At 41.3% G+C, this 144,179-nt stretch overlaps 4 protein-coding genes and 2 pseudogenes across 4 annotated transcripts; 2 read left to right on the top strand and 4 right to left on the bottom strand.

Annotated features, from left to right (window-relative positions):
- Positions 1–21,161: 21,161 nt before the first annotated feature.
- Positions 21,162–49,339, bottom strand: LRRC66 (leucine rich repeat containing 66). Its single transcript, XM_022564442.2, is given in 8 exon segments — positions 21,162–25,485; positions 25,488–25,614; positions 25,616–25,774; positions 25,776–27,483; positions 28,982–29,168; positions 35,965–36,134; positions 45,625–46,125; positions 49,053–49,339. Coding segments are annotated over 8 exon segments (3,165 nt in total). The 5' UTR covers positions 49,237–49,339; the 3' UTR covers positions 21,162–25,356.
- Positions 29,077–35,957, bottom strand: LOC149749147 (dr1-associated corepressor pseudogene; annotated as a pseudogene).
- Positions 49,340–49,466: 127 nt separating the features above from the next.
- Positions 49,467–67,028, bottom strand: SGCB (sarcoglycan beta). The gene is made up of 5 exons (XM_022564431.2): positions 64,465–67,028; positions 57,562–57,747; positions 56,709–56,900; positions 56,243–56,374; positions 49,467–52,914 (listed from the first exon to the last, which is right to left on the bottom strand). The coding sequence occupies exons 1-5, from the start codon at positions 64,642–64,644 to the stop codon at positions 52,711–52,713; spliced, it is 894 nt and encodes a 297-aa protein (XP_022420139.2). The 5' UTR covers positions 64,645–67,028; the 3' UTR covers positions 49,467–52,710.
- LOC111171577 (ATP synthase F(0) complex subunit j, mitochondrial pseudogene) lies at positions 57,765–62,722 on the bottom strand (annotated as a pseudogene).
- Positions 67,029–69,028: 2,000 nt separating the features above from the next.
- On the top strand, positions 69,029–71,857 carry LOC149749148 (uncharacterized). Its single transcript, XM_089911255.1, is given in 3 exon segments — positions 69,029–69,062; positions 70,811–71,159; positions 71,161–71,857. Coding segments are annotated over 3 exon segments (1,080 nt in total).
- Positions 71,858–76,693: 4,836 nt separating this feature from the next.
- SPATA18 (spermatogenesis associated 18) lies at positions 76,694–105,290 on the top strand. The gene is made up of 11 exons (XM_022567136.3): positions 76,694–79,463; positions 86,638–86,743; positions 86,863–86,978; positions 88,396–88,508; positions 93,684–93,779; positions 95,382–95,636; positions 97,324–97,606; positions 99,097–99,255; positions 100,085–100,260; positions 102,723–102,846; positions 104,650–105,290. The coding sequence occupies exons 1-11, from the start codon at positions 79,377–79,379 to the stop codon at positions 104,905–104,907; spliced, it is 1,773 nt and encodes a 590-aa protein (XP_022422844.3). The 5' UTR covers positions 76,694–79,376; the 3' UTR covers positions 104,908–105,290.
- Positions 105,291–144,179: the final 38,889 nt, after the last annotated feature.

The following is a 144,179-nucleotide window of genomic DNA, read 5'->3' on the forward strand; positions in this document are numbered from 1 at the left end:
GATTATTTGGAAATGGAGATTTTAAAAAATTTCCAAAAATGATACAAATATTTAAAAATGAACTCATTTACAGAATAGAGGCAGACTCACACACTTAGAAAACAAACTTACGGTTACCAAAGGGGAAAGGTGGGGATGGATAAATTAGGAGTTTGGGATTAACAGATACACACTACTATATATAGAACAGATCATCAACGAGGACCTACTGTATAGCACAGGGAACTCCACTCAGTATTCTGTAAAAACCTACACGGGAAAAGAATCTGAAAAAGAATAGATACATGTATATGTATAACTGAATCACTCTGCTGTACACCTGAAACTAACACAACGTTGTATATCAACTATACTCCAATATAAAATAAAAAAATTTTTAATTAAAAATAAAACATTTTAAATCTCCCAATTTAAATAGTCAGAGTTAAAAAGAAAAATACTCTGCAAGCCAAAGAAGACCGAAGTGTGGGCCAAGATATGGCCTGTGGGTCGCCAGCATGTGTTTGGCCTTCCATGAGTGTAAGTTAGGCAGTATCCTTGGAAAGCAAAGTTTTCGGGTTTTTCCCTCAGATATTCATAGCAGTGTTTAAACTTGTGTGTTTCTCTTCAGAGCAGTGAAGTTGGGCACCTACACACTCTTACCAACAGTGTTTTCATTGCTCAACACATTTCCGGAATTCTTCTTTTGGAATTGCCTTCAGAAAGGTTTATAAACCAGCTATGTTATTTTGTAACCATATCTCCTTTTTTGATGAAACTAGCACTTCCCTGCGTGAGTCCAATCATCTTCACCAGATGTGGCTCTGAACCACTTTCAGTTATTTCCAGAAATCACATCCATTCCTAGTGCATGGCGACTTACTGCCAGGGGAATCATTCAGAAGAATGTGTTTTCAAAAATCATTAAAATAAGTTTATAGGTTTCAGGATAACGACATTTAAAAGGACACACCAATTCATCCCTACATGTTCTTATTGGTTAAAAAAACAGCCACTAATATCAGGCTTCATCTCATTTATATTAGCTGGGTCAGACATTTGGAGAGGTGATAAGATATTATCCCTTGTAAATTCTGCCGTACGCAATCAATCATCTCTCTTTCTCTCTCTCTTTGGTGCTAAGAATTATGACAAGGTACAGATTTAAATGGTTTAGGTCTACAATAGGATAATATCTGAGATCTTGAAAAGATGAACAGTGTGCATTAGTTTACTTTTTCTAGGCTTTTTGCTATGTACGAGGTGGCTCTGTGCAGCACAGCATCTCTAAATGCACCTGTTATGTGCAGTTTTGTGATCTGAAACAAATTCCAGTGTAGTTACTAGCCGCATAGAGAGTGCAGTTTTCCATAAGTTATTTAAATGGGAAAAAAACTACAGAGGAATATGAAATAAAGAGGAGCAGCAGCAGTGGCCGGTTGGACAGATCATCCTGTTTCAGTTGCATCCATTCTCAACTCACAGCCTCCCCGGAAGTGGGGTAGGGGAGGCAGGGCGTACTCAGATTCGACCTGCTACCCCTTCTGGATTAGAGTGAGTAAGACTGGTTTCCAGCTAGGAGGCGTTATTCTGTCTCTATTGCATCTATGCTAGAATCCATGTATTTTCTTTTTGTATTTTAAACCCATCTTCTTCTTACCCTAAGCAAGTATTAGTGCATTTATTGCTGTTTCCTGCCCAACAGTTTCTAGACTTGGATTTTATGACCTGAAATTTTTCTTTTAATGGCAGGGATTGACATAGCAATGTCAACTTCTAATTTTTCCATGTAAGGATATTAAAAAAAATACCATCTATGATGGCCACCTTTTGATGAAAGAAAGGTGATTTTAACCTTTAAAAAAGTAAAAGAAGACACAATCCTAAAATAAAGGATGATGAAAGAGATTTATCTCTTCACACCCTACATGATCACACCCATTCTTGAAAAGAAAATAGCAAGCGTTGGTGGGAATGTGGAGATATTGTAACCCGTGTTCCCTGTTGGTGGCAATGTAAAATGATGCCGCTGCTATAGAAAACAATACACTGCTTCCTCAAAAAATTAAAATTTTCATATGATCCAACTATTCTACTTCTGGGTAAATACCCATAAGAATTGAAAGCAAGGTCTTGAAGAGATTTGTACACCCATGTTCATAGCAGCACTATTCACAATAGCCAAAAGGTGGAAGCAACCAAATTGTCCATTGACAGGTAAACAGATGAACAAAATGTGGTATATAGATACCAAATAATATATAAAAAGAATGAAATTCTGACACATGCTACAACATAAATGAAACTTGAGAATATTATGCTAAGTAAAATAAGCCAATCACAAAAAGACAAATACTGTATGATTCCACTTATATTAGGGACCTAGAGTAGTCAAACTCAGAGACAGAAAGTAGAATGGTGGTTGCCAGGGGCTGGGGAGAGGAGGATATGGGAGTTATTGTTTAACAGGAACAGAGTTTCAGTTTTGCACGAGGAAAAATTCTGGAGATGTGTTGCACAATAATGCGAATATGTTCAACACTAACTGAACTGCACACTTAAAAATGTTAAGATGGAAAATTTTATGTTTTATATCACAATTAAAAATAAAAAGTAAAATAAAATAAATGAAACCATCATTCTCCTCTTCAAAACAGAACAAAACCCACCCTATGTGAGTGTATCTCTTGCATCACTCATATCTCAGCAGGCTGGTAAAACTTCATCACAGTTGGGCACTGATCTTCAGTGGCTGTTTGGGAATCATTGGGCCAAGAGGCCTCATGCTTCTAGGAGGGAGCCGAGGTTCTATGCTAGAAACAGAGAAGGAGCAGTGAAATGTCCCTTGCCTCAACCAACAAGGGAGTTTACCTGGGACAGGGCAGCTCTGTGGGAGGAGCCTGGCTATGTCCCCCAGGCAGTGGAAGTCTGCCAGTCTCTGGCCACTCAATTTCAGATGAGGAATCTGACTCTGGAATGTGTAATCTTATTTATTTCCCTCAGCATGTGGTAACAGTCAACTATTTTAAGGACAACCATTCATCAGTGGAATGGTTGCTGGCTGAGTGTTGGGGCAGGGATCTGGAGCGCCCCCTTCTGCTTTACCGGGTGCTCTGCCTTTGCTGGAGGGTTTCAGGAGGCTTGGGGAAACTGCTGAATGAATACCAGTGTTTCAATATCTTACACGCGCCCCCCCCCCAGCTTTATTAAGGTAAAATTGAAAAATAAAAACTACTAGTATTTACAGTATACAGTGTGATGTTTTGATATATGGATACATTGTGAAATGATAACCATGATCTACTCAACATATCCATCACTTCACATAGTTACCATTTGTGTGTGTGTGTGTGTGTGTGTGTGTGTGTGTATGTGTGTGATGAGAACATTTTGCCTGACAAAATTTCAAGTATATGATATTGTTACCTATAGTCACCATGCTATACATTAGATCTCCACAATTTACTTATCCTGCATAACTGGTACCATTTTACCAACATCACATCATTTTTCCTTCCCCACCCCACTCCCTGGCAACCACATACTCAGTACTCTCTGCTAGTGAGTATGACTTTTTTAGATTCCACATATAGGTGAGATCATGCAGCATTTGTCTTTCTGTGCCTTGCGTATTTCCCTTAGCATAATGTCCTCTAGGTTCATCCATGTTATCACAAATGACAGGATTTCCTTCATTTTTTTTAAGGCTGAATAATATTCCATTGTATATATACACTACATCTGCTTTATTTATTCATCCATAATGGACACTTCATTAATGCCATATCTTGGCTATTGTGAATAATGCTGCCATGAACATGGGAATGCAGATATCTCTTCAAGATCCTGATTTCATTTCCTTTGGATATATACCCAGAAGTGGGATTTCTGGATCATAGTGCCAACTAAAAATAGGCATTTGCATCTGCTTCTACAAGGATTAAGTCACAAACTGCTGTACAGCTGACCATCAGTGCACTCTGAAAGGAGGTCAGTGTGGAGATCAGGAATGAGGCACTCTGCTCTGGGAAAAACTGGCAGAACAGGCCTTCAGATAGTTAGATATTTTCAGGAGACGATTTTATGAGCCCAATTATTGCATCTCCTCATATCCGGAAAAGCACTAAAATCATTAGTGGTGACCTCTGCTCCTCGTGACTAATAGCAAGCCTCTGCCAACATGTGTGCTTGATTGCGTATAACCCCCTTCACTAAAATCGTATATAATACTGACCTCTCCCCTACCTCTTTGGAGCAGTTTCTCAGAGCTATCTGAAATGCTGTCTACTGGGCTATAGTTCTCATTTAGCCCCGAATAAACTTAACTCATAACTCTCAGGTTGTGCATTTTTTTTCTGTCGACAACAGATAGTTAAATTTTTAACTTTTTGAGGAACCTCCATACTGTTTTCCATAATGGCTGTACCAATTTACTTTCCTATCAACAGTGTGTAAGTGTTCCTTTTCTCTACACCCAAAACTTGTCTTTTGTCTTTTGATAATAGCCATTCTAACACATGGAGGTGATACCTTATTGTGGTTTTGGTTCGTATTTTTCTAATGATAAGTGATGTTGTATTTTTTCATATATGTCTTCTTTATGACGTTTTAGGTCCTTTGCCTATTTTTTAACAGAGTTATTTGTTTTCTTGCTATTGAGTTGTTTGGATTCCTTGTATATTTTGAATATTAGCTCCTTACCCGAGGTACAGTTTGCAAATATTTTTTCCTGTTCCGTAGATTGTCTATTTACTCTGTTGATTTCTTTGCTATGCAAAAGCTTTTAAGCTTGATTCAATCCCATTTGTCTATTTTTGTTTTTGTTGCCTGTGATTTTTGGGGTCATATCCAAAAAATAATTGTCCAGACCAAGGTCAAGAAGCTTCTCCCCTATGTTTTCTTCTAATAGTTTTACAGTTTCAGGTCTTATATTTATGTCTTTAATCCATTTTAAGTTAATTTTTTTATATGGTATGGGACAAGGGTCTAGTTTCATTCTTCTGTATGTGGCTATCCAGTTTTCTCAACACCGTGTATTGAAGAGATTATTCCTTTCCTATTGTGTGTTCTTGGACCTTTGCCAAAGATCAATTGCCTGAAAATGCGTGGATTTATTTCTAGAGTCTCTATTCTGTTCCACTGGTCTATTTATCTGTTGTTATGCCATTACCATACTGTTTTGATTACTATAGCTTTGTGGAATATTTTGAAATCAGAAAGTGTGGTGCCTCCAGTTTTGATCTTTTTGTTTAAGATTGATTTGACTATTTGGGGTCTTTCATGGTTCCATATAAATTTTAAGATTGTCTTTTCTATTTCAGTGAAAAATGCCTTTGGAATTTTTTTTAATTTAATTTAATTTATTTTTTTATACAGCAGGTTCTTATTAGTTATCCATTTTATACATATTAGTGTATACATGTCAACCCCAGTCTCCCAATTCATCCCACCACCACACCCCATGCCACTTTACCCCCTTGGTGTCCATACGTTTGCTCTCTACATCTGTGTCTCAATTACTGCCCTGCAAACCAGTTCATCTGTACCATTGTTCTAGGTTCCACATATATGCATTAATATACAATATTTGTTTTTCTCTTCCTGACTTACTTCACTCTGTATGATAGTCTCTAGATCCATCCACGTCTCTACAAATAACCCAATTTCGTTCCTTTTTATGGCCGAGTAAAATTCCATTATATATATGTACCACATCTTCTTTATCCATTCATCTGTCGATGGGCATTTAGGTTGCTTCCATGTCCTGGCTATTGTAAATAGTGCTGCAATGAACACTGGGGTGCAGTATCTTTTGGAATTATGGTTCTCTCTGGGCATATGCCCAGTAGTGGGATTGCTGGGTCATATGGTAGTTCTATTTTTAGTTTTTTAAGGAACCTCCATACCGTTCTCCACAGTGGCTGTATCAATTTACATTCCCACCAACAGTGCAAGAGGGTTCTCTTTTCTCCACACCCCCTCCAACATTTGTTGCTTGTAGATTTTCTGATGATGCCCATTCTAACTGGTGTGAGGTGATACCTCATTGTAGTTTTGATTTGCATTTCTCTAATGATTAGTGATGTTGAGCAGCTTTTCATGTGCTTCTTGGCCATCTGTATGTCTTCTTTGGAGAAATGTCTACTTAGGTCTTCTGCCCATTTTTTGATTGGGTTGTATGTTTTTTTGATACTGAGCTGCATGAGCTGTTTATATATTTTGGAGATTAATCCTTTGTCCGTTGATTCATTTGCAAATATTTTCTCCCATTCTGAGGGTTGTCTTTTCATCTTGTTTGTAGTTTCCTTTGCTGTGCAAAAGCTTTTAAGTTTCATTAGGTCCCATTTGTTTATTTTTGGTTTTATTTCCACTACTCTAGGAGGTGGATCAAAAAAGATCTTGCTGTGATTTATGTCAAAGAGTGTCTTCCTATGTTTTCCTCTAAGAGTTTTATAGTGTCCAGTCTTACATTTAGGTCTCTAATCCATTTTGAGTTTATTTTTGTGTATAGTGTTACGGAGTGTTCTAATTTCATTCCTTTACATGTAGCTGTCCAGTTTTCCCAACACCACTTATTGAAGAGACTGTCTTTTCTCCATTGTATATCTTTGCCTCCTTTGCAAGGATAGATTAGTTGACCATAGGTGCGTGGGTTTATCTCTGGGCTTTCTATCCTGTTCCATTGATCTGTATTTCTGTTTTTGTGCCAGTACCATATAGTCTTGGTTACTGAGGTTTGTAGTATAGTCTGAAGTCAGGGAGTCTGATTCCTCCAGCTCTGTTTTGTTCCCACAAGACCACTTTGGGTATTTGGAGTCTTTTGTGTCTCCATACAAATTTTAAGACTTTTTGTTCTAGTTCTGTAAAAAATGCCATTGGTAATTTGATAGGGATTGCATTGAATCTGTAGATTGCTTTGGGTAGTAGAGTCATTTTCACAATATTGATTCTTCCAATCCAAGAACATGGTATATCTCTCCATCTGTTTGTATCGTTTTTGATTTCTTTCATCAGTGTCTTATAGTTTTCTGCATAGAGGTCTTTTGTCTCCCTAGGTAGGTTTATTCCTAGGTATTTTATTCTTTTTGTTGCAATGGTAAATGGGAGTGTGTCCTTAATTTCTCTTTCAGATTTTTCATCATTAGTATATAGGATTGCAAAAGATTTCTGTGCATTAATTTTTTATCCTACAACTTTACCAAATTCATTGATTAGCTCTAGTAGTTTTCTGGTGGCATCTCTATGTATAGTATCATGTCATCTGCAAACAGTGACAGTTTTACTTCTTCTTTTCCAATTTGTATTCTTTTTATTTCTTTTTCTTCTTTGACTCCCGCAACGGGAGAGGCCACAACAGTGAGAGGCCCGCATACCGCAAAAAAATAAAAATAATAATAATATTAATTCTTCCAATCCATGAACATGAGATATATTTCCATTTACCTGTGTCTTCTTCAATTTCTTTCATCAATGTTTTATAGTTTTCAGTATACAGATATTTCATCTCCTTGGTTAAATTTATTTCTGAATATTTTTTGGTTTTGATGCTATTGTAAATGGGATTTTTTAAAATGTTATTTCTCAGATAGTTTGCTGTTAGTGTATACAAATGCTACTGCTTTTTGTATGTTGATTTTGAATCCTGCAATTTTACTGAATTTGTTTATCACTTCTAATAGTTTTTTAGTGGAGTCTTTAGGGATTTCTATATATAAGATCATGTCATTTGCAACATTTCAATGTCTTTATAACCAGTAGGATCACACTGGTGAATACCAGTTCAATACTAGTTTGTCCATTAGGTTCTTAATAAAGAACCTTAATTTTTCAAAAAATTACGAAACTCTGCTGCACTGAACTGAGGAGGGAGGAGATTTGTTTGTATCTGGAACAAGTTAGCTAAGGAAAACAAAGTGGCTTAGATCAGGTGTATGGGCTTAGTGGGGAGTCAGGGAGGAGGGATGGTGAGCAGCTGGCCAACTGGAAAATCATGGAAGAGCTAGGTAAGCTGTGGTAAGGATGTGGGCAGAAATGTTAAGTTGGAAAGAATAAGTGGCCAAACACCTCTCCCTTCCCTCTTTTCAAGGGAGTGTGCAGAGCCTTGGCATACATGATTAACCTTGCAAACTCTAATAAAAGTAAGGACAGTTAATGGTTTATCTTCCTTCCACCACTCTGTTAGAGCTCAGAGCAAATCACAAAGCAGATTTTCTGAAGCCAGCAAACTAGATAAATGGCTGGTTAGTTCAGGGAAAAGTTAGCTTTCGTTCACAGTCAGGCTCAATAGCTTTTTGGCATCTCATGGGCACATCTCAGTGTAACCTGCTTTCTCTTCTTCCATCCAGAGGTGATGATACTGACAGACAAGGAAAGCTGAAAGCCAAACAGGAAATAGAAATAGCAGCAAAAGGCCTGGAGAGCATCCATGAAGACGGAGTGGTAGGCAGCACCTTCCATCGGAGAAGCTCGACCATCACAGTTTAAACCTGAGAATCCTCCCACACTTGGGGTGGTGGTGAGCCCCCAGTTGGGAAGAGAGGCACAAGATTTGCTCCCCTTCGCCACTGGAGCCAGCACTAGCACGTCTGCTTAGAGGAGTTAGGCCACTTCTCCCAAAGCACTTCCCTGGGCACTAACAGCAGAGCCAGGGCTCAAACCGAGATCTCACCCCAGAGCTGTCCTCCTCACCAGTGCACCAGAGCACATTGTGATATATCACCCAGAGTGTAAAAAGTGTCCACCTGGAATGGGGGTTTGGGACAAAGGAGAGGAAAGGATGGGTGAGAGAGATTTTTGCAGAAAGCACTCCAAAAGACAAATGTTATTCATTTTTCTCAGCCCAGCAGTCTGAAAAAGCATAGTTCAAAGATCAATGACCAATTAGTATCCAGCTGCTGAAAGAAAACAGTGCTTTGACCTTAGCAGAAAGTTACATAAACTCTCCTCAGGGCAAGAGACTTCTTAGGGAGAATTAAGAGGTAGCATAAACACAGCTCATTTGGGAAGAACCGGAAGAACTTTCCTGTTTAATCCCTAGAATTCCACTGAAAGCTGCGATGGGTGGGGCAGCCCAGAGGGGGGACTCAGCAATAGCTCTGGAGGTTCTGGGATTAGGCGATCAGGTTTCTAGAGGTATCTCAAGCCAAAGACAGTGGGATGGTGGTGGTGTTGGGGGTGATTTCCAAATTCTTCCTCTATGCTTCTGTATTGCTTTCTGGACCCAAGCTTGATAGTTGCAGTAAAGGCTCTGGCTTGCTCAGGGTCCCTGGCACATGGTGCTTTGTTTGATAAGCACGGATGCAGTGTGGCATGTTGGAGAGAACTCTGAACTTCTGAACTTCATCCTGGTCCCAGCCCTGAGTTAAGGGCTGGCTGACCTTGGCTGTGCTACTCTGAGCTGACTTTTGTCATTTGAAACACAAAAGTGTTGGGCTTGACTAATTTTTAAAAATTCATTCCAGCTCTAAAAGGCTATGATTCTGTGACACAAATATTTTCATTTCCTAAGTGAAATGAAACTTTCCTAAGTTTCACACAGAAACTTTGATGAAGCAAGTCTAACTCGCAAGTAGAATAACAGTAACAATAAACATTTGCTTGGTGCTTATTAGTGCCAGACATGGTTGAAACGCTTTATAAATGTTGAACCATTTAATTCTTACATCGGTCATTTGAAATAGATAATATTATTATCTTCATTTTGCAGATAAGGAAATCAAGGCACAAAGTGGTTATGTCAGCCTATGGGGTAGGCGCTATTCTTATCCCTATTCCATGGATGAAGACACTAAGGCATACAGGTGGGGATGTGCTGCTAACTTTTGGCAGAGGGTGGAAAGGGTCCAGCACGGCTGGCAGCAGCCCCATGGCTGGGCCCAGGAGCACGTGGCCAAAGCAATCCGGGGAGGACGTAAGTTAGGTCCAGTGCACCCCCTTCTGGGTCGTTGCGGGATTGCCTGGTCTGAGCCACAGCACAGTGGTACAGAGAGCAGCTCTGGAAAGCTACCTTCCAGCTCCCTCCTCCTGGCCTGGCTGAGGCAGTTTGGCTCTGGTGGCCCCAGGTCGCTGGGAGGGGGTAGTGTCTGAGGCAACCCCCTCCCAGAATCCTACCTGATGCCCTCAGCATCCCCTGGTCTCGTGTAACCCAAATCCCTCCCTCCACACCTCTCTTTTCTCCTCCTTCTTCGTCTCTTATCCCCTCCTACAATCCTTCAAGGCTAGAGGGGCAGGTTCTGACCTTTCATTTCCACTATTTCACATCGTCCTGTTCAAACAGTAAGCCCGTGGCCCAGGCCTGGTGGGCAGGAAAGCGATCTTCCCCATTCAACGGAAGAACTCTCTGGGCCGGGTCCTCTGAGACTGGTTCTTGACCTTGTCGGGAGAGGTGCTCGGCCATGTGGGTGCCTGCAAGTTCCTACTGGGTGTACCAAGAATGCAAGCTCTCAGCCCCTTTCCCAGGGCACTTCTCAGGGTTGTGTCTGCAGGGAGCAGCTCAAGGAATGAGGTGACGCCTCCTCGAAGACAAAGAGCAGGCTTGCTCTGAAGGAGGTGACTCCCTAAACTCAGTGTTCCTGGCCGTGACCCAAACCGTCGTCACCGTCCTGTCCGCAGCCTTTCTGTGAGCACCTGGTGAGCTCCAGTGAAGGATTTGGGGGGGAGGTACTGATTTGGAGCATTTACCTCTTTTCTCATTTTAGGCAGCTTGAATCAGTGCCTGCTATGGAGCCTGAACATGTACAGAGCCAAGTGGCTAAGTGTTTCTAGAAACAGTCAGCTCTTTATTGGCTTCCTGGCTCCAGGTAATCTGATTTGTGATTTCATAAAATCTCCAACAGAGCAGTGGGAGGAGGCTGAATTATTAGCTATCCTTACTTTAAAAGTTTTTAAGATATTTTTTTATGCCAGGGTTGTACATACTTCCTTGAAAAGATTTTTCGAAGTGAGAAGACAGATGAAAAATCTCACAATTAGATGCAGGGAGGCCCTGGGTTGCTGGCTGTCCTCACTGTCCCGGGTTTGTAGACTGAGGTGCTGAGACCCATGGAGGATTATAGAAACCTGCTCCTGGCCCTTGAGGAGGAATTCAACACATCCTCCCTGATGGGAATGACGGAGATTTATAATAAAAGGCTCCTACTGGGGCATGACTGCATTTAGGCACATGGGTCATGTCGAAATCAAGGTGGGGGCCCAGTATGGGTGGGAAACCAGGGCAAGTTCAGGGCTTTGGTTAAAGCACTGAAAGGGGCCGAGGAAGGTATGTCAGACTCAGGAGACGAGGGTAGATACCACCGAGGACCTAGAAATCCCAGGAATCTTTACCCAAGCCCTTTTAAAATACACTCACAAGTGGCTTTCCCTTTACCAAAGCATAGAAGAGTTGGGTCCAAGCAGCCCTCTTCCAATGGTGAAAATTGTCAGAGAGATAGTACTTGGTCACTCTATCTATTGAAATTTTATGAAAACGTTTTAAGCGAAGAGAAAGTTAGACTGAAAGTCAGGAATAGTTAACATTCATCTAATTACAAAAATTTTTAGAACATGAGGATGCTTCCCAAGAGATCACAAAAAGTTATTATTAGAGGAGATTGCATTCTTCTTTAGTGATTTCTGCAAAGTGAACAGTCTAGGACCTCCTTCCCATCACTAACATGTGTGTCCTTTCTCATAGAAGTATGTCAAAAATCACTTTTTCTGGCTTCAGTTGAAATTTATTTGTTCAATCAGAAATGTTTATTGAGACACCAAGGGGGGAAAGGGGAGGTGGGATGAATTGGGAGATTGGGATTGATATATACACTAACTAATATATATAAAATAGACAACTAATGAGAACCTGCTGTATAGCATAAGGTACCCTACTTCACTTCGCTGTACAGTAGCAGCTAACACAACACTGTAAAACAACCATACCCCAATTAAAAAAAAATGTCTCTAGAACACTTACTCTGTGCCAGGCACTGTCCCCAGCCAGTGACCAAGACAAATCCAATTTTTGCTCTTACTGGGAAGACAGGCAATAACACCAGGAAGTATTTAAATAAACAATAATTTAATAGATAATTTTAGGAGGTATGAATGTGATAAAGAATGCTTTGGGTGGGGTGTGCTACTTTATTTTCTTTCATAAATTTATTTATTTTTGGTGGCGTTGGGTCTTCATTGCTGCATGGCCTTTCTCTAGTTGCGGGGGAGCGGGGGCAACTCTTTGTTGCAGTGCGCGGGCTTCTCATTGCAGTGGCTTCTCTTGTTGCACAGCACGGGCTCCAGGCACGTGGGCTTCAGTAGTTGTGGCTCGTGGGCTCTAGAGCGCAGGCTCAGCAGTTGTGGTGCACGGGGCTTAGTTGCTCTGCGGCATGTGGGATCTTACCAGACCAGGGCTCAAAGCTGTGTCCCCTGTAGTGGCAGGCGGATTTTTTTTTTTTAACGTCTTTATTGGAGTATAATTGCTTTACAATGGTGTGTTAGTTTCTGCTTTATAACAAAGTGAATCAGCTATACATATACATATATCCCCATATCTCCTTCCACATGCGTCACCCTCCCACCTTCGTGGCAGGCGTTTGTACTGCTGGTGAAGGAAGCTTGTCTTCCTGAGTCTTTCCCTCTGAATTCTAAGCGGTCTGAGGGCAGGACGGCGTCGCTGTGGGTCCAGCCCCGGCCCCCATCCTCCCTCATACCCCGCACCCCATCCTCACCCGGTGGCCCTCACTGCATTTTGCACATGAGAGGCTTTACGCTGAATGGAGGGGTAAATCCAAGCGCGTTTCCGTGCCTATTCGTGTACAATTTAGCGAGCCAAATCGGCCTGCCATAAATACTTAGGGGTTTAAAAATGTGCCACCGAGTTAACCGAAAGTAATTCATCCCAGGCTGCTGAGTCAGCCAAAGTAAAAGCTGATACATTTTGAAGCCATGAGGTCGGGGAGTTGGTGAAGTTACGTGCGCGCTGTGACCTACCGCTGTTGGTAGTATTTACCCAACGGAAGGATCTTAGGAGCTTCTCCAACGGAAACTGCAAGCTTTTACATAACCCACTCTCCCTACAAGTAACTCTTTGCTTCTGTGCAAGGAAATGCTTTTGCATCTATTTGGTTTTCTCACGGTTTCCCCCTACCCCCCACTCTTGGCAACAGCGGGCAGGACTTGTTCTAGGTTTTCTGCTCCCTGGATTTGGGTGTGAGTGAATTTCCATTTTTACTGCTTGTAAATCATTGTCTAGGCTTTGACGAGACACTTTTGCTGGCATGGGTGGCATGTGCTTAAATGCCTCATGAAGCACATACCAGACATCTGATCACTGCCTTGGAGGCAGCAAACGTAATGTTCACTCTCTCACACCCTTGCTGGAGTTGCAGACTCTCTCAGGACCTTGCGTGGAAGATATTTCAGCTCCTTTTTATTTGAATGTTAAACTAGGGTTGCCAGGTGAAACACAGGTCACCCAGTTGGATCTGAATTTCAGCTAAACAACGAAGAATATTTTAGTAAAATAAGTCCCAAATATTGCATGAGACACACCTACATAGGAAGAGAGTATTTGTTGCATACCTGAAAGGCAAACTCAGCTGGGCGTTCTGTATTTTTATTTGCTAAACATGGCAGCCCTAATTAAAGAGAAAGACAAATATCACATGATATCACTTATATGTGGAACCTAAAATATGGCACAAATGAACCTATCTACGAAACAGAAACAGACTCACAGACATAGAGACAGACTTGTGATTGCCAAGGGGCATTGGGGAGGGAGAGGGATGGACTGGGGGAGTTTGGGGTTAGTGGATACAAACTATTTACACAAGGTCCTACTGTAGAGCCAAGGAACTATATCCAATCTCCTGGGATAAACCACAATGGAAAAGAATATTGAAAAAAATATATATGTGTGTATAAGTGAGTCACTTTTCTGTACAGCAGAAATTAGCACAACGTTGTAAATCAACTTTACTTCAATTTTAAAAAAGAGAATAAAAAAGAAATCACAGTCCCAGCCAGCTCTGCGGGCGGACGTGCTCCTTCTGTAAGCGAGGCGCTGAGAGGTGAGTAGATCTCACGTCAAGGTGTCCTGCGGCACCAGGTCCCTCCGTGCTGGGAGCGAGGCCGCGTGGGCAGCCGCACCTGGGGCTGGCAGGAGGCAGGGAGGCTGCTCTCAGAGCAGAAGGCCTCTGCCAGCCGGGTCGCGGCTGTCTGTAGCAGGAATAACTCCAGAACACACAAACACACTCAACTGCTTGAGTTTAAAAAAAAAAACAAACAAAAAGGAGGGTGGGGAGCGGTTTAGCAACCTAGGGCTGTTTTAGATTTTACCGCTCTTGGGGTTGTAGAGTGTCCCGGTTGCCCTAAAGCTGAGTGCGCCCAGCCCACCTGAGGGAAGAAGCGGGGCGAGAAGGGATACATCCGGAGGGAGAACCATCCAGAGAGGGAGAACCGCACGGCTCCCCTGGATCCGGAGGGAGCGATGGAACGGGGGTACGAGGAAGCCTTGACCCTCGTCTGCTCATCTGCAGAACGTAGGAAGGTGAAGTTCGGGGCTGGAACTGTGGAAAGCCCAGGGCTACACCCAGCTGCTGGGTACCACCCCCTGTCCCCGTGCCCGGAGCAGCGAGGACAACAGGCGTGGCGTCTGCTGCAGCAGGCGGCCGGTCTTCTTGGGAAGGAGCGTCTGGAAGATGTTGTGACATCCTGAAAAGAATGTTTTCTAAATCTTCTGGGTGGCAGAGACCCCGGTCAAGCAACCCAGCTAGCGGGGGAGGCAAGGATAAGGATTGTCCTTAATGGTGCGGGACATCCAAAGTGAATTCTGGTTGGAAACAAGGACTAGCTGGGTGACCTTGGGCACATCAATTTACGAATCTGTGCTTCAGTTTTCTCCTCTACAGCATAAGGTTATGGACTCTGCCAGCTCTGATCCGTTATTCACCAGGAAACGGCTCCAAACTGGAACAGTGCTTCCCCAAAGTCAGGTCAGTTAGTTACCTGCGCCAGCTATTAGAAAGAAGAGAATGACAAAGCTGGGAAAAAAAAAAAAAGAGGGGAAGCGGATTTGTTATTTCCTGCATAATTATCAACATTATTTCTTATCATCCAGCATCAGAAGTTTATTCCCCTTGCTGAGGGATGGCATTCTGAACGTGAGCAACATTAATAATTCGATGCTGAGGCAAAACAAAACTATAGTTATAGTGATTTTGGTATCTAAAGATGTCCATAGAGTCTGGAATCATAGATGATACTGTTTTACTTTAAAAATATTTGGCAGATTGAAGATATCTGTGATATTATTCACCCATGTTTCTGGAATGTATATATATGTATGTATGTATTTAGTGTGTGCGTGTGCATGCATGTGAGAGAAAAAGCAAATATGGCAAATATTAATAATTAGTGAATCTAAAAGTAGTCAATGAATGTGTATGTAGCTCTAGGTTTTTCACGAAAACGAGCTTTTAAATCAATGAGATATAAGAAATGACTGCAATATTTCCATTAGTTATTAACGGCATTAAGTATATAGAAAGACGGCTTTACATGAACGTAAAGAATTTATGGAAGGGACTTCCCTGGTGGTGCAATGGTTAAGAATCCTCCTGACAATGCAAGGGACACGGGTTCCAGCCCTGGTCCGGGAAGATCACACATGCCAGGGAGCAACTAAGCCCGTGCACCACAACTACTGAGCCTGTGCTCTAGAGCCCGTGCTCTGCAAAAAGAGAAGCCACCGCAATGAGAAGCCACCGCCATGAGAAGCCAGCTCATGGCAACGAAGAGTAGCCCCTGCTTACCGCAACTAGAGAAAGCCCGCGCGCAGCAACAAAGACCCAACACAGCCAAAAATAAATAAATACATTTATTTAAAAAAAGAATTTATGGGAAATATCTAGTCTTATTTTTCATTTTTGTTCATTTTGTAACTTCACATTTGATTTGAAAACATTACTAATTTCTACATCACATCTTAGGCAAAAATTGCAGGAACCCACGGGTTCACTCCTTCTAGGTACATCTGCTATTGAATGAATGGGTTACAATGCTCCACCCAGAATTGGTCAAGGCCTTGCTAATTCTCCTTGTTATGAGCTACACCAGATTGCTTTTCATTAAAACTGAAGCATCACCTAAGTGTCCATCGACAGATGAATGGATAAAGAAGATGTAGCATATACATACAATGGAATATTACTCAGCCATAAAAAGAAACGAAACTGAGTTATTTGTAGTGAGGTGGATGGACCTAGAGTCTGTCATACTGAGGGAAGTAAGTCAGAAAGAGAAAAACAAATACCATATGCTAACGCGTATATATGGAATCTAAAAAAGAAAAGAAAATGGTACTGATGAACCTAGTGGCAGGGCAGAAATAAAGATGTAGACATAGAGAATGGACTTAAGGACACGGGGGCGAGGGGGAAGCTGGGGCTAAGTGAGAGAAGCATCGACATATACATACTACCAAATGTAAAACAGATAGCTACTGGGAAGCAGCCGCATAGCACAGGGAGATCAGCTCGGTGCTTTGTGACGACCTAGAGGGGTGGGATAGGGAGGGTGGGAGAGAGACGCAAGAGGGAGGGGATATGGGGATATACATATGCATATGGCTGATTCACTTTGTTGTACGACAGAAACTAACACAGCATTGTGAAGAATTATATTCCATAAAGATGTATATAAATAAAAACAAAACAAAACAAAACAAAACGGAAGCATCAACTCTGTGTCTAATTATTTTGATGAAATAATTCACCAAGTAAGGATTATTTGAAATCTGCCTTTTCCTTAATTTCTGTTCAGTATTTAATGCTGGAACGTAGGGGTGGGAGTTACATATAAAGCATGACCCTTGCTCTCAGTGAACTTGCAGTCCAGAAGATATAGGACACGGGTTGCATAAGGACTGATGTTCTAGTTCTGGGGATGGAATTGGAAGCAGGGTCTTTTTTTCTCTAAATTAGAGTGGATCTTTACGCAGCCCCACGGGGTGCAGGTAAAACACCAGTAAGCTTCAATGCCATCTCCAGCCCTTCTGGGAAGAGCAAAGCTTGTTGTCAAAGAAAAGGAAGAAGGACTAGTTCTGACAGCCTGGAGTCTCCGGGTGGTACCCAGTGCACCACCCAGGGCACACCCTATTGCCTTGGGCTACCCTGCAGAGAAAGTCAGAGGGCCCTCTGTTTACTGCAGTCAGTGATGTAGTCCTGACCGTATCAAGAGAGGCCAGCTTTCAGGGCCTGGGCTGCGTTGCCACCATAGCCCACTAATCCTATAAAAATACATGGCTGGAAGCTCCACGCTTACATTTCAAACAAATATTGGGGCCTAAGTTTAAGCTGCTATTTAGCAATCGAGTTTCATCAGCCAGCTTTTTGTCTCAATACATTTGGAGAACAGTCTGATGACTAAAGAAAGCAAATCTGAAGTCTTGTAACGTGGTGTTTTAGGGAAGCTCCTGAAGGAGACAATCCAGGGACCGCTGCCAAGACACAGCGGGGTCAGAAAAACCATGCGGTGCAAGGCAGAGTGGAATAAAGGCTAAAGAGAATTACAAGGTATGCGTTTGGGGAACACAGAGAGAGAAACGAGGAAGGTTGATTCTGGAACAATGAGAAGAGGCTTCATGAAGAGGGGAGCAGCTTTTGAGGTGGGTTCTGAAGGGTGGGTGGGATATTCACAGGCAAGTAATGGAGAAACATAATTCTTGCACTCAGGAACAGCCAGAGATGGAATCAAATGATACTAGGAGGAAGCAATTAGCCAAATCCGGACTGTAGGTCACTCTCCAGGAAATTTACCCTGTGTCTTCAGCGAGTCAAGGGTATGGAAAGAGGTGGTAGTGGAGTGAGGATTCATCTAGATTTAAAAAGACCTACTGCACCTCATTATAGCAGAATTCTCTGCCTTCCCTTCTTTCTTCTGCCTCCCCCTTCCTCCCTCCTCCCTTCATCCCCTCGTTCATGTATTTGACAAATATTCATTCAGCACTCACTATGCGACAGGCACTGGGTTAGTCAATCAACTCTGTGGATCCTACCCTCATGATGTCTCTCCAGTTGGTCCTTTCAGTTCCTCTCCCGCCAATCTTCTATCAATACCTTTTCCACAACCTGTAAAGCTAAGGTGAAAATTGATTTGGAATCAACAAATCCCACAGAGCCTGGACAGAGGCCATCTGCCCAGGGGAGGGCAGATGCGTGGGACTTCACGGAAAGGGCTCCATAGAAGAGAGCTCACAGACAAAAATCATAAGACATGTGGGGAAGTCACATGGCAAGAAAGACAAATAGAATGTTATACACCCCAGAGTAATATAAGCCCCTTTTTGAGAGAAATGGGGAACAAAAAAATTAAGTCTCTTTAAGAAAGGAAAATATTTTAGTTTAAAGGAACTGTGAAAGACAATTCCTGTCCTGAGAGGAAAGGAAAGTCCCCGAAGACTTTTTTTTTTTTTTTTTTTTTTTTTTTGCGGTACGCAGGCCTCTAACTGCTGTGGCCTCTCCCATTGCGGAGCACAGGTTCCGGACTTGCAGGCTCAGCGGCCACAGCTCACGGGCCCAGCTGTCCCGTGGCACGTGGGACCCTCCCGGACCGGGGCACGAACCCGTGTCCCCTGCATCGGCAGGCGGACTCTCAACCACTGCGCCACCAGGGAAGCCCTTTTGCCTATTTTTAAATCAGGATGTTTGTTGTTTTATTGTTGAGTCATAAGAGTTTTTTATATATTGTTGATACAAGTCCTTTATCAGATGTATTTAAAATTTTTTCTCTCAAAAAAAGGGAACTGTGAGCAGATGCTCTTGCACCTAAATGTACATTTGTTTAATTGGGCATCATATGCAAATAATACCTTTGTTGAAAAGAGAAGGTGTTGCCACCAGTACATATTTGCTAAATGATAGGGTTGAGACAAAGTCTCAGGTCAGTGAGACTGCCTATCTCTGGTGATAATTGTTTTTGGCTGTTTCCCAGCCATTCAGTGTAAAGCCATCAGAACTCTCTTGTTATCACACTGTTTTATGATAAAAGCTTCTTTTGACCCACGTGAAATGTAAACCTGTATTGTTCATTTGGATGTCAATAATCATGAAACAGATTTTAGAGAAGTTTAAAAAGTCACAAAATACAGGTAAGAGATAGTAAATAGAAAAAAATGGTACTTGTTAATGACTGCAAATGTAAATAAACTTAAAACAAGTTATGTTTTCTCCTTTCTCTGCTAAAAGCTGTTTCTGTTTCTACTAATACTTTAGGAAGTACATTATAATTTCTGGTATTTGAAACAGTAGCATGGTAAAGATAAGGCTTTCAACAATCTCAAAACCTAAACACAACAGGAAGCTTTGTTTATGTTTCAACCCCAATAAATCAAAACAAAGATAACAAAATAAATCAAAATCAAACTGTTTGCTGAGTAGCAATCAGTAATGGGATATGTACAAATACAGCTGCCGAACACTGCATTGTTAAACCTTATTAATCATCCAGTAGCCTTATTATCTGTGTTAATATTAACATTTTTACTTTAGACTTATTTTGTGTGGAAGGATAAAACAAGTAGTTATATTATTTGATTTTAAGTTATAAATAAAGCTATGACAGCAAATTATGAAAGAAAAGGAGTTAAAATTAAAGTTAGGAAGAGAAGCTAAAAGTTTTAGCAGGTATGTCACAGAGCAAATGTAAAACTAAACCTTAAAAGTGTTCATGTGAACTCATATATACAAAGGAGACCTTTTCTAACTCTGCCTCTAAATAGCCCAGCTACAGTTACCCCAATACTACACTCAACACAGATAATCTATTCTCCATTCTTATGCCTAATTTTCATATGCTAGTATAGTATATTCCTCCATGTTCTGGTCAACAACATAACAGACAACCCTAAAACTTAGTGGCTTAAAGCAACAATCTGTTGATACTATTATCTCTCACATTTCTGGAGGTTGACAGGTTCGGCTGAGTTGTTCTTACTTTGGGTCTTACAGGGTGCAGTCAGGTGTGGCCTGTGGCTGAAGTATATATATCTTTATTTTATATATATATATATATATATATTTTTTTTTTTTTTTTAATTTGGCTGTGCCACGAGGCTTGCAGGATCTCAGTTCCCCCTCCAGGGATTGAACCCAGGCCACAGCAGTGAAAGCGCTGAGTCCTAACAACTAGACCACCAGGGAACTCCCTGAAGTCATCATCTTTAAATATCTGACATCCGATGGGGAGTCTGGAACAGTGGGGAGCTGGTTGGGCATCTCTCTCGCCACACAGCTAGCCTGAGCTTCCTTACAGTATGGTGGCCTTAGGGTAACTGAACTTCTTATGTGGTAGCTGGCTTCACCCAGAGCGAGCATTCCAAGGCACCCAGGCAGAAGCTGCAAAAGTTCTTATGACAATCTTGGAAGGCCTACAGTGTCGCTTCTGCTGTACTCTATTGGTTAAAGCAGTCACAGGTCAGCTCAGATTCGAGGAGGTGGGAGAATAGTCTCCACCTCTCAATGTACCCTGCATATACAAAGAGAGAAGAAATGGATGGTTTCACAAAGCATGTTTCTACCGTATGAATTAGTTCATGTGCAATTAAAGAATGATGTCAGTCTAACCTAGAAGTCAAGTTTGATCATATCAGATTTTTTCTAGGCAAGGGGAGCCAGAAGAGGAGGAGTAGAATTGGAACCTTCAGCAGGAAAGAAAACAGTCCCACAATTCAGTGCTGTACTGGGAGTAGGAATCCTTTAGCTGTGTTTTGTGAACATTGAAAATGAGCACCTGCATCGGGCTCTCTGGGGAGGCCCAGAGAGGTGCACCCCAGCCTTGTGCCACTTTTGGCTCCTGTGCCTGGGAAGTTCCTGGCTTGGAGCTGGTTTGGGCTGGATTGTCCCAGCACCCCCACCCCCACCCCCAAGCTCTGCTCTAACTAAACTGTGGCCAGCATTGCCACTCAATGTTTATGTGAATTTTTAATGTCTACTGTTGTAGCCTCTAGGCATGTCTAGCTGCCTGCCTGGGTGGTCCAAGGTGATTTCCAAGGTACCAGTGATTGTTTTCCTTAGTCCTTTGGTTACAAGGTTGCCTATTTTGAGTGGTCTCCCCAACTTTATTATTTTTAAATTTATTTATTTTATTTAATTTTGGCTGTGTTGGGTCTTCGTTGCTGTGCGCGGGCTTTCTCTAGTTGCGATGAGCGGGGGCTACTCTTTGTTGCAGTGCGCAGGCTTCTCATTGCGGTGGCTTCTCTTGTGGCGGAGCATGGGCTCTAGGCACGCGGGCTTCAGTAGTTGTGGCTTGTGGGCTCTAGAGTGCAGGCTCAGTAGTTGTGGCTCACGGGCTTGGTTGCTCCACGGCATGTGGGATCTTCCCGGACCAGGGCTCGAACCCGTGTCCCCTACATTGGCAGGCGGATTCTTAACCACTGTGCCACCAGGGAAGCCCTCCCCAACTTTATTTATCCCATAAGCCCCATGACTTTTAATGTGCGATTTTGTAGAATGTGAGGTTTTTCAGTAATGCACATTTCACCTTATAGCAGACAAACCAGAACTATTTATTCTCCACTAAATGAAGGCAGGTCTCCTTGGATAGAGGCTAATTCCATTCTTGGGGTAATAGTCTAGGCTGACTTGGAACATTTATAGCCAGAAAGTAATGATGCTTTAGAAATTCTGAAGAAGGACACAGAAACCAGCTTAAAGGGGGATGCATTGACCAAATTGCAACAATTTGAGTATCAAAAAATAAAAATAAAACAAAAAAATTATGGTAATTACAACATATTGAGTCATGAAAAGCCAGAGTCAATAACGATATTCAAAGAAAAATAATAAGAATTTTCTTTTCAAGTAACGTGTTATATTTATTCAAAGGAGCAAAGATGTTATTATGTTTAAGCGTACTAATTGCCTCAGGATTGCAGATACATAGACACACAAAGGCAGATGAAATACTCGTCGGCAAAAGACTGAAAAGATTTCTAGTCCAGGTTCGGGATGTCCTTGTTCATTCTGGCAACCGAAGTACATTTGTTATATGTTAAATTATAGAGTCCACAGAGCCTTAAAACTCATGAACACTTTCATTGCCCACATCACCTAGAATTTTCAGATAGCAGTAGAACATTTGAAAAATATAAACTGGCTGAAGTTTATGCAGAAACAATGTTCAGACAGCCACAGTTCTTGCCCTCAAGTTCTCACGAATATAAGATTTTTCACGCAACAGAAAGATGGCACTCTCTCCCCTTTACTTATTAGTGGGTAGGCTCATGAGCCCTCCTGCTGTTAAGTCTGTGGCCTGCCACTTACTTTATTTGATGACATAGTCATCTAGTATAAAGCACTGGTGAAATTCACAGGCTATAGGAACCCCTTCTCCCCCTCTCACCTGCATCTCCCTTGGGTCTGAAGGTACTTCAAAGAAAACTTGTAGCTTTGAGTTGAATGGATTTTGTCTTTCAAATAGACTGGAAATATGGCGATATCTCTTTGCTTGCATTTTTTTGCCATTTGGTGGTTCTAGCGGTTATTCCTGGTTGTTACTCCCGGGATTTTCTCCTTTGCCCTGCATGGCCACTGAAAAGAACTGGATGAATCTTTCCTGAGGAGTGAGGGAGAGACCTGAGGCCTTACATATTGAACCATTCTAGAGGGTTAGGGGAAAATTTTGTCAACATGAACCAAAACTGACTTTGTTGAACCTGAAGGGTAGAAGATAACATTAAAAAGACAATTAAATGTGGCACTAGTTGCTCTTCAAAAAAGAAAAGATTTTAATGTTTCATATGTTGGGTTTGCAGCCATTAGTCTAAGTTGTATTTAATAGTTTTAGCAACATGTAGAGGTAAATTATGCCAGGGATTTTTTAAATGTTTCTTAGATGAAAATATGCTATTATGGAATTGTTAGGCTGATAAAAAATTGAGTTACTCTGCTAAAGAAATGCAAAAAGACTTATCTTAATGAAAAGTGTGATGTTTTAAAGGTCATTTGTGTAAAAATAGAACTAGAGACATAATCCAAATAAGTGAAACTAAAACAGAGGGGGGAATTGGGGTAAAGGAGATCTATGGAACTTAGGTAGTTTAAAGTTTGAGTCAATTTGGGGGCAGACCCCAAAGGTGAGACATTTTGGAAATCTGGAAGTAGCAGGCCTCAAATCTCACTCACATCAAGCCGTGTTAGCCAAGCCTACAGCAAGGCGTATTGAGAGGGGTTTTAAAGTTTTGTTTTTATGAGTGCTTGCTGAGACACAGAGCTACTAAACTGCAATGCCTGTGATGTTTATGCCACATTACCAGAAGCTTTGGTTTTGGAAGTGTGAACAAAAACAAACAAAAATAGTCAAAACTGTATATACTTTTTTCTCAGTGCTGCTGAAATAGAAAGTAATTTTTCACTTTATAAAGTAACAGCTAACTCTGAGATGATTTTTAGGCTTTGTAGACTCTATGCTGGCACTGAACTTCACCCAGAAGTTGGATGTTGGCCCATAGAAGAGTCTCTAGTAGATGTCAATCAAACCACGTGAAACCTTGTTTTCTCCATAATGAACAGCAGTGCAGCGGGGGCCGAAGGAAGGAAGGAAGGGGTCTGTTCTACTTGGGTGGAATAAGCCAAGAAAGGCTCATGGAGGAGGTGACCTTAAACAGTGTCTCGAAAACAGCAGAGATATTTGCCAGGCAGGTGAGGCAGGGCTTAGCAGAGAGGCCAGACGTGCCCCCAGATGTGGGGAGCAGGTGGGCAAGGCGTGGTGGGGTGACATAGTCTGGTGTGTCTGTAACTGTGGCTTTCAGGAAGGAGGTAGGGCACAGAGAGATAAATGCCACATGGAAAGTTGAATGGAAAGCCGGGCCAGGTCACCGACATCCTTGTGTATCACACTAAAGAGTTTGTTTTCATTCATTTATTTAATAAATCCATATATTGAGAACCTATTAAATGCCAGGCCTTTAGGCCAATAATTAGATGTGGGCAGTGAAGAGAGGAAGACTCCTGGGTTTCTGGATGGAGCAGATACTGAAATGGAACTCGGGGGATCAGACTGGGTGGATGGAGAGGATTAGGGGTTGCTGCTGAGTTTCACTGTTGGCATAGGCATTGCTTGGTTAGAAGTGCCCATGGGGATATCCAACAGGCAGCTGGATGTGAGTGTAAAGCTCCAGAAAGATTTCAGAGCTGGAGATACAGAAGCAGGGAATAGCAGCAATTAGGTGATGGTGGAAAAGCCATGACAAGTGACACCTCACATGGGGAAAGGACATTGAGTGAGAAGACAAGGAGGTCTGGGACCAAACCCTGGGAAACGTAGGTATTTACCAGGCAAACACAGAAAGAGGAGGTAGAAGGAGCCTGAGAGTGACCAGAATCGTAGAAGAATCGAAAGCAAGTACGTGCTGTATGGTCCCTATTTGCCCAAATCTCTTCTCCAAATTGACTTTCTCCCCCTCTGTCCTGCTCTGTGGCCTGGAAGGCTGACCGCTGTGGACTGCCCTCTGGCTTGCAGAGGTCAGCCACTGGGAAGGCTGGAGGGTGAGGAGAGAGTTCAGGTGGTGATTCTCTTGGCTTCCTCCTACTGGACAATGGATTCCTGGTGGCTGTGTTCCTCTACCAGAGGCCACAGCTCCTGCTGTGCACCCGTAGCTGCAATTCCCCTTGTCTCTTCAGGCCTAAGTGTGGGAAAGGCTTTCCCCTATTTATAACTAGCCTTTAGGTCCTTCACCTTCCCTTACTAATTTCCCTTCATCCTGTCCGGTTCTTTCCAAATGGTTCTTTCACTAAACTCTCTCTAGTCATCCCTGTTTCTTGCCGTCTGGGTCCTGCTGGGATCCTCACCTTTACAGAGTTGTGTCACAAAACTACAGAGAAAGAATGTCAAGTTGGGAGTGGCCGACAGTGTCCAAAGCTGCAGAGGTTTTACCTGATGAGACTGGAGTCCATTCATGTCCCATTGGAGGTTGTTGGTGACCTCTACTGGCATGGGTTAAAGAAACGGTGAGCTGAAACCTGACCACGGTATGCTGGTGTGTCAACAGACAGTTGCTGACTATTCCTTGGAGAAGCCTAGCTATAAAGGAGAAAAGAAGGTGGTATTCTGAGGGAGCAGCAGGGTGGTGTTTCCGTTCTTCATTGTGAATGTTGAAGGGACTTGAACATGCTTATAGACAGCCAACAACCATCAGGTTTCTCTGGGTCTGCATTTGAGTATAAAAATTAGAATCATCTTTTCCTAACTGCAACATCATCAGTGTTAAGTTTTAATGTAAAATTTATTAATTGGAACCTTTGATGTTCAAATATCTCAGTGCTTTCCTACCTAAATGATCTATGTCTTGTGAATGGTAGTTTTATATTAGAATTAACTAAACATAGGGAAGAATTTAGAGAATCAAATTCACTGATTCGGCTCTGAATGTTGACCCCAGTCTCTGTCACTGAAATGCTCCCGTGTTCTTAGTGAACTGGTTTCATTTGGAAGCATCTGTAATAGTGGTACCTGGCTCTTGACACCATCTTCAAAATACCCCTCCCACCACACCACTCCCTTTCACACTGAAGGTCTGGTTCGTCACCACAGGAGTGTAACAATTGTGTTTGGCTTATAACCTTTCTGGAATCACTGTCCTCAAGAGGACATACGAACCCCTCATCAGTGCCCATTCATGTTGTCCTCTTCAGAAACTTGTCGTGAGGGTCTTAAGTTTTTCCCCACAGCGATCTTGGAAGGAATATTGCTTTGAGCTGTGTCTACTCCCTGAACGTAATGTTCATATTTACAAATGTCTGCATCTCCTTCACCACAGGCACTCTCCAGGATCTGAGGGACCTTCAGCAGAACATGTTGGCGTTTGTGGTAAAACATCTACATTTGAAAACTCCAAGTCTCTAAGTGAGCATTGCCACTCTGCTGCCTTGGATTGAAGAGCTGTGACACAGTCGTAAATGGACATGCCTGGGATCTCATCACTGCAAGGACTGTTGCCCAGTGACCTGGGCAAGGTCAATGGATCCTTAAATTTATTGGTGTTAGAGCCACTTTCCGGATGAGTCGCGTACAAACCGTAGTCTGGATCAGAAATGAGAGTTTTTCCAGAATGATGTTCCTGATTCTCACATTTCTCCAGAATCTTCTGGAAGGCGATGCTGTCCTCAAGACTCTCTAATGACACGACATTGTCCCTCCTCTCCCCTGAGTCCTCGTCCCCCAGGGGCTCGTTGGCTCTGCAGCTCTCCTCACCATGTGCCTCTGCTTCAGCCACATTTCTCCAGTCTTCTGAACTTGTTGAACTTAGAGTAAATAAAGACCCTTCGTCAGAATCGGTGTCCAACTCGTACTGAGCGTCAGGCGTGTCCTTTTGTGCTAGTTCCTTGCTAGCAGGAGTCACATGCAGGTCATGACCCCACCCCGGAGCGAAGACGGGTGGGGACGGGTCCTTGGCTCCTGGGTCACTGAGCGTGGCCGCTCCGTAGTGGGCGAGGGGCTCTTCCTCGTCAACGGCGCCCTCGAGCCTTTGCTGCTGTGCGCTCATCACATTCTCCTTAGAAAACTCCGAAGGGAAGTGTGGACTGCCCCCTCTCCCCTCCTTCTCTCCAGCCCTCAGCGCTTTTGTACGCGCCACCATTTGGGAGAGAGGCGTGGTCATTTCCCTGGGGATGGGTGGGCCTAATTCGTTGGAATCCTTACAGATTGAGCCAGGGCTTGTCTGTAATGTGGCAGCCACGGCAGGGATGCCCACTGATCGCTCACCGAGGGAACCTTCCCCGGCCACAGTGTCATAATTTACTTCTCCAGGAATATCATACCTGGAGATGCGGTCCTGTCCCGCCGGCATTAGCTGGGTATCATCAGCATTCAGCCATCCGCGGAGAACGGGCCGGGCCGCACCGTGATTTGGGAGTGCGTTTTCCTTCCCGCTTCCTGCCCCAGTGTGGTCCCCGCATCGTTCTCCGCCCTGCCCGCCGCCAGCCTCCTTTCTGCTCGGTGCCAGCGTTCTCGCAGGAGTGACAGCCGCGTGTGGGGCTTGGTTCTCACAGAGGTTTGGATCGTGGAAAGTTTGGCGCAGATCCATCCTTGTCTGCTCCATGTTCCCTACAGCTTCGATTTCATCGCAGAAGCCCTGGTTTGAATACACGTTCCCTGAACCTGGACTTCTTTTCCGGCATCTCTGTTGCCACAGTCTGTCCACATAAGGCCTCGCAAAAGCCCCCAGGCAGAAAGCCACGAAGAACGTGATGGACACTGACAGACAGACGGCCAGGACCAGGTCCTGGGAAGCGTCCTCCCTTCTGCCAGCAGCTTGCACATCCTCGGTGCTCCTAACCCTTCCTGGCAGCCGCCTCTCCCTGTCACTGGTGTCAGAGCCCGCAGGGTCCTTCTTGCGCAGAGTGGAAAAGCGCACTTCCCAGGGCCTCTCAGCTGTGCTCGTCGCGAGGCTTTTCGTATGATTCAGATTAGTGCGAGGAAGGTGGGTCTCTCTGGACACGCGCCTTGTGGGCGTCCACCAGTATGCCTCCTCCTTCCCTGAGAGTGGGGGTAAAAGCACACGCAGAGTTGACACGGGAATGAGATTCCAGTGGTTTAAAAGGCATCTGTGGGCTTCCCTGGTGGCGCAGTGGTTGAGAGTCCGCCTGCCGATGCAGGGGACAAGGGTTCGTGCCCCGGTCTGGGAAGATCCCACATGCTGCGGAGCGGCTGGGCCCGTGAGCCATGGCCGCTGAGCCTGCGCCTCCGGAGCCTGTGCTCCGCAACGGGAGAGGCCACAACAGTGAGAGGCCCGCGTACCGCAAAATAAATAAATAAAACCATAAATAAATAAATAAAAAGCACCTGTGAGTCCTCAGTCCTCGTCTAGCTAGATTTAAAGTGGGTATTACACGATTAGCAACTTTACTGACTGATTGCTTGATTGGTTGTTGATGCCAACAGCACGTGTCAGGCTCTGTGCACACTTACACGAGGCTCTCAGGCTCGGGTCTGCTGCTCCCAGGCCCGGGAGACTGTGTTTCTTAAGCTTCCTGACTGACTGCTGCCCACAGGAGAAAGGAAACCAGTCTGTAGGGACAGCCACATTGTTCCTCCTTTCTCCACAGCCTTCCCTTACTTACTGCACATTTACGAGAACATTCCATCAACCCTCTGCAAAAATCTGCCTTGGCCACACCTGTGTTTGCTATATCATTTCCTCACTATTCCTCGGTGCCGGCAAACAGCAAAAATATTCGGGTTTCTCTGCTGGTTCCTGACATTCTGCCCTCCACACTCAGAATGCCCGTGTGGCTCTTACAGGGCAATGAACCAAGTGTGGCTGACACCATTAAGACTTCTCTCTAATCTTCATGGATTTCTCCTAAACCTGGTAAGCATGGCCATGTCTCTACTTAATAGCAGTCCTGAATAGAACAGAGGCCAGGACTCATTTTTTAAAAAATGACTCTTTTTTTTTTTCCCCCCAGTTAAGAGTTTGAGAATTAGCCAAGATAGTTAATAGTGGGGGGGGGGCAGAAGCTTTCCAAAATATTCAGTTGCAGTAACGTATTCTAGCAGTTTGGGAGAGTGGCAGGGAACAGATCAAAGAAAAATATACTTTTGAAATATGTGTGTTTTGTGTATGTGTAGGATTATCCTTTCAGAGGGTTAGCCAGCATTTTAAATAATTATGTTTCAAGTTTTAGAAGTCCTTTCTTTGATCAGTTATTTTATTAATATTTGGGATAAAAATATGACATTTTGGGGCTTCAGGGAAAAATTCTTTGTGAAATTTCTCGTTTTGACCAAAGCCAGTGCTTTCTGAGCTAGCTGAACTAGGTTTCTCACCACGTGAAGAAACTCGTTCATGAACTGAGGAGAAGAGTTAGGTACCAATGATTTTTCTGTGATACAGCCCAAGGATGATTAATGCCATAGATCAGCACTCTTGCTTCTGGGGGGACTGTCATTGTTTCAAATGAGACTAAATTTTTCATGTCTCTTTTCTGTTTAAATGGAACCATTTCTGAGAGAAGAGGCACTACTGACTTACCAATAGACTTGTTGCAAATTGCATTCCACTTTTTTCTCCAGGATTCAGAAATAACATTTTGGAAGACTTCCACGCTATAGTCACACTGCCACTGGTTAACAGCCAAGTCAGCCTCCAGGTGGGGAAGTTCCAGAGCCATGATCATCGGCAGAATGGCGGTCAGAGCATTGTTGCTGAGGTCTACAACCTGCTTGAGAAGAAGCAAATTTAGGACAGTCTGTGAATAAAGACATTTGGAGACAAAATAAACTAGTTACAGATACTGTCTATATCTCTATGGAAGCCATATGAATTTAGCACTGATTTCGGAGTCAGAATACTGGGTTTAATTCTCTGCTCTGTCCCTAAGAACTCTGTGAGACTCGGCAAATTGTTGACTCTCAATGAGCCTACCTCCCAGGGTTGTTCTGAGGATTAAATGTATGTGAAAACTTTAAGTATGGTGCCTGTATTAGATGCCCAATCACGTTTCCTTCCTTCTTTCCTATGAACTGTGATTTGTACTGTTCGATATAACCTAGACTCCCAGTTGTTATCAAGGTCTGGAATTAGAGATCAGGTCTCGAGTGTCTAGAAGCACTGTGGCCTTGAAAGTGGCAGGAGATACTGAATGATGAGGACACAGAGCCCAGAAGAACTGTGGTTGACTAAAAATGGCAAAGAGAGTTCTTTTGCATCAAGTATTACCTTAAAGGTAATAGTACATTTCTCTGCATCCATGGCTACTCAGTATAAACAAAATGACTAATTTTCCTAGTCTCATCAGAAATGAAGGGGAAACTGGGGAACAAAAAGGATTCAGTGACTCTAAAAACACAGAGTAGGATCTGTGAAGCTGGATATGGCGGTGGTGTGATGTGGCCAGGACAGCATAGTTAGGTGTAGCTCTAGCTACCATTTGCGGAGCATTGCTGTGTACCAGGCATCCTACTGGGTGCTTTACATGCATTATGTCTATTCCTCCCAACAACTTTGTCATTTCCCCCTTTTTACAGAGGAGGAAACTGGGCTAGGTCACAGTATATCCCATATAATCCCGACTCCTAAGGCTTGGTACCAGGTGCGCAGAAAATAATGGAGGGAGGAATGAATGAATGAATGAATGAGTGAATGGCAGAGCTGAGATCTGATCTGGCTCCGTAGCTGTGTGCCTTCCACTCCAGAACACAGCCTCTCGGAGCCTGAGCTCCCACTGCACTGGAGTGAAGGGATGCACAGAGGAGGCCCGGAGCATGAGTCACCAGAGTGGGGTCATGGGGTTTGGGAGAAAATCATAAATGCAAAGCTTGCTGAAAAGTAAAAAAGAGGGCCATGGATGAAAACCATGGAGGCTGAATGTAATTCAGGTCAATTGTTTAATAAACATCAGGGAAAAAGCAGCACTGGTATCTTGGGTTATATAAATTCCTGAGAAGAGCTTTTACTCAGACAAACACTCAAACAGCACCATAACCAAGACTCAGTAGTGAGGGGGACCTTTGCACTGTTGAGTAACCAAGCACTCTTGGCTCCCAAGGGAAGGCTGTCAAAAATAGGAAGTAGGAGACTGGGACCAGGAAGGAAAATAAAAACCCCACAAAACTTTGCTTTGGCCTGGCCTTGACTAGGATCAATAGTTTTCTATGTACCCCCCCCAACAAAAGGGTGAAATATTCTAATGTTTTGGGGGGTATTTTCTTCTTAGTGCATGTCTGCATTTTTTTTTCCATCCTAGCAGCTGTTATATTATAAATCATGAAACTAAAAGCAAAACAGAAGAGAGGACAGAGAGCTAATCAAATGATTCAGGAGGAATAATTTCTGAGAAAAGATTAAAACAGAATAGTCCAATTTGGCTAAAGAAGTGGCCATCCACTGTCATTTGAAAGGAGTGTACGTTATAGAAAGATTGGGAGAAGCATATAATGTTGCTGGCAAGTCACTGCTCTAAGAAAAATGGCAGAGGAAAAAGAACCCTTATTTGAAATGCCAATGAAACATTTCATTCTACCTCCACAGGATGATGAATTTATGCTTTGAGAAATCTATCTGGCTTCTGAAAAGATGCCCACGTGGAAAGACACGTAATATATAATGCAAGTATTAAATACGTCTCCTGGAAAAAAACCCAACTACATCCATTTTAATATTCGACTTTCTGGTACCAAATATGCTCATCACGTTCCCAAAGAAGTTTTTAGAGTTATTGCTGAACAGGCAGAAGGGTTAATAGAGCAGGAGAAATTGTATGATTCTGGGCAGCTCAGGTAATTTAGAATTACAGATGATTCAGAACATTCTTGGGCTTGTTTTTCAGTTTGCCTGTAGCATCTATTACCTGTGAGCTGCAGAAGACTTATAAAGCACAGTGAAAATGCACAGGAAATAAAACAGGCATAGGGAAATTACACATACAAATATCATCAGTATACAATATGCTAAATGAGGTTCCCAGGCAATCTGACGGCCTGTTTGTGGTGAACCCGAGAGCACTGCCAAGTTAAGTGGACTTTCTCGTCTGCTCTGATAACTACGACGGCAGACAGGTCCCCAATAACCTGCCCCCATATTCACACCATCTGGGTCATCTCCTCCCCTTGAGCATAGGCAAGACCTGTGCCTCTCTTCTAACCGACAGACCATGGCAAAAGCAATGGATGTCCCTTCCACGATTACATTCCATAAGACTGTGATGTTCTTGCTTAGCAGGCTCTCTCCTTCGGGCTCTGAAGCGAGCTGCCATGCTGTGAACTGCCCTGTGGGGAGGTCCACACGGCACAGAACTGAGGGCAGGCTTAGGCTGACAGCCAGTAAGGAGTGGCACCCGAAGCCCAGTAGCCCACGTGTAACTGAATCCTGCCAACAACCACGTGGGCTTGGAAGCGGATCCTTCTTCAGTTGGTCCTTCAGGTGAGACTACAGCCCTGGCCAACACCTTGATTGCAGCCTTTCCCCCCCCCTTTTATTATTATTTTATTAATAAACTTTTTTTTAATTTTTAATTTTTTTTTACATCTTTATTGGAGTATATTTGCTCTACAATGGTGTGTTAGTTTCTGCTTTATAACAAAGTGAATCAGTTATACATATACATATGTTCCCACATCTCTTCCCTCTTGCGTTTCCCTCGCTCCCACCCTCCCTATCCCACCCCTCTAGGTGGTCACAAAGCACCGAGCTGATCTCCCTGTGCTGTGCGGCTGCTTCCCACTAGCTATCTGTCTTACGTTTGGTAGTGTATATATGTCCATGCCTCTCTCTCGCTTTGTCACGGCTTACCCTTCCCCCTCCCCGTAACCTCAAGTCCATTCTCTAGTAGGTCTGTGTCTTTATTCCCGTCTTACCCCTAGGTTCTTCATGACATTTTTTTTTCTTATATTCCATATATATGTGTTAGCATACGGTATTTGTTTTTCTCTTTCTGACTTACTTCACTCTGTATGACAGACTCTAGGTCCATCCACCTCATTACAAATAGCTCAATTTCGTTTCTTTTTATGGCTGAGTAATATTCCATTGTATATATGTGCCACATCTTCTTTATCCATTCATCCGATAATAAACTTAAGAACAGCTCTAACTTCTCTCTTTCCCCCAGAGCAACTAAACCCAGCTAAAAGCGGGTGTGGCCTGGGGGGCAGAGGGCGCTATGAGTCATAATCCTCTTCATTCTCTGCCTCAGGTGCTGAGGGGCCCAGGGGGTGGGGTGCTGGGGGCAGAGGCTGAGTCGAGATGAAGGGCATGAAGGGTGTCAGGGGGGCTCTGGAAGTGGGCAGGGAGGTGGCTGGCCTGGGATGGGGGCAGTGGTGTCTCTTCTTCCCCGTCAGTGTCTGTACCCTCAGACATCCTCCTGCAGTGAGCCTGTCCCTGACAGCTTCTTGTCTTCGCCCTTGCTTCGCATCCCACCATTCTTCCAGCTACTGCCGCCTGGCTTCCGGCCCCTGCGGGGACCCTTGTTCCCACCCATGTGGTTGTCTTCCCCATCCCCCTACATGTCAGGCACAGATGCCACCAGATCCTTCAAGAAGTCAAACTGCAGCTCCAGCTCAATGCACTGCTTCCAGTGGGATGTGGTCACGGTCTTGGCGTTTCAGGACTGGGTCACCGGCAGGCCTTCTTCCACGGTGACTCCAGGAAAAGCTCGAGCGCCCGACAGAGGATGACAGGCACAGCCGCCGCCACCTTCCCAATCTCTTCATCCGTCTACACGATCTTCTTGATCCGGGCCGGTGGGAGCCACACGTTGTACCTCCTCTTGCTTGGCATCTCGGGGCCTCTCTGGCTACGCCGGGCACAGCGCCACTGCCCGCAGCCTCCCGGCCCCTGGGCCTGCTCGTCGCCCACCTGCCCTCCGTGGTTTGACTGCAGCCTCTTGAGACACCTTCAGCAGAGGCCCCAGGCAAGCCTTGCCTGGATTGCTGACCTCAGCAATAGATAACAAATACACCTATCCATGATCATCAACTAGCCGTTCGTTCCTTTGTTTATTCAACAAGTGTTTGTAAATACATGGTATGTACTGGGCATATGTTAAGCATTAGAAAACAAAATAGACATGATGTATGTCCTCAAAGAGCTCACCGTCTGGTAGAAGGGTTATGGGGATATAGGCATTAATGGCTAAACCATACCTAGAATGAAATAATTTCAGTTTCCATACGTGCAATATGGAAAAAGCATAGTCTACTATACCTGTGCATAAAGGGAAACTAATTCAATCTGGAGACCCAGGGAAGGCTTCCTTGAGGAGTAGTAAGAGTTAGCTCTTCCAGGCAAAAGGATCAGCAATAGGGGAGGGCTTGGGGTGAAAACTAGGCAGGAATGCAGTCAGCAAGGGGAAGGTGGCTTGAAATGAGGCTGGAGGGGCAAGCAGGGGCCAGGCCCTTGTCGTGAAAGCTTACAATCAGATTTGTATGTTAAAATAGTAGAGCTGGGCTTCCCTGGTGGCGCAGTGGTTGAGAGTCCGCCTGCCGATGCAGGGGACACGGGTTCGTGCCCCGGTCCGGGAAGATCCCACATGCCGCGGAGCGGCTGGGCCCGTGAGCCATGGCCGCTGAGCCTGCGCGTCCGGAGCCTGTGCTCCTCAACGGGAGAGGCCACAACAGTGAGAGGCCCGCGTACCGCAAAAAAAAAAAAAAAAAAAAAAAAAGAGTAGGGCGTCGCAACCACTTTAGAATTTCTATACGTAGTCTACATTTATAAAGGGCTTACTGTATTCCAACTACTGTTCAAAGCACAGTCTACGGATTAAAACATTTAATTCTCACAAAACTCTATGAAAAAGGAAGCAACTTACCTCCCTTTTACAGATGAGAAAATTGAAGCAAAGGGTGATTCGGTAACTTACCCAAGATCGTGTGGCTGGCGAGCGGCAGAGCCTGGGTTTAAACTCAGGCAGCTGGCTGCAGAGTCGACCTCCCTCACCACTGCGTCACTAGTCTCCGAGAGAGGACGGGCTTGGAGGGCCATTCCGGTTGAAAGGGGCGGGGGCGAGGTTGGGCATTTGTCTTGCAGCTATGCTATGGCTAGTCCAAACTGGGATGTGCAGTAAGGGTAAGATACAGTCTGCCCTCCATATCTGTGGTTTCTGCATTCTCAGATTCAACCAACCATGGACAGAAAATAGTTTAAAAAAAAAAAATGCTGAGTGTTCCAAAAAGCAAAACTTGAATTTGTCCTGCACAGGCAACCATTTACATAGCACTTACATTGTATTTACATCGCATTTACATTGTATTATTGTAAGTGATCTAGAGATGATTTAAAGTGTATGGGAGGATGTGTTTAGGTTATACGCAAGTACTATGCCATTTTACATAAGGGACTTGAGGATCCACAGATTTTGGTACCCATGGGGGTCCTGGAACCAATCCCCTTGGATACCAAGCATCAGCTATACACACAGGGCTTTGAAGACTTAGTATGAAAAAAGAGAATGGAAAATATCTCATTAATAATTTTTACATTGACTACATGTGTAAAAGATAATATATGGATATATTGGGTTACAAAATATATTAGTAAAATTAAATTCACCTGCTTATTTTTACTTCTTAAATCTAGTTACCGAGAACATCTAAAGTTACATATGTGGCCCACATTATGCTTTATTCGATGATACTGGCCTATATAAAGAATGGGGGTGTGTGGTGCAGGTTACCAGGACGGGGAATTCAAGCTTCTCCTAAGGCATCTCTAGGTCCTGGTGTTTCTAAAGGAGCACCGAGGGGGGATTTTACAATATCTCCCCAAAGAGGAGGAGAGAGGAGGAAGGGGCTAGGAGGAGAAGGGGCTGAAGCTGCCAAAGCTGGAGCAGGGCTCTAGGGGTTACTCACACTCCCAGCTGTCAGGACCTCGGTGAGATTCACTGCAAGGTGCCCGAGAGACAGGCACCACGCCTCCAAAATGTGACGTCGATCCCCCCAACATGGCTCTGATGTTTAGAACTGCGTGTGGCACGTGGTAAGTGGGATGCAAGGATGAGTTGATATCATTATGATTTGTATTATTCTGTGCCCAATTTTGGTGTGGAAGCATCAGGGTCACTGGCCTTCAGAGGCCCATGTGGTCCTGGGCTCTATGGGGTGTAGAGCCCATTTAGGCCCATATAGTCTCAAATTGCATAAAACCCCAGGGACCTTTGACTGACCCTGTAGTTCAGGGAGGGAGCCTTGCTAATAACCGAGATTTAATTTCTTGCCAATTGGTAAGTGGAAGCTTGGAGTTGGGTTTAATTAGATTTAGGAAAAATAATGAACCAATCCTTGCTGCTGAGCATACATGTTCAAATAAAATGTCCACATTCATGTCCACTACTGAGGCCTTGGATTTTTGAGGCAAGAGAGAGACTTCAGCTCTTTTAGGGGCATCTTAAAGTAGACTTATATTTTTTGATTGGTAGCCAGTACTACTGGGCATGAAGAAACTCTTCAATGGAAGTATTCTTCTAATAGAATTGCCTATAGTTCTGCATATTAGAAATAGTATAAACACTATTTTCTAACCTGTAATTTTTTTAGGTCCTTGAAGGCTTCTGGATGAATTCTGAATATCTTGTTGCTCTTTAAATGGAGGCTTTCTAGTTGCAGGCAGTTATGAAAATCAGACAAACCAATTTGCGTTATCCCATTGAATGACAGATCCAAACTCTGTAATGACTTCAGTTTCCACAGCCCTGTTAAAATTAAAAAGCAACTTGAAATATAAATTGGTGGTACTTACTGCAGCATTGTTTGTAATGGTGGAAAACTGGACACAACTTAAATGGCTCACGACAGAGAAATGGGCAAATGATGGCTATATCAATACTACAAAATACTGTGTAGTCTTAAAAGAGAATGGGATAGATCAACCTGAAATAACTGAACAGGAAGGAAAAGTTAAGTTGCAGGAAAGTAGAGTATAATTCCAATGTTCTTGGGAAAAAAAGGCCACATGCAAACATACACATATGTTTCAAGCGAGCAGAGAAGAAGGCCTGGAAGGAGATGAACTAAGCTATACCAGTGGTAGCTACACTTAGAAGTAGGATGGCGGAGGGAGGTGAAACTATGCTTCGATTTTATACACTTTTGAATTCTTCCTTTGAATGAACATGTGCTAATTTTATAATAAAAGCATCAATCAAAAATCTAACCTTGATTGAATGAAACGGTAAATATGATACTTGCTTATTTGATTGAACTATGGGTAAAACTGGATGATCTTGCTATGGTTATAGGGGAAAAAGTTGTTTTGATGCTTTATTTACATGGATGAATTCTTCCCCTTTTAAGATGTCCTCATTCTGTTTTGTAGCTGTATCCTTTAACTACTTATCGTTGATATTATAACTATTTTTTATATTTTTCAAAGGATATTAATATGTTAGAGCTAGAGGTTTTCGTTTCTGGCAAAATAATATAATTGAGTTTTGGTCTCCACCTTTGTATTTCACTTGATTCCAGAAGTAACCATGAGGCCCATTTGGCACTGAAGGTAAAGGTTGAGAATGATGTGCCAGCCATAGCAGTCTTCCAAATCTGAGTTCCCATATGAGTCTCACGTGGAAGCCCTGCATTTTTACATTTCCTTCTGCTCTGTTCTCACACATAGTCTGTGTCTTTAACAAACTACTACATAGCAGATCAGGTTGGTTCAATTCCAGAAGGGTTTATTCCTTGTCTACTATCTGGAAACCATCGGTACTTACTGTAAGACTAATTATGCAGAGACATGATGACCTAAATGAAATGGCTGCACATCTATGTTCTCATTTGCTCATTTCAGCTGTACAGACTAAGCAAGAGACCGCAAGGACGACAGCTCAGTCGAAATATTATGAGCATGGTACTTAGTGCTGAGGACAAAGACAGCAGAGAAACTTTGTGTCTGGTTGCGTGGTAAGACACACACACAAGAAAAAGTTATTAGTTATATAAAGCAGTTTTACCCCCACTATTGACTGTAAAATAATTGTTGTTTGTCAGCCTCTCCATCAGGTGATTAGTTCTTTCAGGGCAGAATTCACACCTTTGTGAACACTTGTAATGCCCAATATATAATATACATTCAATAGGCTAGAAGTCACAGTGTTTGACCTGCACAGAGATTTAAAAGTTGTTGAGCCAACATCAAAGATTCAATACGAACATGTACATTTCTAGCTGGCACAAGACATTTGGCTGGAGATGAATGAGGGCTGCCTGCTATGGATGGGGCATGCACTTATAGAAGAATATGATGTCTCTATCAAAAATAGGAAGACAAAGGATAGGCCAAGAAGCCTGCATGTTTAAAAAAATGAGAGAGGGCTTCCCTGGTGGCGCAGTGGTTGAGAGTCCGCCTGCCGATGCAGGGGACACGGGTTCGTGCCCCGGTCCGGGAAGATCCCACATGCCGCGGAGCGGCTGGGCCCGTGAGCCATGGCCGCTGAGCCTGCGCGTCCGGAGCCTGTGCTCCGCAACGGGAGAGGCCACAGCAGTGAGAGGCCCGCGTACCGCAAAAAAAAAAAAAAAAAAAAAAAAAAAGAGAGAGAGAGAGACAAGGCTGAGATTCAGCCGGCATATGCTGGTGAGAAATACTTCCATATTGGTTCATAAGTAACCGCTGCTGAGCCACTGTGTGTTGCCCCGCTGCCCTAGGCACTTCAGTCTATTCTCCCTTCCACCTCCCACCCCCAGCAGGATTCTGCTTCATCATTACAGCCAGAAGGCATCCAACTTGGGAACCCAGGCTAAAGGCCTCTTGTTAAATATTTTGAATATAAGCTCTGGAGAAAATACATTTCTTTCTGGAGTGAAGAATATTCCTACGTGTTTTAATATGCAAATGTATGGGGTCTTGAGAAAAACATGCAACACAGAAGCTGATATGAAAGAAGTTTCTTAACATTTTCATGATAATTGCCTGACCTGTACAGGGATGTGAGCTCGTGGTCCCTATCATATCTAGTACTTAATTGAATTGAATAAGTACCCCAGGAGTTCAGTGGAGAGGGAGACCATGTCTAGTTTGCTCTCTATCAATGGACAGGGGGGTGTTGAAATCTCCAACTGTAACAGTGGATTTGAAATGGAGCTGGACCTTGCAGGGCCTTCTCAGGGACAGACCCCTGTGTCCCTGGCCTCTCATTTGTAGAAAAGCTTTAGCCTCCTAGGGCTTCCCCAAGTTCCAAAGAGCAAATTCAATCACAGAAGTGACAAAATGTAGAAACAAAGGAAAACAGTCAAGCAAGACAAAATAATAATAGTTTATACAAATAGAATGACCATATGGTCCAGCAATCCAACTCCTGAGAATATATGCAGACAAAACTATAATTCAAAAAGATACATGCCCCCCTGTGTTCATAGCAGCACTGTTCACAAGAGCCAAAACATGGAAGCAACCTAAATGTCCACTGACAGATGAATGGATAAAGAAGATGTGATACATATATACAATGGAATATTACTCAGCCATAAAAAAGAATGAAATAATGCCATTTGCAGCAACATGATGCAACTAGAGATTATCATACTAAGTGAAGTAACTCAGAAAGAGAAAGACAAATACGTGATATCACTTATATGTGGAATCTAAAATATGGCACAAATGAACCTATCTACAAAACAGAAACAGACTTGTGGTTGCCAAGGGAGAGCGGGGGAGGGAGAGGGATGGACTGGGGGAGTTTGGGGTTGGTAAATGCAAACTATTACCTTTAGAATGGATAAACAACAAGGTCCTACAGTATCGCACGGGGAACTATATTCAGTATCCTGTGATAAACCATAATGGAAAAGAATATAAGAAAAGAATGTACATAAGTGTATAACTGAGTCCCTTTGCTGTACAGCAGAGATTGGAACAACATTGTGAATCAACTATACTTCAATTAAGAAAAATAATAGTTTAGCTATAAAAAAAAGTCAATGACCTTTAGTTCTTCCTCAAGGGTATAGATAATACCCTGAGTCATAGCCTTGAGCTGTTTTGCAGATACTAAGACCCCACCAGGTGGAGGAAGTTAAGTGCATGCTGACCCCATGAGCACATAGACTCCATGGTTCGAACCAGAAGGTTGATGATTCCTGAAACATCACCCTGTTTCTTTGCCATCAACCAATCAGAGAATTGCGCATGAGTGGATCACGCACCCTGTGACCCTTTCCCTCACCCTGTCTTTAAAAACTCTTCTCCAAAAACCGTCGAGGAGTTCAGGCCATGTGAGCATGAATTGCCTGTTCTCCTTCCTCGGCACCCTGAGGTAGATGCTGTCTGTGCTTTCCTTCACCACAACCCGGTGTCAGTAGATCGGCTTTGTTGCACATCGGGCCAGCAGACACAAGTTAGGTTTGGTAACAGATTTGCTCACTTCTCTGTACAGCTCTGCCAGGTTTTTCCTCACATATTTTGACAATCTATTGTTAGGTGTATTCACGTTAGAATTATTATATCCCCTTCAAGAACTGATCCCTTTATCATTAAGTAGTGCTTTCTTTATCCCTGAAGTCTCCTTTGTCTGAAATTAACATGGCTACTCCACCTTTCCTTAGATTAGTGTTTCTCTAATGGCGTATCTTTCTCCATCCCTTTAGCTAGCAGTTTTATTTGTCATACCAAAAAAGACAGCCCAAGTGTCTGCTGACAGGTAAATGAGAGTATCCACACAATGAAATTCTACTCAGAAATAAAAAGGAATGCACTTTTAATACATACAACAACATGGATGAATCTCAAAATAATTATACTGAATGAAAGAAGATACATCAAAAATAAAAGAATGTGTTGAACGACTGCATTTATATAAAATTACAGAAAATGCAAATGAATCAATAGTGACAGAAAGAAGATCAGTGGCTACTTGGGCAGGGGAGAGATGATGGGTGGGAAACATAGATTGCAGAGAGGCATGAGGAAATTCTGGGAGGTGATGGATAGTTATCTTGATAGTGGTGATGGTCTCACAAGTCTGTGGTTCAGAGAGCCAGAGGACAGACCAGAGCACTCAGAACATGGAGAATCAGGGGCCTCCATCATTATACAGGCCTACAGAAGTATGAACTGTAGTGCAAGATTGTTGGTGAGCACTCTGAACTTTATACAAACTCTGAACAGTTGTAGAAAGAGAATGAAAATCACCTTCGGTTACTCATTGTACCAGAAATCAAGGAGGTGATGACTATTATAGCAAAGACTAGGATGGGAAACAGAATTAGATACTCAGGCTGATCAAATGGCCCTAAAGGAGAACTAACACTTTTTGAGCACCTGTTCTGTACGAGGTACAATGAGAGCTGTTTTATATATGTCATCACTCTGTGTGTTATAGTTTTTACAAATGCTATCTCTAACCCTCACATCAACCCTGTATATATCACTACCTCCAGTTAAAGATAAGGACCAGGAAGCTTTTATAGGTTAAGTGACTTGCTTAAGGTCAATAAACAAGCAAATAGAATAATACAAGGTGTATAAAAGATAAAGAGTAAATAGGAAGAGTGGGACCAGAACATGCCCAAGCATGGGGGGGATTTTGAACATGGAGAGTTATAAGAATATCCTCGTATTTGATTCCCTTCTTAATATCAAGCTAAGATCCCCAAGAAGAAGGGAAACTTCTGCACATGGGAATTAAGACTGTGAAGTTCAGTTACTCCTCCCACATGAAGATTTTCCTTTTACTTCCAATTTTAGAGAATTAAGGTTCAATGTTATTAAGAGAACTGGTGGAGTCCTGCAAATGACCTTTTTGTTTGGCGGTCTCTCAAGATGGAGTTGGAAAATTTGGGTAAACTCTTCTATGACACTTGGCTGTGTTTCTCAATAAGAGAATATGTTCTTTTACATATTTTGCATGGCAAATCAATGTTGAGGAGTATTCAGGTGAGTGAAAGAGGTTGTGAGGCGCATTAAGAGCTGGGGCTTGGACATCAGAGAGTATATTTTATGTTTTGAGAGAGTCAAATGTTGGGAGAGGCATATGGAGGCACTTTTGTGGAGATGGGATTATTTATTGAACTGCTTTCTGATGATCACATAGGCAGGAATTTGATAAGCCTTTGCATTTAGAACGCCAGAGGCAGTTTCATTATTTCCAAGAAATTATCTCAGTGTCTATGAGAAAAAAGGCCACAGAGGGCATGCCCAGACATTACACCATCTTAGAAACATTCCTTTGGACTCTGAACTTCTTAAGTTGTCTCCCAAATGTGATAATCTGATAACATAAAATGATGATATTCAAGGGTTATGGCTTCAAGTTCAAAGAGTATTAGGAATTGGAATAGAGTCTGGAATGATCCTGGATAAGATATTTGAGTCATAAAATCAGCCCCTTAAAATTTATATAGGTCAAATTTATATAGGTGAGCCAAAGACCTTGACCTCTTAGCTTAATGATACACATTCATTTTGTTACTTTAGAACCTGAATTGGTTTTGAGAACATTGGTTATTGGTTATTGGTATTTCCATAATCCAAACAGTAATCAGGATGAAAGGTTTAATTCCCTACAAATGAAGAGTACAATATACTTTTTTTTCAACAATACGCTGGTTATGTTTTTTTCTCCTCCACCAGTTTCAAAAATCAGGTATTATTTCATCTCATTGATAACATATTTATCTCTTGGATTCTGGAATTTAGTATGTTAATGTGAGGCTGTCACATCTGGTCTTTCAACCTAACTGGAAACTCAGTAAGATGTTGGTGCTGATACATTTTCAGGCACTTTGTGGGCACTCCAGAAATACTGTTTGATGAAAGTGGGATAGTTTAACTGGAGACCAATCCCCTTGTTCTCAATTTTTTTAAACTGATTTTTCCATTATTAATGCTGTACTCCAAGAATATGGGAGGAATGTGGTCATGAAGGTTAAATTCATGGCTGGCTTCTGTTTTGTGAATTGCATTGGCCAGTACCTCCTCTGGGTGTTTTCCCAACGTGAAGCTTATTGGTAACATCACAGATGATCAGCATCAAGAAAGGAAATCAGCTGACACTGAGCTGGTTAGTCAATGTGATCTTTCACCCTTACAAAAATGGGCTTTCCACAGTCAAAGCAACTTTTCACTGGCTCTATAAACTGTCACCATATTAAGATATGTGAAACATGATTTATAAAGGTGCTATAGGCCAATTGCTTGAATGCTTTCTGAGAAATCTCTAATTAATCATTATCTTTAGATGAGTGCAAACACCTATGTAAATAGATACAAATGATTCTCTGCTTATGAATTATAGTGGGCTAGGAGTCACATCTACTGCAATACTTATTTAACATTTTAAAAGATAACTTGAGATTTGGACAAAAACAAATTTATCATTTGTTTCTAAAAGGCTGTTATTCTCAATTTGTGCCAAGAGTAATAATAACTAATATTTGCAAAGTACTTTAGAAGTTTATGAAGTACTTTTCACATTTTAATAGCTACTGTTTATGATGCCAAATACTGTGTTAAGTTAGGTTCTTAAGATACATCTTTCCTTTAATCCTCACAGTTCTGAGTAAATATTACATTATCTAGACATTTCCTTTAAAAAGGCGTAGGATAAAGGAATCAAAAAAGAACAAAGGTCAGGAATAGGATGGCACTTCAGGGAGCACCTCTCTTACCAGCTTTTTCCCTCGAAAATGGGATTTCAACGTCAGAGTTACCCAGCCATAGTCACAGAATCATAAAATGGGACGGGACGCCAGAGGGGACTCTAGTCCCCAATAAGAACTGAAAATGTGTGATGATTACAGGAAAACAAACCCCAAAATGCTATGGAGAAAAGAACTCTGAATTACATCCAATTAGATTCAGGGCTTACAGTGGACCTCCATCATCAATCTGTTTCATTCATCTCTCCATGGTTTTATTTGCTAGAATTCCATTAGAACTTCAGATAAAGGATTTACTCATTTCACATCTTTTTATCCCCTCCTTGGCAAGCTTAACATATTTCCTGATATTCTGGGAGGTAGAAGTTCAACTTGGGAAAGGAGGATGGGACTACACCTGCATTTTATAGGGATATTTGGTCGTTAAATGAAATGTATTCCTCCTAACCTCCAGTTAGCTCTGGAGAATTCATCTGCCTTAAGGAGATATAGTCAGCGTTTCTCTATCTACTGTTATGGTGGGATAATATTTTGACATATTAAGCTTTTACCTGTCTCTATTTTCCTTGTGTCCTTTCTGTTCAAGCAGAAAGTAAAAGCTCTATGTTAATTGTTCCAGGGGAGGCACATGGCAAGGTAGAAAGCAGAGGCAAGCAGAGGCGACTACAAGTCTTTTTGGCTTTTGTTTTCCAAAGGCCTGAATCTTTAGAGGAAAGGAATTTCTAGATCTAGATAGAGAGTTTTGAAGAAACAAAAGCAGGTAAGAATTTTCTACAAACTGAAAGACTGAAAAGAAACATTCTCTGGCTAGAGGGGGTAAGGGACACACACACACCACACACACACACACACACACACACACACACACACACACACACACTTTGATGCCTTGTCAGGGTATAAGATTCTAGAGCTGCGGTATAAATCTAGGAAAAGATAAAGGAAAGCCCATGAAAAACTGATGTTAAGTGTAAGTACCCGTACATCCCACCACAACTGATGCTAGCAAAATGGGGGCTCAGAATCAGAAACTGTGCTGAGTTATAAACAGTAGAAGGTTATATCTCTAGTACACTTGAATTTGTGGGTTGAGATTCACATCTACCATACTAGTTAGAAAACACAGTTATATCATGTGGATATGTGTAGCTTTAATGATGTTCGTCAGAGTTATAGCAAACAAAATGGAAATAATCTAAATGTTGTTTGATTGAACAGATTATAATATATTAAAATTATTCAACTATTTAAAATATTATTTATGAGATTGCTTAATTATGTAAAGATGTTCAAAATATTCTGTGATATAAAATTATGTTATGAAATATTATGGACAGTAAATCCAATTTTGAAAGAAAATATATATGTAGGCATAAAGAATAAACTTGAAGAATACATATTACATGAGGGACTTTAATGTTTCCCTTTACATTTTTCTTTAATTCCTAATGTTTTACAAAAAACAGGCATTCCTTTTGTAATAAGAACAATATGATAAAAATCATAAAATAAAACGCAATTAGTTTACACTTTGCACTGAAAATACTATACACTGCTTTTACGGGAAAGTTCAGGGAGAGAAGACTCCTGTCCTTCTCACACAATTCTGCTGCTGTGGTGACTGAAATAGTAGTCCCTTCACCTGCCAGGCTATTATAGTCAAAATTATGCTTAAAACAAGATACTGGAGAAAGAGCAAAAAATAAATGAAAAAACAAAAAAATAAAAGCATGAAATGAAAGAACTGAAAATGAGAAAAACTAAATATGCATAATTTGAGATGGAGAAAAATGACAAAATCCTTACACTTTCTATTTTTAGCATAAGATCTTATATAAAGTAAGTACTTAGCAAAGAGTGACCAAGACTGAAAATAGACAGGGAAAGGAAACTGTCTAGCACTCCTGAATATAAAAAGGAAGCTCTGGCTTATGAATCTGATACATTTTCTAAATAAAACATTGGTGGATTACTTAAGGAACTCCAAAATGTAGATTATTGAGTGTTGGAATGGATGAGAATTTATTATAATAGGAGGGTATGTGGAGTTCTGATAAGGAGTCCTACTTTGATTTGATAATAAGGAAGTTTATATATAATATTAGCATATGTGTAGTCTACATTTGGAGGAAAACCAGATAAGAAGATGTAAAATGTATTCTGTAAAAATAAAAATTATAAATATGGCAACACTTAATTTGCATTGTTACATATTAAAAGTATCTGAACTACTTATTTCTCAGTGCTTTTCTGTAATTAGTAAAAAAAAATACATAAATCAAAGTAGGTAATTTAAAATCACACATTATTTAGTACTTAAATACTTCCTAGTATCTCTTGACAAATCCATATAAGATTAATGTAAGTTATAGCAATGGGAGATCAAATTACATTGACTTTAAATTCCACATATTATAACTTAAAATTCCACTAAGAAACTCCTTTTATTACATTTGCTCTGATCCAACTGCTTTACTTTCAGCTCTTTCCTTGAAACTGAAAACAAACCTGGAATTCTTATTGACATAAAACATTAGCTCTCCACATACTCATTGTTTCTCGGTCTAGTCCATCTTTTAAAGTTGTACTTACCCTTGGGAATGTCACTGAGTTTATTTCTTTGAAGAATGAGCAACTTTAGAAACGGAAGCCCATTTCTCAAGCTGCCTCTGTGGCGTTTCACCCACAAGGACTTAAAACTGAGTAGATCCAATGACACGGAGTGAATGGCGTTGTTGCTGAGGTTTAATATTTCCAAAGCATGAAAATGTGCAAGAGAGCTTAAGGTTATTTTCGATATGAGATTGTTACTGAGGTCCAGGTGTCTTATATTCCATTCTTCTTTTTTCCTGTGAGTTTGTAAGAGAACCCTAAAGAAACTGGAACTTACATCCACTATGGCTGCTATCTGTGATATGTCCACAGGTATTTCATGCTTTCCGGCAAAAGAACAATTTGTCAGAAGATATCCGTTCCATTGGCACTCGGAATTGAATAAAATACTGCTTTTTCTTGATGGGTTTGTCATTGTGTCAGTAAAATAAAGACCTATAACCATGGTAACGACTCTGAGACGTAGGTTTTTCATAATGCCTGGAGAAAGAAAAATTGACTTATTCAAAATAACTTATGTAAAAACTAATAGCAAATAAGCAGAAATTTTAATTTTCAATTTAAGATTCAGGAAAGTTATCTTGCCTTGATTGCCAATTTACACGGATGTTTGATTTCTTAGACAGTGGGGCAAAATGTAGCTACCAAAATGGTAAACAGCTATAGTGTAAAATTACATTTATGCCACAGTTTTAAAGAAAGAACCCCTCCTGATTTGTCAGAAAATGTGTACTCACTTGGGCCTCACCTGTGTCTGCTCTTCCAGGATTACTCACCCTGCAGTCTGCTTTGGAATGAGGGAAACCTACCAAGATTAAAAACTTCTCTGCTTCCTTCCTGGTCTTCAGTACCGAGCAAAGTCTATTATCCTTATTTTACAGCACGGTAATCAGCCATGTGCTTTATCACATGAGTGACAAGCCATACAGTTACACCAAACCGTGGAACTGTATCGGTGGAAAGTTCAACTCATGAAAGAGACTCGATTTTTTTTAATGATTAGAAGAACTACAAGCTTTGTCTTTGCGGCTTTTGTGGCTTTTCAAATCCACTTGAAACCATTTAGATATCTACGTTAAAAAAAAATGGGTTATAAAAAGGATGCTCTCCCTAGGACCCATGAAGATATAATTAGATACAGAAACTCAAGTATCTTTTTCCCCAAAGATTCTTGAGAAGCAATTGAAAGCTTTAAAACAAGTATCTACAAATCACAATGCCTGAATGTATGCACAAAAAACAATTTTAAGAGTAGATGAGGAGGGGTGGGATAGGGATGGTGGGAGGGAGGGAGACGCAAGAGGGAAGACATATGGGAACGTATGTATATGTATAATTGATTCACTTTGTTATAAAGCAGAAACTAGCACACCATTGTAAAGCAATTATACTCCAATAAAAAACAACAAAAGAGTAGATGAATAACTTTTTTGTTATTTGTTTTAATTACTAAATTCCATTAAAAAATCAGTGTGTGTACAAATAACCACATTACTTGGCACGTAGGTTTACAGCAAATTGTCCCTTCTGTTCTGTTCCAATGGCAAATGGCACCACTCTAGTTCTCATCACTAATCTGCAATACTAGAACGGGCTAACTGGTTTTCCTGTCACTGCCTTTCAATTTTCCTTCTTGCTTCATCCAATGAAATTCCAAAGGATTGCTTCCCCATAGTACTGTTTTCCCATATCATATCCTCATTCAGAATCCTTAAAGGGCTCTGCAGTGCCTACAGTCCAAATCCCTCAGGTTGGCATCCCAGGCTTTGTATTATTTACCTAAGTTCATGAACTAGTTTTAAAAGTACATGTGGAGCAACTACAAGATGGGGCTTGTGCACCTCGGTATATATGTAGATCTCATGCAAAAATTAGCTTTTACTTCACTCCAATTCCAAGCCCAATGCCTTTTCCTCTCCTCAGTCCAAATCCTACATATGTCCTTCCAGATCCATCACAAATCCTATGACCTGAAGACCCTTCTTCCTGCTTTGGCCTCTATTTTGTTCAGAAATCTTTCAGTAAATATTTATTGAATGAATGAATGCATGTTAGTAACATTCAGTTTGACAGAATATCAGTACTGTCCTGTATGGCTATTGCTTTGCATTGTGTCTGTTTTCAACAGCCCAAAAGACTATAAGCTCCCAGATGGTAAGGGCCATGTTTTCATACATACATACATATATATATAACTTCCCCCCATGTTTTATATTTTTAATAGTCTTTAGTCTGTCATAGGACTATGCTATCTATATATCTATATATAGGGCTATATCTGTATTATCTACCTACCTATCATCTATTTATCTCATCTATGTATCTATATATTTTCCCCCATGTTTTATATTTTTAATAGTCTGCAGTCTGTCATAGGGTTATGCTCTGCTTGGGTAAATGAATGCATGCAATGGATGAAATTTACCATGTAACTTTTTAAACTTTGGTTTCATACAAGGTCAAATCTGCCATATTTTGAAAGGCATCTAAGTTCCAGTGCACATGGCTATGAACTGCAAAGGTGCCCTACAGCATGGAGGAGTGATTTATTTTTAAAGTGTGCCTCTTGTGCAATACCAGAAATTCAATTTACCATGTAACTTTTTAAACTTTGGTTTCATACAAGGTCAAATCTGCCATATTTTGAAGGGCATCTAAGTTCGGGTACACGTGGCTATGAACTGCAAAGGTGCCCTACAGCATGGAGGAGTGATTTATTTTTAAAGTGTGCCTCTTATGCAATACCAGAAATTCAATTAATTTGTAGAGTCAGAAAGATATTTGTTACCATATTCAAAGCTGCAATCATTACATATGTAATTATATAGCAAGCTAATGTAACAACGTCAGCAACAAAAAAAGATTCATCATTCATAGGCACACTACAATACTGAAGAGAAACATGGTTGGAAAAAACTTCTTCTTAAGGGGACTTAAGTAAGACTTTCACTGACCTGATTCTTTCCAAGTTGAAGAGATTTATCTATAACTAACAGTTTTGAGTTCAAAACAGCTGGATAAGGATAATCTTACGGCATAAAGTGAAAGGTATGCGTTTGTAAATTTAAAAAAATATTATATATATATAAAACAAACTTATATGTATTAGGTAAGGAACACCTGAGAACTCTAGAAAAATTTTCTGAGGATATTGGAGACAATTACGTGGAATGTAAATCTTTAAATGGACATATTCAAGCTGAAGTATGAGGAAGCAGAAATACTGGGTGTGTCAGACAGTGAGACAGGGAGAAGGAAGTAGAAAAAACAAAGTAGAAAGGAAATGAAGAGTTCATTCCTATATAAAAGAAAGAGAAGTTACAATAGTTAGAAGAAAAAAAGCAGGAGAGGCTAGTTTTGCTAAGATGTAGAAAGAACACAACAGTAACACTGTTTCTAAGGCATACCTTTGGTCCTTAGGGATTTTTCAAATGGATCTCTCTCTGAATCAAGCCAGGTGGGGATTTTAGACTTGAGCCTTTGAGGCTCCACCCATCTGCCCTGGAGCCTGCCCTGTGGCAAACCTTCAACCCTTTCATCTCCAAGCTCTGGCCTCTTGCAGAGGGGACAGCAACAGACAGCGGTGCACATTCCCCTGGGATACTGGGGGAAAAGCCAACAGAGCGAGGCCTTCTGCAATGCAGAGGGTAGGAGTTTCCAGACTGGGTCTGTACAACTTCTAACTCTGAGCTCCAGGATTCCAGAGAGATTACATAAATACTGGCGGCGTCCAATTCTCAAGCTGTATTTACATTCAGCACATTTATATGAGTAAGTAGAAACCTGCTAATATTTTAACAATTAAAAAATTAACAGCAAACAATTTTACAGAATCTTTATTGTAAACAGAGGTCATTAATAGTTATTACAAACTGAATCAACTGAAAGTCAAATTGGTAACTTGACACATTTATAGGTTTATTTTTCTATGGCATAATTTGTAATCTTTGCCCCCTCAGTGCTTTAAAAAAGATTACTAAAATTATCAGCATTTCAATGTTCTGGTTTTTTTTTGTCAAGTTTAGCACCGTAACATTCTCATGATCTTTAAAAAAACTCACTCAAAAACTAGGTAGAACTTCCACTTTTCATTCAAAACTATCACGTAGAACTTCCACTTTTCATTCAAAACTATCTCACACACAATTTGTTTTTTCAATGCAAAAAGAATACAAATAAGTATATCTTTAAATATTACAGAGCACACATACAGTCCCTACTGTGTATAGTTTTTGCATTCTTCCTACCTGCCCATTAGAGAGTCCCTAAAATACCTTGCTTTCATTTCATTTGTCCCCCATGTCATTATAATCCACCTCTGAAGGACTGTAGTTATTTAAACAAGCATGTGTCTGCCCCATCTCCGGGGATGCTGCCTTTGTCCTCTACCTCCCCCAAGTCTGTTGCTTGTCATATCAGCGCTTGATGGAGGGGAGGAATGACAGCAGAAGAGGCAAAGTTAACAATTCAGTTTATAGAAAAATAGCATCTGATGGTGAGAATGAGTAGCTGAGGCTTTACTGTTACGCTAAACAGGTCACAGGTAAAATGGACAGTTTGTTCTTGTTCTGCTTCCCAGGGAATTTCCCAGGTCTACATTTCAATGAAAAAACAAAAGCTACCTGTGACGTGTCCTAAATTACTATACCTGTTACCTTAACAATCAGTTCTGTAAAAACGTCAAAATATTCTCTCATGTCCAAAGCACTTAATGGAGATGTATCAAAAACAAGTATTTCTCAAAGAGGAGTAAAAATAGATTATTTCATGAATTACATTCAATAAATAATACTTTGTAACAGAGTGTTCTGTGGTTTTTGTAAAAATATTTATCTAAACAAACTTTCAAAACAAATCTAGAGCAGACAAGTAATGAATGTAAAATTTACAAATACACTGAGCATCTGAACGAATATTCCAATGGATTTTTTCTGAACATTATTCAGATATTAAATGATACTGAATATATTCATATGGGTTCTGAATATCACTACAACAAATAACAACCAGAGGTCATAAATTTCACTCTCTCTCTTTTTTCTTCACTTAAAAAAAAACTTCACTCAGTAGTAGGTAGTAAGTCAATCTCTACTTTAGTATACTTTAATGACTACTCATAATCTCTAAAGTATTTGGTTTTTCTATCAGAGAGAACTGTGACAATACTGAATGCAAATTTTTTTTTGTATCGATTTTCCTATCTATATAGTTCAAACTGGCAAGGACAGAATATTATACTTGAATGCAGAACGGGGCCTGTAATTTATCTCTTCTGCCTATTTTACAGCACACTACTTTGAGGTCTCTCTTCCTGATGTTGTGTGGATCTTAATAATACCAGCGAGTTCCTTTCAAGTCAAATATAAAACACCTTAAAAATTAACTGGCTTGAGGGTTGTAAAACATTATAATGGGTGGTGATGTCAGGAGCAGAGGTCAGTCTCATACTTACGTGAAAATTACTTATATTATTTCCTGCATTAGTACCCTTTAGTCCAGTGCTTCCTGACTTTTTTCAAGGTATGGCACATATTAAAAAGGGTAACACTTGTCTGGCTTGCTGGGGTAAATCCACCAGCCATTCTGGGCCAGCAGGGCTCGTCTGGGGCACGGCCTCCTCATTTCCCACTGTGCTGCCCCGAGGGCTGAGGGTATACATATCCTGGCAACCCTTTTACCCATTCAGGTACCCCAGCCGGGAAACGAGGGTAACCCACAACTAGGCCAATTTGATCTCTCTATAATATATTTTAGAATTGGCTTAAGAAAATTTAAAATCTGACAGTGATTGGTCAGTTTTTTGACTGCGATTGATTTATTTCCTTTTAATTAGAGTAAGCATACCTGTTTTTTCGTTTCTTATCTGCCTAGGTAAGTCTGAATTAGTCTTTGCTCATCTTTGCGGGGTTTTAAATAATTAAAACTCCAGCGCAGGTAGTGGAAAGAATGCGGTATTTAGAAACAGGCTCATCCAGGTTTGAGTCACACCTGAACTCCAATCCCAACTCTGCTATTTCCTCTGTAACATTAGGCAAGTTTCTGAACTTCTCTGAACCTCAGTTTCCTAATGGGTAAACTGGGATAACAACACCTGCTTATAGAGTTGTGGTGTGAATTAGAGACATTCCATGTGCGGTGCCTAGGACAATGCCTAGCACTCTAAGATGCTCAATACATGACAGCTATCATCATTTAACAGTTAAAGCTGAGATGGTGCTTTAATTTCTACCACATTGCGAGCACAATATTTAATGAGTATACATTCTATTAGAGTATTTTCTTCCTAGTGCAAAACTGAGGAACCATAGTTTCTTACTAACTCCCATATGCGAAGTTCTTTAATGACCTCACTTGCATGTGAGAATACGGCTGAAAGTCAATGCACTAAAAATCTGTCTTTCCGGGCTTCCCTGGTGGCGCAGTGGTTGAGAGTCCGCCTGCCTGCCGATGCAGGGATGTGGGTTCGTGCCCGGTCCGGGGGGATCCCACGTGCCGCGGAGCGGCTGGGCCCGTGAGCCATGGCCGCTGGGCCTGCGCGTCCGGAGCCTGTGCTCCGCAGCGGGAGAGGCCGCATCGGTGAGAGGCCCGCGTACCGCAAAGAAAAAAAAAAAAATCTGTCTTTCTTCTTAGAAGCCAAAAGACAGAGCAGGTAACATTTACTGATGGTGTACCTTTAAACATCTTAAGTGGGTCTGTCCCCATTAGTTACCAAAAGCTTACTTTAGTGAGCCTAAACGGTTGCTTCAGACCTTTAGCCTTTAGACAAGGAAAAGTGGCATTTTAAAAACACTTCTTTAAAGATTAATATTGATTGTATTCACTTCTCTTAATTGTTTTAGAGAACTGTAAATTGAAGATCAGTGCAACTTAATGAAATGTATTAGAATTCAGGCTCTCTGAGACTATTTTAAACATGGAGACTATATAATGGATACAGCAGTGCTCTGCAGATAAAATAATTACGAGTTATCACAAACTCTGTAAAAACATGATTTGCATGCCTACTCTGAAAAAAAAAAAAAGTCAAGTCACGATCTGAACCTACTGACGCCCTCTCGGGTTCTTCTAGTGAGTGTCTCCACAGGGGTTGTCTGAGGTCTGGCAGCCCATGTTCTGGCCCGTCACCTGTACTTTGAAGAGGGTTCCGTCAGCGCACATACAGAGCTTGTAGCGCACCCAGTCACCACCACCAAACTGGTCTCCGCTGGAGGAAGTAGGGAGGCGGGTTGTGCTGACCACCACAGTTCCATTCAGGATGATGCTGTTTTCCTATCAGGAGAAAACTCATATATGGCTTGTTTGCATCCACAAGTAGGGCGAGAACAAGATTAATAAACAACACTCACTGAAATATTAGCAAGAATAGAAGGCAGCAAGAAAAAGTCATGACCGAAACAACAGCAACGAAAACCCAAAACCAATCAAAATTCACCTAGTGACCTCTTAGTGATGGTTCACAATGTATATCAGTACACTTGTTAACACAATTTATTTCTCAATTAGTTAAAAATTATATCAAAATTCCTAAGTGCACAGTAAGACGAATACTGATAAAGCCTCAGATCATTTTCATTTATTATTTCCTAAGAGAGTTTTAACCAAGTTGCTGATTGATACATTTCTGACGCTAAGAAGAAAAAGACTGTTTTTCTCCTAGAGAAAAGTAATTTGAATTTCCAATGTTTTTGTGTGACACCATAAATGAAGATTCAAACCATGCAATTTTGAAGCCCAGGCACTCAAAGAAAACTGCCTGGAAGTTCTCTTCTTCAAGCCCACTATCCCAGGGACATTCTTGTATTGCAGACCCTCTCTTTTCTGGAACTCCTAACCCTCTCTCTCCCTTCTCCTTTTCATTCATTCAACAAATAATTATTAAAGGTCTCCTATGTGTCAGATACTATTCTAGGTGCTGGGGATGCAGCAGTCAACAGACAGGCAAAGTCCAAGTCCCCATTTACTGGGGAGGGGCAGACAACAAACACCTAAAGAGGTAAAACAAACAGGACATCATCTGAGAAAAGCAAGTCAGGGTGAGTGGAGAGAGAGTGACCAGAGGATGGTCAGGGAAGGCCTCTCTGATAAGGTCACAGTCTGATGGAAACTGGATGACATGAGGGACTAGGGCATGTGGGTAACTGGGCAGAGGAAAGCACATATGCAAAGGCCCCAAGGTGAGGATGTGCCTTGTGTTCTAGGAACAGAGAGGAGGCCAGAGTGGTTGAAGGACATATACAGGGAGTCGACTGGTAGGTAGGAGATGAGTCAAAAAAATAACTAGGGGCCAGACACATAAGGCCAGGGAATGGACTTTGGCTTTTATTCTGAATCAGATGGGAAGCCATTTGGAAGGTTCTGAACAGAGAAGTGACGATCTTTTAAAAAGGATCGCTCTGGCTGCTGTACAGAGAACTGAATACAGGGGTGAAAGACGAAGCAGGGAGACCACTTTGGAGGCTATTCTAGCAGTGCAGGCAGGAAACGATGCTGGTTTACACCATGGTGGTGGTGGTGAGAATCAGCCAGACTCTGTACATCTTCTGAAGGTAGAGTCCAAAGGCTTTGCTGATGAAATAATGGGTACCATTTAACAAGATGGGAACACTGAAAAAATGCATGTTTGAGGAGGGAAGGAGGATATGAAGACTTTAGACTTGTTGAGTTTGAGGTGCCTATTAGATATTGAAGTGGAGAGGTAAGAAGGCAGCTGGATATGTGAATCTTACTTAGTTCAGAGGAGAAAGGAGTTCCAAAGTTGAGAGTCATCAGCTTATAGAGGGTATTTAAAGCAACGAAAGTTGATTATGAAGTAATGGAAATGGCTAATTGACTATGTAGTGATAGTATATGGAATTTTCAAATTTTGTTCCAACGCTGCCCTCTTGTGGTTATGTAATTTTACTTTCTTTAAACTGCTAAAGTAGTGTTTTGTTTTTTTTTTAATTGAAGTATAGTTAATTTACAATATTGTGTTAGTTTCAGGTGTACATCAAGGTGATTCAGTCGTATATATATTTTTTCAGGTTATTTTCCATTATAGGTTATTAAATTCTTGTTGCTTATCTGTTTTATATATAGTAGTTTGTATCTGTTAATCCCATTCTCCTAATTTATCCCTCCCTGCCTTCCTTTCCCCTTTGGTAACCATAAATTTGTTTTTAATGTCTGTGAGTCTGTTTCTATTTTGTATATAGATTCATTTGTACTGTTTCTTAGAGTCCACATATACCTGATATAATATTTGTCTTAGCAGTTTTTTTAAAAAAGCAGTTTGATTGATAAAATTCTTTCTAATGACTAGCCATACACTTAAAAACTAACCTCTGATATTAGCTGAATTATAAAGCTAATTATCTTTTCAATACTGGTTTATTTTTTTTCTAACTGTGGAGAAACTGATATGTGTGTATATGTATTTCAAAGTATGTCATATTAACAACAGGTAGAATTTTCAGGTAGAAAAACTTAAAAGATTTAGGTGACTTGCTAATGGTTATAAACAAATCAGTCACATCTCTTGCTGCTTTGAGTTTCTGATGCAGAGAACAACAGCCCCACTGTGACCATTCTTCAACACTATTATGTTGAAGGAATGGCTTCTTTCTACAATGTATGCAAACAATACTCAGCACTACTATTGAGTTTCTGGCAAGAATCACATTTTATGTTCGTGTTTATTATTTAGAGATTGGAACATATTCTTCAGGGGGAAAAGATATTTATGCAAGTGAAAGAACTTAATTTTTTAAAGTTTTTTCCTTCAAGAACTATGATTAAATTTTTTAAAAGGAAAGAACTATTTTATAAGTCCTTAGGTTTAACTTTTGTCATTTAATGCTTAGTAGAACAAATTTAATTAGCTTTAATTAGGTAGCATAGAGCAGATGCCCAAAGACATTTTGAATAAATATACTTTGACCAGAATTGTGAGCAGGTAAAATGTTTTCGAACTTATGGCTCCCTCAAATGAAATATGTTACTTATTAAAGTTCAGATATAATCTGTGAGGCACAAAGAAAAGTTTACTCTTCAACAGGTATAATAAAGGCAAAATCTTTTTCCTTTACAATTAATAATAGATGTATAATTAAAAATACATTTAATATATTTGCTAATTGATTTTCACATCGCTAGACACAAAACCCATGAAGAGATGTGAAAAATCTTTAACTGAAAAAAACCCTATCAACTTCAGGGCATGCATACTGAGAATTCTCTTTTGGAAGCTTTTTGCTTGTTTGTTTGTTTGCCTTTTAAAATAACACAGGCATCATTATGCAAAAAAAAAAAATTTAGAAAATAACAGGCAAGCAGAAATAAAATGAAAATCATCTGTTACCCTGCTACCCATAACTAACCATTGTTGACATTTTGGCATACCCTTCTAGGTTTCTATAAACATACACATAATCTGAAAAATAAAGATGAGATATTTCACAGATTGTTCTATAACTTTCTTTCACTTCATAATCCATTTTGAACATCTTTCCATGTCCGAAAAATACAACTACATTATCATTTTTCATAACTCTTTTTCCACATAAGGACTTATGTACCCAAGAATCTAATAATTCTCTTAAAATCAAAAAATACTCACAGCCTTTAACTCCATATTACCACCCATGCGAAATTCAATGGTTTTGCCCATGACGAATACTCCTTCATTTCCACGCACAATAGCACGCCCATCAACTTTTATATTTAAATCACTAGTAGCATTGCTGGTAATCTGAAGATTAAAAAAAAAAAAGTAGTGATGAAGAGTTTCTAAATTAAAGTGAGGATTATTATTAGAGACAGAGGAGGAGGCGTTTCAATGACAAAATACGAAAGCAAGTGTTTTAATTCACATCTCACACATGTAGAGATAAAGAGAGATGATTTGATAATGGTCACATAAACTAGTTGGTGACAAATCTAGAACTAATCCTTTCCGCTGCTCTGGAGTCACTTCATTCATAGCATTTTATCAGTACAGCTGCCCCTGCCCCCCACCTCACACACTTTGTAACTTTAGATAATAATTCTCTTCCATTAATAAAACCAAGGAAAATAAATCATACCCTTTCAGTAGATGCTTTTTGAACATTCAAACTTTTCACTCCACTTGGCAAACGAAACTCATGAGTTTCATAGTCTGTGCTGAATAAGATATTTTGAGTCCTTGGGTCGAAAAACTGCACACCAATGTCACTTATAATAGAAGTTTTGTTCTTTTCTACACTGAGCTTTGTCGTCCCTTGCTGAAAAACAATCTTCAGAAAAACACTTTATCATGAATATGTTTTCGAACAAGACTGCATCCAAAATTCATCAAGAACATTCTAAAAAAACTCTACAATAGCAGGCTTAACTCCTAATAATTTTAAGTGCCTCTCTCTGACTCCCTCCACCCACTTGGGAGAAGAGTCCTTTAAAACGAGGGCTTAACACGCTTATTTGCTGTAATGCTTGGCAGACACAGATGGTCGCAGAGCACAGGGACCCAGAGCTAAGATGGGCAGGGGCAGTAAGGATGCCTCCCTGAGGTTCTGGTCAGTTGAAAACCTACGTTATAGTAGCCACTTGACAGGGGTTGCCACTGACTAGACTGGCATATTCTCTTCCAGACTCCCAGAGAGTAGAGGGTATTCTAACCTGGGAAGGTGCTTTTTAAAATGGTTTCCTCATATGGAGGAGAAAAGAGTAAACTATGTATTCTTACAGTAATTATATCTATCCCAGAAAATGCTACCATGCGACAAAATCTAGAATATTAAGAAAGTATCTAACATTAATAGATGGATGAGAAGACCAACAATATTATTAAATATATTATGAATTTTCTTTAAAGGAAAATATCCATTTCCAGTAATCAACTCTAGGTTTTTACGAAGAATTTTTCTCTAATGTTCCTCAATTAATGTGTTTACTTACAGGTTGGTTGTTGCCAGTGATGACTAAATTTTCATTTCGCCTTCCTCCTACTGTGCTCTTATAAAGAGGGTGTATAACTCCCATGTCAGACACTTGCTTAAATCGAAGCAGACCACTTTCATGAAACTCCATGCTGTCACAGCCATTTGGTCCAATGCGAATCACAGCCCAGATAACAAGTGTTACCTAAAAAAGAAATCAAGCCCACTGTTAATATGTTAATAGGTTTAACATAATCAGTAAACAAATAGGAAAGGTAGTTGCTAAAGGATTAAACTTCCTAAAATGTTTCATCAATGAGATGAACACATCAATTGGGTTTCCACTTACAAACAAAACCAATTTTATTTTTATCAAGGTATTACATACCAATAACTAAAAGTCAAAAAGTGCTAAAGGTGGGCTTCCCTCGTGGCGCAGTGGTTGAGAGTCCGCCTGCCGTTGCAGGGGACATGGGTTCGTGCCCCGGTCCAGGAAGATCTCACATGCCGCAGAGCGGCTAGCCCCATGAGCCATGGCCACTGAGCCTGTGCGTCTGGAGCCTGTGCTCCGCAACGGGAGAGGCCACAACAGTGAGAGGTCCGCATACCGCCAAAAAAAAAAAAAAAAGTGCTAAAGGTTCTATAATTAAAGAAAAAAGATTACTTTATTTCTTCTACCTCCCCTATACCTCGTCCCAGAACAACCACTTTCAACAATCTTAGCCATTTCGTCTAGAATTTATCTCCATATTTCTAAATAGTAAGTATATGTTATTTCTTCACTGATCAATTTTAGGTTGTATCTATCAATTTCCTATTTTAGCAGATGAGAATTTTAGCTCATTTATACTTCTTCTCCTCCAACTCCAATCTCAAGTTTTGGTTAAATCCATGTTCAGTATTTTCAGTATTACAACAATGTAAGTATTGTTCACTGCTAAGCCAAACACTGTACTATGATGGCAGTTCCCTTCTTGTACTTTGTGTCTTTCAGAGTTTAATATTTGTCCTTCTTTCATTTGCTTAGTTTCTTTGAAAATCAGACTATGTTTTTTCAAACTCTCCAACATTTCTGTAAAATGTCTCTCAATAAAATGTTCTAAAAGTCCAAACCTCCCAGAAAATGTATTCGCTCTATTTGCCTCTCCCAGGAAATCTTTCCGGAACGAACCCTCATCTTCTTGCTCCAGTCTGAGCTCCTGCCCTCTGGGTCTGTCGCAGGGCTATAACCATGAGCTTTCCATTCACTTTCATGCTGGGACTTCCTTTCGTCTTTCTCCCGTGCAGGATACCCAGTTTCCGGTATCCTTGTCTTCAACATTCTCGGTTTAGTACCTTCTTTTGGTAGAGCACATTGTCTCGTGGCTTCTTTAAAAAGAATGTATGTGAAATATTTTTTGAGAGTGTGCGTGGCTAAAACAATGTCTATAATTCCTCACATTTGACTGAGAGTTTAGCTTGGTATGCATTTCTAGATTTGAAATTATTTTCTCTCTGAATCTTGAAGGTCCTTGCTTTCTTGCCTTCTAGTTTCCAGCACTGCTTTTGACAGGGTCCGATGCCACTCTGATTTTGTGTTCTTTATACAAAACCCGTTTTTTTAATTCTCTGGAAGAGTTTAGGATCATCTCTTTATTCCTGGTCTTCTTAAATTTCACAGTAATAGCCTTGGTGTGAGTCTTTTTTTTTAATACATATGCTGGATCCAGAATGGTAGTTTTCAACCTGTCCTAGGAATCTTTCTTGATTTATTTGATAACTTTCTTCCCATTGTGTTTTTTCTTCTCTCTTTCTAAAACTCCAATTAACAGAATGTTCCTGGATTCATTCTTTAATTTAGTTGAACTTTGTGGAAGATTTTATCTTCCAATGTCTGTCTATCTATCCATCCATCCATCCATCCATGTATGTGTATTTCTATGAGTTCTTCCATATTCTTTAACTGCTTCTTTTTAATGGCACGCTATCCTTGTTTAATGGGTGCAGTATCCTCTGACTTCTCTGAAGCTATTGATTGTGTGCTTTAATTCTTTTAAGTTTCCTGTCATTTGTTGCATTTTCTCCATTTCCCTGAATTCCCACTTTCCCCATGGTTTGGGTGCTTTTGGTCTCAATCATTTCTCAATTCTGGGAGCTTTCCATAAAAATCTACTGATCCCTGGTGGCTCTGTGTTCATAGTTAACAGAGTGGTTATAAAAAGTTCAGGGAAAGTTCTCTGGGTGGGGTGGCACTTGTGACTGACAGGCTTCACAGTAGGGAGATTAGGTGGCTTTTTCACAGGGACCTGCCAAGTGTATCTTCAGGTCTTTTCTCTATGTTCTTCAGAGCAGGCTATTTTATCTCTTGCTGGGGGATGTAAGCCTGGTACAGGGAGCTGGAGCTGGAGGATGAGGATACGGGAGCCTCAGTGCTCAGGATACAGACTTTCCTGCCTTCAGTGTGGAAACCCATCCCTACCCTCCTCTTGGCAATATCCTCAGGCAGAAAGAATCCCCTCTGGTTCAGTGTGGGGTTAGGAGGGCTGGCTGCCTAACTGCTGCCTGGAAGGAGAGGGAGGCTGGGGATTGCATGCCTTCTTCTATGGACTTTTCAAACAAGCTCTCCGTTTTCAGTTCCCCCTTCACTCCTACTTTTCAAGGCACTTGTACTTCCAGTTCCTGAGGCTTTTCAGGATTCTGCAAGACACTTCCACCAATGCCCCCTGCAAACCCTCTCCCCCAACACGCAGTTTCTCTTCTCTAGTAAGTTATTTGCCACTCCTCCTCCTTTTTGTCTTCATATATTACGGTTCAGGATTTCGGTTGCCTCCCACTTTCTTCCAAGGTATTTCTGATTCTTGACATTGTCACCTAAGGATGAGCTTTTAAAGCAGAAGGGGATGAAAATATCTTTTTTTTTTTTTTTTTGCCATCTTAACCATAACTTTCCAAAAAAATAAATTTCTAAAATAAAATAAATTCAGAACATGTGCTCCTAGTAAAACTATTTACAGTATCAGCTCTTTTTGATTTAAGTGAAGAATTAGACACAAATGTTTTGGATGTACATAAAATACAATGGACTGGTTTGAGAGCATTAGAAGTAAAAAAATACAGTAGTAAGTGAAATTACGTTAGAACTGCTGCATCCATGTTCATGATTGGTCTCAGGGATACCAATAATCACTCTCTGAAAATATCTATCCACACACATGCCAGAGGGGTTCAAATTTAACCCCTTTCTTTAAGAAAGCAAATATCTTTGGAAAAGGCAACACACCAGTTCCTCACACCTTAGTGTAAACCAGTCTCCTCATATCCTTTCATTCTTTTATAACAGAGATTTAGGACTACAAAATACAACGCTTTACTGCCATCCAAGGTTTACAATTTTAAAATCTAGCTGAGCAGGCAAGAGCAAATTTTGGAAAAGTTGAATGAAAACAGGAAGGAGTATATTTTTAGGAGAGATGAAGGCAGTAAAATCATCTTGGCAAAGGTCTCTTCTATTGAGTTGACTCTAACCTTTTAAAAGTTGTCTTTTATTTTTATTTTATTTTTAAAAATTAATTAATTAATTAATCAATTATCTTTGGTTGCATTGGGTCTTTGTTGCTGGCGAGCGGGGGCTACTCTTCGTTGCGGTGTGCGGGTTTCTCATTGCGGTGGCTTCTCTTGTTGTGGAGCATGGCCTCTAGAGCACAGGCTCAGTAGTTGTGGCGCACGGGCTTAGTTGCTCTGTGGCATGTGGGATCTTCCCGGACCAGGGCTTGAACCCGTGTCTCCTGCATTGTGGGAAGCCCTAAAATTTAAGTCTTTTAAAGGAAAGAGTCTATGAACATTTTTTTCTAAATAAAATTAGTGCATGGCAATATTAACATACTAAGTTCTCATATAGAAAATATTCATTAAAATTCAATAAGAGATAAAACATATACAGGCATAGTTCAGAGAAATTGTAGGTTTGGTTCCAGATAACAACAATAAAGCGAATATTGCAATAAAGCAAGTCCACACAAACTTTTTTGGTTTCCAAGTGCATATAAAACTTATGGCTACACTATACTGTAGTCTATTACATGTGCAACAGGATTATGTCTAAAAAAAACTATGTATAGGGAATTCCCTGGCAGTCCAGTGGTTAGGACTCGGCGCTCTTACTGCCGGGGTCCCGGGGTTCAATCCCTGGTTCGGGAACTAAGGTCCTGTACAAGCCATGCGATGCGGCTGAAAAAACCAAAAACCAAAACCCCAAAAAAACCAATGTACATACCTTAATTAGAAAATACTTTTTTGCTAAAAAGTGCTAACCATCACCTGAGCGTTTAGCAAGTTGTAATCTCTTTGCTGGTGGAGGGTCTTCCCTTGATGCTGACGGCTGCTGACTGACCAGGGTGATGGTCACTGATGGCTGGGGTGGCTGGGGCCATTCCTTAAAGTGAGGCCACCATGAAGTCGGCTGCACTGACTCTTCCTTCCACGAACGGTTTCTCTGTAGCATGTGATGCCGTTTGATAGCGTTTCAGCCACAGTAGACCTTCTCTCAAAATTGGAGTCAATCCTCTCAAATCCTGCCACCGCTTTACTTAATTTCTTTCTTTTTGTAGGGGGTGTCTCACAGGTATGTCTATTCGTGCTCGAGGACAGCGGCACTGCTACAAGTGTGCATGATGTCCCACATTTCCCACAATACAGCCCAACCGATGTCCCATCCAAGTAAAGCTGGTTAATGATGACCATGAGCAGGCGTAGGACTGGAAGCTTTCAAGGCTTTACTTCTTTTATCAGCACTCCTGATTTTATAAACGATGAAGCCCGTCAACCCCACTCCGACCCAAATCTCCTGGTAAACTTAGGTACAGCAGGGCTTCACGGAGATGCAAACATTCTTAAGGCTTGGAAGCAGCTCAGGCAGCCCCTACCACTGCCTTATCAACTAAGCTTATGTAATAGTCTAAATTCTTTATTGTCATTTCAATAATCTTCACAGCATCTCCACCAGGAGTAGATTCCATCTCAAGAAAACACTTTCTTTGCTCATCCATAAGAAGCAACTCCTTATCCTTTAAAGTTTTATCATGAGATTGTAGCAATTCAGTCACTTCTTCAGGCTCCACTTCTAATTCTAATTATCTTGCTATTTCTATCACATCTGCAGTTACTTGCTCCACTGAAGGCTTAAACCCCTCAAAGTCATCCATAGGGCTGGAATCAACTTCTTCCAAACTCCTGTTAACTTTGATATTTTGACCTCTTCCCAAGAACTGCTAATGTTCTTAATGGCATCTAGAATGATGAATCCTTTCCAGAGGCTTTTCAACTTACTTCACCCAGGTCCATCAGAGGAATCATAATCTATGGCAGCTATAGCCTTAAAAAATTTATTTCTTAAATAATAAGACCTGAAAGTCAAAATTATTGCTTGATCCGTGGGCTGCAGAGTGGATGTTGTGTTAGCAAGCATGAAAACAACACTAATCTCATTGTACATCTCCATCAGAGCTCTTGGGTGACCAATGCATTGTCCATGAGGTGTAATATTTTGAAAGAAATCTTTTTTTTCTGAGCAGTAGATCTTAACAGTGGGCTTAAAATATTCAGTAAACTATGTTGTAAACAGGTGTGCAGTTATCCAGATTTTGTTGTTCCGTTTATAGGGCACAGGCAGAAGTAGATTTAGCATAATTCTTAAGGGCCCTATGATTTTCCAAATGGTAAATGAGCACTGGATTCAACTTAAAGTCACTGGCTGCCTTAGCCCCTAATGGAGAGTCACCCTGTCCTTTGAAGCTTTGAAGCCAGGCACTGACTTCTCCTCTCTAGCTATGAAAGTCCAAGATGGCATCTTCTTCTAGTAGAAGGCTGTTTTGTTTGCATGGAAAATTTGTTGTTTAGGGTAGCCATCTTCATTACTTTTCTTAGCAAGATCTTCTGGATAAGCTGCTGTAGCTTCTACATCAGCACTTGCTGCTTCGCCTTGTACTTTGATGTTATAGAGACGGCTTCTTTCCGTAAACCTCATGAACCAGCCTCTACTAGCTTCAGACTTTTCTTCTGCAGCTTCCTCACCTCTCTCAGCCTTCACAGAATTGAAGAGAGTTAGGGCGTTGCTCTGGATTTGTCTTTGACTTAAGGGAATGTTGTAGCTGGTTTGATCTACCCAGACCAGTAAACCTTTCTCCATATCAGCAATAAGACTGTTTTGCTTTCTTATCATTCATATGTTCCCTAGAGTAGGACTTTTATTTCGTTCAAGACTCTTTCCTTTGCATTCACAAGTTGGCTAAGTATTTGGCGTAAGAGGCCTAGCTTTCAGCTGATCTCAGCTTTTCACATGCCTTCCTCACTAAGCTTAAACATTTCTATCTTTTGTTTAAAGTGAGGGACACCTGCAACTCCTCCTTTCACTTGAACACTTAGAGGCCATTGTAGGGTTATCTCAGGGAATAGGGAGGTCCGAGAAGAGGGAGAGAAACGAGGAGCGGCCAGTCAATGGAGCAGTCAGAACGTACACAACATTTATCAATTAAATCCACCATCTTACCTGGATGTGGTTAGTGGCAACCCAAAAACATTACAATAGTAACACTAAAGATCACGGATCACAGATCACCATAACAAATATACTAATATTGAAAAAGCTTTAAATATTGTGAGAATTACCAAACTGTGACATGGAGACTGAAGTGAGCAAATGCAGTTGGGAAAATGGCACCGACAGATGTGCTTGATGCAGGGTTGCCACAACCTTCAATTTGTAAACAACGCAGTATCTGCAAAGTGCAATAAAGCTAAGTGCGATAAAACACGGTATGCCTGTATAGAAAAGCAGAAAGAGGGTCCTGAAAGAAATGATAGGAAGAGAGTCCATGATTTGACTAAAAGACAGAAGAAAAATTCCCCACGGTAATTAAGAAAAGAATATTCTGTACTAAATACTCACAATTAAATTGATGACAGCCAGAATAAACAGGAGGATAATCACACAGATGGCTAAATTGCCCTTTCTCCCTCTCAGTCCCGTTTTATGCAGGCGATCTTCATCAATTGGAATATACCCGGCTTTAAAGTTACTGTTGTGCTCTTTATTGACATTCCTTCTTTCAACAGCCTTCTCACGCATGGACTTCTTTACAGGACCATTGGAACTTTGCTAAAAACAAAATACAACACAATGGAGCAGCTATACCCTCTCTTTTTGATGCATTTATTTGTTAGGTGCAAATTCATAACTAAAGAAAGCTGAATTGGTTAGTGATATATTTTCCACCAATAAACCTCAAGTCGTGTTGAGCTGCAGGCTCCAAGTAAGGACATGACTGTGCTGAGAAGGGTCATAGAGAAGAACCTTCAGTGTGACCATCTGATAACATATTTCCACTGTCTGCTTTGAATAGTCCTACCGTCAGTAAACTGAACAGCTAGCTCATTTGGTGGAAGAGTTAACATACACATTCTACAGTGGGTAATCTTGTTTTAATTAATGATTTATAACGATTTGTTTAATTGTATATAGTTTTTCATTTATATGAAAATAATTTGGAAAGGCTAATACACTTTATTCATCACTCCAGATGGCTAAAGTTAACATTATCCTAGACAAGCAGTTTTCAAAATACGGGCTGGGAAGCCCTGGAGGGGTCCCCTGAACTCTTTCAAGTGTCTGGTGGGTGCAAATTATTTTCAAAATAACACTAAGATGTTATTTTCTTTTTGTACTCTTCTTCTCCCATGAATATGCAGATGACACTTGAACAACATGGATTTGAACTGCATGGGTCCACCTATACGTGGATTTTTTTTTTTTTTTTTTTTGCAGTACGCGGGCCTCTCACCGCTGCGGCCTCTCCCGTTGCGGAGCACAGGCTCAGCGGCCATGGCTCACGGGCCTAGCCGCTCTGTGGCCTGTGGGATCTTCCCGGACCAGGGCACGAACCCGTGTCCCCTGCATTGCAAGGCGGACTCTCAACCACTGCGCACCCAGGGAAGCCCTATACGTGGATTTTTTTCAGTAAATATACTGGAAAAAAATTTGGAGATTTGCAACAATTTGAAAAAACTTGCAGATAAACTGTGTAGCCCAGAAATATCAAAAAAAATTAAGAAAAAGGTGCGTCATGAATGCATAAAATATATGTAGATACGTAAGTTTAGTGATATTTACTATAAAATTAATAATGCTAGTTTTCTTACTGTTTTTTAACTTTGCTTTCAAAGAATTACATTACTGTACAGTCTCTCTCTCTCTCTCTCATAACTGGAGAAATTGTGTATCAGCCTATCATCCCATGTAACTGGTTTTTTAAAAAAGATATTATGAATATGACTGTGATACTCTATGCCATAAAAAATTTTATTACGATCCTTTCATTAGTGTATAGGTCAGGCTACTGTGAAGGAACTGTACTGATTCCACGAGGCTACTGTAAAGCAACCATACTGCTGCTTCTTCGTTATCAATGCATGAATCGTTATGCACGTAAATAAATATGAATTTCTTTCCCACATTATCTTTTCATTTTTGATGTCCAGTGTTAGTAATATGTATAACATCTACAGTGTTTTGTACCATATAAGACAATATTGATGTAGGTGCTGACAGATGATTCATCTTGTAAACAGACGACATAAATTTATGGTATCGATAAAGACAGTACAGTACTGTAAATGTATTTTCTCCTTCCTTATGATTTTCTTAATAACATTTTCTTTCCTCTAGCTTACTTTATTGTAAGAATACAGTATATAACAAATATAACATACAAAATACATGTTAATTGACTGTTTAGGTAACCAGTAAGGCTTCCGGTCAACGGCATTCTATTAGTTTAGGTTTTGGGGGAGTCAAAAGTTATACGTGAACTTTTGACTGTGTGGGGATCAGCGCCTCTAACCCCTGCGTCATTCCAGGGTCAACTGTACAGTGAAACTTCCAGAGGCTACATGACCATATGTGATGACACCATTGCTCTAACAGCTAATGGAATGTGTGTTTGTATACTCCTGTGTTTACAAAATTTCCCAATTTAAATTCCTAATATGGTAAGTATCAACAGATATAACCCACATAAACAAAAGCTCTTTGGGATTCTCAGTCATTTTTTTTTTTTTTGCAGTACGCGGGCCTCTCACTGCTGTGGCCTCTCCGGTTGCGGAGCACAGGCTCCGGATGAGCAGGCTCAGCGGCCATGGCTCACGGGCCCAGCCACTCTGCGGCATGTGGGATCTTCCCAGACCGGGGCATGAACCCGCGTCCCCTGCATCGGCAGGCGGACTCTCAACCACTGCGCCACCAGGGAAGCCCCCTCAGTCATTTTTGAGAGTATCAAGAGGGGAACTTCTCTGACAGTCCAGTGGTCAGGACTTTGCCTTCCAATGCAGGGGGTGCAGATTTGATCCCTGGTCGGGAAGCTAAGATCCCACATGCCTCAGGCCAAAAAACCAAAACAGAAGCAATATTGTAACAAATTCAATAAAGACTTTAAAAATGGTCCACGTCTAAAAAAAAAAAAAAAAAACTTAAAAAAAAAAAAAGAGTATAAAGAGAACCTGAGACCAAAGAGTTTGAGAACCTGACTTTCGACTATGGTTGAAAGACATTTTAGGTAATAATCTGGTACATCATGAACACAAAAGGAAGGAGTAGAATGGAATACTGCCCAATTTTCATATTTTTCAGAGCTCTGAGAAAATTAATTTATTGAACAGGCATTTATTAAGCACTTTATGCTTAAACACTAATACTATAAATAGGAATACAAAAGAAACATAGGACAAGATCCTTACCCTCCAGATATTACAAATGTGATTTGGGTACACAGTCAAATCTGGCAATGAAGGCAGAATCAAGTTGGAAATGGAGAATAGGTTGTGAGTTTTTGGACATCTGGGTACAAACTCTAGTCTTTATGTCTGCTGATTTGGGAGTCACTGGAAGTCTCTGAAGATGAATGACATACGTTTCAGGATGCAATGTGTGGGCATTTGTAGGAGACACGGGAAAGAGGAAAACCAGCAAGTAGGCTGTTGGGATGCTGTGGTAATGGAGGCCTGAAGTATTGAGGGTCTAAACTAAGGTGGGATGAAAAAGGATAGATTTAAAATATACTTCAAGAGAAGAGTTAAGTGAATTTGTAGCAGGTTAAAAAAAAAAGCCCCTCATGTTTACTGAATGGTGACTATTTAAATATGGGGAATGAAGCAGGGAGAAGATTTTACACATGTTGTATTTGAACTGATTGAGAAATAACCACCTGCCTTAAAGGCAATGGGAAGGATGGGATGGGGTATTAGGTCGGTCAGGACTAGAAATACAGATTTGAGAGTCTTCACCTTCAAGGTAAATTAAATCTATGAGACCACATCAGTTTGCTGTAAAAAACAGTATAGAGGAAGAGAATAAAAAGCCAAGGATGTACCCATGGAAAACTTTAAATGTGCAGGAACAGTGGAAAATGAGAAATACAAGAAAACTACGGATGTGCAGTGTTGCTGAACTTGTCAAGAAGTGCCTCTGTGACTTTCAAATACGAACTTTGAGCAGCAAATTGGTAAGTAGGGAGAGTCCTGAAAGGATGCCAGCATGTATGCGTTTATTTTCGAGTCCAGAAAGACAGAAGTGTTAAGACAGAAGACTAAAGAATTATGTACTGTCGGAGGAAAACTGTGCTTGTTCTTGTTGTCGTTAGTATCTCTTCATCCTCTCCTCACAACAATTTGCAGGAAGACTTGTATGTTTGATGGCAGAGGGAAAGATGCCAAGAAGGGCAAAGGTCAAAGGTCTCAGAGTAGGGCAGAATAATGAGGGAAATAAGATCTTTCAGGAGATAGGAAAGAAAAGTGATAGTACAGGAGAAACCAGTCTTAAAGGGTGGGTTCCCACCTCATTGAAATGGTTCACACCAAGAAGAGAAAAAAAAAAAAAAATTCTTCTTTTCCCTGGGGATGTAATAGGGAAGGTCATCTGCCAAGAAAGAGTAGAGAGGGCAGCTGGAATCTTATTGTGGTGGCAGGGGTAGCAGGCTGGTTGAGGGCTTATGGAAAATGGAAAAAGACAGGAATAATCATTGTGAGTAATGCGGCAGACAAAAATTTTAAAATTCTACAAAGCGGTAAGAAAGGCTCTGTAGAAGATAATTCAATCTACTCAACAGATTTAACACAAAACAAGTTGCCAAATACAGTTGTGTAGGTTGTATATCTGCATGGGGTACAACAGCTATGAGGGTGCATTGACACTCAAACATTTTAGAGTTGAACATGCATTTTGACAGCCGAAAGCAGTAAAATATCTTAGGGGAAGCGTGCTTGCTTCTAATGTTCACAGACACAGTATGGGTTTACGACAGTGCTGACAGGTGGGCAATTTAAAAATCTTAGCCAGAGTTTGAATATAGGTCTACATAACAGACAGCCAGGGCAAAACTTACCCTCCTGAGATGCACTCTTTAATTTTCTCTGCCACTTCATGTTCATTTGGTGCACTTACCATTTATTGGAGTTACTATATGTCAGAGGCTCCAGACTACCAAGATGAGCAAGGTAGAGCGGCTACCCTCAACAAACTTACTTATAGGCCAGCAAAGTAGATAGACAGGGTCACTAGCAATTGCAGTTCAACATGGCAAGTGCTGTCGTACAGCAATGCACACAATACTGAAAGAGTGCATAAGAGGAATGCCACTCGACTTAGCAAGCAGGGGCATCAGTTGAAGGTTTTTAAGAAAAGTTGGGGCTTCAGTTGAATCTTGAAGGCCAAACAGGAGTTAGCCAAGCAAAGTACAGAGAAAGGCATCCCAGGCGGAGCGAACAGCATGGGAACTTTGAGTATAAGTCATCTCTGCAAACTAATTTTGGTCGATTTATGTGGATGGTGAAGAGGATGAGTATAGGAATGGGACAAAACTTGAGGCGAGATGTGGTTAGGGGCTAGAAAACTAGTGGATGTAAGTATCACATCTAGAATGATGAATTTTATCCTGAAGGCAATGGGGAACTACTGAAGATTTCAAATAGGTCAGTGATATAATCAGATCTGCATTATAGCAAAATCAAACCAAAAAGAGATGAACTGGAAGAGAAGAGTTTCGAGATGGAGATTTCAACAACAGGTTTCTCTAACAGTCCAAATGAAGGCTTGACTGAGCTTTGGCGCTGCAGATGAAGAGAAGACTGGGGAGAAGCCTTAAGAGGTAGAACCGAAAGGACCTGATGATTGACTGGGTGTGAGTGTGACTTAGAGGCATCTAAGATGACTCCCAAGTAGGACCCGCTACATAATTTGTGGGGTCCAGAGCAAAAAGAAAATGTGAGGCCCTTTGTTCAAATATCAAGCTTGGGACAGCAGAGCATTAAACCAAATGTGGGTCCCTTCTGAGTTCCCTTGAGCCCGCCCTGCTCCCAAATTTGTGGCGAGGTGAGCCAAGTTGAATGGATGGCTGTAACCCTTTTAATAGTGCATATGATCCAATCCAACATTTTTGAGTTTGGGGTGCCTGTGGAAAATTCAGTTAAGTTCAGGCTGGAGACATAAACGCCTAACTCTGAAGTAGAGATTGAGGAACGGATCAGATTGCCCAGTGCAGGTGTAAAGCAAGAAAAGAAGTTCAGTGTAACTTCGAGAGCATTAACAGGTGATGCAGATGAAAAAAGAACCATCTAAAATGGGCACTGATAAATCAGGAGGAAAGCCAAGGGACAATTTTAATCTCAACAAATTCAAGAAGCTTTGTCTCCTTTCAATTTCACTCATTCCTTTAGATTTTATTTTATTGTTAGGACCTGTAGCTTGCCTACCATATTTAGCTGATTTTTCTGCATTTATCTGTCAGTTTGACTTTAAGCTTTGAAGGCAGATGTCATGTCTTTTATTTTTTATGTCCCTCAGAATGACTGTTCCAGTGATATCTACTATGTCTCTAAAAGCTGTTAATTGCCTAAGAAAATCTTTCCAGTTCTGGAAACAGAATGTTGGCTACTTGACTTGTGTATTTTTTCAGCAGTATTGAAGAATGAGACTTTCCCAAAGAAACTATCATACCACAGTTTCTTTTTAAAAGGAAATAACAGTTAAGGGGAAAAAGTGGCTATCAAAATTATATTTATTATAACAAATCACCCTAGTAACTACAGGTATGTATATATGTGTGTGTGCATGTGTGCCTATGCATAGCTTGCTTTTTGTAAGAAAATAGCCTTTTAAACTATTATTCTAAGTTACCCGTTTACAATGCAGATCAGGAAATACTTGATAAAGCATTTTAAAAAATGATTTTAAACCAACTGGATAGGAGACAGTTTTATATTGGTGACTGTCTCCAAAAACCAAAGCGGGAGGAGAAACGTGGATGTCAGCATATGGGGATGGCACACACGAAGGGGCTGCAAGCTGACACGCAGGCAACAGCTGAGTGTTTCTTGGCTGGTGTCAGGGGAGGCTCTTGGATCGCTGGCTGGGGTTATTTTTGCCTGCATCTTCGCTGGCCACCGAGCAGGGCATGTCCCCGGCACGACCTGGCCCAGGCTCCCGGCTGCCACGGCCGCCTCCCGGGCCCTCAGGACAGCGACCCCTCCTCACCTCGCCGACGGACAGCCAGGCCAGGCCGAGGGCCAGGGCCGGCTCCCCCTTCTCCGCCCCGGGGCCCCTGCCTGGGGTCCCGCCCGGCCTTTGCCAGCATCTCGGACTGCGGACAGCTCCTCCCGCCCCGCCCCACCCCGCGGAGTCATCCCCGCCGGCCCTAGGCGGGCCCCGCCGGCAGCACCCCGGCCTCCGCTGGCCCTCCAGCGCCCGGCCGCGGCGGGGCTCACAGACCTGCTCGGCTGCCGCCACCGCCGCAGCAGCTGCAGCCGCTGCCGCCGCCGCCGCCGATGCCGCCATCTTCCAGCGCTGGCCACCGCCGCCGCCGCAGCTGCCACCGCCCCCCCCGCCGCCGCCACACCCCGCGCGCCTGCGCCTGCGCCCAGGAGGGGCGGGAGGGGCGGGAGGGGCGCCCAGCCCCTCACCGCCCCTCCCCACCTCCGACCTCGCCCCGCCCCGGCAGGGAGGTTCAGAGCCCGCGGCGGCCGCGGGGGCCCGGCGCCCAGGCGGTGGCCTTCGGGCGCGTTTTCCCACGCGCCGGGATTGCTCGCGACCTCGGGCTGCCTCTGGATTCCTCCGAAAGGGCGCCGTCAAAATACGGAAGACGCCTCTCCCTTTGCCCTCCTTTCCCCATCACGAGGGGCTGGTGCCATCCCGAGTCCTCCTTGCTGCACGGGCCGGATCTCCCTGGAGAGAGGAGAGTACGCGTGGACGAGGTGGTGATAATGTGGCAAAAGTTAACAAGTTGCCGATTAGGTAGCGAAAATCTTGAAAACCGAGACCCCTTAAGAGGACATACAATCACTTCAGGGATGCTTCTTAGCTCTGGAGGGCCTGTGAAGTCTGATGCTTTTCTCTGTAGTATTGGAGGTGGGTTGGAGATAGTGTCGATGTATCTCCTGGGGAACCCGATTTAACAGATATTTACTGCACACCAGGAAGCCACTCGACACACAAGTAACTCGAGTACACATTCCTTGTTCCCAGTCGAGTCAATATAATCCAATAATCCTCGTATTTAAAAAAAAAAAAAAAAGAAGACAGTGGCATTCAAGGTGCAAGAACCGTTCCAAGAACTGTTCCTCAGGTAGCCGAAACCAGTTCTCCTAAGCACCTTTGGGCCCTAGGCCTGCCTAACTCAGCAGGAAGCACCAAAGAGACCTACCTACTGGCCAAGTTTTCCTTTCTCTGGGAACTAGGTCAGTTTTGCTTTTCGATGACTGGAGCCGTTGTTTCGCTCTCTGCCTACTTCGGAGGATTGCCGTGAAGTTTAAGTTAGACACTCTCTCAAGTGGTAAGTCCCTCATAATCTTTTCCCTTCTCTCCTCTGGTTTTGGCTAATGTCAGTACCTACCTGGTCATCAGTCTCTGCCTATCCTTTCCCAAATGCTGGAACCAATTGATTTGCATCTCTAGGCTCACTCCTGCCTGGATCTCTAGGACAAACCTCATCTTAGGCACGAAGACTATAAGTTATAGCCCAATGCTTTGGGAGTCAGCAGTAAGTCTCTTTGAATAGCCTTGACTGTGGTCCCAATTATCCATTCAGATAACAGGGCTTTTGACTGATCCTTATTTCTTTTCTCCAATTCTGGTCCTGTAGTCCTTACTTCCTATGCTTTGCCCTTTTTCCCTCTGCTTGGAAAATCCTTCTCTTTTTTCCTGGCAAGCACACTCTTATACGTCCTCCAAAAATCCATTCAAATGTCGCATTCTCTTTAAAGCCTTCCCAGGCATATGTGCAGTTTTAGCTGGTCCGTCCCTTAACTCTGCTCCTGGTCTTCTACACGCACTTTAGATTGCATTGTATTCTATTTTGTTAACCTGTCTAATTTCATCTAAAAAACGGGGAGCTCTATCTGGAACGCCCGTATCTCACTCACTCTTTTATCTCCAATGCCTAACACAGTAAGGAAACTTAATAAATGTCTTAGAAATATGCCTGATACCCCAGTTTCTAAGACCAGCAGCCCTGCCTTGATTTTGCCAACCTCTCTCGCACTTAGGTGGTGAGATACCTGATTTTCCTAATGCCAAATTCCCCTTAGGCTATCTGAAAAAAAAATTACCTTCTCTTGGATTCCTCCTTGCTGATCTCCAGCTCTGTGAAAGGACACCTCACTACTCTCCTTGATGCCAATTCCTGTATAGTCTTTAAATTCACTCATAAGACCACAACTTTGATGTAGGTCAGTCCCAAATGCATTATCTTCAAGCTTTTTTTTTCCTGAAATAATACTTTAAGTCCAATTCTCCCAGCACTCTTACGAGATAGGTCATGTTATCCCCATTTTACAAATGAAGAAATCAAGGCTCGTAGAGGTTAAACACAGCTTTCAACTACTAAAGAGCCAGGATTGAACCTAAGTCCACTTGACTAAAGTGTTTGCTTTTTCTACCATATCACATAACCTTTAATTCTGCACTTCCTTTTGCCTGTTACATATTATTAGCATTTAGAAGTGCAAAGCAGAGCTCCGCAAGGCTAGAGTACTAGTCAGAACATAGAGACCATTATCCATTCATTCACATTACAGCGGGTTAAATAGTGTTCCCCCCGCAAAAGATATATCCAAGTGCTAATTTCCAGTACCTGCGAATGTGACATTTTTTGGGAATAGGGTCTTTGCAGATGTAATAAAGTTAAGGATCTCACGATGCGATCACTCTGGATTTAGAGTAGGCTGTAAATGTAATGACTGATGTCCTTATAAGAAGAGGTGAGGACAGAGACACACACATGGGAGAAGATGATGTGAAGACAGAGGCAGAGATTGGAGCCATGTGTCTACAAGGCAAGGGATGCCAAGACTTGTCACCAAAAACTAGGAGAGCAGCCTGAGACAGATTCTCCCTTAGAGGCTCCAGAAGGAACCAACCCTGCTAACTTCTAACTTTCAGAACTGTGAGAGAATCAGTTTCTGTTGTTTGAAGCCACCAAGTTTGTGATCATTTGTTATGGCAGCCCTTAGGAAACCATCCAAAAATTAAACTCAAAAACTTCCCCCCAATCTACTTTTCCTGTGTTCTCTCAGTGAATGACACGACCATCCTGTCAGAAACCTCAAAAGTCATTCTATACTATTTCTAGTGTGATCCTTCTACAGTACAAACCTGATCATGTCTCTCCTCACTGTGGTGCTTAAAACCCTACAATACCTTCCATGATAAAAGTCAAACTCTTTATGGTTATATATATATATATATATATATATATGTGTGTGTGTATATATATATATAGTCCTTTACTTTTTGGTTCCTGTCTACCTCTTTTTAGCCTCCTTTCCTGCCCCTTCCACAAACTCATCCTTCGCTCCTGCCATGTGCAGTATCTGCAGTTCCCAAGTATTTGTCTGAACATACCAAGTTCTTCATGTCTCTGTGCCTTTGCATATGTGCATATTTCTCTTTTTTATCTAGATATTCTTCAGCTTGTCCACTAAAACTCAGCTCAAGGGATGTTTCTTGCCCTAGTATGATAACTTTAACAGTATCAACATGTCTAAAGTTAGAGAGAGAAAGTATAAAGAAGAGAGTAATGAGCTTTGTGGGGTTGGAGGAGTTAGGAAGATTTTGTCAGTTTGAGCTGGATTTAAATTAATTAAAAGTGCAACTAGGGCTTCCCTGGTGGTGCAGTGGTTGAGAGTCCGCCTGCCGATGCAGGGGACACGGGTTCGTGCTTCGGTCCGGGAAGATCCCACATGCCGCGGAGCGGCTGGGCCCGTGAGCCGTGGCCGCTGAGCCTGCGCGTCCGGAGCCTGTGCTCCACAACGGGAGAGGCCACAACAGTGAGAGGCCTGCATACCGCAAAAAAAAAAAAATTAAAAAAGAAATAAATAAAAGTCTATTTTATGTGTATATATGAAAGAAAATATCAGTTAAGTAAGGGTACTATTCGGAGAATCTTTTGATGCTCTAAATTTTGTTCCAATTCGATTATTTTAGGATATTATCAAGTAGGCAATTATTTGGGAAGAAAAGATGAAAATCAAATCTTTCTTTTTGGTACACTATCAGGTAACATGGAGAAGTTGAAAGAACAATGAACTTGGAACATGGATACTCTTGCTTTATCTCACACTCTGCCAGTTAGTGGCTTCTCACGACTTTACATAAGTCTTTAATCATTCTGAACCTCATGTTTTTTCCATTCTATATAATGAAAAACATGGACTAGATGAGCTCTAAGACCTCTTACAGTTCTCACATTCTTTAATGCTATTTTTCCTTTTTTTTTTCTTTTAACATATTGGTTATGGTTCGGATTGAGCAAATCTTGCCCTTTGTTTCAGTTTTTGGTTCACAGTTCAGTTGAGGTCAAGCCTTGATTCTGAGAGCATTAGCCAATCAGCAAAAGTTGAGCCTCTTTCTTGCATACAACTTAATCTGCAGACTTTCTGGAATAACTAATATACCTAACCTCCAGGAAATAAACAAGGGGGTTCACTAGAGTTGCACTTTTTTTTTTTTTTTTTTTGCGGCACGCGGGCCTCTCACTGTTGTGGCCTCTCCTGATGCGGAGCACAGGCTAAAATAGGCTTTTAAAGCAGAATCTCAAACTTGTTGAGTGCATACTTGTAGTTTGAAGCATATGGATTCTTCTTTAATCAGCAACATCGACTGTTTGCATTCCAGATTCTAGCTCTCTCTTAAACTGATTACCATCCTACACCCATAAAAAGCTCTGAGGAGGGGATCATCATTAAGGGCACTTATGAGGATATCCACTTATTCCTACACGTATGGAAATTCTAAGCTTGTATCAAGTAACATCACCAGAGAGCTAAGAAATGGGGTGTCAATTGCTTGGCCCTCTCTTTGATGGCATGTGTTCTAGTGTTACCCCCTTAGCATTGATCAAAGGTGACTGCAAGAAACAATCAAATTAGGATTGTTTCTATATTTTCTAAAAAAAGGGGGGAGCGGTTATTAAGGACATCTTAATTCATCTATGTTGTTCTATACTCTTTGGAAAAGAATAAACATATTTTAGAACTGGTACCAGAAAAAATGTGTTTTCATTCAAAAAATTAGTATGTATACTTTTTGTTTTGTTTTTTTTGTTGTTGTTGTTTTGTTTTTGCGGTATGCGGGCCTCTCACTGTTGCGGCCTCTTCCCGTTGCGGAGCACAGGCTCCGGACGCGCAAGCTCAGCGGCCATGGCCCACAGGCCCAGCCGCTCCGCGGCATGCGGGATCCTCCCAGACCGGGAAACGAACCCGTGTCCACTGTATCGGCAGGCGGACTCTCAACCACTGCGCCGCCAGGGAAGCCCAGTATGTATACTTTTAAAATCAAATAGTACTAATCATACCACCCATTTTCCTTTTTCCTTGACTGCTACAAAGCCCAGAAATAAATGTAAAATAAGGCTCAATCTTAGTACATAAGCTTAAATTGGGGGCATATTTTTTCCATTAAAAAAATTTCTAGGGGGCTTCCCTGGTGGCGCAGTGGTTGAGAGTCCACCTGCCTATGCAGGGGACACGGGTTCGTGCCCCGGTCCAGGAAGATCCCACATGCCGCGGAGCAGCTGGGCCCATGAGCCGTGGCCACTGAGCCTGCACGTCCGGAGCCTGTGCTCTGCAACGGGAGAGGCAACAACAGTGAGAGGCCCGCGTACCACAAAAAAAAAAAAAAAAATTTCTAAATCTAACAATGATATTTTCCACAAGCCTTTTACTGTAAGCCATCTCAGATCCTCTTTTGGAAGTTTTGGGGGAATAAATAATGAATAAGTATGCATTTCCTTTGTTTTGAGTCCTTAAGAACTATGCTTGTTGTTAGTAAGCATCAAGTTCCTGCTATGGGCAACCATACTCCAGAATTCTACAGAAACCAAGAAGTGTATGAAATGACTGGAGGCCTGAAGGGTCTTGAATCTAGCTGTGGGGCTCCAGTATTGTAGAGATAAATAACATCAGGTAGCATATTGTAAAGTGATTTCAAAGACCCATTTTAGCCTAAGACTCTATAAGTCTATTAAATTAGTAATATGAACATTTGGTCAAAGCATATTCTGTTTTGAGTTGGCTTAAATATTGATATTTTGACTAACGTTTTTCTGAAGGTGGTAAAGTTTTTGGGTAACTTTGTTTCTGAGTAAGTTTTCGTAAAAGCTGTTTTTGTTCATGGTAGAAATTTGGAAAATCAGAAAACTATAAAGGAACAAATTAAAATCATCCATAGTCATGCTTGGTTTCATGTTGTATAATGTAACACAATATATATAATTTAGTGTCTGGCTTTTTTCACTTAACATTATATAGTAAGAATTCCTAGATACTAGATATTCTTCAATAACAAGATTTCTAGTGTGAAAATTTCATTGAATGATTTGCTCAGTCATTACCCTATCATTGATTTACATTGTTTCCAACCTAGTTTTCTCTGTTTAATATAATACTGTGATCTACATTCGTCGTAATAGTGATCATAGCATTTAGGAAGCACTTGCTATAATATATGCCAAGCACTGTGCTAAGTATACTTCACATGAATGATCTTATTTAGTCTGTAATATTCCTGTGAAGTAAGAACTATTGTAAGATGATATAAACAAGGATGAGCAGTTAATTAAAGTGTCCATAGCAAGGAAGGGGATTTAACACAATCTGATATAAGCAAATATTCCAACTTGGTTTTTATTAATAAGTAAATCCGACTGTTCAAAGATTCCAATTGCCTATTAAAATGTGCAGTTACTGGCCCTAAATTAAGAAATCTATGAGATTCTTCTCCATTCCCTTCCTCCTTCTTTATAATTTTTTAAAGGAAGAAAGTCTCTAATGAATAGTGTTTTTTTTAGTTTAGTAATTGTTATTGCACCATGATAAAATAATGTGTGTTCTTTTTATATTCCTTAGTTTTTCTCTTTTTGTAGAGATATAATCAAAATAATACATTATGTACGATTCAATATTTGTATATTCTGTGAAATGATCACCACAATAAATCTAATTAACATCCATCACCACACATAGTTACAAGTTTTGGTTTTTTTTTTTCTTGTGATGAGAACTTTTATAGTTCTTATTTTGTGGTCTATAGAAGATAGTAAGAACATAGGCTCCAGAAATGAGCCTTTCATTTTTATTAGAGGACATTAAAACCATTGTAATTAAGAGGAAAAAAGGAGGGGGCAAAAATTCTGAATTTTACGGTAGGTGGACATGTGCAATGTTCATATATTCTCATATACCTGAAGAAAAGGAACTGAATTAAACTAGCTAGCTGAGGCCCTGCTCCACCCACAGTGTTTTAATGAATAGATAAGGATGATTTGCAATCTGCACATCATTTGATGGCATAGAAAGTAAGGGTTCTAAAGTGCTTAATGATGGTTGAAATGGTTTCATTTCTTAAGTAGTTCAAACTATCACTGTGGCGTAATACACCCTTTTGAAATAGCGCCAGACCGGCCCTGAACTTGAACAAAGTCTCAATTAGAGAATTCATAATTAAATGAAGCTTTAGAGTGTTAGTGATTCTAAAAATAGACCAAATCTTGTTTAAACCTGATTAATTTGTGAACATCCTGGAGCTAACATCTATTTACGTGGGCACCCACAAAACCCTAGGTGTTAACAAATGAAGAATTAAAGCCTTGAGAAATGAAAGAATAAAGGAAGGACCCAAACAGGTACTTTCTTCAGAGCCTAACCAAAGACGTCTAGGGAGAAACGACCTTTGCTTTTCTAGACAAGAGGCCTCCAGCTGCCTCCCATACTACACTGCGGGCGCGTCTCAGCCCATCAGGAGGTAGGGCAGTCGCCGTCCGTAGTCTTAGCATCTTCCAGCCCCCGGCCCAATCCGGAGTCTCACTGGCTTTGGGCACCCTCGCTTTCGACCACCAGCAGCACCACCAGCAGCGGGAGGAACGGGGGCATCGCGCGGGGTGCCCGGGACCCCCGGGGTCGGAGGGAGGGCGCCGGGGCTGCAGGCGGGCGAAGGGCGCGGCTGGGGCTGGGCGGCGCGCGTACCTAACAGCCGCGCGCTCACGTCAAGGTTTGTTTCACAATCACCCGGGTGTTCTGGCCGGGGCTCCGGGCAGCCGCAGGCGAGCCTGGAGACCGCGCGGGGCGGCGGATGAGGTGCGGCGGCTGTGGCCCAGGGCACCTCCCCCCGGCTTCCCGAACCCTGCCCAGTCCGACCGGAGAGGGAGGATGGAAACACCAGCCGCGCTCTGAGCCCCTCCAGAAGATAACACTTTTCCCGCCACATCGCCCCGCGGTCCACGAGTCCATCTCCCAGAGCGGGGCCGAGCGGAAAAGCGAGCAATGGCAGATAACCTGAGGAAACTGGTCTCCAACGAATCTTTAAGATCGATGCAGGACCAGCTAGAGTCCTGGCTGAGGCAGTACAACGTGAGTCAGGGTGGGAGACCCCCGGGGCTCGCCCCTCCCTCTAGTTCCTCGCACGACCCTCGGCGGGGGCTTCTTAGGACTGGTCTCCGGTGGCCGCTTTGCCAAGTCCCGCGGTTGTGATGCCTAACTGGGGCCCAGGATCGGACCCGCATCGCCGGGAAGGAAGGAAAGTGCAGGTTCCCCTTTCTCCGTGCGGAGCGCGGGACTCGGAGTCTGGGAAGAGAGCACGCATTTTACCCAGCGGTAGCCGAGGACGCTGGCGGCCCTAGCAACGCGAAAGCCCTGCGAGCCGCCGGGGTCTGGTCAAGCCTGCCAGTCTCCCACCTATCCCCTCCGCCAGCAGTCTACCCTCATACCCCCGACTCGAATTATTATTATTATTTTTTACTACATCCCTCCTCTTGCCTTTCCTCAAGTCTCCCACCCTGGGGATAACTTGTGGTTGTATCAGAATGGATTTTTATAAAAATACACCCAGGAGTTAGTACCCAGAAATCAGTGAAACGGGCAGTTGTTAATGTTGCGGGTTTCACTTGTGTTCTGGTCAGCATGGCAAGTAAGGCACAGTTTCAACACCAGGGCAGATTTCAGAAGGCCTGTTGCCAAGGCATGTGTAAGCCCATATTCTCTCATCAAACCCAGAAGGGTTCTTCAAATCTCCTCAGTCCCCACCCCCACTCCAGCTCCAGTTAATCTCCACCACCCAGAGAGTAGAACTCCAGTGCTGAATTTTGCTTCGGTTGGTCTGTCTTAAAAAGGGGAGTCCTATTTTCACACAGCAAGTAGAACAGGGAGGCAGAGAGAGCTGGGGACACGGAATCAGTCCCCCTAGCTTCTAGGTCTGGCTCTGCATAGAACTAGCTGAACCATTTGGGACAACTTATTTAACCTCTGGGTCTCAGTACCTCCCCTGCTAAATGGGAGACTGGAATTAGATGATAGGTAAAGTTGCTTTCTAGATCTTAAAGTTTTGAGTCTAGATCAGCTTGTTTCTGAAATTCTACCAGGAAAAATGCAACTGGTTGCTATCATGAGTCCCTGGGCTTTCCTATCCACCCTCTAACCAGGGCTCCTGGGAGGAGGGGAGTTCAAAGCATAGCTACAGCTTTCTCCTTAGCCTTCCTTCCTAGGGTTTACCCCCTTCGCGCACATTTAAAGAACCAGCACTGATTATTCCTTCTCCACCGAGATTGCAGGAAAACTAAAATTCACCTCTAGCACAAAGCCTTGGATTCCCCTTAGCAGCTACCTTTAAAAGTGGCTACTTGTTACCTAGTCTCAGAAGGTTGAGAATAACAAGTCCTATACATGTATTCACCCTTCTTAAAACTCCCTCTTACAAGAAAAAATGTTTTTCTTGCTTGTGGTCTAAATTAACTCGGAATACTAAAAAGTGTATTCAGTTTGTCACTAGACAATATTTAACACAAATGATACTAGTAGTGGCTGGACCAAATTAAATGATTGCTTTGAAAATACCTGTAAGTACTGAGAAATGCCAAAGTTTATTGCACTTTTCCTTCTCACTGACACTGGTGAATCCCATTCCTCTGTTCTCACTGAAACCATTTTAATCTAGATTCTTCACCTGTCCCACCCCCCCCTAAAACACACACACACACACACACACACACACACACACACACATGAATAGTAGAGACTGCACTCTAAGAGATCAATGGCTTTCCAAATTTTGTGGCCATTCCCTGGGCAACATCATTTCTCCTCAACTCTTTGGCGTCTCTGTCACATTTGACTCTCGACACCCCTATTCTTCTAAGGCTCTAATAATTTGCCTCCTTGCCTCACCCACTCCCCTCTTGTAACTGTTCTTCAAGGGCCAGACTTTAGAAATCTTCTCTTCTACCTCCATTCCTGCTTCATCTCTTACTCCTATGCTGATCATCTCATATCTATATTCAGGTCCTATTCTCATCTGAGCTCTCTCTTCTCCAACTGTACATTGGACATATTCAGTTGTGCTATTGTCATCTCAAAGTCAAATCAGCCTAAGACTGACCCTAGCCTCTCCCATGCCCCAAACACCAACTTCTTTCCTAACTTAATAGTCTTTATCATGACATACTCCACTTTCTTCTCACCAGCAGAATCTGTGGGTACCAGTTGTAAATTCGTGCAGAACCTGATCACTTTCCACCACCCCTGCTGCTGCCACCCTTGTCCACCTTTGGTCATCTTTTATTTGGATCATTAAAAAAATAACCCAAAGTGATTCTTCTAAATGTCAAGTCAGATCAGGTTACTCCTCTGGCAAAACTCTCCAAAGTTCCTGTCTCAGAAAAAGAGTTCCTACAATGGCCATCAAGCTCCTATACAACTGTGGTCCTTTAAATTCTGTGATGTCATCTCTTACCCTCTCCCTTGCTCAACCACTCCAGCAATACTGGCAGTCTTAGAGCAAAGCTGTCCAACAGAACTTTCTATGATGACAGACGTATTCTGTATCTATATCTATATCTATATCTATACCTATACCTGCACTGTCCAATATGGTGGCCATTGGGCACTTGAACTCTGGCAAGTGCAAACTGAGGAACTGAATTTTTTTTTTTTTTTGCGGTACGCGGGCCTCTCACTGTTGTGGCCTCTCCCATTGCGGAGCACAGGCTCTGGACGCGCAGGCTCAGCGGCCATAGCTCACGGGCACAGCCACTCTGCGGCATGTGGGATCTTCCCAGACCGGGGCACGAACCCATGTCCCCTGCATCGGCAGGCGGACTCTCAACCACTGCGCCACCAGGGAAGCCCTCCAATCCAATTTTTATACAGCTGTACAGGGGATCGTTTTGCAGGGGCTCCTCATTCCCCATACCAGTGATTCTCAACGCAGGTAAAGCCCTATGCCCTGGGACAGCGTTTTTAAAACTTACCCATAGAAATGAATGCATTTTACATCACGACATAGCACACATACACCCTTATATAACTGAAGTAAAGGTTCATAAATAATTCTTCTCTTTAGTAATTGTGATATACTCTGTTTTCTTTTTCATTAATTTTTTTAGGGGGAGCTGGATGAGACTCACTAAATCAATATCATTTCCCATTAACGTTGTGGTCTTGGTTACACCTACAAATCATCTAGAAAGCTTTTTAAGCTTTCTAATGCCCAGATCCCACACTAGAGCAATTAGAATTTTTAAGAGTGGGAGCCCACAAGGCTCCTCGGGTGAAGGCTTTCCTGAATCTTCCTGGCTTCTTACCACTTCCTCCTTTGAGCCTCACCTCTGAATTCTGGACCTACCTTTATTATAGCAGGCAGTACTCGATTTTGCATTCATTTACATGTTTATCTGAGACTATAAATTCCTTGGGGGCACGAGACTATCTTGGGTCCCTAGCACCCAGCATACCGTAGCCTCCTCCATAAAGATTTGTTGAGAACGTAAATGCATGAGTGAAGCAGAGAATAAACCATCTTCTTTGGCTTCCTCGTTCTTCATCCTTCTTTCTGGCTGTCCTCTTATTTCTTACTGCTCTTGCTTTGTTTTTCATTCACTGGTCCCTCTTCCTCAGCCCACTTCTGAAACAGTCAAATTGCCCTCTGTCCCGCCCTCAGTCCCCTCCCCACTCTCCCCTCTCGATGGGCCCTCCTCTGTGCACGTGGCTTCCATTCTTCCTCTGCTGGAGGCTTCCAAAGCTGCACCTCTAACCCTCACCTCTTTTCTGAGATCCAGATGACTTTCCAACGGCTTTTGGTAAAGCTTCGTGTTAGAGAGCTCGGCTCCAGTTCCAGAAGCTGCAAGGATGGGTTTAGGTTCCAGCTGAACCACCATGTCTTCCAAATTACTTAAGAGCTTTGTCTTCCTCATTAGTGAATTCGAGATGATGGATGGTGTCCAATTTGTAGGGTTGTTTTGAGGATTAAATGAAACGTTTAAACATGTATTTAAAGCTCTTAGCACAGTGCCTGGCTGGCAAAGTGTAGGTGCTCAGTAATGGTTACATACTCTCACTGGACTTGTCTATCTGAAGCTCCTTCAAACCCTTTAAACTCTCTGAAAACAGTATCTTCCCTCTCATACCTCTTACCTGTTTCCAAACATCCTGACTTCCTCCTCAGGTAATGCTAGAATCAGTGGGACCTTGCCTGATACAGATGTAATTTGGGGGCTGGGAAGGACTCTTAGGGGACCCTTGTCTTTGCCACAGCTCTCAGCATCTCTCAGCCAGACAGCTACTACCATCTCACAGGACTCGCTCTCTAATCCAAATTATCTGGTCTGTTTCTGCCAGAGTAATTCTTGTAAAATCAAAGCAAATCTTCCACTCTTCCTCTCTTAACACTCTGCAAGGCTTTATCCCATTTTCCTGGATAGGAAATGGGATCAGAGAGGTTAAATAACCTGTGTAGGATCACACAGGACCGTGGCAGGTAGCAGAGCTGAGGTACTCAGGTCTGCTTGACTCCCAAGCCCCTTCTCTGTCCACTTAGCACATGGCATGATCTAGCCAGAGGGCAAATGGCTGTAAGTGGGGAATTGAAGTTCACTGTGGTAAGTGCAGGAATAAAACAGCAAGGGCAAGGAGCTGCTGGTTCAATGAGGAAGGAATGGAGAGAGCTGTTCAGACTGTGGGTTCCATATGTTCTGATCATGTCAATATTATGCTAAGTCACTCACTTGCTCACTCATTCATCAAATATTTTGAGCCCTTCGATTTGCTATGGATACTAGTGATGATTGATACAAACATGAGAAAGACAAAGTCTTTAAAAAAAAACTCAGTCAAAACCAAACCAGGGAATTCCCTGGTGGTCCAGCGGTTAGGATTCCACACTTCCACTACAGGGGGCCCAGGTTCGATCCCTGGTCGGGGAACTAAGATCCCCCAAACCGTGCAGCGAGGCCAAACAATAAACAAACAAAAGAACCCCAACCCAAACAAAAATACTTAGTCTTGTAAGGAGAAGGGGATAGAAAGATGAGACAGAAGAAGAAATGGCTACAACAGAAATCAATGCTACAACAGAGCTAGTCCCCAGGTACCGTTAACCAGGCATGGAAGGTAAACCAGCAGCTTCCTTCCAGTTACAACAAGTCCATTCCATCTGGACTGCTTACCAGGCCTCCTGGGCCCTCCAGGATCTGTCCTGCCAACCTCTCTGACCACCTGTCCTCTGCCACATGTACCTACTTCTGGTTCAATTTTGCCAGGCTCCTTCCTGCCGTTGGGCCTTTGCCCTTGCTGTTCCCACAGCCTGACCTGCTCTTTCCCTGGTGTTCTGCATCCGGAACTTAGCTCCAGTGTCTCATCCTCAGAGAGGCCTCCCTGAGCGCCCTCCTCATTCACACTTTGTCACATCATCCAGTCCTTCTCCTCTTTCTCCCGGCACGAATCATGATCCAAAAGTCACTATAGTTTAGTAGTTAAGAGCATGGGCTCTGAAACCAGGTCTCAGTTCCGGCATTTTACTAAAGTAAACTTGGCCATGTTATTTAACCTCTCTGGGTCTCAGTTTTCTCATCTGAAAATGGGGATGATGACAAAGGCCCTCCTAATCTCCTAGAGTACTATAGTGGGGTTAACTGAGTTTACGTATGTAAAGCATTAACAGTGCCTGGCATTTGTGGGGGATGTAATAAAGCCACAGTGAGTGAATCGCCTCATTTTCATTCATCAACCCAATACATATTGAGTTTGAATACAGAGAGACAATAGAATGCAGGGCTGGGAATGCAACAGTGGACAGGCCAGGCATATCCTCTGTCCACAAGAGCTTACTGCCTGTCTGAACCATTTCCCTTGTTGACACAGATCTGCATTTTACTTGTAAACTTTTACCTAGAGGTCATCTGAACCTTTCCTCTTCATTCCAGTTTCTAGCTCCCACTTCCTGCCTCGGGATTCATAGTACCCAGAAGGTACCCTCTGCTAGTGCCTTATTATGGCTTGAGGTCACACATAAATCTATGCATTTTTACACCCACACAATTGGTTGCTTGTAGTTGCGTTCATTCCTTTGGAGTTAGAATCAGTTAGAGGTTTGGCTAACGAGGAATTGGTGAAAGGTCACCAAGGAGATGAGAAAAGCAGAAAAAGAGCTGAGAGGTCTACCTCTTAGCTGCTTCTTTCTGGGGACAGACTTTCCCCAAGTCTGCCTAATTTCTTCTCACCTAGATTTCACTTTGTCTTGGAAGCCTTCCCTGACTTTCTAAGACAATGGGCTCTTGAATAGACCTTGTGCTCATCCCTATAGTAAGACTTCATTCCACTGCAGGGTAACTGTCTACCCTCCTCTCTCTCCCACTTGTCTGGCTCACCGTATGGCCTGGGCCATCTTTTTGGTCTTATTCTCCATTGTATCCTCAAACCAGCAATACCTTCTTATTGTTAGCAAGTAGTGCCCTTTATGCACGTATTGAACTTAGGTAGAGGGTAAGAACCAGTAAAGTGGGTAAGTTAGGGGGCAGTGATTTATATTGTGTTACAAAAGGACTATTTACTTTTTTTTTTTGCGGTACGCGGGCCTCTCACTGTTGTGGCCTCTCCCGTTGCGGAGCACAGGCTCCGGACGCGCAGGCTCAGCGGCCATGGCTCACGGGCCCAGCCGCTCTGCCGCATGTGGGATCTTCCCGGAACGGGGCACGAACCCGTGTCCCCCGCATCGGCAGGCAGATTCTCAACCACTGCGCCACCAGGGAAGCCCAGGACTATTTACTTTTAAAAGAAGTTTTTGCAGGGTTCCATTGAGTAGGGAGTCAGGGTTATTGCTATAAAAAGAACCCTCAAGTTTCAGTGGCTAATGCCCACCAAAAAACTTTCTCAGTGATGTGACAGTTCAATTCAAGTGTTCAGTTAGCAACCTTCTAAATCCTGTGGCTCCACCATCTCTTATGCCCTTGGGGTCCTCTGCATTTGGCTAGTAGACGTGGGGAGAGAGGAAGAAGACAATCTTTCAGGACAATCACATTACTTCCCATCCCTAACAGGGACCGGTTTGCACAGCTGCACTGACCGCTAGGGAAGCTGGGGAAAGCAGTCTAGTGGGTGCCCAGGAGGAGAGGGAAGTGCATTTTGTGAGCACACAGCAGTCTCTGCCCTGGGAGCACACCCGAGCCAGCTGGCCCTGTGTAAAGTGAAGTGCTTGATCACCTGCAGTGGGTCCCAGAATAAGGAAATTGCACTGATGTCTACTGTTCTGGCTTTGCAGACGAACTCATGTGATCAAAATCTAAATCGTTGCCTCGAACTCATTGAACAAGTCGCCAAAGTGCAGGGACAACTCTTTGGGATCTTCACTACAGCAGCCCAAGAAGGTGAGAATGGCCCATGCATCCCCGTCTTTGCTTTCTTTTCTTTGTCCCTTCTCTGTGCTCTCTGGCTGGGTTGCTGTGGTTGGATTTCTCTCACTGACCTGATTTGTGGATTCTTCTAGGAGGACATTATGATGGTGTGGAAACAATCAAATCACGCCTTTTGCCTTGGCTGGAGGCCTCCTTTACTGCCGCTTCCCTAGGAAAACCTGTCGACAGCAAGGTCCCCTCTCTACAGGTAGGGATGCTAAAGGATCCTCCTAGGTGTTCAGCACCGATCAGGCTCTGGGGACTCAAACATATGTAAGACATGGTTTTTACCTAGTGAGGGGCTCAACTCTAGTTAGTGAATTGAGACATGGGTCGAAAAGGTGAGTTTCTATATACAGTAATACGTGGCATAATGAATTAAACTTCCTCCTAAGACAGATCGGCATTAAAATCTCAGCCTTGCCTACTTACTGGTGGTATGGCTTCAGGCAACTCAATAAGCCCCTGCTTCCTCAGCTGTGAAAAGGTCCTGGTGATGATCTGCATCTGGGACATTGCTGGGCCCACACTAGGCACTAAATAGTAACTTTTAAACAACAAGTTAGCCACCCAGACAGGGTACCACCGGGCGGAGTCAGAAGAGAAAGAGATCATTAGATGGGGGAAAGCTCAGTATTCTGAAAGAGTAAAATAAAACTAATTGGAAACTTCCAAGATAAGAAGAAAACTCAATTCTGGTAGATTGATCATGAGTGTCATCATTTGTGGTTGATACTGGTGGTTTCCATGTGACAGTGGCAGTGTTTTAACAGTTGAGGACCAGACTGGAAACAGAAGGCATACTTTGCTTAAGGCGCTGGTATCACTATGTCTGGATAGGCAAAACATTTGTAACCTTGACTTTAAATGTTTATATGGATTTACATAAATTCCTTTCAAGAACTGAACCATTTAGAGCAGGCCGTTCTAAGCAAGAGGGCCTTATGAGGTAGTGGCCAAAGGATTCCTGCTTAGAGATCACTGGACAGAATCCTAGTCTATCTTCTATGGTCCTGGGTAGGTTGTCCAACCTGTTAGGTCTCAGTTTCCTCATCTGTTATATGGAAACAATGCTTTTGCTGACCTAACAGGGTCACTGTGAGAGTTAAACGTGATAAACCTGCGAAACAACTTACATGTAGTAAGGGCTCTGGAGACATCAGTTGTTATTAAACAAATTTTTTATGTGGGGATTTTCATATGCCTCTTAGATTTTTAGCCCCTGTGGATGTTATTTTGGGTATAAAGATGTAGGATGATATTTCACTGTCTTTTTTAAAAATCTGAGGTATCATTTACCTGTAGTGAAAACCATAGGTTGGTGAATTTTGACAAATGGATATATTCTTGTAAGTCACACCACTATCGAGATATAAAACATTTCCATCACTTCAGAGCATTCCCTTATGCCACTTCCCAGTCCCCTCCTTCCACCCTCAGGGCAACCACTCTTCTGATTTTTGTCACTCTCCATTAATTTTGCCTGCATGGGAAATTCATGAAGACGGAACTATACATTATGTGCCGTTTTGTACTTGACTTCTTTTTTCCAGCGTAGTGTTTTTGCAATCTGCCCATGCAGTTTCATGTATTCAGACTCTGTTTTGATTTGTGTACCATTCCAGGACACGTTTGATAAGGACGGACATAAAGAGTTTGGCGCTCGGGATCGGGACATACAACAATTAGATGCTGATTTGAATGCAACTCGTAATCAACTCAACCAGGTTCAAGACGAGTAAGAGGAATGCAAGTTATTTTCTTCCAAAAAGAATTGCTTGTTCTTAACTTAATTTTTAAGTTTGAAAGGAGAATACTGGCTCATGTAAAATGTAGACATTTGCAAATAAGTCATATGATGTGTGTGTGTGTGTGTGTGTGTGTGTGTGTGTGTGTGTGTGTGTATGTGTTGGGAGGCAGTGTCTTTGAATTTGGGGACAGGATTCCTATATTACATTATGATCCCTAAGACCCTGGTCCCCTTGGCTTCATTCCTGGGGCTCCTCCTTTTCCATAGGCCCACTATCAGTCCATATGTATGAAAGAGAAAGATTGTTGCATGAAAATCTAACTTTGGGGAGGAAAATAAGAAAAGAGGCAGAAGAGGAAGGGTTAAAGAGTGAAAGATCAGGTAAAGAGAAAAATTAAGAGAAAGAGAGAAAAAGTAAGATGAAGCATCCTGCATCTATCTGTCTGTTAGGGGTTATACATGCCTAACTGAGAATCATTCAAGATTTTGGAATAACTTTTAGATATAAAAATGTATTTTTAAAAAGTTAAGCAATGTCTGGCAGTAACAGATCTCAGATGTATGCTGTGTGCAAAGCCAGGGTAGCAAGTTCAAGGAATCACTGCAAAGAAAATTGCAAACTTTGGGTTGTACTTGAGGGAGATAGACAAATGTGATGCAGCTGCTTTTAACATATCTAATAAAAATCCATCAGTAAGGTGTTTCTCCTATCACGGCATTGCTCCATGGCTGACATGTAGAGGATGGCAAGGGATTCTTTTGTCACTAGTTAAGGCTTGTGATGGAATAGGGTATGGCATTCTGCCTTGTTCTCTGATTAGATTTCCTTCTAAGGAAAACATCTCTATTGATTGATTTAATTTTGTCCGATTATAAAAGTAATACACATTTCCTTTGTCAAAATGCATATAACAAATAAAAGTATAAAGATGAAAATCGACCGTTAGTTCATGCCTGTTAACATTTTGGCATATTTTACTCCAGACATTTTTCCTTTCTCACACACACACACGGTAACAGGGTTACCTCTACACACTCCCATTCATTTTTCCAACTGGAACCACTGTCAGTGTGTAGTTTTACAGCTGCAGCAGTCAAAATTTACAAATGAACTGTGCAAAATGCCTAATTCCTCTGAATTCGTATGACTTATTTCAACTAACGTCAACTGATTTGGAGAGGGGTAAGAAGGAACCTTAAATCTGCCACTTCTTTTCTGGTTTATCGTAGTTCGTTTTGTGTAAATATTCAGTTAATTCCAAGTTCTGTTTGGGGCTGTGTTTGCCCTTTCAAGGGGTCTCATTGTCCTCCTCCTTCCTTAGACAGGCGTCTAGGGGTGAAGGACTGTTTCCGTGCTCTCCTGGTGATGGAGGAGAGGGGCTTTTTGTCTTGTACTGCCCTCTGGGTTCTTGCTGCCTTGGTTCTACCTGGGCACTGGAGTCTTGTGCTGATGGGCGCTGAATTGTGGCTCATCTGGTTAAGTTTCCTCACGCATTCGCTGGCCCCTGCTGCTGCCTCCATTTGCCTCTGGTTGTGAGGCAAAGCTTCGCGACTTTGCTGATTCTTGTCTTCAGTCAGAATCCGTAGGAGCCAGGAATTCCTACCTGCCTCTCTTGTCACTATGGCTGTGTAGTTACCCATCAGGGCCATCATGGACCAAAAATGATGATTGCACGCTTTTTTTTTTTTTTTTGCAGTACGCGGGCCTCTCACTGTTGTGACCTCTCCCGTTGTGGAGCACAGGCTCTGGACACACAGGCTCAGCAGCCATGGCTCACAGGCCCAGCCGCTCCGCAGCACGTGGGATTTTCCCAGACTGGGGCACGAACCCGTGTCCCCTGCATTGGCAGGAGGACTCTCAACCACTGAGCCACCAGGGAAGCCCTGCACGCTTTTTTTAAAAAAGCTTTTTATTTGGAAATAATTTCAAATACAGAAAATTTGCAAGAATAGTACTAAGAACACCCATATACCCTTTCACAGTCCCCTTGTCCTGTTTGCTTTATCATTTTTTAATTAATTAAATTTATTTATTTTGGGCTGTGTTGGGTCTTCGTTGCTGCATGCAGGCTTTCTCTAGTTGCAGCAAGCGGGGGCTACTCTTCATTGCAGTATGCGTGCTTTTCATTGTGGTGGCTTCTCTTGTTGAGGAGCACGGGGTCTAGGCATGCAGGCTTCAATAGTGGCGCATGGGCTCAGTAGTTGTGGCACACAGGCTTAGTTGCTCCGCGGCACGTACGATCTTCCCGGACCAGGGCTCGAACCTGTCTCCCCTGCACTGGCAGGCGGATTCTTAACCACTGCGCCATCAGGGAAGTCCCTGCTTTATCATTTGTATGTATACATTCCCTATCTGTATACACACTGCCCTCCGCCATTTGAAAGTTGCACACAGGAAGGTGATTTTCCCTTTTGCTTTTCCCTGTTTTTGTTTTTTAACCCACGTGTGGTTCATGTTCCATTTTTTAAGGCATCAGAAATGATGGAGGCTGTTCCCCACATTCTATGGTAGCCAGCTCTCTCCTCCACTACTCTGCCTACCTGTCTCTAAATCCAGGGTGCTACCTAATGTGGAATGAGGGGCCCACCCCAGGAGGTTCCCATGTCTAACCCCGTGGAGACCAGTTTAGCTGTGACTCAGTTGCAAAGGTGCAAATTCCAATAGAGTGCTGAATGGGGACAGGTCTGCTCAGGTTTGACGAGCCCTAGACGAGGGAAGACTGCTGGATTTTATGTTGGGACTCTGGTTAGAAATCTCACCTGTCCTCATTTGCTATATCCAATCTATTAGATCATCCAGTGGAATCTACCTCCTAAACGTCTCCCACACATGCTCCTTTCTATTCTACTACCACTGCCCTCATTCAAGTCGCTGTTACCTTTTGCCTCAGCCAGTTGCCTTCCAACTGGCTTCCCTGGGTCCATTCTTGCTGTACTACAACTCATTCTCCACACAGCAAATATAGATATACTTTTATTGTAGCAAGTCACCCTCTGGCTTAAAAGCTGTTAGTTGCTTCTTTTAGTACTTAGAAAAAAATTCTAAATTCCTTCCCAGGGCTCTCCCAGCCCTGCGTGATCTGACCCTACCTCTTGTCCACCCTCATCTCATGCCAAGTTCTCCTAGTCTTCTGTCTACTTCCTCACCTCGAGGCCTTTGCCTGTGCTTTTTCAGAGAAATGGAAGTCTTCTGCTGGCTCTTGGCATGGCTGGCTTTTTTCTTGTCCTTTAGGTCTCAGCTTAAATGTGACTTTCTCAGAGTCTGCGACCACTATACATTGAATGGTCTTTCCTCTCCCTCTCCTCTAATTCTCTTTCACAATCATCTAAGAATAGCACTTATTGCAAGTTGGAACTTTGAAAAATTTGTGTGAATATTTATGATCCAGTAGACTGGAAGCTCCAAAGGGTTACTGTCCTGTATCGCTATTCTGACACTTGTATCTCCAGCATCTAGCATTGTAAATTCTCTATAACTTGCTCAATGAATGAATAAATCCATAACAAAAAATAAATATGTTAGCCTGCTTAAAACAATGCTTGTCACATGAAGGTATCTCCTTTCTTCTCTCTGTATATCATCCAAGGGGGCCAAGTTTGCATGTATATTTGCTTGTATATATATGTGCTCACACATGTATGCCATGTCTCGAGAGAAAAAAACCTGATTACTGTTCACACTCCTGTTTCTTTCTTGGTCTTTTTTCTTCTTTTAATTTTCCACTGTTTTCTCTTGATAAAAATGTTCATTTTCCCATATATACTTTAAAAAATCTATAACATATTCACATTGAAATTAAATCACAGCAATTTCCTTACAATAGCCAGCATCCCTATCGTGAAGTTATTGCTCCTCTGGTTTTATTTTAGACTTCAGACATTTCATTCATGCATTCATTCATTCAGTTTTTCCGTTTTTTAAAAACATCTATATGACAGGTACTGTTTTAGGAGCTGGGGATAAAGAGATGAATAAAATAAAATCTTTGCCTTCAAGTAGTTCACAGTGTGTTTGTAATGAGATTACAGATGTGAACAAGTGTCGGAGGAGCTCAGGAGAAGGGAAGACAAACTTTTCTTGAGAGTCAGGTGTGGCCTTTGGAGAGGCACTCATTGGATGAGTGGGCGTTTGTTAGAAGAGAAGGGGATGAGATGGAATTTGGGGAAACGCACACCACCTCCTGCATTGCCTCATCAGACCTGTGCGGAATTGATAGGGATCCTGCCATCCCATTATTTCTCAGTCTGCCTCACTGTATAGGGGAGGCCAGTGTTTGACCTTCCATGCTTCCATCCAAGTGTAGGGAGGAAGACTGGTGTGAGTTTGGATAGCAGTTGCAATCTCTTAGCTTCAGAACTACTGTGATGGAAGATACTTGGTGTTCCAGGGGTGCAAGGTCAGAGAAGTCCAAAAACCTTTGCCAATCCACAATCTCTCACTGTACTAGGACAACCTCATTGAGAACCATTGGTCTTCATCCAATGGCATCCATCACATTCTCATTTCCTAAAGAAATAGTACGATTTATTATGATTTGTCTACAACAAGGAGAGTCCTTGAAACCAACAAGGACTAAGCTAGTTGAAAACTCAGGAAAACTGTGCTCAATTAGTGGTGGAAGTCAGAGGCAGGAAGACACGAAGTACTTGGTAGTCGAGTGTAATTGTGGAGGACTTTTTTATAGGCGGGCAAATAATTTTTCTATATTTAGTAAATCTGGGAAAATTAAGTCAAATGCAACTCTACAGTGCAAAGTAATAAGAATAGGTATTAGTATATTACAGAAAAATGGAGATTTTATAGAGAGGCAACCTGGGGATTCGGTGTAATTAGAGCAGATGAATTAGGAGGGTGAGAAGGAGAAACTGAACAAGTTTGTCTTTTACATTCTAATACCAGTAATTATTACCTAGTCTTTTAGAGGTAGTAGCTCTGTAATTTCTTTGTGTTTGACATCGAGGAAAGATGCTAGCATGTTTTTGCATACTAGTGTGCCATAATATTTGTAATATCATCTAATTGAATGTAGATGTCTTATAATTCGATGTTGTGTATATTGAATTTATATCATACGGCAAAAGTTCCCAACAGAACCTATGCCTTGATTTAGAAAGTCTGCCAATTTTGGAAAATCTGTCTTTAGTTACTGATTTCTCTTACAGTATGGCTGAAACTGAAAAGACTCTTAAAGAAACCAAGAACAGATCGGCCATATCCCTTCTGACTGCAGAGGGGGAAATAAATCAGCTAAGAAAGCAGTAAGAAAAAAAAAAAAATGACAGGATTATTGCAGGTTGCTGATTAACCCCTGAATTTAGCTTTTTTTAGTGCTCCATTACAATACGAAAGAATCTGTCCATAAAGATGAAAGGCAGCAATGTTTTTATTAATGTTTTATATATTTTTCTTACTACAAAACAGTACTTACCCACTATAGAAAATCTTCAAAGTACAACATGGTAGAAAGGAACCTTAGCCCTCATAATTCCAGAGCCAGTTACTGTCACAATTTGCTATTTCTTCCAATTAGTACGTTAAAAATAAAGTTAAGACAACAAAATGTAAGTATACAATTGTGGACCCCATTTTTTCATTCAACGTTATTTTTCTCTATTACTAAGAAAAAATAAAGCAGAGCTTAGTCTTAAATAGGTACATCATATTTCCTCATTTGGGTATTTCCCTAACATGGAATATTTACTTTGATGCCAATTTTCAACATTGGAAATAATTTTTTGTGGTCAATCTTAGTTTAAATTTCAGATTATCCTCTAAAGATAAATTTCTAGAAGGGGAAAATAAACACTGATCCTTTAAGGGTATACTTTTTTCAATCTTAACTTTGATTTTTTTTTCCCCAAAAAAGAGCAAATGGGAGTTGCAGTAAAAAAAAAAAAAAAAAAAAAATATATATATATATATATATATATATATATATATACACACACATACGTACGTACATACCTTTCTATTGCCTTAATACATGTTCCAATTGTTCTGATTTCTTCAGGAACATCCATAAATTTTAGCTTGGAGCACTAATCTCATTTCCTAGTTGATATAGCTTCTCAAATTCTTTGAGCATATTACTCAGCAATTCCCTATCGCACCAATTCTGTTCTTTACTGTTTCTAGGGCAGCTTTTAATTCTGCTATTGCATTTTTAGCTTTTCTACATCCTTCTTAATCTTACGCCTTCCCTTCTCTTCTTACACCATTGTTATTTTCATCACAGCATGTTCTCTTCTTATGGCTTTTGCTCTCTTGTATGATGGCCCTACTTCTTTTTATTAATGAGGATGCCAGTTTTATTTCTAAAGCTTTACTCCTTTCCATAGTAGTACATTATTTTCGTAGGTCCACACTTCTGCTTGGTGGTGTGGATGGATGTTACTCAATTTCCACTGCAGTTTCCCCCCACATTCCATCTGTTCAGAGAATAGAAGAGCTAGTGAGAATAGATTATCTCTTTGACCAGCTTCTGGACTAGGTTTTGGAGATCACAGGCTTCCAGAGTTTTGTGCAGTGAAGCCGTCCAACGTAGAATAGTATGTCTCTGCTTTGCCTCTGCAAAGACTTCATGACTCTGCCCACTCTGCTTTGGCTAGAGGATTTGCATGCCTATCTTTTCTTCAGGAGCCTTTTTCCATGCAAGCTACAGACATGATGTGGCACCCTGACCCTGGCAATTCTGCTCTTTGTTCATTTGTGTTTGATCCCCTGTATTTCCATCCGAGTTTCCCAGGGCAATAACGGCACACTAAATAAAGCAGCCTCCTTAAGTAGGCCAATTGCGGTTTATTACCTTTCCTCCATCCCTCCCTTTCTCTCTTTTCTTTCAAACCTTTTTTTCTGTTCAGGCTTACATCTCTTCAAGCCCAGGAGGAATCTCGCCTCAGACACTCAGAGCATAGGAGCTCAGAGAAGCGGGGCTCCGAGCGTAGGAGAGAGGAGCTGCGGGGCTCGGAGCCCCAGGGCTTGGAGCAGATGGGCGCGGACAGGTGGAGCGTAGACCAGAGGAAGACAGAAGCGATATGCGATTATGAGAAACAGCTCCGAACGCTGAAGGACAAGATAGCTGTTCTGTCCGCTGAAAAATCTGTACTCCAAGGAAGGTCTGACACATTCTCACAGATCTTTTCATTTAAGCTCCTTTTGTTGAGGTAGTGATAAAAGCCTGGCTTGGAAAAGGAAAAAAGAAAAAGAAAAAAGAAAAATAAAATGATATCCTGAGCGCGAACCCCAATAATATGGAAAACTTTGAATTGTAGAGGGATTGTTTTCTCTAACTTCACCCTTCCGTAGAGAAAATACCTCGTGGATTGACAATACTTGGGCACTAATTAATTTCGGACTGACATTGAAGCTTAAGGAATGAAACTAAGACATGCCAAAGGAAGGTTCTTTGTCTTGATACCAGATTTGAGCGCCTATAATGCAAAAGGCGGTACCCATGCTGAAAGACTGTTCCATGAAAGGGGGAGGGTCCTGTTCTCTGAGTTCTAGGAGTTCTCTCGCCAGGATGACCAACTGTCATTTCACACGGTATTGCCTTTTTTACATCTCACTTTGTTTGATGGAATGAGTAGGTAAGGGAATGTGAAATTCCCTTCTACTGATGGACAGAACGTTAAGACAGGTCATTCAGACAATGTTCAGTGAGGACAAAGTAGAGTGTTTCTCTCTTTGGAGTTTCTGCATTTTCCTTGTTCTTTCTAACACTTCCTCTCTTCCCCCCCCCCCCCCAGCCCCACAGTGTGCCCAGATTCAGGCTATCAAAGCCACCCCTAACCCTGTTCTCCATTCCCCTAAATGTCACCTTAGGCTTTCATTTTGGGGAGTCACTCCATCAGTGTTGTGCGAGTGCCAACTTGTAATAGCTCTGGGAACTGATTCTGTGCATTTCTACCCAACTCTGGTTTCAGTGACGTCACATTGATAGTTTGAAATTGGCTATGGTGAGAGTATTTGTTGCATCATGGAAACTGGCGAACACTATAAATGAGGGCTTTTTTTCCCTTTCCACCTTCGGAGAGTCTGCTTTGTACTACCTTTTGCCCCACAGTTCCTTCTACAAAACTTCTCTTTTTGGTGGCCCATTCCCTTTGGACTAGCTAGTCTGATCATTTACTTTGTACTTGGTAGCAATATACGTTTCACTGATGGAATGCTTTTCGATTCACCAAGTACTTCCACATGTATTAGCTCACTTGATAACCTCCCCACCATCCCGAAATAGGGCACAAATTATGTAGGTGAAAATGGAGGACCTGCGGAGGAGAAAATGACTGCAAACGGTTCCATTGCTATGGAAGGAGAACACAGAATTTCTTTCTCATTGTTCAATCAGTGTTCATCTCATTTTATACCAGAAAGCTCAGTGATGTGTTAGTGGCCCAAGGTTGGGGTAAGAAATACTGAAAATCTGACTTTTTATTTAACTCTCGCTCTTGCTAGCTGTGTTACTCTAGGATAGCCTTCTTAGCATTTCTGAGCCTCAACTTCTTCATCTGTAAAAGGGCCAACAATCAATGCTAACCTTACCTGGCTGCTTGAAGGATAAATTGATGTGCTGAGTGAGTAAAAGTGTGTTATAAATTCTAATGCACCAGGCAAATATAGAGTATTGTTTTTTGTTTGTGGTCCTATTTGAGGCCTTATGGTGACACAGTGTCTCTCACAGGGAGCTGCTCTCCCTGTTCCCATGGCTTCTGGTTTATGGGGAGAGAAGCAGCCGAGTCTAGGAACAAGAGAGTGAAGGGAATCAGAGCGCTTCCCTGCCTGATTCTTGTTCACCAACAGGTCCGCCAGGAGCCGGTCTCCGAGCCCTGACCCTCGCAGCCGCGGCCGCAGCCGCAGTCACAGCCGCAGCCGCAGACGGTCCACCAGCCTCTCCACCGCGGTCGCGAAGGTCAGGAGCCCGTCTCCGAGTCGCGCCAAACTGTCCAGCGTGGCGCGCAAGGCCGCCCTGCTGTCCCGGTTCAACGACGCCTATTCCCAGACCCGCCTGGATGCGCAGTGCCTGCTGCGGCGCTGCATCCACAAAGCCGAGACGGTGCAGCGGATCATCTACATCGCGGCAGTGGTACGTGAGCCTCGCGCGCGCGCCGCTGCACTTCCGCGGTCCAAGGGCGCTGCGGCCAGGCAGTGCTTGGGTAAACTGAACAAGACGGCTTAAAAAAGACTTGGTAGGGCCTGAGGTCACTGAAGGAGGGTGGGTTTCCATCTGTCTCCTCCCTCCCTGCCTGCCTTCCATTACAGATATTTGCGATGAATTATTTTTCACACTCAATAACTATTCATATATGTTAATATCTATTTTGACCAGACATTTGTTGAAGCATCCACAAATGTAGGACTATCTCAGATGGGTATATACGAAGTTGATTCGCGCTGGATCTTCTATTGTAATATGGGTATATGTACGCACAACGGATATATTATTGCTAAGGGCTATCATTTGTTTGGTTACCTTCCCTTCTTAGAAAAATCAAAAGGCTGTGATTGTGTTCACTCTTCTGTTTAGTTAACTAAGAGTAGTTACTAGAACTGCTAACCACTTGAGTATGGCAAGATTAAAAAGTGCTCATATATAATCTCAAAATCCAAAGCAAATGCATTTGTTCTGTGGGTACCATACGGAGATACTAAGAGTCTGTAATGAGAACAGCTAAATATTAACAAACAAAACAAAATATTGGTGTGAGAGCAGAATTATCAGAATCTACCGGACTTTATCCTATATTTATTCATTTATATCAGGAGTCAGCAAACTGTGACCCCTGGGCCATATCTGGCCCTGATCTGTAATTCTAAGAGAAATACCACCCAAGAGCTAACATATGAGAATGGTTTTACATTTTAAAGGGCTGTAAAAAAAAAAAAAAAGACAGAGACAATTATGTGACCGGCAAAGCCTAAAATATTTACTATCTGGCTTTTTACAGAAAAAAGAATTTATATCATTAAGAATTATTTAATTTATATATAATTTATATAATTAAGAATCATGTACTGAGTTGGTTAAAGTTCTGTAATTGTAGAGGCTATATCTTTCATGCATAACTGAGTTTTCCCCGTGCCTGCTATATTACAGGCATTTAATAAATATTTGTTGAATTAATATATGCCAGGAAACATGTCAAGACGCTTGATATGTGTCTATGTATGACGTGACCACTAGATTGATAATTTTCTCTTATTTCTTGACCAGTAGTATGATGTTGCTGTGGGATCAAAGCATCAACTAGCATATTTCAAGTATTTATGTAACCACAGGTGATTTTATTTCCTTGAATGCCTGCATTGTCCTGCTCCTTGCAATCAGGATTACCAGAACAGTGGTCAACTGTCTTGAAATTAGTGAATATGGGTAGTCTTATATGTATTTATGTACTTTCCAAAATTTAGATATGTATTTTCTCCCAGATTAAAAGTAGTTTTGACCATGGGTTTAGTTACCAGAAGTCAAGTATGATGTTGAATTTTTGTTGGGCATTCTTTCTTCATTCCTTGCTTTGGACCTCTTTACCTGCCTCCTCCCACCAGATAAATTTGCTGTACTTTTATGTGCAGGAGGCGTTCCATGTAGCTAAAACAGCATTCAGACACTTTAAGATCCGTGTGAGGAAATCGCTGACACCGTCTTATGCAGGGTCAAATGACTTTGAGGATGCTGTCTTGGATTATATCATTTGTCATCTTGATCTATATGATTCCCAAAGCAGTGTTAATGTAAGTGTTGGGTCTTTTATTGGGACTGGTTTGCTGCTGCTGCTGTTTATAATGAATACTAATAACTCAGAAATCCATCCAGCTTAGTGTTGCATCTATGTAATGGAAGGGCGGGAATGAGCATCCAATATATTTTGTAGAACCAGTCATTATTGGCTCTTTCTTTCTTAGACATATTATGAGGAAAATATTTTGAGCTTTCTAGTTTTATTCTTCAGGCAGGCTCTTAAGATTGGAAGATAGAATACCATAGTGCTTAGGAGCAATGATTTTGGGAAAGATAGCTATGGATTTGCATCCTGGTTCTGCCACTTACTAGCTGTGTGACCTTGCACATTTACTTAACCTCTCTGTGCTTTAGTTTTCTAATCTTAAAATGGGAGCAACAATGGTCATGACCCCATAGAGTTTTTGAGAGGATTAAATGAAAGGAAGCAGGTAATTTGCTTAGCACAAGAGTTGGCACAGAGTAAACTCTCAATAAAAGCAAGCTATTATAATTATTATTATAGTTTATGAACAAGTCAGAGTCCTGTGTTGGCGATTATATAACTTGCTCAGAATAGAAAAATAAGGAAATAATAAATAAAAGCTACTAAGTGTTTTTGCTTTAGTTTTTTGTTTATGGAGACTTTCTTGGCCTTTAGTATGTCATTTGTCCTCTGTCATCTTTCCTCCTTCTCTGTTTCAGCACATGCACTTCTCTTCTAGTTTACCTTGTTTTCACTCACATGCTCTTTCCCCCTCCCAGCAGTCATAACGTCCTTAGGATTGTCAGTGTGTATTTCACAGGTTGGTAACAAGGTGATGCCATCTTTTTGTTTTTCAGGATGTGATCCGAGCCATGAATGTCAATCCCAAGATTTCATTCCCTCCTGAAGTTGATTTTTGCCTCCTCAGTAACTTCATCCAGGAGATATGTTGCATTGCCTTTGCAATGCAGACTTTAGACCCACCCCTCGACATTGCATTTGGGGCCGATGGAGAAATTTTTAATGATTGCAAGTAAGAGACATAGGAGCAGAAGCTAAGGGATTCTTTATAAATAAATTATCTTGTCTGTATTCTCTGGGAACAATTTAGGGAAAAGAACTCTGGGTGGGGAAATCAACAGACATTACCTGATTTTCAGGCCCAGCCATATACTTCTCTGTACTACAGGGCAGGGCCCTCTTCTGGGGTCATTTTCCTTCTAGGTCAAATGTGCTTCAGAGGTGATGTTATGATTTCCATTGAACATATTGGTCTTGGGGAGAACTAATGAGTACCTGGAGTCTGTTTGGAACTCTTTAAAAGAAAAGTGCTAGGGAGGAGATATGGGGATATATGTATATGTATAGCTGATTCACTTTGTTATAAAGCAGAAACTAACACACCATTATAAAGCAATTGTACTCCAACAAAGATGTTAAAAAAAAGTGCTATAGAAATACAGACATATATTGCTTTTTATTGTTTAAAATTTTTTTTAATTGAGGTATAATTGACATACAAGATTGTATTAGTTTCACGTCTACAACAATAATGATTATACATTTGTATATATTGTGAAATGATTATCACCATCAGTCACCATATATAGTTACAAAACTTTTTTTTCTTCCAATGAGAACTTTTAAGATCTATTCTCTAAGCAACTTTCAAATTTGCAATACAGTATTATTAACTATATTGTTAACAATTATACGTCTGCATAACATTTATTTTGTAACCGGAAGTTTGTACCTTTTGACTTCCCTAACCCATTTTGCCCCCATGTCCAGAAACCACTAATCTGTTTTCTGTATCTGTGAGCTTGGTTTTTGTTTGTTTGTTTGCTTTAGAGTCCACATATAAGTGAGATTGTATGGCATTTGTCTTTCTCTGTCTGACTTATTTCATAATGCCCTCGAGGTCCATCCATGTTGTCTCACTTGACAAGATTTCATTCTCTTTTCTTTAAATAGCGAAGTAGTATCCCATTGTATAGATACCACAACTTTTTAAACCATTAATCCATCAATGAACACTTAGATGTCCATCTTGGCTATTGTAAATAAAGCAGCAATGAACATGGGGGTGTATATATCTTTTCAAATTAGTGTTTAGTTTTCTTTGGATAAATACCTAGAAGTGGAATTGCTGGATCATATGGTAATTCTGTTTTTAATTTCTTTTTAAAATAAATCTATTTATTTATTTTTGGCTGCTTTGGGTCTTCGCTGCTGCGTGCGGGTGGGCTTTCTCTATTTGCGGTGAGCGGGGGCTAATGTTCGTTGCGGTGCACGGGCTTCTCATTACGGTGGCTTCTCTTGTTGCAGAGCATGGGCTCTAGGCACGCGGGCTTCAGTAGTTGCGGCACGTGGGCTCAGTAGCTGTGGCTCGCGGGCTTAGTAATTGTGGCTTACGGACTCTAGAGCGCAGGCTCAGCAGTTGTGGTGCACGGGCTTAGTTGCTCCGCGGCATGTGGGATCTTCCCGGACCAGGGCTCGAACCCGTGTTCCCTGCACTGGCAGGCGGATTCTTAACCACTGCGCCATCAGGGAAGTCCCCAGCATGAGAAATCTTATACGTTGCCTGTGGGACTTAGATGGTCTCTGTCTCTAGCATTTCCATGAATTACAATTCTTGTAATCCTGAGAAGGAACAAGACTAGTCTGACATGACTTTTTTTTTTGTCAGTTTAAAAAAATTGAAGTATAATTGATTTACAGTATTGTGTTGGGGTGGCTCCATCGTGCAGTGATAGCACATTGCACTTCTACAATGCTGTGTTAATTTCTGCTCTACAGCAACGTGATTCAGTTACACATATGCATATCTCTATATACATTCTTTTTAAAATATTCTTTTTCATTATGGTTTATCATAGGATATTGTATATAGTTCTCTGTGCTCTACAGTGGGACCTTGTTGTTTATCCATCTAAATATACTAGTTTGGGGCTTCCCTGGTGGCGCAGTGGTTGAGAGTCCGCCTGCCGATGCAGGGGACACGGGTTCGTGCCCTGGTCCGGGAAGATCCCACATGCCGCGGAGCAGCTGGGCCTGTGAGCCATGGCCACTGAGCCTGCGTGTCTGGAGCCTGTGCTCTGCAACGCGAGAGGCCACAACAGTGAGAGGCCCACATACCGCAAAAAATATATATATATAAATAAAATAAAATAAAAAATAAATAAATATACTAGTTTGCATCCGCTAACCCCAACCTTCCAGTCCATCCCTCCCACAACCCTTCCCCCACGGCAACCACCAGTCTGTTCTCTATGACATGACTTGTTTTTAGTGAGTGCATGTCGGGTCCTTGTTATCAGTGGTTCCTATTCTAGGAGCCCACAACTATCTCTTTAATAATAGAATGAGGATCCATATTTATCTAAGTGTGAGCAGAATAAAAGATGAGAATTTACACTGAGGTCCGCTTCCCTCCCAGTTAGGTTACATAACTGCTTATCTTCTCTTTCTTGTTCTTTTGGGTGTTTAAAATAGGTACCGTCGAAGCTATGACTCCGATTTCACGGCTCCCTTGGTCTTCTATCACGTGTGGCCTGCTCTCATGGAGAATGACTGTGTCATTATGAAGGGAGAAGCTGTCACCAGGAGAGGGGCTTTTGTATGGTGGCCTTGCATAATGACAATTCATCCCAAGTGTTTGATTCACAAGTTCGAGAACATTTATAAACCCAGAGATTCTATAAAAGAAGTTCATAAAGGGTTATTTGATAAGATTTCGTACAAAGGAGAGGAAAGGGACTGGCTGGGAAAGAACAGATTCTTTTCTTTGATTCTTCCATGAGTCTTCATCATTCCCTGGCAGTCATTTCTTTGTTTATTGCTTTATTTACAAGATAGAACTGGTCCTATTTGCCCCCTTTGTCTTAGAAATATTATGCTATTATAAGGGCAAAGCCCCTTGAGCTCAACTTTTAGAGGCCCTCTACAGTTCTAAGCATTTAAAAGTGATCGATTAACTGTCAGAAAACAATTGGCCCAAGTTTTACTGATAGTTCTGTATTTTGGAATATGATGAATGTGTCCTGTTTTTCTCTCCTTGGTACGATGTGTAGGGAGGGGAGGGATGGAGAAAAAGAGGGCAGAGGAGGTGGGGAGAGAAGAGCCAATCAGTTTTGGAGGGTTGCTTCCTATATACATTGGCCGTAGAATGTTTTGAACATGTTAAATAATTGGACAGCCTTCAGAATGGAGTCTTAGGTATGCAAGTGTGTAAGTGTGTGTGTTAAGGTGGGGAGAGGATGTTGGAACTGGTTGCTACGGGTGCTTGGATAGTCTATATTGTGTTCCCATTATGGAGTTTTACCCTGCCCTTCCTAGAAGTTAAGTGAATTCAGGAGAGGAGCTCCCAGGTCCAGAGCAAAGCCACCATCTGGGTGGTCTCAGTTCCTGTTCTCTTTGACCTGGAGGATAGGGGAAGCGCTTCATGGCAGCTTTTCACACATGAAGTGGAGAAGCGGAGTACTGTATTTAAAAGAACTTAAGAACTTAAGCTTAAACATCCCACTGTAGCATAAAGTATCTCAATGAAAATATTCTGTGCTGTAAGAGTTGAGCCCATAGAAACTGGGTTGCGTTGACTTGGCAATCGCACGTGCTCTACAACGAATGAACTCATAAAACGTGCTTCTTGCCCTTACAACAATTACCCTCTGTTAAGGAACTCTTGTAAACTGTCTGCAGTGCAATGTGGAGGGGAGGGAGAGGAAATAGCCACTATTCCTATGTTCTCCATCAAATAGCAATGCCTTTTAACTTCCTTCTTCTCTCCCCTCCAGTATGTCACCAATATTTACCCAAGCTTAAACTCCTAAAACAAAGAAAATGCCCTAAAAGCAAGAACCCGGGAAAGGGTTGAATGACGGGAATTGATGAGAAGACTTTGACTAGTAAAATCTCATTATAGGAAATAAAATTTTCTTTTTGTTCGTTAACTTAGTTGGACAGTAGGTGGGCCACAGTAGTGATTCACTCACTCACTTATTCATTAATTCATTTTATTCAATAGTTATTTATGACCCAAGCTCTGTGTTTAGGTGCTGGGGATTCAGCAATGAACAAAACAAACACAAATCCCTGACCAGATGGAGCTTACGTTCTCCAACACTTGCAAACTTGAATGTAATTTCTAACAGTTTACTCATCAAAACAAAGTTCCACTAGCATCATGAATCTGAATATCCCAAAGTTCATTGTAATGGGATTTTATTTGAGAAGTACACTAGAGCTATTGTCAAATATTGGGCAGCTATAGCAAATGAGTGTACTTATACTGGCGACCACTAATGGGCAAGCGTAATCATATCAGGAAAACCTCTTGTTCGTTCTATGGGATATGAGTATTGTTTTAAGCCACCTGGGCTTTCACAAACTATTGACTATTTTTCTCTTTCTCCTTTTCTAGTGGAATTCAGTGCGATCTCTAAGTCGATGTCGAAGCAGGAGTTTAAGTCCCATCTGCCCTCGTAGCCGTATTAGTTTAAGCACGGTATGTATCTGTCTAATCATTTTTACACAAAATCATCTTATGGTTGACTTTTTTTTTTTGTCCACAGTCACCTATAAAAGAGGCGATGATAAGTTTGTAGGTAGAAAGAGAACCTACTACAATCACCCCAGATTGATTTTTATACTACCTTGGCTAAGGAATTTATCATTCTAGAAAGAAGGAAGCAGAGGTAGATTTTTTCTTCATTAGTTGAAAGAATAATAGACTTCAGTTATTTCGTGTTTTATTTTTATCTTTAAATGAAAATGGGCTATTAGCTATGAGTCTCCTGAGCAGAGAATAGGATATCTTAGTCAACTGATCTCTGCACACATCAGTCTCTGGTATCTCTAGAACTTCTTGTATGAGTTTGGAGAAATTGCTCAAATGGTCTGGATTTTAATACTGTATAAAGGGCATTGCAGGTCTTAATTTTCCTCCAAACTTCCAAGTAGGAAGAATTAAGATTAGTCTCTGTGTATTCATCCTTAGGATTACTAACACATATATCAAAGAAAAAAATAACAGCAAAAACATCTCTGAAAACTGTGGATATAATATCCCTAAAAACTAACATTATTATGATTCACCACTGTTCATTCATTCAACACATAATATTTAGTCAATGTCTTTTGAATACAGATCTAGACCAAGACATGTTAAGATACCATATAGGCTAACAATTTGCTGTTCCTCCAAATAAAAATTCTTTAAATATTTGTTCAAACTTGTTTTAGGGAGAGTGGTAGAGAAGGCAACTTCTCTGAAATTATCTCTAGTGATGCAACTCTAGCCCTAAACTTCTAAACCCCTCTCAACAAAACATTATGTTTGATAACATTCTTTTTTTTTATAAATTTATTTATTTTTGGCTGCATTGTGTCTTCATTGCTGCATGCGGGCTTTCTCTAGTTGGGACAAGCAGGGGCTACTCTTCGTTGCAGTGCACAGACTTCTCATTGCGGTGGCTTCCCTTGTTGTGGAGCACGGGCTCTAGGCATGCAGGCTTCAGTAGTTGTAGCACACGGGCTCAGTAGTTGTGGCTCGCGGACTCTAGAGTGCAGGTTCAGTAGTTGTAGCACACGGGCTTAGTTGCTCTGCAGCATGTGGGATCTTCCTGGACTAGGGCTTGAACCCGTGTCCCCTGCATTGGCAGGCAGATTCTTAACCACTGTGCCACCAGGGAAGCCCTGATAACGTTCTTATCAAACATTTTTTCCATTATCGGTTGGATGCTAGTGTGTATGTGTGTGTGAGCGATACAGAAATGACTAAAACATGGTTTCTTCCCTGAATGGGTTTCAATATAGGAAGATCAGTATGATTTCAACGAAGTAACTGAATGTTACAGCTGTCGGAGGAGGTTGAGATTCCCTCTGGATTTAGTTCACGGTGGAGTTGTTATGTGATCTGGCAGAATTTTTGTGGGCTGGGAAACTGGGGACGACTATCCACATGAAAGAAATGGCCTGAGAATGGAAAGCCATGTGTCAGACACAGTTCTTTAGCTCTTGCTGATTTTAATATAACTTAATTATCCTTATTGCCAAATAGGTATTCACAGTAGGAAAAAGTGAAAGGAGAGTACATTTAATGGGCTGATAAATGAAAAAGACATATTATGAGTTTTATACTGGAAGAATCACAATGCTCATTCTAAGAGGAAGTGTTCTGTCAGAAGAAATAGCCATATTAGACACCTGTTGCACGTACAGCCATGGCAAATTTTAACTCTGGGCCCTCATTGGAAAGCTTAGCAATGGGCAATGTCCCTCTGTAATAAGTACCTGTGTATGTTTGAACCCATCCTCTCTTTTTCCTACTTTGTGCCCAGGGAGAGCAAACTTAAGCTTTTGATAGACTAAAGTAGATGCTCAAAGGTGAAACTGCTGCTAAAATCCTGTCCCTTTCCAGCATCATCTCTTTACGACAAGCCCGGTACAAACATTTTTGGTTAATCTGGTTGACTTGTTTGAGACCTCATATCTAGAACAGCTTCCATCTTTGTTAATGTCTATTTATCTAAAGTGCTTGAAAGCTCACAGCAAGAATGATAATTGTGGTCAGTTATTTCCGAGCCATCGCAGGCTTGTAGGTATGGGGGTAGGTTTTCCTCAGTGAAAGCAAAGGTGAGATTTGAAAAATGGCTCTTTTCTGGCTTCCCAGTGACCCTCCTTAATAGGACAGCATTTTGGACACATGACATAATTCATATAAAGGATGTGCCAGAGAGTATTGGATCATTTTAGCTTTAATTAATAATAATAGTAAGTATTTTCTGGAAAGCATAGACTTCAGTATGGCCAGTGAGCATCCAGTCTCAAAGTGTTTAGAAACCACTAAAAACAACCACAGCAACAAAAACCAATAAACAACTAGGCCACGGAGCTCAGCTTTTAGTTAATAATATAATTTAAGCTAAGTTGAGTGTCCATTTACTTCAGGAAGTATAAAAGGAATCACAGCGCTCAACCTTAGGGGGAAACCATCATAGTTCTAAACTGCTTCAGATAAACTCTTTAGCTGGTTTTAGGAAAAAAACATCAAAAGGATTCTTTCTTTGAGCTCCATCTACTGTGTAATTCGCACTACACTTTTATATTTTCCAGATATCTCGAAGCCGGAGTCCTTCTCCAATAAGGTGTGGATTGCCAAGTAAGTCGGATGGTCTAGATGGAACAAAGTTTCTGATTTTTATTGTTGCTTTTAGAGCTCAGCATCGTGCAGCAAAGTGAATATTTTGCTCCTTGGAGAACGTTTCTCACCTCCACTTCACACCTTTTATTTCTGGGCCTTCTCACGGATGGTACCACAGCAGGTGCCGTGGGTGACACCGGAAGAGGCTCTCATGGAGAGATTTGATTGATGTAAACTTAGATTAACCATCCACCTTTCTTTTAGGTCTTCCCAAAGGAAATGGACCATAATAATGAACCGTTTACTTTTCTCCCTAGGGTTTTAAAACCACCAGCCATGTTCCTCTGCCCAGGACGTCTGCCACGGCCAACTTACCCAGTGCCTCCACCTGCCTGCTGTCTGCCTCAGACCTCACTTAAAATAATGTGAAAAGGCAATTCTGTGTATCACTTCACACAGAGAGTTAAATGTTTTGGCTTAGTGCATTTGTAACTTCAGATATATCGCATTTTATTTTATTTTATAGATACAGATTCCATTAATTTGATAAAAAACAATTGCCTAGGGCTTCCCTGGTGGCACAGTGGTTGAGAGTCCTCCTGCCGATGCGGGGGACATGGGTTCGTGCCCCGGTCTGGGAGGATCCCACGTGCCGTGGAGCGGCTGGGCCCGTGAGCCATGGCCGCTGGGCCTACGCGTCCGGAGCCTGTGCTCCACAATGGGAGAGGCCACAACAGTGAGAGGCCCACGTACAGCAAAAAACAACAAAAAAACCAATTGCCTAGGTATTTAGGATCATATTCATTTGAAGCAAAGTCCATTACACAGGTTCAGGATTCTCATCCTGAAATACGAGGCTCTTTTATAGCAACTACAAGAACTAAAGTGGAAAATCTTTACCGTGCTGAGTCCAAAAGACAAGAGGAGTCATTTCAGTTTATAAGCTGATCATAAATAGTATAATTGCTGGTTTTAGCTTTAACTGGAAAACAATCTGGGGTGTTTTAATTTTCTTTGGGGGTTTGGAAGACAGCCCTAGTCTCAGGTTGGGGAACTTATAGCATGGCAGTGACTTCAGGCTAAAGGTAGGTGGTGATGATTTAGGAGAATATAGTTCATTGGCCTGCTTCTCTTTTCTTACTGTGAAGTGCCCAGTGTGGCTGAGTTGAGCACTGTTTGTTGAAGTTACTTACTTGAGAGAATTCTCTTGCTTCATAAATGCAGAGCTGTGATTTGGATAGAAGCCAGTTTGGAGATAACTGTTAATTACCTTGTGTTTATCTCCTGGGAATATTTCGGGCAGTTTTAATGTAGGTGTGAAATATAAAAGCTTCCTGGGACACACCCTTTACCTATTCCACCTGGTTGTTTACAAACTCAGACCGCGTAAGAACTCCATCTGACTAAAAACACTTAAACTCAAGGCTAAAAGCTAAGGGTACCATTTATGGATTTTAAGTTGAATGTCTATCCCTTGATTTCTTCACTGTGAAGTACTGTTGAAAAAGTTCACATTCAAGATTATAATGGAATGTTGCTTTCTCAAGATGAATACTGTTCTTTCTGTTTTTGTTTTTTTTTAAATTCTTTTCACTTTAATGCTGGTTTTAAACACAAGCTTTGCAAATGACAGCTTTTGCTGTGTGCCTTTTAGAGAGAAGCGCTGAACTGGCCACAGCTCAGTTTGTATACTCTCAGCACCAGGACCAGCAACTGGGGCTTTTTAGGTGAAAACAGACAAACCAAAAACCCCAGAAAAAACCAAAAAAAAATCTTCTTTAAAGCATCTTACCTCTTGTGCTGGGACACAGGGACGGGGAGAGACCTCCCCAGTCTCCACCCTTTGGGTCTAATGGTCACCAACTCATTCTGAAGCGTGAACTTAATTGTTCTCCCTCTGCGTTTATGTAGTCATCACTTTGAGGCAGGGCCGCGTGCTGGAAGGAGAACCCAGTGCCCAGGTAACTCCAGTTCTGACTTGGTCATCAACTTGCTGGGTGGCCTTAAGCAAGTTACTGCATCTCTCTGAGCCTCAGTTTCACTGCATAGCGAGGGTGGATGGGATCAGTGGTTCTCTCAACCCTCCCAGACTCATGCCCTCTTTCATAACAAATATTTTATTTTGGCTATTCTGAAATGATGTTCAAAGTTAATATGATTTATAGGCCTATATACTTTTAAACAACGAATATAGTACTTGAACTGTAATATAAATCGGAAAAAAGGAAAGCAGTTTTTAATAAAATAGAATGTATTTCAACAAAAAAGCTTGGGTATGACTATCCCGGAAGATAAAGTCATCAGACTCTTATGCCTTTATGTAGAATTACTAGCCACAAGTGCCGATCAATGTGCGTTGTACCGGCAATATCATAAACACTAATGTCATGGGTTTTCTGAAATGGTGAAAAACTCTTGGTAAAGTTTTGAACAAAAACTTACAGCTGTGCCTTAATTTACATAGTAAATGCATTCCTGGAGAAGCTGGTGTATATTAAAACCATAGAATGTGTTATATGTGTTATATGTGAAAAGGTCTTTTCTAAAATCTCACTAAATAATGAGAATGCCTACATATCAGTGAAATATGGGAATGCATCTGATTGGGAAAAAGGTCACATGTACTCAGTTTATTTGCTTTGTACCCTGTCTGGCCACTTGCCATTTCTCAAGTCTCTGATTTGATCCGTAATTGCACGGGACAGGGCAGTTAGTCTAGACTAATTCTTGGAAAGGATCCACAAAACCAAGGGAGGCTGACCTCTCCTCATTTCATCAGGGTGTACACCTTAACCTTGGTGACTTTGACAAGTGATAAACTCTTTCTTTGTAACCTGGATACATGTTAGTTTTTGTATTAACAGTTTAACATCTAATCATGAAATTAAGAAAAAAAGTGCTTCTGTACTTGTAGGTTCTTTGCAATGAACTGCTTTCCTTGCAGATTCCCTTCACCCATCTCCATTTTCTGAGGTCTGAACAAAGGGCCACAAATTCCCTCAATAAATATCAATGGTGCCTCTGCTCTGGGGTTGACTCCATGATGCTGTGATTCCATGCTGCAGCTTAATTATCAGCTTCAGGTTATTTTATTCACAATTCATTGTCTTCATATTCAAGACACTCTCTGAGGAGTTCTATACTGTTTTTATGTACATTATTTCAGTTTCTCCCCACGAGAAATCCAGGTTGTCTTCAATGTAAAATAGGTTAGGAACCTGTTCCTCCAATACACCATGTGGTCTTCTTCCAAGCCTTTTTATTTCAGAATAACATTCTCTCCTGTTTTCTTTTGTTCCTCCATGACCTATAGCATCAGTTCTTTTGTTTATTGGTTTGTTCGTTCATTCATTCATTCATACAGTCACAAGTTCAATGAGCACCTCCCGTGTGCTAGATACCGTATGTACTGGTAGGGATGTAGTGATGGACATGGTTCGGGCTCTTCTGGAGCTTAATGTCATGTCCAGTTGCATTCCTTTGTGTTTTTCCTGTCATAGAGAGCATATATGATGGGAGAAAGAAAAAAAATACAGCCAGTAGAGCAAAGTTAAAAGAGAAAGTGCCACATATCAATTGAAGAATTAATTTGGGGGGCAAATACCTATATATAAGAAAGTTATGCAAGACAATGGGAGAAATATGGTGAACTTCACAAAAGAAAGTAACTCAGTTATGTCATCCACAGGTGAATTACTCAGTCTTTTTACAAGTATCTACTGAAACTATAATCCTAAGATCATCATCAACCATAAAATGAGCGCAGGGGGAGGGGCCCAGAGATCCATCTAATGCTTCCAATTACCGCAGCTGTGTCCTCCACCTGCCATATTCCTAAGAAATGGCAAGTTGCAGAGCATTATAATTCACTTTTAGGCATCTGCAAATCCTTCACAAGGCAGATTGCTGCCAATAGTGTTCTATAAAGTTTGGGTTGAATGGAAGACTTCTTAGTAGTATGACTTTGAATAATATCATACCTACAGTTAAGGGTAATGTGTTATGGAGATTTTAAGAAGCTAGTATTCCAAACTGCATTAGGTCATTGAAATGTGAGCCCAGGAACCATACGGGTAAGTGACATTCCACATATGCCATTTAAATACCAAAACGGTGAGGGCTGTTGGCCTTAATACATTGAGTGAATAGGGGCATCGAAAATGAAGCAGGAACTAATTTTCTTTCAAATGCAGTGTGATGCGATAATTTCACGCTTAAAAAATTGACCCCCATGGGCTTCCCTGGTGGCGCATTGGTTGAGAGTCCGGCTGCCGATGCAGGGGACACGGGTTCGTGCCCCGGTCTGGGAAGATCCCACATGCCGCGGAGCGGCTGGGCCCGTGAGCCATGGCTGCTGAGCCTGCGCGTCCGGAGCCTGTGCTCTGCGACGGGAGAGGCCACAACAGTGAGAGGCCCGCGTACCGCAAAAAAAAAAAAAAAAAAAAATTTCCCCCATGTGCCAGCATGAACATCATACTTTCCACAGTATTACTGGCAATTAGTGTATCAAAACCAGGCAGCCAACAAACACATGAAAGGATGCTCAACATCACTAATCATTAGAGAAATGAAAATCAAAACTACAATGAGGTATCACCTCACACCAGTCAGAATGGCCATCATCAAAAAAATCTACAAACAATAAATGCTGGAGAGGGTGTGGAGAAAAGGGAACCCTCTTGCACTGCTGGTGGGAATGTAAATGGATACAGCCACTATGGAGAACAGTATGGAGGTTCCTTAAAAAACTAAAAATAGAACTACCATATGACCCAGCAATCCCACTACTGGGCATATACCCTGAGAAAACCATAATTCAAAAAGAGTCATGTACCACAACGTTCACTGCACCTCTATTTACAATAGCCAGGACATGGAAGCAACCTAACTGTCCATCGACAGGTGAATGGATAAAGAAGATGTGCCACATATATACAATGGAATATTACTCAGCCATAAAAAGAAATGAAATTGAGTTATTTGAAGTGAGGTGGATGGACCTAGAGACTGTCATACAGAGTGAAGTAAGTCAGAAAGAGAAAAACAAATACCATATGCTAACACATATATATGGAATCTAAAAAAAAAAAAGGTTCTGACGAACTTAGGGGCAGGACAGGAATAAAGACGCAGACGTAGAGAATGGACTTGAGGATACGGGGAGGGGGAAGGGTAAGCTGGGACGAAGTGAGAGAGTGACATGGACATATATATGCTACCAAATGTAAAATAGCTAGTGGGAAGCAGCCACATAGCACAGGGAGATCAGCTCGGTGCTTTGTGTCCATCTAGAAGGGTGGGATAGGGAGGGTGGGAGGGAGACGCAAGAGGGAGGGGATATGGGGATATGTGTATACGTATATCAGATTCACTTTGTTATAAAGCAGAAACTAACACACCATTGTAAAGCAATTATACTCCAATAAAGATGTAAAAAACCCCCAAAAACAAACAAAAAAATCAGGCAGGTAACTCTATTTGCTATTGGGTGAGCAACAAAAAATATGATAAATGGACATGTTATAGCTTTATTTCAGTATAGTTTAAGCCATAATTTTAGGATACAACCAAAATAATGTCTTGAAATGTGATGTGTAATATATTTTGGAAAAGATAGTAATCGGATAATTGTCAGAAGCTCTTGAATGCCATTTGATGAATCGGACCCTTTCACAATTGATTTCTGGTGTTGGGATGCTGGGCAGATGTGGCATTATACACCCCTCCTACTTGCTTCTATCTTAGACCAGGGAACAAATTTCAGAGCTGTGTCTTCAGAGTAACAGACTTTAGGATTGGCCTGGCTCTGTGGGTCACAAAGTTGAAATGAGAATGGAAACAATTATTCGTTCATTCATCATTGATTCATTTAGGAAGCATTTGTCTATGCTTTTTTTTTTTTTAATTAATTTATTTTTGGCTGCATTGGGTCTCCGTTGCTGCATGCGGGCTTTCTCTAGTTGCAGTGAGCGGGGGCTACTCTTCTTTGCTGTGCGTGGGCTTCTCATTGCGGTGGCTTCTCTGGTTGCGGAGCATGGGCTCTAAGCATGTGGGCTTCAGTAGTTGTGCTTAGTTGCTCCATGGCACATGGGATCTTCCCAGACTAGGGACTGAACCCATGTCCCCAGCATTGGCAAGCGGATTCTTAACCACTACGCCACCAGGGAAGTCCCTTGATGTGTGTTAAATGATGTTCCAGTCGTGGTGTTAGGAGGTTTTGGAGCCTTTTCAAGAAGTCATATGGATGGAGGGGGAGATGAAGGACTATTAGGGCCTTTAGCATGTGATTAGGGTTGGCAGGATATATAATGGAATTTTACCCTTTGAATGGGATGGTCAAGGGCATGAAGACCAAGTTACACCTATTACACTCTTGTGTTTGGCACCAGTGGAGTTTTACTAGGCAGTGAGAATTCTGTGTTTCCAGAAGGCGGCTTCATCTTAGAAATGGTTGCTTTAGACTGGATATTTGTGTCCCCCCAAAATCCATATGTTGAAACCTAAACCCCAATGTGATGATGTTTGGAGATGGGGGCTTTGGGAGGTGATTAGGTCATGAGGGTGGAGCCTTCATGAATGTGATTAGTGCCTTTATAAAAGAGACCCCCTCGAGCTCCCTCAGCCCTTCTGCCATGTAAGGACACAGCAAGAAGATGACTGTCTATGAACCCAAAAGCAAGTTCTCACCAGACACTGAAGCTGCTGACACCTTGATTTTCGACAACCCAGCCTTCAGAACTGTGAGAAATAAATGTTGAGTAAGCTCCCACTCTATGCTATTTTTGTTATGGCAGCCCGAACAGACTAAGATAATGGTTATCTTTATCTAAGACCCGTTTGTATCCATTCTACCCTGTTTTCTCTGCTGCATATCACTGGCCTGGATGTGATGTCACTGATTTCTGACCTTTCTTGGTATGATTTGAAATTGCCTAACTGAAAATAAAAAGGGTTGGGGGTGGAGGGAGGAAAAATAAAAGAAAAATTTTCAGGTTTTCTTTCACTGGAAAAATAAATTTCTTCTGATGTTAAGAAGAGTGATGGCATCATTTAATACATACGCTTCATATTGATAATTTGACAGAAAGCTTAAGATGTTTCTCAGAATAGCCTTTGCAGAATACAAGTAACTAGTACTTAATCCAACATTTTTTATGTGCCAGATGTTGTGCTAAGCATTATTAAACCCATTTTACAGATGGAGAAGCTAAGGTTAAGTTATTAAGTAACCTGACCCAGGTCACGAAGTACGTAAATATTGGAGCAAAAGTTCAACCCAGGTTTTCTGATGTTGAGCCCCACACTCTTCTCCCTGATTCTACAGAATGTTAATAAGATGTGAACTGAAAAAAAGTGTCCTGTGGCCAACTAAGTTTGGAAAACAATGTGTTAAATGTGATTCGAACAAATCTCTATAGGACTTCAGAGCCTTTAATCTACTGTTTGTGGGGAACTTCAAAGAGAATGTCATGTGCAGACTCTCCAAATTTATTTTGCCATGGAAACCTTTTTTTTCATGGAGTTCTTGAAGAAGTACTGTTCTAGAAGACCTGTTTCAGGAAATTCTTCCTCAGACCTATTGGTTTTCTAGAATTACAGATGCTGCTCACCACTGGGAGTTAGATTTTATGAACTTTTACAAGTGAAGGAAGAATTCTGACTCTGATAAACAGACTTTTCGCTCAATAAATTCATTATGGAATAAAAGGCTCAAAATAGAAATCTCTTATTTATCCCTGTTCTTTATACTTCTGCTTATCTTTCCCTTTTGTCTTATTTGCTTCACCCTTCTATCAAGTGTATCATAAAATAAAATTCCCTTGAACCCAGTATTTATGTCAGTGTTGCTTTTCCAGCATTCATGTTTCTCCTTCAGTCCCTCACATGTTATGCCTTTGCATCTTTACTTCTATTTTCTCTTTCTTGTTCTCTTCTGCTTTATCAGGGTTTTGTTTTCCTAGTTAGTCTCTCTAATGTAAATCTATTTACACTTCTTAAAAACAGGTACCTAACCTTTAATGTAATTATGAATCAGTGAGAGAGACAAATGGATATTATTCAAAATTAGAGCCCACTGAATAGTATTCCCTATAAAGATGAATTTGTATCCTGATTCATATAATGCATGCATTTTATGAAATTTTTAAATAACTATTTTCTAAATTTTTGCATATTTGGGTTATTAAAAATGACAATTCTTAACTTACGTGTAACTTCCAATAAGTCTGAGTTGTGATTATACTTACATCTTAAGTCACTTCAATAAAAATGTTGATTAATATTTCCCAAATTTGTTTGATGATGAAAATCACTTGGCATACTTGTCAAAGATAGATTCTTGGACTCTACTCCAAGCATACTGAATCAGAATCTCCAGGGGCATCTGTATTTTTAACATCGGCAGACAAGTTTGAAAAGCACTGCCCTCGATCTGGCTTTAATGACTCACAAGCAGAATATTGCAGAAATAATTTATTGCATGTATTATGCTGTCCTTAAATTTCTAAATGGAAAATAATATATTAATTTAAAAGCCTCTGAGAGTATTATCTGCCATACTCCAGTAATAGGTAAGTTACTGAAAATTTAGTATATGTATTCTTGATCTGTGTACATACATATAAAAATATTGCTATATAATTAGATTTTCAATAAAAGAAAGAGGAGGACAAAAAAGAATAGAAATTTTATTTTTCTTCCCTAGAGGTTAAAAAATGTCCTTTCCTGTGTTTCGTATTTGCATAGCCTCTTTGTTGAGCTGTCAGAATGTGTATTTCATAAGTCATTCCCTTCTACCTGTTAGAAACACAGTTTCTAAACTGTGTTAGAAACACAGAATAACAAGTCCCCATTGGCCACAGTTTGCCTACTCGTGGTTGTCTGCCAAATGGAGCTTGTCACCTGGATGATTCAGACTTTGGAAAAGCTTTATGATTATTCATATGAATCTCTAGAGAAAATCTAAAATAGAATGAAACTGACATCCAAATATTAGACCTCACAGGTGGCCCACCTCAACTGGAATTTTCCCAAATACTAAATAGAGGAGAGACATTTGGCTTTTTCTGTTTACTCACCAAATGTTCCAAAGAGAAGACTGGAAATGAACCTGTTTCAGTTTCTATTCCTAAAATCTAAAGCACTTTTTCTGTTTTCAGAGCGCAATATAATCTCATCACTAGTGTCTTAGTGTTGAAAATTAGGTTCTCAAAAGCTCCAAGAAAGAAATATTGATACAGAGGGGCTAAATGTAACTTCAAATTGAATATGCCAGTATTTGAAATACATGGTGCTTTTGTGGAAATAATGATAGATTTTAAAATTTTTTCTTAATGTTTTCCTTGTTGGTTCAGCTTTTCTTCATTGAATAGCTAGAAGTGGCCTTGTAAAACAAAACAACACTGGTTATTGGAAATAAAAGTTGCAAAATTTGGGGGGGGCAGGATAATCCCTTTGTCCTTAACCAATTTGATCCACAATTAAAGGAAATTGTGGGACATACATCAATTCCAATCTTGAGGTCTCTTTAGTTCATGTAGGCCTGGGAAATGTATGAATAGCCACCAGATGGCAATGTTGCTTAAGAAATAGGCCACTCTCCCTCAGTACTAAGACTCAAACTGGGAAATAGCAATTCCTTAGGTAAAATCTATAACAATTACCAGTTTTACTGCTCTCCATAAATTTAGAGAATAAGTTAAATTGATGGAGGATGGCCATGCATAAAATACAAAAAGTGTGATAGAAAATGTGAAGTGTTAAATAGCTATCATTATACCTAATAAAGTATTTATGTATTTGATCCCCAAGGCCTGGGAAGAAATTCCTCTGCTAAAACAAAGCTTTCTGTGTGTTAATTTTTAAATTTCCTTATGCAACTTACCACCACCATCTTGTTAACTTGGAGTTCTTAATGAGGCATGATTCAGTTTGTTAATAAATATTTTGAATATAGTTCTTTGCTTTTAAACATGGAATAGGAGAAACTGAAGGTTTAATCATCCTTGAAGGTTTCCAAACTTTTTCAGATTGTTAGCTTTTTCCATGGTCCAAACTCCCCAGGTCTGTCCTGAGCAGGGAGGTCAGTTTCAGAGACCCTTAGGGTTATTCCAAGCAAATATTTCAGTTTTCACCTGGAAGATGGAATAATATTGCTGAGAAACTCTCGTAGGAAATTATAGGGACTCACAAGAATAATATGGGAGCGTTTGAAAAAGGTCACAAATGAAGAAAATTCTATAGCATTAATTAAAACTATTTACTTAAAAAACAAATTTTGAAGAAGCAGAAATGTTTCCTGTCAAAAATGTAGATTTCCAGGATGGGGGGTGGGAGGAGATAAATTAGGAGTTTGGGATTAACATATACATACTACTACATATAAAATAAACCAGGACCTACTGTACAGCACAGGGAACTATACTCAATATCTTGTAATAATTTATAGCGGAAAAGAATCCGAAAAAGAATATATATGCATAACAATCACCTTGCTGTATACTTGAAGCTAACACAACACTGTAAATTAACTATACTTCAATTAAAAAATGTAGATTTGCATTTTGGCTTCTCTAGACCTGCTTTGGTATTTTTTTTCTATTTTATTTTTTAACATAATTTTTTCTGAGAGCATTGATCTTAAAATTTACGTCTTTAAGGTCAGTGAATTTATCAGTTAAATATTCCTTCTGCCAATGACCACACACCTAAGTTTAAGTGAAAATTCTAGTCTCCAAACAAAATTTTACACATCCCCCTCCTTCACTGAGGCTTTAATCCAGGTCTTTAGGCTCTGTATCACCTGGGTCAGACTTTTGGGTAAGGGGATCAAATCCCCAATTTTTCCACTATCCTCAGAGATATAACAGTTTCAGGATATTGTCACTGATGGCTGGGAAAGGAAACTCTTCCTTGGTGTGTGTTTATTATCAATAACAAGGATGCTGTTAATTGACGTTACAAGCCATCAGGAAGCCAAGAGCTTATTTGTATTTAGTTTTAACAACAGAACATCCATCTACTTAGTATTTAATTTTAATAAATAGACATTGTGCACGGTCCCAGGAGGACAGAAGTCACTGTGGGTAAGGTACCTATCTCTCTTAAACCAGAATAGTGTTAATAGTGACTTTGCCCCAGAGTCAATCCAGGAAATGGAAAGGAAAAGTTTTGAGCGTTAAAGATATAAGGAAAAGGGGTTAGGATTAAAAGAAGAGGTTGAAGGGGGTCTGTTTCCAAGGACATCTCTTTGTTACTAGTTTTGCTTCTGGAGCTGTGTCTATCAAGAAGTCAAGGAGAGGTGAAAACAGGATGTCCACATTCAGTTGTGCAGATTTTGCTTTTCCCAACCCCAGGGAGCACCTCTCACTTGGATCACTGCTATTCAAAGTGCCAATCAACAAGGAGCTGGGACCTGATTGTAAATCAACGAACTGCTTCCTTTGTTGAGAAAGTTTTGCTATGGAAAAAAAAAAAAGCTGCACTAAAGAGCATGCTTAGGGATAGAGTTGATTTAAATTCTGCTGCAAGCTCCTTATTTAATGGTGGACTTAAAATCAATAGCTTGTGGGCTGATAGCAGCCCTGAGCAGCACCAATTAGACTATGATGAGGGCAGTGTTCCCTAGAATTGTGCATTGCCCAACAGTGAACCTTATCCAGCAAACTTGCATAAGAGAAAGCGGCTTTAGCATTGGTTTAGTAGCATCTTCAAAGTTCCTGGAAAGCCTCATATAGAAGAGATTATCAGAACCATTTTTGCTGTTCCCCTGCTGAGGGGAAATAAACCATATTCTTCAAACGGGGCTTCTCCCTTTCTTCTGAGATCCTTTAGGAAGAGAAGTATGCACAGGATCTGGACTAGGGTGAGGCAAGCAGTTGCACTGGGTACCAAAAACTCAGTAATAAAATAACATTTTAATGCAATATTAAAAAAAAGTCAAAGTTAATGAAAAAAATCCATGACGAACGAAGTATTTCACTTTAAATAAAGATAGGGATGATATTGATAATACATTCTTTTGAATTCTGAATGCATGCTTTGAATGGTCTGCAAATTAATTCAATATGGCTAGTATCTCTGGGCTTTGATGAGAGAATCTCATTGTGATCTGTATCTTTTCAAGAAATCAGTTTGGAATCAAAACAAGACCAAAAGTAACAGGTTTCTTGGATCACATGAAACTGCATTTATCAGCAACTTTTCTCTGTAGCCACAAAAATAAAAAAGGCTAGATCTAAGAAATAACGAGGATTTGCCCGATTTCAGTTTCCGATCACACGAACTTTGTTACCCAGGTCTGATCAATACACTTCCTTCTAATCCTAGGCGTATTTCAGACCAATATGGACATTGGGATGGAAGTGCCAGTCTGATGTGTGGACATCCGTACTGGTGGACCTAAAAGGCATTTCTAATCAAGCGTACAGTGAATAAAAATTTAAAGACATTTAACAACATAGAAACTGTTACTTGAGCAAAATATAATCTCTGACATTCACACTGAAAGAGAACATCTTGTGTCAGGAAGAGAGACATTTCCTTGGAAAAGTCAAAGACGAGGGGGAGTTGTTAATTACTGGATGTAATCCCATTGTCTGTTCTTTGATGGGGCTTTCTGAAATACTTATCTTGTTTGGCTTTAGTCTCTGTGGACTGGAGAGCTGCCTTAAGAAGAGTTAGCCCTCCCTCAATTACGGGATGGTGCAGGGTACACTAGCACTTGAGTGATCTCTGCTTTGAAGAACAATAAGAACTTCCTAAAGAAACTTTGGAAAGTCCTTCCCTTTGGAGATAATACCCATGTCCCACTAAGCCTCCTCTCTTGGAACACCCCTTTCCCCAGAGCCATAAATAAATTTAAATGAACTTGTTAATTTCTAAATATTCTTAATCATGACAATAGAGTCATTGAAAACAAAAGAAAGCTTATTCTTTCCTTCTTCTTATGAACCTGCAGATCTATGTTTGCTTATAACCCCGAGGGACAATAAGAATGCTCTGTTTTGATTTTTTTTTTTTTTTTTTTTGCGGTACACGGGCCTCTCCCTCTGCGGAGCACAGGCTCTGGACGCGCAGGCCCAGCGTCCATGGCTCACGGGCTCAGCCGCTCCGCGGCATGTGGGATCTTCCCGGACCAGGGCATGAACCCGTGTCCCCTGCATTGGCAGGCGGACCCTCAACCACTGCGCCACCAGGGAAACCCTGTTTTGATTTTTATACTTGGAAGTAGAGGACCAGGACCAATCCTGGGCTGCTGCTAGTCAGACTGACCATGGACTAGGGTATCAGCAGAGCAAGGTCACCTCCCAAGTAAAATAACTTAGTGTCTGTTACTTTCAAAAAGTATTATAAGTAGCTTTAGGGAAAAAAAATCAGAATTTTGTTGGACTTCCTCAAGATTTTAGACTGTGAAAAAAATTGAATTGTAAATGGGTGGAGGGGATGCGTCATAATTTCTTCAAAGTTTAAGGTCTTTGAAGACAAAATAACATGTACGGGGCAAAACATGAAGCCCATCTGTCCACTGAGGCTTTCGAGAAGATGGTCAGCTTGCACGTTTCCCACAGCTACTGTGCTCGCCTCTCTTCAGAATTTCCCACACGGGAGGGGACTGGTTTTGTTACTAGAAACTCTGACCAGAAAAGAAGTTCCCGAGGTCTGGACAATTCCCTTTGCTCTTGCTCTTTACTGCCCATGTGATGGTCCTGGCTGCCAGCAGAAGCCCTCTCCACAGGACCCCTGGCAGGGAACTCACTTCAGTACCAGCCTCAACTCCACAGCATTTGTCTGAGGAGAGAATTCTAGCCACAGAGGCAGCTTTGCACACGGTGTCTCTGAGCCTTGAGGGAGCCACACCAACCAATGTGGACACTGAATGGGGACTAGTGTGGCACTGTTTGCATAAATAGAATACTTCTCCAGGTTTTACTGAGAGAAGAGAGCTGGGTTATCCACTCCATCACTTTTCCTCGGGCTCAGCTTTGAGCGCAGCAGACTGCCGATGCCCTGTGCAAAACGCAGGGCCAGAGTGACGGAGGGAGGTTGGGAGGTGACGTGAGGACAATACTTTTTCACTGGGCTGCTTCCTCTGCTGGTATATGACCAACAGACAGGCATTCCAGAGCCAGCCGAGTGAGAGATTCTGTCAACTGCTCACAAACACATGGACACACACCCTGTACTGCATGCAAACGTGTGCTGATAAAGGCTGGAGTCTTGGCTGGGGGCAATTTTACTCTGAATATGTAAAGTCTGCCTGCTGGGACCCTGCCTCAGGGGGAAGTGTCCAGAGAAAGTCTACCCCAGGCCATGAGTCTTTGAAAAAAAATTAATTCATGTCTCATGAAGTAAAGTATTTGCTCTTCCTGAGAGTAGCATGAGAATTGAGTTGATGCCAGTTTTTAGATAACTGTCAGTCCAGAAACTTCAGAAGTGGGTTGCAGTGATTCCTGTGAGAGAAAAAAATCTTCCCAGGAGTTTGCCCTCTCAAAGTCAAATGAAGTGTCTGGGGGTGTTCTAGCTTTCTGAGACCTGTCCTTGGTGGTTCTCTTCCTCCTGGGAGGATGGGAGAAGTGACACTGGGCCTCACACAGCTGCAAGCAGAGGTTTGCTCAGGGACCATGTTGTACTCAGGCAGTCCTGTCCGGAGCTTGGGAGGTTTCTGACAGGTCTCAGGCCAACCCCACATCTCAGGGAGGTGGGAGACTTCACCCCAAGGATCCGAGTCTCCAGCCTGGAGACATTGGATGGATGAGAACTTTCACCATTGCCCCACAGGGTGTGTTAGAGGAATGGCCTCATCCACAGGTGGCTCCTCCTGCAATTATGTTGGGGCTGGAGGATGGTCACTAGCTAGAGCTGTGCAGGGCCTGGTTTCTGTTGAGGAATGCCGGGCCTTGCAGGGAGATCTGTCAGGAACAAGAGAATACAGAAGGAAGGCAAGAAGGGACTCCCTGATGGTGGCCCCTGCTGAGGTACCATTTTGAAGAAATGTGGCGACAGTTTGGGTTCCTTATCTTCTCTCCTTTCCTTTCTTCCCTCTTCTCCCTCTCCTTCTTCACCCTAACTAAGACGAATCCTTGGCTGCAACAAGGCTTTCCTACCAGTAGGTGGGAGTTCCCTTTGGGCGCCAGGAGGAGGGAGAGAGTGATTTGGGTGGATGAAAGAGATGTATTTGAAGCCAGCACAGAGAGAGAGGGGTAGGGAGAGAAACTGGTAGGATAAAAATCATGGATAAAAGGAGTGGCAGATTACTGGGTAGGTCTGGAGGTCTCAGCATGTCCGGCTCCCTCTGAGTTGACAGCCAAACTGTCCACTCCCTCTTGTTACCTCCCCTCACTCCATCCCCCAGAACTGCTGAGACTTACCTAGCTCCATCACTCAATGGGAACCAACTCTTGACCCTCTGGGCAGGATTTTCAGGCTGTTTGGTCTGTGGAACTAGTGCCCAGGGCTTGGCACCAGTTCTTTGGCGGTGGGAATCCCTATGCTACCTGTGGTTTCCTTTGTGAACTCGGGCAATTCATTTAACTTCCCAGAGATGCACTTTCTTGATGGATAAAATGGGATATTTTAAGAACTAAATTTGAAACAATGCAGAACAGGTACTAGATAAATGTGTTGAGAACCCAAATCTCCATAGAACATTGAAGAAGCAGCTGGAGAAGTTAAGCCGTCTCTTGCTGACGACGCTCAGCATTCCGTCTCTGCACACCCCACTCCAGCCCCGTCCCTTTCTTCCCCAGTGCTGTGGCCCCTTTCTCTGATTCCCAGGCTCTCAGTTTTCTGGTTTTCAGTTCCCAGGCAGGGTCACTTCTAGGAATCCTGGGATATTACTTGTGAGAAGCTGTCAGTGAAGGCAGGATACTGTTTGCCAAGGAAAACCCACTGTAGAGTATACAGGCGGCCAGGTCAAACATGGTTCTGCTCTGGGCTTTGGTGAAAAAACATCACCGCTGTTTCTTTAGAAAGAATTAGTATTTTTGAGAATAGTTAAGGATTGTGCATAAGAGAGAGGACTGAATAGCACATTGTTTTGGCAGGAAAGGATGCAGACATCTTAAAAAACAGGAGCACCCTGCTGCAATACTATCGCACTGTTTTGAAATATTCTACACCGTTAAAATAAAAAAGCAAACAATTTATGAAGCTGGGGAACTTCACCTCTAAAGCTTTTCTCCTGAGCATAAAGAACTCCAAACATTTAGGACAAGACCCGTGAATCGATTCCTTCTGTAATGAGACCTCTCCGCAAATGCTCTCCCCATGCCATGTCTGTAGAAGTAACCAGTGTAATTTCTGGTCTGGTCTGGCCTGTAGCTTTGATGACCGGAAGAGAAGCTCCATTTCCTCTTTGCATGGCTAGTTCTTGCAGCGTTTCCCGGAAGCAGTGTTTTGTCTAGTCCTAACGGCATTCGAAAGCTAAAGGCATTATTCCTTCCACTCTGCAGATGCAAAAGCTTAGTAACTTGTGCATGGTCTCAGCTCCAACCCCTTCCTTTCCTATTAAAATACGTGACAACAAAGAGTCCCGACCCTCATCCTGTCAGAGTTGGACAAAGTTTGCCTCTCTGTGTTATTGTAATACTGAGCTCACTAAATCCCTTGCCTGGCTCGACTCACTTTTAATAATTAAAAACTCAATTAACTCAAATATATAAACACAGGGACTGTGCAAGCTCATGTTTCATTCAGAGCCCAACTTCAATGCAGACAGTTTATGGGCTCTTACTTTCTTCAGTGTGAACCTGTAGGGGCTGATTGCTCCGTCTCTGCATCTCTGACTGCCGTATGCTTTCCTCACTGCTACTTTAATCAAGACCAGATTTTGCTTGACGTGAAATGAGATCTGAAGGCCCTGAGAAGTCATCCTCATGAAATGTGAGCAGCTGGAGCCCACAGAGTGAGAGAATCTGATTTAGAAACATCATTTCCATGCTAGATTTCCAGTCCATCTTAAAGGGAACACAGCTCACATCTCTGGACTCTGAAAAAGTTGCACGAGATCTGGGGGTTTCCTGTGAACCTGAACCTGACTACATAACTAGTTTAGGAAGTGAGAAATACATTTTTGGATGATCATACAGTTGGATCTGCAATCTGTTGGGTTCAATGGGTTTAAGTACGTTTTTCCAGTAAATTAGCAAAAGAGAACTATGAATATTGTTATAGGTCAAGTCCTTTGTATGAGTTTTCTCAGGAATTTACTTTAATTAAATCAGATCAACAGAGCTACAGTGAGGCCTTGTGAGAGTTGAGAAAGCTGCAAATAAATTGTCCTTGCCACACAATGAAATAAGAAGTGGGGTCTGGAGCTTTAACAGGGTGTGGACGCTTAGGGGGACTAGAACACTGAGACCCAGGGCAGCTGGGTTCTTTCTCCCAGGCCTTGCTTGGTCTGGATGGGGGCATTCTCTGCCCAGGAGCTTACTGTTTGGTTGAAGTGAGAAACCTCAGTGTGTCCTGAGAGCAGTGCCCATGATGTGTCCATTGTCCCAGAGAAGCTGTTTGTCCAGTCTTTGGTGGCAAATCTGGAGCTTTTCATACTCATTCACTCGGTGGAAAGAGAACTGCCACTTCCTGGTTCATGACCCACATCCTTTATCTTTCATGATTTGTGCAAGGGAGGTAATAATGTCTCCAGACCTACCTCAGGTGAGACTCGCATGAGACAGCAGTTATGGAAGGAGGCAGAACATTTGGACCCTTAGATTATTAAAGTGTTCAGCAGTTCTGGTGAAGTCATAAAAGGCCTCTTCCTAGTCTGATATGCAAAGAAAGCTCCTGTATTTATATGGAAGCGATAAACTCTGAATCACCATGTGATCCCTGGAGGGCCTCACTCCAGACTTCTTTTACAAAGAGAATATATTCTTGTGTGATCAATACACTAGTTTTTTTCAGGTATCAGTTTACTCACAGCTGAATATAATGCCTAACTGATAATTATGCTTTCTGAAACATAGTATACGGAAATTTATCAATATTCATATCATTCTGATTGAAACGTATAGAGAAATAGTCTTTATTATTTATTTATTTAAATCTTTATTGGAGTATAATTGCTTTACAGTGGTGTGTTAGTTTCTGCTTTATAACAAAGTGAATCAGCTATACATCTACATATATCCCCATATCCCCTCCCTCTTGCGTCTCCCTCCCACCCTCCCCGACCCACCCCTCTAGGTGGTCGCAAAGCACCAAGCTGATCTACCTGTGCTATGTGGCTGCTTCCCACTAGCTATCTGTTTTACATTTGGTAGTGTATATAAGTCCATACCACTCTCTCACTTCGTCCCAGCTTACCCTTCCCCCTCCCTGTGTCCTCAAGTCCATTCTCTATGTCTGTGTCTTTATTCCTGTCCTGCTCCTAGGTTCTTCAGAACCATTTTTTTTTTTTTAGATTCCATATATATGTGTTAGCATACGGTATTTGTTTTTCTCTTTCTGACTTACTTCACTCTGTATGACAGACTCTAGGTGCATCTACCTCAGTACAAATAACTCAATTTCGTTTCTTTTTATGGCTGAGTAATATTCCATTGTATATATGTGCCACATCTTCTTTATCCATTCATCTGTCAGTGGACACTTAGGTTGCTTCCATGTCCTGGCTATTGTAAATAGAGTTGCAATGAACATTGTGGTACATGACGTTTTTTGAATTATGGTTTTCTCAGGGTATATGCCCAGTAGTGGGATTGCTGGGTCATATGGTAGTTCTAGTTTTAGTTTTTTAAGGAACCTCCATACCATACTGTTCTCCATAGTGGCTGTATCCATTTACATTCCCACCAACAGTGCAAGAGTGTTCCCTTTTCTCCACGTCCTCTCCAGCATTTATTGTTTGTAGATTTTTTGATCATGGCCATTCTGACTGGTGTGAGGTGATATCTAATTGTAGTTTTGATTTGCCTTTCTCTAATGATTAGTGATGTTGAGCATCCTTTCATGTGTTTGTTGCCAATCTGTATATCTTCCTTGGAGAAATGTCTATTTAGGTCTTCTGCCCATTTTTGGTTTGGGTTGTTTGTTTTTTTGATATTGAGCTGCATGAGCTAATTGTAAATTTTGGAGATTAATCCTTTGCCAGTTGCTTCATTTGCAAATATTTTCTCCCATTCTGAGGGTTGTCTTTTCGTCTTGTTTATGTTTTCCTTTGCCGTGCAAAAGCTTTTAAGTTTCATTAGGTCCCATTTGTTTATTTTTGTTTTTATTTCTATTTCTCTGGGAGGTGGGTCAAAAAGGATCTTGCTGTGATTTATGTCATAGAGTGTTCTGCCTATGTTTTCCTCTAAGAGTTTTATAGTGTCTGGCCTTACATTTATGTCTTTAATCCATTTGGAGTTTATTTCTGTGTATGGTGTTAGGGAGTGTTCTAATTTCACTCTTTTACATGTAGCTGTCCAGTTTTCCCAGCACCACTGTCTTTTCTCCATTGTATACTCTCGCCTCCTTTATCAAAAATAAGGTGACCATAGGTGTGTGGGTTTATCTCTGGGCTTTCTATCCTTTTCCATTGATCTATATTTCTGTTTCTGTGTCAGTACCATACTGTCTTGATTACTCTAGCTTTGTAGTGTAGTCTGAAGTCAGGAAGCCTGATTCCTCCAGCTCCGTTTTTCTTTCTCAAGATTGCTTTGGCTATTCGGGGTCTTTTGTGTTTCCATACAAATTGTGAAATTTTTTGTCCTAGTTCTGTGATAAATGCCATTGGTAGTTTGATAGGGATTGCATTGAATCTGTAGATTGCTTTGAGTAGTATAGTCATTTTCACAACTTTGATTCTTCCAATCCAAGAACATGGTATATCTCTTCATCTGTTTGTACTATCTTTAATTTCTTTCATCAGTGTCTTATAGTTTTCTGCATACAGGTCTTTTGTCTCCTTAGGTATGTTTATTCCTAGGTATTTTATTCTTTTTGTTGCAGTGGTAAATGGGAGTGTTTCCTTAATTTCTCTTTCAGGTTTTTCATCATTAGTATATAGGCATGCAAGAGATTTCTGTGCATTAATTTTGTATCCTGCTACATTACCAGATTGATTGATTAGCTCTAGTAGTTTTCTGGTAGCATCTTTAGGATTCTCTGAGTATAGTATCATGCCATCTGCAAACAGTGACAGCTTTATTTCTTCTTTTCTGATTTGGATTCCTTTTATTTCTTTTTCTTCTCTGATTGCTGTGGCTAAAACTTCCAAAACTATGTTGAATAATAGTGGTTAGAGTGAGCAACCTTGTCTTGTTCATGATCTTAGTGAAAATGGTTTCAGTTTTTCACCATTGAGAACGATGTTGGCTGTGGGTTTGTCATATATAGCCTTTATTATGTTGAGGTAAGTTCCCTCTATGCCTACTTTCTGAAGAGTTTTTATCATAAATGGGTGTTAAATTTTGTCAAAAGCATTTTCTGCATCTATTGAGATGATCATATGGTTTTTCTCCTTCAATTTGTTAATATGGTGTATCACATTGATTGATTTGTGTATATTGAAGAATCCTTGCATTCCTGGGTTACACCCCACTTGATCATGGTGTATGATCTTTTAAATGTGCTGTTGGATTCTGTTTGCTAGTATTTTGCTGAGGATTTTTGCATTTATGTTTATCAGTGATATTGGCCTGTAGAGTTCTTCTCTGTGACATCTTTGTCTGGTTTTGGTATCAGGGTGATGGTGGCTTCATAGAATGAGTTTGGGAGTGTTCCTCCCTCTGCTATATTTTGGAAGAGTTAGAGAAGGATAGGTGTTAGTTCTTCTCTAAATGTTTGATAGAATTTTCCTGTGAAGCCATCTGGTCCTGGGCTTTTGTTTGTTGGAAGATTTTTAATCACAGTCTCAATTTCAGTGCTTTTGATTGGTCTGTTTATATTTCTTCCTGGTTCAGTCTCAGAAGGTTGTGCTTTTCTAAGAATTTGTCCATTTCTTCCAGGTTGTCCATTTTATTGCCATATAGTTGCTTGTAGTAACCTCTCATGATCCTTTGTATTTCTGCAGTGTCAGTTGTTACTTTTCCTTTTTCATTTCTAATTCTATTGATTTGAGTCTTCTCCCTTTTTTTCTTGACCAGTCTGGCTAATAGTTTATCAATTTTGTTTATCTTCTCAAAGAACTAGTTTTTAGTTTTATTGATCTTTGCTCTTGTTTCCTTCATTTTTTCCATCTATTTCTGATCTGATCTTTATGATTTCTTTCCTTCTGCTAACTTTGGGGTTTTTTGTTCTTCTTTCTCTAATTGTTTTAGTGTAAGGTTAGGTTTTTTATTTGAGATGTTTCTTGTTTCTTGAGGTAGGATTTTATTGCTATAAACTTCCCTCTTAGAACTGCTTTTGCTGCATCCCATAGGTTTTGGGTCATCATGTTTTCATTGTCATTTGTTTCTAGGTATTTTTTAATTTCCTCTTTGATTTCTTCAGTGATCTCTTGGTTATTTAGTAGTGTATTGTTTAGCCTCCATGTGTTTGTAATTTTTACAGATTTTTTCCTGTAATTGATATCTAGTCTCATAGCGTTGTGGTCAGAAGAGATATTTGATACAATTTCAATTTTCTTAAATTTACCAAGGCTTGATTTGTGACCCAAGATATGATCTATCCTGGAGAATGTTCCATGAGCAGAAATAGTCTTTAGTATCAAGAGCTTGGGATAAAAATTTCCACTAGGTCAAGATGGCAAAATGTCCTGTACTCTGAAGACATACTTTTAAAAGTAAAACCTCAGTGCAATTTAAGGATTTCTGTTATTTATACTTCATCTAGAAACCTCAAACAGATTCCATCTTCTCTCATACAACTACTTATTCAAATCTTGGATTACAAACTTCTTTAATTGCAGAGATTGTTGGGAAAATACACTATCAAGGCCCATGCATTTATTCTGTCCGGACACTCTGTTCCCCAGCTAGAGTCAAATACCTGTGGTTTGCATTTGCCTGGGGCAGGGCAAATGGAACCAGCTGGGAGATTTCAGTGGGAAATTCTTGATTAAACACAATGGTTGTGTAACTCATATCATCTGAAGTCTCCTGAGCCCTTATGATCTAGACAGAGATAGCCTGAGCCCACAAATAAAGACCTCAGCTAAAGTTCAATGTCCACCCAACATTCTGAAATTCATTGTCTCTCCTTCTGATTTCCTGTGTCCTCTGAAGTCTTGTTTTACATTCTGAATCTTAGTGTTATTTCTATTTTCTTTGCCCCATTTTACTCCAAACTTAGAATCTTCCTCTTGATGTCTCTCCCCCAAACAATTGTGAATACACAGCTGTGGACTGTAGTAGAACTTTCACTAAAGGTCTATGAATTAGTATGAGGGAGTTCCATAACACCACACTGCACAGTAATCAGTGTGAAATTGCATATTAAATAGTTTTATTCTTTTTTTAAAATTTTATTGGGGTATAATTGATATACAAAAAATTGCATAGATTTAATGTATATATCTTGATGAATTTGGACATATGCATACACCTGTGATATCATCACCACAAACAAGGTACTAAATATGTTTCACCTCCAAAAATTTCCTTTGTTCTTTTGCATTTTATTTTTTCTGGTAGGAATACTTCACGAGATCTATCCTATTAACATACTTTGAAAGTGCACAATACCATGTCGTTAGCTAGAGATACCGTACTGTACAGCAGATATCTAGAACTTATTCATCTTGCATAACAGAAACTTTATACCTTTTGAGAAACAATTCTCCATTTCCCTCTTCCCTAGCCCCTGACAACTACCGTTCTATTCTTGGTTTCTGTGAGGTTGACTACTTTTTAAAAAAAAATTTCTATTGGAGTATAGTTGATTTAAAAATTTAACTATTTTTAGATACCTCACATAGGTGGTATCATGCACATTTGTCCTATGATTGGCTTATTTCACTTAGCGTAATGTCCTCTAGTTTCATCCACGTTGTCACAAATGGTGGGATTTCCTTTGTTTTTTAAGGCTGAATAATATTCCATTATGTGTATGTGTATATATATATATAACATTTTCTTTATCCATTCATCTGGCCATTTGGGCTGTCTCTATATCTTGGCTATTGTCAATCATGCTGCAGTGAACATGGGGGTATAGATATCTCTTTGAGATCCTGATTTCAATTCTTTTGGATATATACCCAGAAGTGGGATTGCTGGGTCATATGGTAGTTCTATTTTTTAATTTTTGAGAACTTCCATATTGCTTTCTATAGTAACTGCACCATTCTGAGTTCCCACTAAAGTGTGCAAGGGTTTCAATTTCTCCATATCCTTGCCAGTACTTGGTCTTAGATGTTTTGAGACACCTATCACCACCAGCACCTCTCACTAGCTCTGCCACACCATATAATGCCTAGGCTTCATGCCACTTTGCTAGCTCTTCCTCTCTCTCAATTTCCTTTCTTTCTCCTTCACCAGCATATGGCCCAAGGTACCCATAGGGACTCCATGCTCCTCTAGCTCTGTTCCCTCCAGCCCCTATTCCCAATGTACCTCCAGGCCCATTTTCTCAGGACCAGAATCCATCAAGGTGTTTGGTTGAGTGAAATTGTCATCCTTTAGGCAGACCATCCTCCTTACAAGGAAGAGAGCTCTCACTTCTCAGTCTGCTGGCCCCTTGATTGATCTCGGACTTCTGGCCTCCGGAACTGTGAGGAATAAATGTTGTTTAAACCACCCAGTCCAAGCTGAGACAGCTGCAGTGTAAGAACTCAGGCCTAAAATTGCCACACCCTACAATATTTAAAAGAAAAGCTGAAATTTTCTGGTATTTAAAACAGCAGGTGAGCCAAATGAAACAAAACCGTAGGCTGAATGTGGCCTCTGGACCACCACTTTGCAAATTTTCCTGTAATAATTAAGAGTTTAGGCTCGAAAATCAGAAAGGATGGAGTTTCTGGAGCCCCAGCACTTATTAGCTGTGTGTCCTTGGGCCAATTAACTCATCTGTGAGTTCAGTTCTCTCCTCTGTAAACTAAGCATAATAATAGCACCCTACGGGGTTAAATGAGATCATTTAGGAAAAGTAACACAGTGCAAGACAAATAGAAACTGTTCAAATGAGCCAATCTGAAAAGGCTACATACTGTATGATTCCAGCTACATGACATTCTGGAAAAGACAAAACTATGGAGACAGTAAAAAGGTCAGTTGTTGCCAGCGACTCAGTGGGGGAGGAAAGGAGGAATGAATAGGAGCACAGGGGATTTTCAGGGCAGTGAAATTACCCTGTATGATACCATAATGGGAAATACACGTCATCATACATTAGTCAAAACTTGTAGAAGGTGCAATACAGTGAACCCTAATGTAACTATGGACTTTAGTTAATAATAATGTATTAATATTAGCTCATCATTGTAACACATGTGCCGCACTAATGTCAGATGTTAATAATAAGGGGAACTGGGGGTGGGATGAGAAGGTATATGGAATAAAACGTGAAAATGAATGATGGTTATTGATGATTATGGTGATTATGCTTGTATCAGGTAGTTACTGCTGTATACCAATCCACAACAAACCTCCGTAGTTTAAGATAATAACTACATATTATTGCCCACAAGTCAGTGGGGCACCTGTGTGGTTCTGATGATTTGGGCCAGGGTTGGTTGTTGCCACCTGGGCTTGCTCATGCCTCTACACAGTCAGCTGCAGATCAATAAGCTCATCTTGGCTGGACTTTGTCACATGGGGCTCTTGGACCCTGTACCATGTGTACCATAGGTACCAGCTGGGATTACAGTTGGTAAATCAAGTCAGCTGACCATGGACCAAGTGGTCTTTCATTCTTTAGCAGGTTTGCCCAGGTTTGTTCACAAGGTCAAGGAGAGGGGGAGAGTGCAGGTCCTTGTACACTGTCACTTCTTCCACATTCTATTGGCCAAAGCAAGTTACAAGGCCAGGTCAGATCCAAGGACTGGGGAAACAGGCTGCATCTTGATGACGGCAGGGGCTGCAGCATCACATTGCAAAGGGCCTGGATGCAGGGAGGGGAATAACTGCAGCCGTTTTGTTTTCCAGACATCCACCAAACCGATGATAAAGAAGATTTTCTTCTTACCCATCCCAGTGAGGTCACCCCTCATCCACACTCCTAAGACCCCTTTTCCAGATTTGGTTAACTACATCTCTAGCACATTTTCTTTTATCTAGCTGGAGGTTTGGATTGGAAAGCTGAACTTGACCAGAGCCTAAGATTTTAATGCGGAGAGACCAAGGGAATACAAAAATCACTCAAGCCTGGTACCCAAGTCTGTGCTGGAAAAAACATGGACCTTAAAATATGGGAGATGTTCTGAAAGGGGCCTATTAACCTATTCGAGGCCCTGTGAACATATGTCGTAACACTCATGTTTGTGTTATCAAGAACAGTGATTTTTGTTGCTCAATCACATAGGAAAAAGAAAATTTGACTCCACTTACCACAATTTATGAAGCCCTGAGTCACCCAAACATGACTCATAACCTTTGCTGGGGGCAATAAGAATAAGAGCTACCCTGGGAATAAATGTGGCACACATATGGTGCTTAACTTGGCTGTAGAAATTCGGTGACATTTGAAGGGGAAGTGTTCTTACAACTTATGCACCGAAGGCCACGGGTGCTCATCATCGCCCTTGAGCTGCTGTTTACTTCTGTGGACAAGCAGTGTGCAATTTACTGGAAAAGTACTTTAAAAAACCCCCAAACACTCACATTATGGGGAAACAGGGTTGAAAATGTTCCAGTTTTGTAGTTGACTTTATGGTCTTAGCCCTAAGAGAATATTTAGCATCATCTTCATGAACCCCGTACTTCAGATGCTTCAAGGGAAGAACCCTAAACACCATTAGCTGCTGAAGCCCAGTGTCGGGTCTACCACTGCCCTGGTAAGCACTCCTGAGGAGTGCTTAAGCAGAATGAGCTCTTTGTGTCATTGGAAGTGAGGTCTCAGAAGCCAGAAATGGACATCCCAGTGCAAGTCGTTCTATTAACCCTCGGTAAGGTTATAACCAGTTCCTCAGAGAGGTGGAATACTGAGTGATGCTAGAACTCACCATCTTCTATACTTATTGTATATATGTGCAATAGTAGTATTCTACTATAGTATCACTCTAGATGGAAATGTCTTAAAAGCAGGCACCATGTTGGGTTGCTTTTTTTTTTCTGACACTTGCACAACTCTTGGCACATAGTAGGTGTTCATTTTGCATAAAAGAAAACCTTGCCAGGACTTCCCTGGTGGTGGAGTGGTTAAGAATCCGCCTGCCAATGCAGGGGACACGGGTTCGAGCCCTGGTCCAGGAAGATCCCACATGCCATGGAGCAACTAAGCCCGTGCACCACAGCTAGTGAGCCTGAATTCTAGACCCCTCGAGCCACAACTACTGAAGCCCGCGTGTCACAACTACTGAAGACCGAGTGCCCTAGAGCCCGCACGCCACAACAAGAGAAGCCACCGCAATGAGAAGCCCACGCACTGCAATGAAGAGTAGCCCCTGCTCACGGCAACTAGAGAAAGACCGTGCAGCAAAGAAGACCCAACACAGCCAAAAAAAAGAAAACCTTGTCTAAGATTTCACTTTCTATTAAGTGATAAAGCCAGGATTTAAAGCCGGGTCTTAAGGCTATAGAGCTCATAGCCACCAGGCTAAACTCTTCTCATTGCCTTCACTGGGTGTATGTTGGCAATCTTTTTTATCACCTTCAATCATGTTCCCTCCAGTGAGGTATTTATGTTACATCTTCTTTTCTTTGTTAGAAAATACTTTTAAGTAAATCCCTTACCACATGGATGTTTCGGCCTTGAGTTGCCATGTCTCACAAAATGGGACTTCCTTTCTGCTTTCTTTGTTTTTATTCATAGTTGCTGACTGCCAGATTTTATTACCTTCCCTGCCTGAAAAATATTAGTGTCCAGAAGCTGGTTTCCCCATTGCTGACAGAAGGCAAACTAATTAGAAGTCTGCTGAAGCAAGTTTTATGGGGCAATATGCATTTTTAGTTCAGCCAAAGAACTGAGTCCATCTTAAATAAGAAGTAAAAAGTAAGAATATCTTCTGGATTAGCAAATATGTGAATTAGGAAGTTAACCTTAAACACCCCAGGTGCTTTGATGGTAACATGGATGCTCCCAAAAGAATTAGAATGTGATCTTTTGGTCTGTGGATATACTTCCAGGTGGGATACTTCATGGATCAAAGAAATGGGGGCATCCTACAAATTCTGCTAAATCAAACATCTACAGCATACTGGTTACCCAGATAAAGTCTGAAACTAGCGAAATGGGAAATAGAGGCACAAAACAAGATTGGCACTCTGTTATGGAAGCCACATGATTCTGAAATGATCTTTAACTTCTCTCACTACTTTTAACATAGCAGGCTCTGGAGTCAGGCTGTCTGGGATCTAATTCTGGCCCCTCAATTTACTCAGCAAGTGATTAATTTCATGAACCTCTGTGTTTCAGTTTATGCACCTGTAAAATGAGGCCAACGATCACACGTACCTTGTAGTGGTTTTCTTAAGGCTCAAATTAACTAATACCCATAAAGTTCTTAGAACAGCACCTAATGCTCAATAAATGTCCTCTATTTTACTTCGTAAGGCCCAGGATACTCTTTCACTAGAACTTTGATGATTGTTTACATGAACTGATCATGCCTGTTACATCATTTGGGGGGCCCAGCTCAAGATGAAAATGTGAGGTCCCTTGTTCTAATTATTAAGAGTACTAAGATGGTGACAGCAGAGCATTAACTCAAGCATTGGGCCCTTCAGAGTGAGGGGCCCTGTGTTACTGGACAGATCACACACCCATGAAGCTGGCTCTGGAACCAAGTTATAGAAACTAGGTTTCAGAAAAAACCTATGTACAAAATAAGCTTATACACTTTCCTACACATTGGGGAAAAGCCAATGACATTTGTCTTCTTAAAAGAAAAAGGGGGACTATATATGAAGTATAAACCCATTTAAGAAAATAAACTCAGAATTGTCCCTTTATAAAACTCAGTGTATTGGCCATCTCTGCTGAAATGTGCAATCTCCACTAGATTCACAGAGAAAATAAAAACATAAAAAAAAAAAATCAGGAGATGATTCCTCCAGAATCCACTTTTTGATTTTCCACTGTAAATGAAATAAGAGAAAGAAATACTCTTTCCTCCAAATACTCTTTAAGGCTTTAACGACCAACAAATTTAGTATTCACTCTTGGTTGTTGATTACCAGGAAATAATCCTGGTTTAATTTTCTCTACATCACACATGTCTTTCCAATAAAACAGATGTTGAGCCAAAGAAATAAAGAAACAAACAAATAGCAAATAATAACCTTGATGAGTGATGAATGAAGAGAAAAATCAAACTTTTATTTATTTCTTGCCAAATCCTTTTAGTTTTGGGATATAGTGAAGGTCACAATTACTTGAAACTTATTACACAGATTAAGGCAATCATGAAGAAATTGAATCCCAGATAAAAAAATGTATCTATGCCACTGGACATTGGGTAACATATAAATATAGATGTATACATTTAAATTGTATTTGGAAAGCTCTTCACCCACTGTTGTCTAAAATTCTTTGAAGGCAACATCTGCTCACAATGAGGCAGCCAGCCGTGGGCAAATGTTTTTCAGCTGAATTGTATAGATTTCATGGTACTATAAATGAGATTTAATAATTCCTTTATTTTTGTGTGTGTGATGCTTGCAATATCCTTTCTTTTTTCATTTAATAAGGTTAAGCACAGTTAACCACTTATTTTCGTATGGATTCTGGAACTAAACAATTGTTTGAAAAAAATAACAATGATTTTATTTCCTTATTTGCCTGCAAGTAACTTTTGACATTGACTGTTTAATATCTGACCTACAAGAAAGTAAGACAGGGGCTGGCAAGAGGGGGAAAAACAGAAAAAGAGAAGAACAGATAAACGTCTTGAATATTGGTCATTATCTATTAGGAATATACCCATAACTATGAAGTTGTTGGCACTTTTAATCCATTTTACGAAGGTATTACAAGACTAAAAATTCAGCAGGATATATCAGAAAACTGGAACTGAAATAAGCTTTGTTAAATTCAGTAAAAGGTCTAAGAAACTAGGGGGGAAAGTCCCAAAAAAGATTCTGCATCTTTGAAGTCTAGTTATTTTATGTACTTTTTCTCTTGGATGAGGAAGCTGTGAGGTCTTAGTTCCAGATTTCTGAATAAATATACCTTTTCAGAGTTATCATTAGAAATTCTCCTTTTCCTCAGTCCCTAGGCAGAATTTTTCTATTTCTTTTAAAGATTCAGAAAGATTTTGATATAGATTATCAAGTTAATTTTTAAAAGCTCCTTGCTGTACTTATTCCCCCATCTGCCTATTTCTTTTCCATGGTTTTCCACTTTTTGGAATCCTTCTAGAATATCTTTATATATATATGAGCAAATATATAATATATCGAATATATTGGTAATGAATACAGATTCTTATCTCTAACATTTAAAACACACACATGTAAATATAAACTTTTAATTTAAATTGCAGAGGACAAAAGTCAGGATCCCAAATCAGTTGGCTTCTTTAAATAAACACTTGAATATAGTTCCCTAGTATTCTGGAGCCTCCAGACTTCCCCATTCAGTACTCATGGAAGGGAGTGTGAATGTCTACTCAAGATCAGAGCTCTAGAAGAATCTTCTGACCTTGCCTTTTGCCCTTATCAGAGCATCTTGGAGATCTTTCCATATATATTTTAATATATGGATGCACCATAGCATATTTATCCAGAACTTTATTAATGGTATGGATTGTTTTCAATTTTCTATTAAAAATAATGCTACAGTGAATAACTTGCACAGTCATCGTTTCACAGACAGACTTTTAAAAAATGATTAGATGAGTTTAAAAAAAAATCTTCATTGAGATATAACTATGAACAAAGTTATTTAAAGTGTACAACTTGATGAGTGTTTTTTCTTTACCATGTTGCTTCATTTTTTAAAATTTAAAAATTTTTTAACATCGTTATTGGAATATAATTGCTTTACAATGGTGTGTTAGTTTCTGCTTTACAACCAAGTGAATCAGCTATACATATACATATATCCCCATATCTCTTCCCTCTTTTGATGAGTTTTTGACATATGTAAATCCCTATGAGACTATCATTACAATCAAAATAATAAACATACCTACAAATCCCCAAAGTGTCCTTGTGCTCCTTTATAATCCCTCCATCACAGCACTCTCCATGCCCCCAGGCAACAAATTATCTGCTTTCTGTCATAAATTCATTTAAATTTCTAGAGTTTTATATATATGGAATCATACAGCATCTTTCTCTCTCTCTCTCTTTTATTTGTATAGCTTATTTTACTCAGTATAATCATTTTGTGATTCATCCTTTGTGTGTATCAATAGTGCATTCCTTTTTATTGCTGAGTAGTATACCATTGTATGGATATACCACAATTTGTTTATCCATTCACTTATTAGACATTTGGATTGTTTCCAATCTTGGGCTATTACAAATAACGCTATAAACATTTGTGTACAAGTCTTTGTTGTGAGCATATGCTTTCATTTCTCTTGGGTAAATACTTAGGCGTGAGATGTCTGGGTCATATGGTAGCTGGATGGTTAAATTTTGAAGAAACTAACAAACTACTTTCCAAAATGTTATACCATCTTACATTCCTTGAGCAGTGTATGAGAGTTTTGGTTGCTCCATATTCTTACCAACTCTTGGTAAGGTCAGTCTTTCTTATTCTAGTAGGTATGTAGTGGTGGTATCTCATTGTGGTTTTAATTCACATTTCACTAATGACAAATGATGCTGAGGATATGCTCTTCTTTCTTCTTTCTTTTTTTGCATCCATATATCTTCTTTGATGAAGTTTCTTGGTTTTTTTGTTGACTTTTTATTTGATTGCTTATTTTTTTACTATTTAGTTTTGAAGATTCTTTACAAATTGTGGATGTAAACTCTTTATCAGATATATGATTTGCAAATATTTTCTCTTAATCTGTGAGTTTTCTTTTTATTCTCATAACAGTGTCTTTCAAAGGGAGACATTCCTAATTTTGATGCAGATCAAAAAAAAGTTATACATTTTTATTCATTTAAGGCTCTTGCTTTTGATGTTACCTAAGAAATTGTTGCCTAACTCATGGTTACAAATATTTTTTCCTAGGTATTCTTCTAGAAATTTTAGTTTTAGGTTTTACACTTGGATCTATGATCCATTTTGAGTTATTTTCTGTATTTGGTGTGAGATTTGATATGAATTCAAGTTAGCTTTTTTTTTTGGCATATGGATATCCACTTGACCCCAAAATATCTGTTGAAAATACTATTCTTTCCAGACTGAATTTCCCTTGTGCCTTTGTAAAAAAAAACAGTTGACCATACATGTGTGGGTCTATTTCTGTACTCTATATTTTGTTACATTGATCTTTGTTTACCTGGACACCAATGACATACAGTTTTAATTACTGTAGCTTTTAAATAAGTCTTAAAGTAACGTAGTAGAAGTCTTCCAAGTTTATTTTTCTTTGTCAAAGTTGTTTCTATGTGAATTTGAGAATCAGTTTGTAAATTTTAACAACAACAACAAAAAAAAAACAGCTGGGAAATTTGATTGGAATAATCAAATTAGGGATCATTGTCCTTTGTTGCTTTGTGTCCAATGTCTTGAAATTTTTGCTTCAAAAATTTTGTCTGGGGGCTTCCCTGGTGGTGCAGTGGTTGAGAGTCTGCCTGCCGATGCAGGGGACGCGGGTTTGTGCCCTGGTCTGGGAAGATCCCACATGCCATGGAGTGGCTGGGCCCGTGAGCCACGGCCGCTAAGCCTGCGCGTCCCGAGCCTGTGCTCCGCAACGGGAGAGGCCACAGCAGTGAGAGGCCTGCGTACTGCAAAAAAAAAAAAAAAAAGAAAAAAAAAATTTGTCTGGTTTTTAAGTTGTCCAGGCAGGAGGGTAAACCTGATTCCTGTTAATCCATGACGACTGGAAGTATCCCCCAGATAGAGTTTGAAAGACCAATGTTCATTGAGGACTACGATCTGGACATGGTGCTTGGTACTCTATGTGGTATGTCTTAGTGCATTCTTAAAAATAAAACAGAACAAAACAAAGATGTAAAAGCAAACAGGAAAAAAAAGAACTCTGAAATAGATACTATTAGAATTCCCTTTTTATAGATGAGGAAGTCCGGGCACAGAGAGATGAAGTACTTTCTTCAAGATCATAAGGCTGATGTATGGTGGGATTGGGATTTGCATCCATATCTGTTTGATTGCCAGAATCATGCTTGTAACCAGTCTCCTCCCATACTTCCTACATCTAGCTCTTGCTGCTTAAATGAAACTGTGAAAAATGATTTGCCTCTTCCTGTGCCCACCTTCTACAGATACTTATTCTTCTGGACTTTTCTTTCTCCCTCTGAGCCCCACATGGAGAACTCCATAGGCTCCATAACTGTAGAGACTGATTTCAGATTTCCTTTTAGTATAGAATACCAGCTTATTTGGCATCTTGACTTTTTGTCCCTACAAACAATGAGGCAAATTTAGGTTGAGAACTTATCATATGTTTCCATCATAAACATATTAGCTTTGGCAAATGATTACAAACTTCTTTGAAATAGAAGGGGAGAAAAAAATCTCTCTGAGAGCCATGAGGATGCCCCTGAAGTTGAATGGAAGGAAGACTGAGGCCTGAATTTCAAGTTAGCTTCCAAACTTTAGGTGAGAACACGCCAAGTGAGGATTCTCTGCTTGTTCTGCAACCTGATAAATAATTTCTAGCTGAAGACAAAGGGCGTCTAATATTCTTCAGATTAATGAAGAGTGAGAAGAGAGAAAAAAAGGCTTCTGTATGGGAGATCGAGTGATGCATGTTTATAATGCTTCCAAGAACCCTCAATAAAGCTCCATAGAATGAAAACACATGCAAGCCAACACAATTGGCACAATGATAGAGACAAGATTATTAAATATGTTTTTGAGGGAAATATTGACACATAATCAAGGGGATGATTCCATGGCAGCTTTGAGTCTGTTAGAATGCTGAAGTTCTCAACAAATGGAACTAATAAGATTTTGCCCGAGTTTATCAGTTGAGGAGACTCGTGAGTGTTAATCTAGTGCTCATGTGTAAATCTTAAACTCTCAGTTTTAGGATTTGAACTCCTCCCTTTTCCCTTTTCTCTTTTTCATGCTTCTTGAATTTTACATAAATACAATCTGTTTATTGTTGAAAACGTAGGAAGTACAAATAAGCGGAGAAAAAAAATCACCTATAATCTTACCACTAATCAATAATCACAATGAACATATGGGCGACTCTCCTGATGGTCTTTGCCTTCCTCTTATGTAAATAAAATGTATGTGCGTGTGTGTGTGTGTGTGTGGAGTGGGGTGTATTTAAGAGTGTGTGTGTTTTTATGTACAGTTCTAGAATAGTTTATAATGCCATAAGATAGGGATCCCTAATGTATTTGGGATCATGGCACAAGATGGGGAAGACCTTAGTTGAAATCTGGGTGAGAGAGGCCCTGCCAAGGCATGGTACGCTCTTGTCAATTGTTTTTTCTTCTGGGTCTAAGTATCTCCAACTTTTCACTTTTGAGACCTCCCAGAGATGGGATGTCTGAACCTGTGACTGGAGAGAGATCCTTTGCATATAAGTCCCAAAGGTGACTCAGGCTTAAGGCCTTAGCTGGAAACAGCCAGAACAATATTTCCCAGACCCACAGCTGTGCAGGTTCCAATCCCCAGAGGCCTCTGACTGTGGCTGTGATTTCAGAGAGCAGTTTACTCTCCCTGGATCATGCGAGCCCTGGAAAGGCTACAGCTTTCATAAACTGAGAATCAGGATCCTGAAGAGAAGCTGCTAGCAGACGAAGGGGCTTTATTTTATTGAGATGGTTCCGCGCCATTCAGCTAACTCACAGGCCGCTGAAGGGTCTTTGCTGCATTTAGTGTACTTAGTTGCATGCCACCAAAATGAATTCTGACCGATTTAAGCAAAAGAGAACATTGCTGAAAGGCAATTGCTGGCAAGGTGAGAGAATGAGGCTTAGAGCGTGGGCAGCAGGGGCATTAAGCGGGTAGAGAATTTTGGCAAACTGTGCCCCAAATGATCTGGTGAGGCCTTGCCTGTTTCTCTGCCTCTAGCACCAAAGGCCGAGCCTTTTCTTTGTTTTTTTTTTTTTTAATGGCGATATCAAGAAACCTTTACTGAATACCTAAATATTTTAAAAGAAAAAGTACTTTCTATAAATTCCCATTCTGTTAATGGGCATCTTGTCAGAAAAAGGCTATCATAAATATTGTCTTCTAAACACTTAATTCACCAATATACATTAAGGACGCAATTAGTAAGCCTGCTAGATTGTGGAACTTCTCTCGCTAGCACTAATTTATCATGGTGCTACTTAAAATAATTCTCTGAGGCCAAGCTTTCTCTTCACCATTGCAGGACTTGTGGTAAGGGTACAGATGGAGACCCTGTACCATATGTCTAAATATTGAAAAATTATAAATAAGGTATAAATCAATGAACAACGTATCAAATAAAATATGTTACATCCTCCTTTCTTTACAGTCTCACCTTGGACACGCTCGACAGAGTTCGTTGTACATGTTGTGTGCTCAGAAAACAGTTATGAATTGATTTCTTTTTGTTCACCTTGAGTTTGATTCAGTTAAAATCTTACAAGTATGAGCTGTTATGCTTGGAGCTGCAAGGCATGTGTGATGAGACACTGTTGCCCTGCAGAATGTGCTACAATGAGTGAGATGATCCTGAGGGGTCAGAGGCAGCACTGCCTCCTTCTCCCATCTTCTCATCAGGGAAAACAACTCTGCTTACTCCTGGGCATGTGTTTTTTTCTTTCTCTCTTTTTTTTTGCGGTACACAGGCCTCTCACTGTTGTGGCCTCTCCCGTTGCGGAGCACAGGCTCCGGACACGCAGGCTCAGCGGCCATGGCTCACGGGCCCAGCCGCTCCGCGGCATGTGGGATCCTCCCGGGCTGGGGCACAAACCCGTGTCCCCTGCATCGGCAGGCGGACTCTCAACCACTGTGCCACCAGGGAAGCCCTGGGCATGTGTTTTCATGGAAGTCTATAAGCCTTTCCGTTTTTCCTTTGACGGGCGGCCAGCACGCTCCTGGTGACTTGCCCACCGAGACTTTCCCTTTGGTTTGTGAGTAAGAAGTGCACCTGGTTTGACCCATTTTATTTCCCAGCTGGGACCTGCCTGGTGTTCACGTTCCCCTCTACTCCTGCACCTCCTCTTCCAGAGTCTCAGGCCCTCACCTGGGCCCCAGGGGACTCCACACCTGCCCTCCTGGCAAGCGGTGACGCTGTAAAGGGACACCAAGTCTCCATGCTCCCTGACTGCCTTTGGCCCCATCTTCCCCATCTTTTGGTTTCGAGCCATATGCTAAAGTCAGGCCTTCCCCAAGGATTCAGATTTTATGGGTCACATAAAGGAAAAGCAGGGGCTTCCCTTGCTGTGCAGTGGTTAAGAATCTGCCTGCCAATGCAGGGGACACGGGTTCGTGCCCTGGTCCGCGAAATTCCCATATGCTGCAGAGCAACTAAGCCCGTGTGCTGCAACTACTGAGCCTGCGCTCTGGAGCCTGTGAGCCACAACTACTGAACCCATGTGCCACAACTACTGAAGCCCGTGCGCCTAGAGCCCGTGCTCTGCAACAAGAGAAGCCACCGCAATGAGAAGTCTGCACACTGCAAGGAAGAGCAGCCCGCGCTCACCACAACTAAAGAAAGCCCGTGCGCAGCAACGAAGACCCAACGCAGCCAAAAATTAATTAATTAATTAATTTAAAAAAAAAAAAAAAGGAAAAGCAGCTTCATGTTAAAGGATGCTGGGCTAGTACTGGCATCCTAAAATCTGGAAGAGAAAAGCCCTAATTTATCACCTCAACCTGCTGTCCCTAGATAATAACAAAGCCAGGGGACGTATGCCTCATTGATAAAGATAAAATGAATCTTCCTATATCTATATAGAGTTTACAGGTGCTTTTACATATGCCATCTTATTTATTTCTTCAAGAAATCTGTAAGTTAGGAGGAATAGGTAGTATTATTTCCCTTTTACACATAGCGAAAGAGGAGCTCAAAGCTTGTCTGTGAGCACACATCTGACAGAGAGCTAGAATGCAAACTCATGTCTTCTGACTACAAATCTCTTACTATGCTATTCTGTTATCACACCACTCAAAGTTACAAGGTTTTAGGTAAACCATATGTGCCACAATTTCCACTTAAATATAATAACCATGTATTATAAAGTACTCATTTGTATAATAAGCACATACACCATATTGGTCTTATCCCCACTCACCCTTGGTCAACTCCTCTCACACCACCACACACATTTGTAGTGTACCTGTCACTGTTGCCATTTTCCGTCATCTTGTGCGATAGTTTGATTCACGCATTTTTCTTGCACTGGACTATAAGCTCCATGAGCGGAGGGAGCATATCAGATTTTGCACATCTTGAATTCCCAGCAGAGTTCTTGACTCACATTAGGTGCTCAATAAATATTTGCTGAATGAATGAATAAAAAATCAAAGTGAAACAGCTAGTGCTTGGATTTGGGGCTCCACTCTCAACCAGAAATCAGTGGGGCCTGTGAGAGACTGAAGGCCAAAGGAAAATATTCATAAAAGTGTTTATAGGTTGTTCTTGGACCCTGGGGTTAGCAGGGGAGAAAGCGGGGCATCTTTCCAACTCATATGAATGGGAATGCGTGTGGCTCTTACTCCTGGGAGGCCCTTCTGTGACTCTTTCTTTTCCTCCCTTGGCTGGAGGTTGA

The sequence above is a fragment of the Delphinapterus leucas genome, chromosome 5 (genome assembly GCF_059928025.1).
Source record: "Delphinapterus leucas isolate spDelLeu-1000000601 "Yukka" chromosome 5, BTC_Dleu_Yukka2, whole genome shotgun sequence".
In the NCBI taxonomy this organism is placed as follows: domain Eukaryota; kingdom Metazoa; phylum Chordata; class Mammalia; order Artiodactyla; family Monodontidae; genus Delphinapterus; species Delphinapterus leucas.

What these genes read in the sequence shown, in the direction of transcription:
- SGCB (XM_022564431.2), bottom strand. Translation starts at nt 64,644, where the DNA reads ATGCGTGAGAAGGCTGTTGAAAGAAGGAATGTCAATAAAGAGCACAAC. An exon ending in TGGCTGTCATCAATTTAATT is followed by an intron (nt 57,748 to 64,464) that starts GTGAGTATTTAG and finishes TTTCTTTTTTAG; the next exon opens with GTAACACTTGTTATCTGGGC. An exon ending in GTAATATGGAGTTAAAGGCT is followed by an intron (nt 52,915 to 56,242) that starts GTGAGTATTTTT and finishes TTCTCCTGATAG; the next exon opens with GAAAACAGCATCATCCTGAA.
- SPATA18 (XM_022567136.3), top strand. Translation starts at nt 79,377, where the DNA reads ATGGCAGATAACCTGAGGAAACTGGTCTCCAACGAATCTTTAAGATCG. An exon ending in CACTACAGCAGCCCAAGAAG is followed by an intron (nt 86,744 to 86,862) that starts GTGAGAATGGCC and finishes GGATTCTTCTAG; the next exon opens with GAGGACATTATGATGGTGTG. An exon ending in CTCAACCAGGTTCAAGACGA is followed by an intron (nt 88,509 to 93,683) that starts GTAAGAGGAATG and finishes TTTCTCTTACAG; the next exon opens with TATGGCTGAAACTGAAAAGA.